Source organism: Chroicocephalus ridibundus, chromosome 19, assembly GCF_963924245.1.
Source record: "Chroicocephalus ridibundus chromosome 19, bChrRid1.1, whole genome shotgun sequence".
NCBI classification, from domain to species: Eukaryota; Metazoa; Chordata; class Aves; order Charadriiformes; family Laridae; genus Chroicocephalus; species Chroicocephalus ridibundus.
The window spans coordinates 659,477-785,073 of record NC_086302.1 but is presented as its reverse complement, the minus strand read 5'-3'; the positions used below and the strand labels follow the sequence as shown (position 1 = coordinate 785,073).

Below are 125,597 nucleotides of genomic sequence, written 5' to 3'. Positions count from 1 at the left end.
GCTGCATCACCCCCCCCAGGGACACCCCAGGGCTCCCCCCGCCATGGCCACACTCCTGGGGCACGGGGCCAAGTCCCCCGGGGTTTGGTGTCCCGCCACTCTCCTTCCCGCTGCCTTTCCCGCCGGGCAGCCATCCGCAATGCCAGCCCCCCTCGCTACTACGCACGGCCTCCCCTGCTGCTCGGGGGCAATGGGCACCCCACGTGTGACACCAAGACCCCAGAACCTTCCTGAAGGGTGGCTCCCCAGCAGCATGGCTGTGCCTCAGTTTTCCCACCTGTGCAATGGGGCACGACTGCTGGGGGACGCATGGGTGGGGTCCCTGCGGCCCCCTGGGCCCCAGACGCCCCCACTGAATCGCTCAGGGTGCCAACACAGGGGCACCCAACCTGCCCAGCCACTCGCCGCAGCCCAGCTCAGCCCCCACATCCCCAAACCCACACGGGCACCCACCAGCACCCCCTGGCCACGGGAGCCACAGGGGCTCACAAGCAGCACAATGAGGGGACAGACGGGACCAGGGCGGGGGGAAGACCTGGCAGCCCCCAACCCTTTGCATACCGGCATTTCCTGGGCCCAGTGCCAGAATCCGGCCGTGCACACCCAGGCTTTGCCGCCAAAGCCGCCAAACTCCCGCGCAACGCAGGATGCACACGCTGTTGCACAACCTGGGCCAACAGCTCCTTTTATTTTTAGGCTCTTGCGACACGGCTTCCCCGCAGCCTGCCCGAAATGCTGCCAAGGCACCGGATGGGACACAGGATCCGAAACACCCTGCCCTGCTCCAGCAGCTCTTAGAGTAATTCCGTGCACCAGCCCTGCCTCAGTTTCCCCATTAGTTACCTTCGCACACCAGCCCTGCCTCAGTTTCCCCATTAGTTACCTTCGCACACCAGCCCTGTGACAGCACTGATGCCAGCCAGCCCTGCCCACCCTACGCAGACCCCGAGGGCTTCCTCCCGCTGATCCCTTCACCCGGGGCTTTGTTAAATCTCCCTGGTGGTCCACAGATCCTACCTGCAAACTGAAGATGAGGCCAGGACGTGGCTCAGTTCGGTGGCTGCAGCTGCCATGGGTTTGCAGGAGACGCTGTTCCCAGGTGACACTGTCCCCCAGACAGTCCCCAGCCCATCCAAGGCAGGATCATACCCTGCAGTGTGGGAACTGGGGTGGGAAGAGCTGGGACAGCGTCACCACCCGGGACCTCCAACTGGTACTAAGGGACAGCCGGACCCTTTAAACCCACCAGCAAACACGGGCACAGACACCAGCTGGTCACCGGTGCCAGGCGAGATGGCAGCTGTGCCACGGTGCTGGCCGGCTCCCAACTCTCCAGCCGCCCGCAACGTCCTCCCCCAGCACCTGCAGAGCTGCCTCTTCCTTCTGGGAGGGATGAGGCCAAACTCACACCACATCTGTGGCTTCAGCCCTGTCTGTCCCCCACGCAGCACCTCGTGGGGCAGAGCAGGCAGCACATCCCACCCCAGTGAAGGGCAGCACTGCACGGATGAGAAATTCCCTGCAGGATGAGCAGATTGGAGCATTTTACAGCCAAAACACGGTAGGAAAAGGCAACCCAAAGGTAGAAGAAACAGAGCAAACGCAAGTCCTTGAACATGATGGATGGATGTTGGATCTGAGATCAGCAAAGGGGCTGCTTTGAGCTCTGGGGATGGCGGCCACGAGCGAGAGCAGCAGCGCTCGACCAGCCCAATCTTCCTGCGCTGGCGGCGAGTCGGGGCTGAGCTCCACATGGTGCTGGGCAAGGGGCTGGCGAAGGCTGAGGGCAGGGAGCGATGGGGAGGCAGACAGTGGGATGCTGCCTGTGCAGCTCTTGCTGCCGGACGCGAGGACTGGGGCTGCGCTGGCTGCCACAACGCCTGCACTCCTGCCAGCGTGTCCCCTGGGACCCACATCACCAACCCCGCCTGGCACCCAGCCCTGCCGGTGGCCAGGGACAGGAGCCCACACCACCACTGTACCGAAACACCAGCACCCAAGTGAGGGGACTCCTCTGGGTACCGGCAGCACCATGGGGACGATGCTTCATCAGCGAGGGAACAGGTCTCCCAACTTGAGCTCTCCAGTTGCGATGCTGAGCCGTGCCAGAGCACCAAGGACTTTAATTGATGGCGAGCCAAGCCACACCAGGCCTGTACAGTTTTCTAATCCCAGTGTAATTAATGACCTTATCTCTGGCCAAAGCCATTTAGATTAAGTGGCTGGTGTGATGGGCTCGGCTGCTCCGGCTGCACAGATGGAAGAGCTGCGTTTGTCTGGGGATTAGCAGAGGGCAGATGGAGTGAAGTGCCATTCCCCATCCCCAAACCGCTCAGCATCGACAGCAGCCTGAAACCTGAGACCACAACAACTTTCTCAGCAAGTCCTGGCCAGGACTGGAGTGCGATTTCACATTGTTTGTCCCTTCTGCAGGGCCCAGAGCAAGAGGAGCAGGAGTTGAATGTGTGCCGGCACCAGGAACCAGTGCGACCGCTGCCAGGAGCTCCATCCCAGTCCCTGCCTCGAGTCCTTTGAGCAACAGAAGTACAACAGAACCAGCTTCTTCCTCGGAGAGCAAATCATCGCTGAGCCCTGGCTCTGCATCAATAAAAAGCTGTGTCCTCATCGACAGCCCCAACCTCTCCGAGAAAGCAAACTCACCTTCTTGCTGCTGGCAGGATCAGGGCGTGCTTCCACCTTCCATTTCCCAGTCCAGCCACAGCACGAACAAGCAAATGTGACAGACCTCCGTTCTCCTGGGACACCTGGGAGCTGCCACCCCCAAAACAAGGCACTGCAGCGGGTGGCACAGAGCAGGGGGGAGGCCTGGGAGACCCTGCCCTACCGTGGCTCTTGAAGAGAACAGGCAGACTAGCAGCTATTGTGGAAGAGGAATAACATTTATCTGCGGGGATAACAAAGTTCATATTAAACCGATTACGGATATTAAATCCATTTCTAACAGTATGGTCATCTGACTGCACTGAGGAGACAGAGCAGGTAATCCCACTCCCATTCACAGAGCTGCCCCAATGATCCCAGCCTGGCCTGGGGAGATGACTCAACATGTCCACACTATCAGAAGACCACACTCAGCACACCTGCGGCAAATGGGGCTTTATGCCCAGCCTCACCTGCACCTCGTCCATCCACGCCAGGAGAGCACAGTTCCACGCCTCGACCCTTGGCCGTGTGCTCCAGCGCTGGGCTGAGCCCATATCCACATGCACCTGAGTAAGGTGGACGGCAAACAAGTCTGGGCTTGAGAAGAGGTTCAGCTGGCGCCGCAGACAGACCCAGCAACAGGAACGCGGTGCCCAGCATCTCAAAGCTGATGCCCAGCTCTGCCCAGTGCTGGCAGAGAAAAGCCAACCCAAATTCCCAGCTCTCCTTTGCATATTCCCTTGAGTCCAAGCTCTCACGCCACCCTGCGGCCCTATCAAATGGCCCAAGGCAGCCATCCCACAGAGCATTACAGAAATAATTCAATGCGGAGGAACATAAACTGGAGGTTTAATCTCATCCCCATCAGAGCAGGCACCTCCAGAGCCCGCGATGGCAAATCTGCCCACACAGCCCTTCCCCTTGCAGGCTGACCCCCAAGAGATGCCTCTTGCCACGTGGTGTATCGCGAGCAGCAGAAGGAAAGAAATGTGCTCTACCACCCCAAAACCCTCCCAAGGAGGAACCGTCTTGATTGCATTTGCCAGGAGAATCCCAAACGCCCTGGAAAAGGCCCTCCTGGTTCCAGCCAGAGCGGCACGCCAGGAAGTGCAGTGGCGCAGACGGCGCTCGTGTCCTCCAGGAATGCCGCCGCGGAGACCAACTGCCTCACGGATGCAGCACAAGGAATTTGCTGCTCAGCAACTCAGAGTCAAATGCGGGGCTGGTTCCCACTGCCAAACCACAGTGTAAACCCCCGGGAATTCAGCTTTAACTAGGACAGACTCATCTGTTGCAAACTTGATGAGATCATTTCCAAGTTCCTGTTTAACAGGTGTCAGCTCCTTCTGCACCTGCCCTGTGCCGAGGGATCAGACTGCCTCCACCACGCTGAGAACATCTGCTCAGCTCCCTCAGAAGCTGCACAAAAGGTGACTGGAAGAAGCAGCCAGGCCTGGATGTCCTGCCCTGTGCCCAGAGCAGGGAACCTGAGCCCAGGTGGAAACAGAGAGCAAGAAAACTGTGCTTCCTAATAGGGAGGGGAACCCACAATAATCCTGGAACTTTATTTCCATATAAAAGAAAAAAAATACATCCTCTCCACAATAAAGGTGGTAAGAACTCGCTCAGCTCCAGAGTTCACTCCTGGCCAAGCTGGAGGAGCGCAGGGTGTTTCTGTCTTTGAGAACGACACGTTCGCATGCCAGCAGGATCAGCTCAACCATTCCAAGGATAATGCTGCGTCTGTGGCAGGAATTTTAACGCTTGGCATGGGAGGATGCTCCTAGCAGCATTGCCCCAGGGCCCAGCCCTTTCCAGGCAGGGCTGGGGAAGCATGGGAACAGGGCGCGATGAGGCCACATGAAGAGGATCTGATGCAGCCAACGGCCTTTGCCCATCACTTACACACCTGCCTCATCCTGAAAAAAATGACTCAGCTCGTTCGGTTCAAGGCCATCCAGAACTCAGTTGCTTCCTCGCCGTACAGGTGGAAGCGTGGCTGCTCCCCTTTGCCAGCTGGTTTGCAGTCTACGGCAAAGGCAAAGACACGCTGCTATCCTCGCCCAAGGTCTCTGCACCCCCACTGTCCCCCTCAGTCTCTGCAGCACGGCTGGCGGCCTCCAGCTTCCTTCTCTTCTTCAGGTGGTGCAGGTGGGATTTGGATCGTGTGTGAGCTGGAGGAAGATGCAAACAAAGCATTTAACTCTGTGGAATTCGGAGAAGGAAACACCCAACCCGATCCCCACCCCCCTCCCTTCCCATCCTCCCGCACAATTCATTCCCGCAGAAAAGTGAACTCCCAAGCCCTGCCCTCACCATTTCCAAGGACACTTCTAGGCCAAACTATTGGGGCTCAGAAGGGGGGACAACACTTCCAAGCTGTCTCCTGACTGCAGGAATGACTGGGAAAGAGAAAAAAACTGGCTCTGTATATGCAGAAGACCCCAGATTGTCAACTCTCCCAACAAGTCCACTCCCAGCCGAGGCACGACACCGGGAGGATGGGAGAAAGTGTTGCCAAAGAAGCAGCACATTGCAGGATGCGGGTGAGGTTGTGCAACTCTCCGCCACCCCATGGAGCACTGCCAGGGTCGTTTGTAAGCCTAGATGCCTGCACCGCAGCACTGGGGATATCCTGTACATCTACAGCGCAGATAGGGACGGAGCCTGGAGCATAATTAGGCTTTTGCATAACTCCAGGGCAAGGCCCCCAGCTATGAGAGCATTTCAGTAGGAGTCGGACAGGAAGAGAGGCATAATCCCAAGGATGCAACTTGTACTGACACAGCGGGGCAGCAGGAGCTGCATTTCTGCTTGAAATCACACAGTTAAGGACAGTAAAACCTCCTGTTATCAGCGGTATTATCTAAGTAAAAGGCACTTTGTCTAACCAGACCAATGTAACATCTTAGCAGGGTGGGTTTGCTCTTTCCAAGAGATCAGAGCAGCAATTAAAGCAGCAAACTTTTCAAGCAGGGCCTTAATTAAATGAGGGTATGTGCTCACTGAATCAAGGCCCTCAGGTGTTTTCCAGTCACCCTTTTCTGCCAAAGGATGAAATTACATGCAAAGCTGCTGCTATATCACAATGCTGTAGGGTCACCCTCAGCTTGAAATACGGTCTCACCTCTTACAATTTGTCGCAAGCAGCATCAAAGCATAGAGTGGCTGGATTTCTGCTGCTGTCTGGGGAGGTGTGCTCTTTTAAGTCCATACAAATTGTAAAATTAGATAAAATTTAAAAATCTTTCAGAGACAGTGGGGTACTGAGAAGCAGCTCCCAGAACTATCTGTAACTTGACTTAAAAAAACAGACCAGATTGCAGATCGACTCAGCTCCCACTACGGTCTTCACTTCCCTTTGAGCTTTTACATTTTGCATTTACAAGTAACACCCAGGCTTTGGACGATTTTTCTCCCACCATCTGGGGATTGGAGTCAAATTCAGCTGGATGCAGAGAACAACAGCTGATCTCGACTGAGAAAGGTATCGTCATCATCTATCAGAATTTGGGATGACATCCCTAGCTGTAGTGTTTGCAGCTGTAGTGTATGGGGAGATCTTCAGTTCCCACTTGGCCACAAGACTCGCTGGACCTGGTAGGAGGGCATGGACCCTCGTAACTTTCAAAGTCCTCTAGTTCTGGAGTAGGTAGAGCTCCTACAAAGCACGTCCAAGCTGAGACTGGCTGAAATAACAATTACACTTACAAACCGATCTCACTACAATGAGCTTCCTATTCTGAGCCAACTTCTACCTTTGCCTTCAGCAGCTCCCTGAAGCAATAGGAATAAGTGACTCGTTCAAATCCAACGACCAACGACCTGGGAAATTTATCTTTGCATTGTGTCTGCTTATACTGCATTCAGGCAACACATGGAGATTTACCAGTTTCATTTCTGCAGCCAGTTTCTCCACCACTTTTTGTTGCTGGTTCTCAGCATGAGCCTCACAGCACAGATAAATTCACTGAGTTAATCTGATTCCAACTGAGCTCTTTTAAAGTAAGTCTATTGAAAACAGAAAATCCCTTTCTGTTACTGTTACAGCTAGGAATACTTTTTTTTTGAAAAACATGCAAATAGGCGATATTGGAGCAAAACTGAGCTATTAAAAACATTAAGAAACTTTAATTTTATACAACAAAATTTTAGAAGAGTCAAATTTGTCCTGTATCTAGAAGTATCTAAAGTGCTGAAAAGGACCAGCAGCCCTGACTAAACACAGCTCTGAGGTTTGATGCTACGTATAGATCCCCATGTCTGGCGTGACGGCAGAGCGCGGCAGTGTTTACTGGGTGCCGGGGAAGGGGGGGAAGCCTGACAGATGGCTGCTGTGGCACTGCTCCTGCACCCCCTCTGGGCTCGCAAATGGCTGCTTTCATACACGGGCTGTAAACAATTCTTGAAAGCCCAAGATCATGCGCTGAGTGTCACCCGGCCGAGCTGAGACAGCCAAGGAAGCTGCTCTGCTCCACAGAACTGCCTCGCTCCATCCCTCTGCGTCACCATCCCCTCCCAGGTCCTCTCCTCTCCCCCTTGCTGCATCCTACCTGCCCACTCCCTGTCCCCGATGATGACTCTCTCGCAGAGCTCACACACGTGATGACTCCGTTTGTTCTCGTTTACATCATACTCCATCTTCACAGGCTCTGCTGGGGGCTCACGTCCCTGTAGATTAAATAACGTCTCAAACTGGTTTCTACTATGAAAATGTGCTTGTCTGTGTTCATTTTGGTAAAGTTTGGGACGTGAACTTGCCATACACAGACACTAGGGTTAGCAGGACAGAGGCTGCAGTTTTACCATGGAAGACAAGCGGAGTACTGGGCATTAGGAGAAATTTTCAGCTTAGACAACAACCCTCTGCCACTGCGAGGAAAGCCCAAGGCTGGACATGTAAGCAGACAGCACTGCTCATGGGAGAGACTAAGTGCCAAGTGACAGGGCCTGGAGACTACTGAGAAGCTGACTTCTCAGCCATGGCTCACGTGTTACTCTAGTTACCCAGTACCTGGATGAAGCTCTCCACAATCTCCAGAGCAGGTTTCAGCACATCCTCCTCCCACTGCAAGAGATCAGACACCTCCAAGCCATACACTGGGGGCACGTTGGGCCCGGGACCTACGGAGGCATAGAAAGGCAGGTCACCACCAGAACATGGTCCACAGGAGGCCACAGAAGATCAAAAGCTGGATCCAGGCACAAAGCCATCACACAAAGTTTACAAGGAGATGCAGGCATGGAGGTCTGGATGAGGAATCTGTGGGTGCAGGTCCCCACTCAGAGCGGTAATTGCTTGTGTGGCTGCAGGAGCCAATGCTCCCAGTAGCAGGCCACAGTGGGAGATGCTTTACTAATGCCTTGACCTGACAAGGCACAGTTTCAAAGCCACCCCTTTGGCCTCCCCCAGGCAGGAGGGCACAGAGTGCTCAGTGCAGCCCAGCTGGGGGAGACAGCTGCAATCAGAGGGCACACACTCCCTCCGGAGATGTCGCTGCCCGCATTGCTCACCTGCCCGCAGACACTGGGCACATGGCCCCACTCAGACAAAGCCATCAAAGGCAGCCGCGTGCCAGTCTCCAGCAGGTGCTGCTTTTTATTGCTGTAACCATAAACAAGCTCCTGACAGGGCTGATCTGAAACACACCTGCCATCAGAAAGGTGAGCCACAGCCACCAAGCACATGGCTCCAGGAAAGCTCTTGCATCCCATTCAAAGCCCATCTTTTGACTCAAGTTTCTCCCTGCCTTTTTTTTTTTTTCCTTTAAATTTTTTTATTGTTGTTTTGCCCCTGCCAAGCACCTTTCAACAAGTGCCTGGCTCCCAGCTGCTGATGCTGGCCTTGCTCCAAGGCTGGGGCTGGGACGGGGAAGTCCTGCTGGCTCCTCGCCATCACGGTGAGCATGGCCCAGGCGAAGGGCAGCCAATGGGCTCCTGCTCCTAATCTGAAGGGCAGCTGCCAACTGGGCTTTTCGCCCTGCGCAGGGAGCATGTGTGGGTGCATTGGGAGAGGGACCATACTGGGTACTCCCTCCCCGAGCCCCTCGGGAGCTGTCGGCAGCACAGCATCCCTGCAGCCACCATCATCTACTGCTGCCCACCATGGGGCTGAGCCTTTGCTTGCTTTGTTCTGTCAGGATATTAGCCGTCCTGATGGCACTTGTGTTGGGAAGGGAAGATCTTCCCTTGACTGGCAGCCAGGGGTACAGGGGAAGCAGTGAGAAGGAGCTGGACAGTGCTGGGTGGGCTGTCTCAGCAGGGTTGACCGGCTGCTCTCCTTCCCACATGTTCAGGTTGGAATCAGGGCAGAGCCTGGTGGGTGGATCCTGGACGGATCTGGCTGGCAGCAGACACTTGCAGAGCCAGGGCAGCCTGGGCCAGCCAGAAGAATCCAGGCAGGATGGTCTGATCCTGCCAGACTCACACCCCACACACACACACTGCCCCAAAGCAGAGGAGCCACCACTCTCCTCCCTTGAGCTGGGAGCCAGGGACGTGCCAAGGAGGGGTGAGAAGAGATGCGAGAATAGGGATGGTGAGGCAGGGCAGGAACAGAGGACTTACGTCTCAGGAAGCGGTTTCGGACCCATTTGTTCTGTCTCCGGGCATACCTCTTGGTCACCTGTTTCAGGGCCTGGATCCCTTTGAAACAGAATAAAAAATAAAAACAAAGGTCAGTGCAATGCTGCGAGCTGAGTTCACAGCAGAGTGAGAAGAGGCTGTTGGCTCCAGTGGGGGGAAATCACACAAGACAAAAGTTTGTGCTGGAGGGTACCATGCTCGCTTAAGAGAAGTATTCCTACTGTCAGTCTGAAGGTCTCTGAGCCAGCAGGGAGAAGCCGTCACCATGGCAAAGAGGGTGAGCCCTGCCAGACAGTGTTGGGGCAGTGGCAGCGCGAAGAGCTGGACAAGGTGCCCCTTTTAGCAGGTAGGACAATGTGTTCAGGGGCCGCACTGCTCTCATAACACGTAATTGAATACTTCTCTGCACAAACGGAGCCCAGGACTCCTTGTCCTACCCACAGTGGGCCCAAAGGATGGTTTACCATTGCACAACCTTTCAATATTTAGTACCAGACTTATCGTATTGCTCCACAATCGTCTCCTGAGCAGACACAAGAAGACCCATCTGCACCAGACTTGTTTTCAAGACTTTTATCATTTCAGTGGTTTCCTCAGCCTCCATCTCCACTTCACACCCAACCCTCCACACAGACCAACTCCGCCTGGGACCTCTGCTGTGCTGAGAAGCAGAGTAGCTCTCTCCTCTAACAACAGCGTATCTGTCCAGACACTCCAGAATGACACATGCCAAAGAAAAGGCATCACTACTGACTCATGCTGTCATCCGCTAGATCCCCAGATCCCTTCCCACCATCCTGGTGCTGAACCAGATGCTGAGTTCTGCTTCATTCCTTTTTTCTAGCCCTATTCTCCACATCATCCACACCTCAGCTGGGATCCTATCACCCAGGTCGCTGATGGACCAGCTCCAGATCCCAAGTTACACTGTGCCCAGTACATCTTCCAAGGAGACCTGGAGGAAGGGAGGGAGGAATTGGTGGGGGTGAGCTCAGAGATGTTCTCCAAGCACTGAAAAAGGAGTCCCTGTCCCTCCTGGGCTGGCAGAAGTGGAAAACTCAGAGAGAAAGGTGCAGCTCAACCCCAACAAGACCTGCTCCAGGGTTTGAGCTTGGTTCAGACCATTACGCAGAGTCACCTGGAGCTGCGTGGGGCTGAGGGACACAGGGCATGCAGGGTGCCTCTCTCACCTTTTTGCAGCAGCAGAGCACTCGTCTCGGGTGAGCAATTCCCCTCACTGACAAGGTACTCATGGAACTCCTTGAATCCAATGGACTGGAAGATGCCGTGCTGGTAATCCTGCCTGGAGAACAAGACAAGAGACGGGCGTCAAAGCAGGAGCCTTCAGAACAATGGCAGACCTCAACCCTCCCCGTAATAGCTCATATCTATGCGTCTCACCCTGCAGGGACCTCCCCAGGTGACACAAGCCCATGGCCTCAGGGGACAAGCTAAGCCACGCATACAGGAATGCAGACTGGTGCCTTCAGTGCCACCCCATGTCAGCTGCGCTGTGTGAACACTCAGGCAGCACCAAGTAATTCCCCCCAATTACTGAGGGGAAATGTGTCACCGCTTGGCAGGTATGGTCCAGGCAAAATTAATTCAACACTAAGACCCACAGGGACTCTGCTGTTTGCCCAGCCCTGATCTAAGGGTTCTGGCAGGGAAGTCCAGGAAGTGCTGGAGGATCTGGCTGGTTCAGACCTTTCTGCTGATGGTGCTCCCACAGAGGCAGGCACCCGTCCAGTCTGCTGGCCTTGCTGCAGAAGCAGGTGCTGCTGGGACAGGGCTGGGAGCACTGATACATTGGAGCTGCTGCAGAGAGAGCTGGTCTGGGCCCTGCATGGGTCTGGAAGGTGGGACTGGGAGCCCTGAAAGGGAGCTTGCTTCTCACCCACCTGTTCTCGGCCACTTTCTCTTGGTTGTACCGGCGGTGGAAGTCCCGCAGCTCCTCCAGTAGTCCCGCAGCCAGCATGTCATCCACCCGCTTCTCCAGCCGCTGGTCCAGAGCTGAGAGGAGAAGAGCACACATCCAGCCGCTCAGAGCCATGCCCTCAGGAGGGCCACAACTGGACAACGTACTAGGACTCAGTTTGGCACTCCCAGCCTCCCGATCCACCAGAGGAAGGCACAGCCCAGCAGGGGAGAGGAGCTAGTCCTCTGTCACGCCCACTGATGCCAAAGCTATTGCTGCCTTCTTTAGGGAGGAGGCTGGAGCAGGAGCAGGGAGTCAGCTCTAACCCCACATCACCAAGCTCAGCCAGCCAGGAGCTGTGCAAAGCCCACTCTCACCTGCCTGGTCTGCATGCAGCCACAAGATGCAGGAATGGGGGTATTTCAGGGGTCCCCCTAAGGGTCCCCCGCCTTCCTCCTCCTGCTGCTGGTGCAAGATTTCACTATGGGGGATCCCCGTCTCTTCGAACACTTGGAGGCTCCTGTAAGCAGACACAGACAGAGCTCAGAGGCTGGGTGAGGATGAGCTTTTCCATTTCCCCAGCAGCCCTGGGGGCTCCAGCAAAGGGAACCGCAGACACTCGCTGCGATGCAACCCTCTCATGTGGGGGGAGGGCAGGTTTCTGCTCCATCTCGTGCCCGGCATCCCAAGCACACCCAGGTCCTGGGGGTGCAATGCAGTGCAGAGCACAGCAATGGCACCCAAGGAACCCAGAGCACAGCCACCCACTCCTGCCTGGCACTGGGACAAGCCCTGCAGGGGATGGGGTTCTGGCTCCAGCCCTGCCCTTTCCAGCCAGGCAGGGCTGCAGGGAAGGGGCCAGCATTGCCAATGCGGTGAAGCATTACTGCCAGCTCAGCCCAGCCCAGCCAGGGAGGTGGAGGAAGCTGCATGGGGTGCCCAACCCTCCATCCCCCTGCACCGTGCGAATGGGGTGGGCGGCATTCTGCTCCCCCCAGGCCAGGGCTCGGCTGGGACGGACCCGTCAAAGCAGCAAGCCTGGTCTTGCTGCTGTGCTGTTCCCACAGAGCTCAGGTATGTTACTCAGCTAGCACCGCAGCTTGCTCTTTAAATAGCTCCAGATAAACCCTGCTCCTGGGGCACCGCAGCGGGAGCAGCCCTGGTGCACACAAGCCAGAAGCCATGCACTGTCCTGGCCACCAAAGGCAGCTCAAACTGGGGGCTGTGTGGCCAAAGGTCTCAGATCCCAGAGAGTTCCCCAACACCAGTGCTCCAAGGTCCCCAAGCACGTTGCTAAGAGGCTAGGAGCACCCACCTGGGATGGGAGAGCCCATGTTGCTGTGTTCGTGAGGCACACGATTCCCTCAGGAAGGGGTGCTGGGCCCTGGCATCCCCTGCCCCCAGCACACCAAGCATACCTGGCCACTTTGCGCTTGTCATGAGGGTGTAGCTTAGCTGCCATCTCTGGGTCCACCTGGCTCAGACGGCGATGCAGCTCCACACCGTCCAGTTGCTCCAGCTCCACTTTCCTGTCGGTGACCAGCCCAGGGCCTGTGCTGGCCTTCTCCTGTGGGGCACGAGGCAGCCCTGAGTCAAGCCACTCATCCATGAACAATGCCAGCACAAGCAAGATGATTCCCCAGACTCACGAGGTGAATGAGAGGGTTTTGGTTCTCCTTGCCCCACTCTAGCAGGGGGAGCACCATGCCCGGTCGCAGGAAGCCTGCCCTGAACATGGGGCTCACCCTTTTCCGGAGGGAAACACAGCCCCACAACGGTACCTTGGTGCTGATAAGGACCTTCCAGAGCAGGGACTCAATGTAGTAGTTGGTTCCTCCCACAACAATCGGGATCTTGTCTCGGGCAAAGATATCTTCAATGTGCCACAGTCAGGGAGCATAAGCAGAGATGCATGGCAGGGAGGGAGGACTGTGGGGAGCAGCAGCCTGGGGCCCAGACCCCACTCTCCCAGCCCCACAGGGCCAGTGAGGCAGCAGGACAGGGTTATAGGTGTCCGATCTCTCACTATCCTCTGCTACCTGTGCCCGATACCACCAAAACTCAGGGACACGCAGGGACTGCCAGGGGGGGCAATATCTGGCTCTGCAGTGTTGCAGTGCAGCAGAAAGCTTCCCCAACCAGCCCTGAGCAGAGGCCACCCTGAGTATTAGCTGGAAAAAAGAAGCTCCAAGCCCCCCTCGGCAGCAGTATCCTCTGAAAACTGGAGCTGGGGCATGTGAAGAGCCCAAGGCTGATGGAAACACTGATCTCTCTTGCAGGGCTGGCTGTGGAGGGGGGGAGTCCGTATCTGCTGAGCCAGGCAGGCTGCAGCGTGAAAGGATATCAGAGCCACAGCTTTGTCTCTGAAATCCACCACTGTGTAGTTAGAGACAAGGGGATCCACAAAGCTGATCATGTGGTGTCTGCACAGACGCTGCTCCTGGGGAGAAACCTTGTTCGTGATGATGTCCAAGCCCTTGTACACCTGGGGAAGAGAAGAGCCTGTCATTCACCTCTGCGTCCCATGAAACGCCCACCAACCACTGCTCCTGCCCCACACACAGCCTCTGCCTGCCCCTATTATCCTCCAAGCCCCTCACCAGTCTCTGGAGAAGCAGCACAGGCAGGGGCATGTGCCCCGTTCAGGCGAGGCAGCAGGAATCTTGCCAACACCTGCTCCTGCCAGGGCCAAACTGCCTCTCTCTGGTGTTTGCTCCTGCCTTCAGGAGACGAACCGTGAGTCCGACTGCTCATGACTGCCTTCCTGCTCTGACACAACCCTGCAGTTAGGGACGGAAAGCCTGATCGAGCAATCAGAGCAGTCTCAGAGCCCAGTCAGTGTAACCAGCCAAGCCCGGCTCTGAAGCACAGAGCTCCAAAACAATGAGGGCAGCTACCTCCAAGCTGCAGGTTCCTCATCTTCTGCCGTTGCAGCTAAAAGTTGAGGTGTGCCTCTCTCCAAACACCCGTCTGCAGCACAACACCAAGTCTCGTTGGGGGACAAGGATCACTGCTTCCCATAACACACAAAGATCTCCCTGGATGCAACGTGCAACTTCATGGAGCCTCCTAAACACACACAAACTGTCTCAGCTCATGAGCACCATAAAAGCCTGGTGTTCCATCTGCTGCCTGCTCTCACTGAGCTGGTCAGGGACAGAAAGGAGCAAAACACATCGGTGCAGGCCAATGACCCCAGGGGAAAAGAGGCAGGAGACACTGGTGAGTGCAACCAGCAGCATCTCACTGCTTCGAGGTGTGTCTTCAATCTTGAGTTTGGGATATACAACCTGGAAGAGCACTGCCGAGAGATGCTGGCCCTCAGCTAGACAGCTAAAAGCAGAGTAGAAAGAAAAGCCACCAAAACCAACCCCTCGGGAGCATTCTTGGTGAAGAATGCCAAGGTAACCTGCGATCCCAGCAGCATGCATCCGAGCCACAGCCCAAATCCACCCTCCAGGCTGCACAAAACAACAGCCACAGCCCAGCCCACAGACCCAGGCTATGCAAGTACCAGAGCAACCTCAGCCCGGCATCCCATCCCCACAGCTCGGCTGGGACCCAGGAGCAGAAGAGCCCTTTCAGATGACAGCATCTTCCACCCAGGAGAAGAAAGGAAAGCTGCTTGCCTTCTCCCCACAGCATGCCCATCAGTGGGTGCTGCGAGGCTCTGCAGAGCTGCAGACAAACAGGGACCAGAGCGGGGACCTGCCCCCCAAGGGTGCTGGCAGCAGGCACGTGGTCGCAGTGGGGCACAGAAAGCCCTTCTGTCCAGCCCAGCTCCGCGCCGTGCCAAGGACCGAGCACCCTCTGTGCCAGGTGGCAGCTAAGGCTCTGCTTCGTGCTGCGGTCGCAGGGAGGATGTTTAGCTCCCAGCATGTCCCCGCTTGGAGCAGTCTCCCAGCTTGGGATAAACTGGCCTGATGGGAGAAGAGACTGAAAACGGCTGTACTCATTTCCTCCTCCATCACCCAGAAAACACCCCAGGCAGAGGGCCAGCCTTCCAGAAACAAATTTCCCCTTAATCCCCTCTGAGAAGCCACAGCATGGCCTCCACCCACTGCCTCCTCTGGTCCCAGACCAAAGGACAAGGTGACATAGAGGTGACCGACGGGCAGAAGGCACGGAGCGGCAGCACGGGACGATCCGAGGTTAGTGGAGCAGGGAAGCCAGATCCCTGCATGGAGCAGTCATGCAAGCTGCTGGGGCGGCTGAACCGTCTGCAGCCCAGCAGACACTCCCCAGCTTAACTCTTCCACTTGCAGCTTGGAGGGTGAGTGCCAGCCCCTGCTCCCGGTCCCTCACAGGAGAAAGGCTCGCCTGGGGGCAGGAAGCGAGGGGGGAGCGGGAGGGCAACCCAATGCTCTTCCTTTCTGCCCTGCAGAAACCCAGCTGGCTCCAGGGGACAGTGAGCAGACAAGGAGAGGCCCAATAGGCAGGTCTCTGCCAACATGCCCTGTGGCTGGCTGCAGCCTATTGATCCCCTTCCATTACCCAGCCCTGGGCTGAGCAGCACCATTCAACAGAGGTCTGCAGTTGGCACTAAAAACCTTTGAATCTGGGGAGCTTTGGCTCAGTGCCTTCTTTCCCCCAGCAAGGGCCAGTCCAGCCCTCCAGCTCCGACTCCCACTCATCTGCCTGAAATCCCAATCAATACAGAGGGCTGACGGGGAGGCTCGGAGGCAGCTGGGAGCTCCCACTGCCCTGTGCAGGCAGAGCTGGGATTTACAGCCCAGGCTCCAATCCCCCAAGATTCTCCTGGAGATTAAACACCGAGAGCCTCCCCAAATACCTGGCAACAAGAGACGGAGGAATGCGGTGTCAGTGTGTGGGCTGGGAGGAAACAAAGGCAGCCTTTTACACGCACCCAGCAAAGCCCAGAGAAGGTTTCCACCAGCTGGCTGTCGGCAGGGCCTCGCACCGAGACGTCCTCCCAACACTCATTTCTATTTTCAGCAAGCGGCTCAGATAAGCCTTTGTTGCTTTCTAAGGCCCCAAAACAGATTAGCAGCAGGCTGGAGCAGCAGGCCTCCGAGACACCAAATACAAGCTGGGGACTAAAGATGCTTAGCCTTGACGGCATCCTCCCACCTCTGCCACTGAAAGCCCGGGCAGGTCAGCCCCATGGCTCACAGCGCTGTGCTGCAAGGTCAGCGCCGTCTCCTCTTCTAATGGGTGGGGAAACAGGCAGGAGACCAGCGATCCTCAGGAAACGGTGGCTGTGAAGACCCTCAGCCCACAGCCTAGGAAGGGTGGGCTCTCCCAAACCCTCACTCTGCCACCAGTTTCATGCACAATCCCAAACTCTGCCCCTTTTTCCCCATCTGCGCCAGATGGAAAGGCACTGTCCTTGACGGGGAAAGGCACTGTCCTTGCCCTGAGTGCAGGGAGCACAGTAGCAAAGGTTGGAGGGGGCTTTGAGCAACCCCATCTAGTGGGAAGTGTTCCTGCCATGGAAGGGGGTTGGAACTGGATGATCTTTAAGGTGCCTTCCAACCCAAACTATTATTCTGTGACTCTATGACATGACGGCTGTGCCATATGGGGAACCCAGACACATCCAAGTCACCTACACCAGAGAAGAGCATGAAGACTTCACAGGGGCCAAAGGATGTCCCAGCTGGAGATGGGCATGGAGGACCCAAACCAAGCTAGCATGCAAGGACAGCACGATTCACTCTGATCCCTGCCATGAGAAGGATGTCAGCAGAGGCTCTTAGGATGTCCTGACTTGACACACTAACTGACAAATGTAGACGGTGTGCTACAACAGCCTCCGGAGAAGGACTGCATCCCCACCCCAAACTATGAAATCCAGAAGGGACAACGGGATCACTGCGCACCCACTGCTCAGCCAGGAATGAAGCGGGACTGGCTTCACCCGGCCGGGCTTCCCCAGGGAATGAGTTACAGGAGTAAGGAAACTCACTGGGATGACAAAGGGCACCAGAAAGGACAAAAAGAAAGATTAAGAGGCCACCAGATTAACCAGAGCTCCTGAGCTGCATGAAGGCAGCAGCTAAATCTGTAATTTGACCACAGCGACTCAAGGCCATGACGAAAACGTCTCTGGAGATAGAGGGGTGCCTGTGTGTGGGAACAGGTGGGCTCGGGGCTCCCCGGCCCCTTCCCCACTCTGGCTCCAGCCCCAGCAGCTGCCCAAAACACTGCCAGCATTTGTCAGAGCTCCGTGAAGACCCACACGGGGCCCAGCGATGAATGGACAAGAGAGGGCTGAGGGCGACATGGTCACTGGCAGCTGTCAGTCGAGAAAGAGCAATGGGATTTTTAAGACACGGCAATTCTCCTGCAAGGACACCGGAGCCAGGGCTGCATGGCAGAGGGATAGGCAGCAGGGAGACAATATTCCACAGGAACAAAGCCAGCAAGAAAGCAGACCCAGTTGGCTGGCTGCAGCCGCCTAAGCGGGGCACAGGGGTTAGTGGAGCACAGTGGGGGAGGCGCAGACACCGACCTGCTTGAGGCTGTGCCTTCAGGCGACCAGGGCCGTGGAGGGGCAGGGCTCCCCCGCCTCGCCGCCCCGAGAGGCCACGCTGAAAGCACGCTGCTTTACGGGATAAAAGTAGTGGAGCTGCTCGGCTCTCGCTCCACAGTCACGCTAGAATGAGATTAAAAGGAAAGGAGGACAAGAGCCATTCGAGCCCGGATGCCATTGGGCGCCTGCAGCCAGAGTCCTCCCAGCGCCTGCATTCCCATAGTGGGATCTGAAACAACCAGAGCACAAAATACATGCTTCAAAACATCCACCAGCACGAAACGAGAATCCACAGCATACCAGCCGGCTCCATCCACGTCTGCAGAGCTCAGGATGCAGCAGGAGTCTCGCATTCACAGGATCACTCAAGTAAACAGCCCTTTCCCTGATATTCAAGCCTGCCGTACACTGGGCTGTCAGTCACCACACGGTCCAAGAACCTCAGTATTCACAGTACACTAACAGGCACAAATAATTGAACAAAAGCTCTAGGGTTTGTCTGGATCAGGAAGCTTGGTATCAGTAAAACTGCCCCAGCCAAGCTCTGCTCAGAGGCGTTTCTGATGCAGACACTAGAGCAGGGTAACTTGCCTTGGAAACTAAACAGCAGCCAATTAAAAGCCGCCCCAGCCCAGAGAGGGTCTGTGGAGAAAATGAGCCTGCAACGTGCGCTGGCAGCCCAGAAAGCCACCCGTATCCTGGGCAGCATCCCCAGCAGCTCTCTGGCATACAAACAGTGGCCAGCATCAGCAGCCTGGTGCAGGAAACCAGGAGGTGGTCACAGGACAGCGAGAGTCAATCTCTGAGCAGCACAAAGGGCAAAGGGTGTTGGTTGGCAGAAAACACCTTTTTAAGAAGTGTAACAAATACGTTAAATATTAAACCTGATGGAAAGTTCAGGCATTCCAGAAAGAGAACAGTAAAAAGTGTTGAGTAGGAAGGAAAACATTTTACTGAACAACAACAAAATCCCTGTGGTGGCTGGAATCCACATCTCGTGATAAAGCTCTTGTAGCTGAATGCAATTAGGGTAAAAAAAAATGAGGCTCAGTTCCTTGGTGTTTACTGATCCTGACTGTACAATCCATATACTCCCTGCTGCCGCTTGCAATACGAGATGGGACCACAAACAGTGCAACCGGCAAGTAGCAAATACCATTTTCAATATTCTTCTCCATATCTCGTCAGTGTCCCTTTGCTGGGTGACTGGGGAGGGAGCCGCTGGCCTCCGGCTGCCACCTTACAGCCTCACCTATGCTACATCCATAACACAGCCTCTGGCAGGGCAGCCGGCACCACTGCCTCACCAGGACGAGAAGCACAATGCAGGGACCAGTGCAGACCAAACCACGCACCCTGAGGCCTCCATCAGCCGCGGTTTCGCAGACAGGACTCACACCATGTCCCGCGCGGTTGCCCACAACTCGAGGTCCATGTCAGCCGCATCTGCAGGAGCAATCCTGGGCATCGCTCGCTGCCGATTAACTCCAGCTGCTGCATCCCTTCGTCAATTGCTCCTCACACCTCTGCATAGCTTTTTGCAGGTTAAAATTAAAACACCCTTGCTTTGGTTTCTTTCCAGAAGATTAATTTATTGGCAAGGGCGGGGGTTGGTTTTGGTTGTGCCGCCATACTGAGAGCTCGCGCATGAGGACAGCACCGCTCCCCCGAGCTGTGACACCGCGCACCCAAAAGCAAAAAACTAGCCACCAGGACAGGGCCATCGAGGCCTGCCCAGGAGCACAGCCGGCGGACAGGATCCGTCCCCAGGGTTGTCCCCCACCAGCACCGAGCCTGGGGTCCGCGGAGGAGCTGGGCCTCTCCGGGCCCCGACCTGGCCCCACTATCCCTCCCCCGGCACCAGGCCAGGCCGCCTCCGGACACCCTCAGCCTCGCCAGCGACCCCGGGCTCAGCTCCGGCCTTCCTCGGTCCCCAGGCCCGGCCGCGGCCTCCCCCGGGCCCGGCCGCGGCCCTCCCCGAGCCCTAGGCCCGCCCCCGGCGCCTCCCGGTTCCCGGGCCTACCCCGGGCCTACCCCCGGCCTCACGGAGGCCGGTCCCGGCCGTACCTGCATGGAGTCGGCGCTGACGATCTCCCCGCCGAGGCGCAGCCCCAGCTGCAGCGCCAGCGCCGACTTGCCGGTGCCGGTAGCGCCGAGGATCACCACCAACGGCCGCGGCCGCGGCGGGGCCCGGCCCAGGCAAAGCGCGGCCGCCGCCATGGCCCGGCCCGGCCTGGCGGCTGCCATGGGGACGAGCGGGCGGGACGGGGGCGGGACGGGGCTGGGGCCAGCCGCGGGGAGGACGGGGCCGGGCCCTGTGCCCCGTAGCCCTCTGCCAGGGGGGGTTCCTGTCCCCCGGAACGGGTCCCTCCCCTTGTCCCCGTCCCGGGTCCCCCTGTCCCCTGTCCCCCACCCACCCCCACACCCCCGGCCCCGGACCGTGTCCTCATCCCTGTCCCCTGCCCATCCCCACGCCCCCAGCCCCTCTTGGGGTCCCCCGGGCACCCCTCGCCTTCAGGACCCCGAACCCCCGGGCCGTGTCAGCGAGTGGGGTTCTGCCCCGTAGTACCTTTTTTGGGGCAGAGGGGTGTAGGATGGGGTGGGAAGGATGCTGTTGCCATAGCGACGGGGCAGGAGAGTGAGGAGCGGGGCTGTTTCCATAGCAACAGAGAGGAGCGCGTTGCCGTGGCAACCCGCGGCCTCCGCGGGCGGCTGGTCCTCCCCCATCGCCACGGCAACACGGGGAGATGGGGAGCGGGGCGACTGTCTCCGTGGCAAGAGAGCGGAGGGAAGGCTGGGAGACGGTTGCCATGGCGACGGCGGGAGGAGGGTACCTCCGCGGTGCCGTTCTCCCTGGCAACACGTATCCTTTGCCATGGCAACAGGGAGCAGGAGGCTGCGGGCCGGGGAGGGGTGCGGGCAGTCGGCCCCCCTCCGAGGGGAAGGGATTATCGCCGCCTCGGGCAAACTGTCCTAAAAATTTGCCAGCCCAGGCGTGAAAGCGGCACCGCACCCGCAGCACCCCCTGGGCCGGCTGAGGCTTCCCCTCTGCAAAACCGGGGCTACGGTGGGAAAGCAGAGGTGGTTTGGGGGGAGGGGGGTAGAGTAGCCGAGGCAACGGGGCGAGTCGCAAGGAGAGGGGTAATGTGCATTAAAAAAACCCGACTGTATCAGGCCCGGAAATGCAGAATTGTGATGGTGACAGCCGACACTTGCGAATTGCAGAACAAGCAAGGAGGAAAAGCCCTGTGTGTTTATTTTGTTCACTTTGTAGCACTGTCAGTCTGCTTTCCTTATCCTTACGGTGGCAACGCCAGAGGAGGCATCTGCTTTAGTAACCAGGGAAGTTTCAGGTAGATATATATTTATGTAGGAGGGCTTTAAACAGAACTCAAAGATATGTGCAAAACTGCAACTGCTCCTCAGTTTGATTTGAGACCAACTACATTTTCCACTGATGATGGTCTCAGCTCAGGTCACAGTATCTGCACATCATTTCTGAGAAAGAGAAATAATGTTTTAAACAACCAATGTGCCTCCGGCATGAAAAGAAAAAGCACACCTTACTAAAAACCTTATTGGGAGGGTCACCTTGAGCTGAAAAAAGACACCAGTCTGTATGTGTCAGTGTATACACAACAAAAATAAACATTTGAGGGACTGGTACATCTGGGCTTTGTTTCCTGCACATGGGCGAGGTGTCAGATTTAGGTCACCCTGCTCCGTGTTTAAACTGTGGTTCCTCTGAGCGCCTTTTAATACAGCTCTAAAACGCTTTGACATGGTACGATGTAACAACATGCAGAAAGCATGAAGTGTTGCCAGAACCAAAGGGAGCGTTTATTTAAGAGCTTCCGTACAGAATCATTGCTTTTTAAGGCTGGCTTCACCCTGGTGATTGAGTCTCCTGCAGCAGCGGCAGCTCTTTTCTGACTTCTCAGCGGTAACAGGATCCCATGTCCCTCTTGCCTTTAGAGTAAGACTTTTACCACCAATATGAAGGAAACCCAAAAGCATCGGGTTCAGGTGCAGCAGGGAGAACACACATATATATAATTTCATCCACTCGGCAGATCCGAGTATATGAAGTTGTCCGATGCCCCTTGAAGGGAGTAGATTGCATTCCCCACTCCCTATAGTGTTACTGCCAACCACAGCGCCGTCCCCTGACCCACGGGGCAGCGATCGCCCCACACCAACTGCTCCGAGCACTATTAGGGGGGTTTACAGTTACACCAAAGCCTCCTCTGAGCCCAGAGTGGGCTCCCTGCCCCTCCTTGCCAACAAAGCCACCTAAAAGGAGGAAAAATAATCCCAGTGATTCGTTTCCCTGGCCCCACCACTGTAACTACTTCTGTTTCAATTGCTGGGAGAAAGCCAGGACAAAGAGCTCAGTCTTACTGGCAGCAAGGCAGCCAAGCCCTGGTGCAAAATATATTAATTTTTGTGTTCCTGAGCGGCTGCCAGGACACCCCAAAACACAGTGGCCAGGCCAGCCCCGCCAGGAGCATCATGGCACAATGCATGGAAACCCACTGCCATCTGCATGGAAAAAGCCAACCCAGGCTGTTGCAAACTTATTTATTTATGAAGTGTGAGGTAACGAAGAAAGTGCTAAATCCGACCACAGTGTTAACTCTAACAGTTCTCAGCAGGTCAGTGGGGACCCAAGGGTGCCATCCTGCAGGAGCACCCCTGGGAGGGGACAGGGGACTCTACCACTCACACAGCCCACTGCAGGTTGGGCAGCAGGATAGCACAGGCAGGGGGAAGCCTTGAAGGCAGCACAGCCCCCCACGCACCCAACCAGTCCCCTGCAGCCAGGCTCCCTGCAAAGTCCAAAGCTTTGCTGGGGATTTTAAGTCGCTGCTGGTCAGGAGGTGCTTGCAAGGGTGGGAAAGGCCGGGGGGGGGGGGTGTCACAAGGATGCTCACAGGGAAAAATCCCCTGTTATTGCAAATTGGTGGTTTGGAGAGGTGCAAGGGGGAAAACAGCTTCCATGAAGACTCAGCTCAAAGGTCCAGCAGGAGCCAGCCCCTTCCTGATCTCCCTAAAGTGCAGCAGGAGTGAGCCCTCCCCTGCAGCAGGAACCCCCCTCCAAAAAAAGTTTATTTTTATATATATATATATATAAAAAAAAGGAAACTCTTTACCAATACTTCTCAAAAAGTGGTACAAAAATACAGTATAAAAAACACAGCCTCCAGTATAAGACTCGCAGTTACAGCAGCAGTTTCTAGAACATAAAATCCACGACAAGCTACTGCATGAAGTGATAAGAAAGTGAGGTATGGTCCAGCTGAGCAAGGGGATCATCCACAGGGTGCTGTTAACCCCGGTGTGAGAGGCATCCTGCCACCACCATCTCCAGGGGGATCCATCCAGAGACAACCCCTGTAAGCTGGGCTCTCCGCGTCTACCTCCACCTGCTTCCCTGAGCTGAAGTGGACCATGGTTGCTTGGGATTTTTAGGGTGAGATGGATGCCCAGGGGCAGCTCCCAGGGATGCTGTTGGTGGCAAACAGCAGAGAGGGGTGCAAGGGAGGGGGAATGGAGTTGAGCCCATGAATTGAAGCAGTCACTTGAGAAAGCTTCACAGGGGGGACAGGGGAAGTGTTGCAACACCCAGTGCCAGAAGCCAGCCCCAGGCAGGCGACGCCACGGGCAGGGGGCCCTGCTGGGGCCGCCTTCCTGCAGCTGGGAGCGCCACCGCAGCCACCCCACACGCAGCAACCACCGCATGCTCCAGCCCCCCAGGGCAAACAGTTCAACAAACAACCAAAATAAAAATTAAAAAAATGTGCAAATTGAGAGGGAGCCAGGAGGGTCATGGGGACCGGGGAGGGGGGCACATTGGGTGCTAGTGCCCCTTGAGGTTAGCAATCTGTTTGAGCAGCTGGGACTGCTGCAGCTGCAGCTGCCGCTTCTCGGCTGCCATCCTCCTCTCGGCACTGATGAGCGACTGCAGGTACTCAGAGGATTTGCTCAGGATCACAACTTTGGGCGTCTTGGGGCAGCTGGCGAGCCCAGGCACCTGGTCCCGCAGGGCCAGGAAGCGCGAGCGCAGGTCATTGCGCCGCTTGCGCTCCAGGTAATTGTGGTTTTTCCTCTTGGCCACGTCCTCACTGTCGGAGCCGGGGCTGCTGCCAGCTTTCGGCAAGCTGGGCTCGGGCAGCGTGATCACAGGGGCTGGCTCTGTGGTGGTTAGTGGCTTGTCCTCATCCTGCTGGGCCGGCTCTGGTGGGGGACAGACATCTGGTGGCGAGCGGGCGGCATAGTTGTGCTGCTGCTGGTGGACGGAGATGTGGAAGCGTTTCATACAGGGGTCCAAGGGGTCAGCACGCAGCGTGATGGTGACTGGCTTCCTCAGGCTGAGCGATTGCCTCTTCTCCACTGTCACCACATCAATCTCCTCCCCTTCTGCTCAAAACAGACAATCAAAAAAAAGAAATCACCATCGGTTGGGAGCCCCTGGTCACCTCTCGTCACCCTGCCGGGGCTCCCCACAGCCCCCCAGACAATCCCCCTGCTGCCATCCCACAAAAGCTTGCTCATGCACTGCAAAGCCACTCTGCAATCTTCAGGAGGGATTACGTGATTTAGATGTTTTTCCAATGCCATCACAAAGGAAGGAGCTTTCCTTCCACATTCGTGTGCCCAGTCCCCTGAAATTAGGATAGGGCTTTACTTCCGCCTCACTTCTGCACATCCTGCACCGTGTCCAGGATAAAGAATCATCAGGGAAGAAACAGCAGAGCCCATCTGCCCAGGGGGGGACACAGGAGGAGTAGGATGATGGGTACCTGGGACAGCCAAACTCCAAAGTTCATCCTGGTTGGGAGCTTTCATGGCCCATTGGAATTGTAGATGAGGGACGTGGGGGCAGAGCTGCCCTTTGTTCCCCTTGGCTGCAGCTTCCCACTTCGGTGACTTGTTACTTTTCACAAGTGATAAACCCCATTCAGCCCAGGCTCCCCGAGGACAGAAGGGACAATCCTCCGCGGTGCAAGGGGGGAGGGAGAGGTGAAGGGGTCCCTCCAACAGACGCAGTAAACCTCGAAGGCATCCCAAGCCCAGGAGTCAGCGTGGGTGGGGGGAGTGTGGGGGGGAAAGTTATCAGAGCTGTGAACAGAAAGACCCAAATAAAGCATAACTGGACCCAAGGCACCCTGTCTGTTGTCATTGCAGCTTGCCCAGTCCAGCAGAGCCCAGCGGCATGAAGCTGGCGCTTGGGGACAGTGGGGTGATCTAGCTCCAGGCACTCCTGTGATCGGTCTCTTTTTAGGAATGTGCTTCCACCTTTTTTTCCTAGACTTTGGGGGAAAATACGGCCCCTCGCTAAAGGTGCCCCGAGATGCCCAAACCCTCACCAGCACCTTGGGCAGAGGCCTGGCCCCAACCCCCCTCCGGCGACAGGGCCAGTGGTGGCCACAGGAGCTGGGCTCCAGGGCAGCCTCCTGCTTGTGGCCCCCAGCCCACACGCCGGCCCCCCACCAGGCTCTGCGTTCTCTGCCCAGCAAGCACAAGCCACCCTGCTACTGGAGCTACTGCGGGGAGAGAGGGGGGCACTAGCTGCCCACACACAGGCCGACGGCTGCGCTCATCAGTGTCATAACCCGGCCGGTCTCAGCCACGGGTAGAATAGGAATAGAGATAGATAAACACACACAAACCCCCCCGCCGCCGCCCATTAATAAAAGTCGAACTGCGGGGCCCCGCCCCCCCAGCAGCCCATTGGCTATCCCGCGGGGCCAGCCGGCTGCCGCACCCTCCCATTGGCCCCCGCCCCTGTCCATCACCGTGACCCCTCTCATTGTTTGCAATCTGTTGCTTTTTGTTCGGCGTCCACGTGGCGCGGCCGGATCGGGATCGGGACCCCCCCCCCTTCATCCCCAGGGCGGCCCCATCAATTTGGGTTAAGCCTCTTAACGCCCGCGACCTGCTTACGGTCCCCGGGCTCCTAATGGCATTAAGTCCCCCGTCCCGCGCCGTGACTCACCGGCACAGGTCGCTGCCACCGGCAGATTTATTAACGGGGTCACGGCACCGCGGGGCCGCGTCAGCGCTCCCACGGCAGCCGAGTCAGCCCGCTGGGGCGGGAGGGAAAAACCGCGTACGGCCCCCACCGGGACTACAGGGCGGGTGGGTTTGGGGAGCCCCGGGGGGGTGTGTTTGTAAACAGGGACTGACAATGGGTGCTTATGCGCTGAGGTGAGGGGGAGGTCGCACCACACTGCCCTTGCCCGATGGGTTTCAGAGGCAGGCGCTTCCCAGCCCGAACCCCTCCGTGTAAACACGCCCCCCCCCCCCCCCCCCCCATACCACGCGGCACAAGCAGACGTGCCTGGGGGGGGGTCTGATGCGGAATGTTCCTGCCCATCCCACAGAGCCACGGCCTCGGGGGGGCGGCCGCTGCACTGCAACCTGCCGGCCCCGGGGGCTATTTTGCCTTTTCTCCCGAGAAAAACCCGTCCCAGGTGGGTGCCGTGAGCGTGGGGGCCAGGGGAAGCAGCTGAGGTTACGAGCCGGCAGCAGAGCACGCTGCAACGCCCGAAAACCCCAAAGTTTCCACGCCGAGCTGCGAACTTGTCCCTCGCCAACCTGCCCACGAGGGTCCCGTGGGGTGGGACGAGCGAGAGGGGCCACCAGAGACCCACGCAGCGGACGGGGAGCTCCACGCACCCTTCTGCGAGGGGTAGGGGTTTCCCGAGGAGAAGCCCCGCTGGAAGGGGAGCAGCCGAGCCCGCTTTGTTCGCGGGGCCGGCACCGGGACTCGCCTGGAGCTGCAACAAAGGCGCTGCCCGGCTGGGAGGCTCCCGGCACGCACATGTGCGGGGACACGCGTGTCCTCCACGCCGGGCTCCCCGCGGGTGGCAGCAAGGCTGGGCCGGGGGCAGCCCGCACCTCGGTCCCTTACCAGAATCGCTTTGGCCCTCGGATCCCGAGGACGCGGGGATCTTGCTCTCGGCCAGCGGGCAAAGGAAGACGGCAGCGGGATCCACGCACTCGCTCACCGAGCTGCCGAACCCAAAATCCTGGGCGAAGGAGGGTTTGTGGGGGGTGGCCCTCTGCGTGCCCGTGGAAAGTTTCTCTGTCATCGCTTTCTCCAACCTCTCCCGGGCTGAAAATCCGCTCCACATGCAATCCTTGAGGATGAAAGCGCTCAGGTTCCCGAAGATCTCCCCCGTCCCGATGAGATACTCCGGCTCGTCCCCGGACAGGCAGTAGCGGGAGAGGCAGCCGGAGCGCTCCTCCGCCCCCGACCAGCAGGCTTTCTCCCCAAGGGGACCCAGGGGGGAGAGGGGGGGCGTGGGGACAAGCTCGAACTTCTTCCAGATGTCCTCGCTGGGTGCCGTGGAGCGGTGAAAATCCTCCTGGGCATCATGGTCGTAGAAGTAGTGTTGGTACGAGTCAAACTCCATCTCCGCGTTGAGAGGGGTGGTAGAGCCTGGGGGCGGCAAAGGCAGGGGTGGGGACAGAAAGAAAAGGGGATACCGCCCCCCCCCCCGGTCTGCAGTCCCGCTCAGAAAAGGGACACCCCGAGCCCCATGGAGGAAGGGGGGGGGAAGCCCCCACCCTCGCCCGGCGCGGCAGAACGCAGCCGCACCAGCCACCGAACCAGGACCACGGGGGCATTGTTTCCCCCCCCGCTATTATACCCTGTCTGCGGCGCCCGGCCCCGCCCGCCCGCCAATCGCCGGTCTGTGATTTGCATAGAGGGCGGGGATCTGCCCTATTCTCCTCCCGGGAGGGGGGCAAGGTGTGAGGGTGGTCACGGACCCCCACTCCAACCCCCCGGGTTCCCCGGTTCTGCTAACGGGGCTATTAATCAGTGGCCGCCCCGTGCGCTGGGGTGGGGGACCCTCGCTGCCCCCCAGAACGTCCCACCAGGTCCCAGTATCATCTCCAGCCCATTAGAAAGGTCAGGGTTTGGGGGACCTGCTCTCTGCAAGTGCTAAGGAGGGACTCCTGCAAAGAGGATTTTGGCTGAGGACACCCGGGCCAAGCGCAGCTGTGCCACCAGCCTGGGGACATTCAGCTGAGTGCAATAGCAAAGCAGACTGGAGAAGTGGGGTCATGTCACAGAGAGGCATCGCCCACCCCCGGGTGCCCTTTCCCATCCACCTCCCCCTGCCCGGCTGTCCTTCCCCTTGGGCTCCCAAGCTGGCACTGTGGCACTGCCACCACCCTCCGCTGCAGTCACCCATCACTGCAGTGTGACTGTTCCCTGCAGACACAGGCAGGAGAGCGGGTCCAGCCCCCATCAGCAGTGGAGTCACTTAGCGTTTGTGTCCTGCCCAGGTGTTCCCAGGGAGGTGCTCCCACAGCCACTGAAGCCCTCGCAGGTCCAGCTGGGAGCTTTGCCCCTCTGAAACCACGACCCAGAGGGGCTGGGAGCTGACAGCAAAGACGGGAGCAACGGGTTGGAGGGAAACCGGGGATGGACTGGGGCACAACAGACCCCTTCTCACACATGCAGCTCCCACTACCAGCACTGTGTCCCATTGTTGCTGCTCAAACTCGGCTTTGCCTGTGTGGCACCTGGCACATCTAGCCTGGGGATTTGGAGAGACATGCTGCATCCTCAGGGACCTGGGTGAGCCCCGTGGGATGCCGCATCCCTCCGCTGCAAACGTCTTTCTAGGAAGGGCAATAAACGTTGTGAAAACACGGTGAGGCTTTCACCTCATGCACTGACAGCCGTGGCATCATTACACACACACACGTGCCGTTACAAAGTCCACCTGGGATGAGCAGATTCGTCTAAGCAGCATGCGCTAACCCACTTCAGCCCCAGCACCCTCCTTTTGCCACCCAGTGCAGTTGGGGACACAGGATCTGCCCCAGCCGGCAGTGCTGGGAGCCTGGGGGGGCTGGGGGCTGGGTTCCTGGGCTGTATCACCAGCCCCTCAGGGACCAATCAGCCCCAGCCCGGCGACCAGCATAGCCCAGTCCAGTACAGCACAGCATAGCCCTGTGTGGTCTTTCACAGACCAGCACAGCCCAGTAGAGCTCCGCACAGCACAGCACAGCACAGTGCATACCCGTGTAGCCCAGCATGGGCCAGCACAGCCCAGTAAGCTCAGCACAGCTCAGCCCAGGAGAGCCCAGCACAGCCCAGCATGATCCTGCATGGACAAGCACAACCCCAGCTCAGTACAGCCCAGTGCAGCCCAGTGTAGCCCAGCACGAACCAGCACATCCGATCGCTGCCCATCGCGGCCCAGCACGGTCCGCCCGGCGCCTCCCGCTCCCGGGCTCCGGCCGCCGCCACCGGCGGGCGCGGGGCGCCCCCTGCTGGGGCACATGCGGGGCCGGGGCCCTTGAGGGAACCACCGACCCGTGGGACAGCGGGGACGGGGAGGGGGACACCGCACCGGGCACCCCCGGCCCTGCTCAGCCGAGCCGGAGCAGGGAGAGCTGAAGGGAGACTGCGCTCCCGCTGCGCACAGCTCCGTGCCTCTGTTCCCCACTGCCCAGCCGGCAGAGGGTACAAGGGAGGCAGAGGAGCCGGGCTGGCAGCAGACGCTGGGCTGGCAGCTGTCCCCAGGGTCCCCGAGCATGCGGGGTGCCCCAGCCCTTTCCATGCTGGCACGGGGTGCAGCTGAGCTTGCAAAGCTTTGCCAGCCTTGTGCATCTGGGTCAGTGCAGCAGGAGGGTCCTGAGCACAGTCCTGTGGTTTCTGAGCCGCAGTGATGCTGTGGGCTCCCCATGATGGCCACAGCACCCTAAATGCCCTCCTGGCCTGTCTAAAGCAGCCCTGAGCATCCCAATCCTGCTCAGGGCTGGGGCAGGAGGCCTGGGACCCCCACAGCCCCGGGGAGCCTGGACTGATGTTCCCTTTGTGCTCCGGTCTCAGTGTCGGCCCCGGTCCCCAGCCAGGTTGGGAGCCCTGGGCACGTCCCGGGGGTATCCCCAGCCAGGCTCCTCCTGCCCCAGGGCTCCTCCCAGCCCTTCGCTCTCCCCGGGAAAGACCTCCCTTTCTCTTTAGGAAACAAATTGACCTGTTGGAATTAAGGACAGGGGCCGAGATGCCACAAGGACTGTGGAGACTTGTCCTGCCCCAATGCCATTGGGGTCAGCAGGCTTGGAGGGTCACAGCTAGGGACACAGCTGGCACTGCCCCATGCCGCCTGTTCCAACACCAACACATCCCCAGGCACAGGAGCAAAGGCTCCTACAACCTATAGCTCTTGGCCACGTCTCCTTCGCCCTCCCTGCTGGCCTCGGGGACCTCTCCAGCTTTTCCCAGCGTGAGGCAGGAGCTTGTCCTGGCTTCAAGGGGCTCTGGATGCTTTGAAGGTGCAAAAGCACTACTGGAGAGGGCTGGAGGGGCCGCACAGCCCTTTCATCCCTGTCTCTCCAGGAGCTTGGCAAACAGGATCCGGAGAGCCTCTCGCTGCCAACACCCACGCCGGCTGCGCAAACAGCGGTGGGTGGGTGAGTCCCCCGGGAGCTGTGGCACTGCTGGTGACAGGGCTGGGGGGGCTGGGTCAGGCCCATGGGTCAGGCCAGCACCTCACCGTGCCCCCCAGCACGGCGGCACAGCTCCACAGGCAGCACTGAGCACGTGCCCCTGGAGCTGGCACAGATCCGCGGGAGCTGCTGTGGCCCAGCTGGCTGCTGGCACGGCTCCGGCACATGATGCAAGGCAGTTCCCGGGCCCCCGTGCCCTTTGGATCCCCACTGACAGCAGGGTTGGACTTTGAAGCTCCAGCCCCAGAGCACTTCCCCACGGCAGACAGCCACCCTGAGCCTGATGGGTGTCCCAGGGGCATCCTGATCTGAACTCTGCCTCCGGCTGTCCCCATCCTGCTGCAGCAGCCTCCTTTGAGCCACCTCGCTGTCCCTGTGGGGTTCCCAGGTCCCCAGGGACAGCAGAAGCTGTGAGACCCCATGCCAACACATCCCCAGCCCCCTTTCTTGTTCCCCTCAGCCTTGCAACATGTTCCTCCAGGGTCCCACATGGGAGAAGTGTGGGCAGCACAGGACAGCTGCCTCGTGCTGCCGTGCAATGTGTCCCCTTTGTCCCCATGAAGCTGTTGGGCAGTGGCCGCGGGGGATATCTGGGCCCTTGCAAAACGCCTGCCCAAGTCCCTGTGGGGTATGGGAGCACCACGAAATACTGCCCAACCATATGGTGCCACCACCCGCTCTGAATTGAGCAGTGAAACCTAGAAAAAGGGGAGGAAAATGCACCATTGCCTTCAGCCCCTGCTGCCTCTTCAGCCCGCCCCCCGGCACACCCTGCCTGATGCCAGAAAATGCCCAGAGCCCCGAAGAAGCTCTGCGGCATGCAGGTAGCATTATCCTCAAGCTGGGGAAACAGCTGAGGATGGCCTGCAGCCTATGGCCCCCCAACAGCTCTGGGACCCACTTGCTGCTGTTTGCCCCCAAGCCCACTCTCCCCGTCCTGGCAGGCCCAGCCTGGCACGGCTGTCTGGTTTCGGGTGCGCTCACGCTTGCTCAGCTCCTGCTCTGGGCTGTGCCGGATCTGCGACAGCAAGGAGGCGTGGGTGGCAGGCAGGATTGCAGAGCCATCATCCACTGGAGCAGCCCCCATCCCTATCCCTGTCCCCAGGGCCAAACCATGTCCCCAGGGCCAGCATTTGGGTCCCAGTCCCTGAAGAGCCACATCCAGAGCCCGATGGTGTCCCCAGCTCAGGGATGTGGAGGCTGGGATGGCGTAGCATCACCATCAGAGCGGTATTTGAGCTCTGGTTTTTCCTGCAAGACCGTGGCACTGAGCTGGTCCTGATGCCAAGGGTGACCCTGCAAGTGGCTCAGCCCCATCCACCTCCAGGTCCCTGGGGACCCCAAGCCTGGTGGGAGCTGCTGCACCAACATCCCCACTGGGATCAGCCCTTGGTGGCTTATTTATTGCTGTGAGGATCCCCCAGAGCATCTGCTTGGGACAAAGGTCTAAAATCCACCACCGGAAATTGTGCGATACCAGACTTGGAGAAAATCCTCCTAATCCAGGGAAATCCTGGTCTTTCTACTTCTCCTACTTCATATGTAAGGCAGAGCTACACCTATCTGTGGTCTTTTTGCACAATCTCCAGCACAAAGGGCGGCTAATTGTTCCCCTAAAGCTACATTTGCCCAGGAGGCAGTTTCTCAGAGCCTTGCTCAAGGACAGGAATGCCAAAAGCATCAGGAGCTGAGGAGCCCCTGGGACAAAGGGAGCAGAGCAACAGTGCTGGGGCCAAACACAATGGGGAGCTGAGGACAAGATTACGCTGTCTCCAGGGAGCCCGGTCCCTCCAGGTCAGGGAAAGGCCACTATGGGAGTCTCCTCTGCTCCAGCGCAAGAAGCCTTCTCTGTCTTGAGGGAAAGTGAGGCAGAGAGCAGGAGCCTGGTGGGTGTTGACCCAAACCCCATCAGACCCCTGCTTATGTGTGTCGGGGGAACAGAGCACTTTGGGGTACCCAAATCTGTGCTTTGGGGGTGGTGCATGTCTGGGCTCAGGTAGGGACACAGACTCGCCTGGATGTCCCCAGTGGCTGCACTGACGCTGCCTGGGGATGTGGTCATCCCCAGCAAGAAGGTGTCCAGGATGCTCTGCTCTGCGTTGGCACCCAGAGCCAGCAGTTAGCCAATCACAGCTACATGGCACTGTCACACACTTCTCTTGGTGACCCAGCGCAGGAGGCAGCACAGACCCCAAAATCCAGACCTCTTAAACTGTTTGTGCTGCTCACTTCAGTGCAGGGTCACAATACTTATCCCATCTGATGCTCAGGGAGGGCAGAGCTGGCCAACTCATTACACAAGTGTGCCAGCAGGTGTACAAGCCCATCCCCGATACCGGTCTCTTTACTCTTGGGGAACCTGAGGAGTTTCCAGCTCACACGAGGGTGTCTGCTCTGGAGCTGCCTGGTGCCGGGCGGACCTGAGCCAGCATGGCACAGCAGGGCGAGGGCCCCGAGGTGGGTCTCAGCCACAGCATCTGGGCGCATGGCACTGCCCACACCTCATTCCCCTTTAGCTTCAGGGTTATTTTATGTCACTGAACAAATTTGGACAGCCTGAAGACTCGCATGGGCCCCCTTCCCTGGTGGGTGGCATCCCTGAGCACCCCACAGGGCTGGGGGCAGGGTTGTGACATGTGGCAGCGCCGGGGGAACCCGCTGCACACGTACGAGGGGCTGGAAACCATGAGTCAATGGTGACACCAACTCAGTGCTCCTGAAAATGGAGGCTGCCTGGAGCTGCTCTGTTACTGCTGTGCCACCACTCCACGCCAGGGGCCACCCACACCGCTCGTCCCCAGCACCCCCTGGGGCTCTGCTGCATCCCAGGTCCCTGCTTAGTGCCAGCTGCCCATCCTGCCGGCCTCTCCTCCCTGCCTCTCCCTGTCGCCATGTAAGGGCAGCTCCAAGTTCAGCTCCAAGTGGCAATCAGGTGATGGCACTGGGTGCCACGCTGGTCCCACTGGCTCAGCCCCACTGCGCAGCCCCATCTCATGGCACATCTCTGGGCGATCTTTGAACCCTGGTGGCCTGAGCCAAGCAGAGTTGGTGGCTGTCACTGTGGTGACACGGCACCAGCACAGACGTTACGTGTGCCCGTCAGTGGGTAAACAGCACCCAGCATAGTTGAGAGGTGCTAGGATCAACGTCCTTGTGGCCATCCTGAACAAAGGACACCGCAGGTGGCCCAGGGAGAGGTTCTGGGGCCTGAGAGCCACTGTCACCCACTGAAGCTGTTGTGCAGCAGCCAGGGTCCATGGGAGCTGATGCTGGGAGGGGTTCCTGCTTCACCTCGACCCTTTTGATGGGCCCACATGGAGGGGGGTTGAGAGTGGGGCCACGCTGGGGCTGGCACTGAGGGTCTGCAGTCTGCAGCCCTGACTACGTGGTGCCACTGGGCACCCATGGAAGAGAGGGTGATGGTGCCTCCGCCAGCCCTGTCCCCTTTGCTCAGCTTCTGCCATCAACGGGGACACCTGGCGAGGGACGATGCAGGAATGGGGGATGCAGGAAGGGAACGGATGGGAGGATGAAGGGCTGTGATGGAGGGAAGAGATGGAGTGGGGGGATGAGGGATGGGGGGATGAGGGATGGAATGATGAGGGAAAAGGGAATGGGGGAATGGAGGGATGAGGGACAGAGGAGATGTGGAATAAGGGTGGGGCCGGAGGGTGGGAGGAGGGAGGGAAGGGGCTGGGGGCTGGATGAAGGGCCGGGGCAGGAGGAGGAGCAGGAGGCCGCTGCCCCGGGAGCGGGAGCGGGGGCGGGGAGCGGGGCGGTCGCGGCTCCTCCCGGGGCGGGGCGTTGCCGGTACAAGGCCCGGGCGGGCGGCGGCGCGGCCCCATTCATCGCGCACGGCATGGCCGGGGGCGGCGGCGCGGAGCGGGCCCGGCCCGGGGGGCTCCTGCCGCCCGCCTGCCGCCAGCCCCGCCGCAGGGTGAGCTCCGAGACGGGTGGGACGGCCGGGATGGGACGCAGCGGCGGGGGTCGGGGTGGGATGAGACGGGACGGGTTGTGGGACGCTTCCCGGGCGCGCTAACGCCGGTCCCGGTTGCAGGAGAGCCGGGAGCGGCTGTCGGTATGCAGCAAGCTGTGCTACGCCGTCGGGGGGGCCCCTTACCAGATCACGGGCTGCGCCCTCGGCTTCTTCCTCCAGATCTACCTCCTGGACGTGGCGCAGGTACGGCCGGGACCGGGGGGAGGGGGGCACCAGGACCGGGGGGGGACCCCGCGGAGCCGCTTACCCCGGTGGACGGGCGCGGCCGTGGCTTGCCGGTGCCCCGGCCCCCGCTTGAAGCGGGTATCGGTCATGCAGAAGCCGCGGTCCTGCGTGGGTGTGGGTCCGAGGGCCGTGGGTTTCCACCGGCTCCGTGCCTCGGTTTCCCCAGGCGTTAAACGGGCTGGTGGTGCCCGTCCTGCGGGGTGCAGGAATCCATCTCACCGCCCCAAATGGGGAGGGAGAAGTGCCCCTGGGGCATCCTTGTGCCGGCCGTGGGGTGGGTTTTGGGGAGATCTTGTCCAAAGTGGCGGGAGTTTGGTGTGGAAAGAGCATGGTGGGGTGGTGCTAGGAGGGACTGGGTCACTGTGCCTCAAATCCCACTGATCGATGGGGGAGAGGCTGAGGAACCCAAATGGTGACGGGGTTGCAGTATGGTTGGGATGGTCTTGAGCAGCTCTAGAAGGGCAGCCAGGGGCATGAGGGTCCGCATATCCTCACCCAAGTTCTTCTGGCAGCTGGACCCTTTCTCTGCCTCCATCATCCTGTTTGTGGGGCGAGCCTGGGATGCTGTCACAGACCCCATGGTGGGCTTCTTCATCAGCAAAACATCATGGACCCGCTTTGGCCGTCTGATGCCCTGGTAAGAGCCGCCTGTAGCACCCCACATCCCCGCCTGATATGTCACAGCGCTTCCGCTCAGCTTTGGGGTGCCCCTTGGCATGAGGTTTGCAGGGTAGGACGTGCTGATGCCCTGTCTCACTCAAGTGAGGTGCCAAGTGCCCCAAAAAGCCTAAGGTGCTGCTGACAGCTGGGGGTTCAAGTCTGTGCCTGTGACTTTGTCCTCTGTGTCACTGGACCTGCAGCAGCTCCAGCCTCCCCAAGAGCTGTCCCGATGCCACGTTCCAATGCTGGACTTTGTTCCACAGCAGTTGCTGAGCCCTGGATGGCAAGAGGGCTGTGTTGCCAGCAGAGCAGGTGGCATCACACCCATGAGGAGGAGGGACGGGGGTGTGCACAGCCGGTGTGTGGTGGTGGAGTGCCGGCTGACCGTCACGAGGATGCTTTTCTGTCAGGAAAACAGCTATCACAAATCTGAGTGCCTGCATGTGGGTGCTTCTGCTGCCCTTGGGAGCAGGGGGCTGAGCGAAGGGGAGCCGAAGGGAGTCGGAGCAGATTGGATGGGGTTTGTGAAGCCCTGAAGGGCTCGTGACTGCACCCAGGGCAGACTTAAGATGTCTATAAATGCCAGCCCCTGCGTGAGACAAGGAACATTGCAGGGTGCTAATGCCTAAGTGTGGACATGGAGGCATGTCCTGTGCTAAAATAACCCATGTCCTGGGTGCCTGTGGAATTGCTGAAGTACAATGGAGCAAAGGGGGTGGGCATAGGGGGAGCGGAATTAGTCCTTTTTCCCTCACAGATTATACCCTCTGCTTCCGGGCTTTCCTGGAATAGCTCTGAGCAGTGGCATTTGGCTGTTGTTAAAACCAGGCTCCATGCATGGCCTGAAATAGCTTCTCCGCAGCTGCATGTGTGGTGGGGTCTGGGGTCCAGAGATTAGAGCAGAGCTGCCTGGGTGTGCAGGCAGGGCTGTGTGGGATAGCCACGCACGCTCGGATGGCCGCTGCCACTCTGCTCTCTGTAATCTCACATCCTCGAGGCAGGGGGTGGGGATGGAGTGGCTGCATTCTTCCAAACGGCTCCTGCTTCGTTAAAATTAGCCAGAGCTTTTGACTTGCGCTGGGCCCCTCAGCAGTGCTGGGGCAGCTGGCTGCAAGGAGCTTGCTGCTATTGTACATGGCTCAAGGGCAACTGGCTGAGTCGAATTTGGATGGAGTTGAGATGAGTTTAAACCTCCTGAACTTAGGGTTCGTTGGCCACAGTGGGGCTGGCTGTGTGGGGCTGCACAGCCCCAGGCTGGTGTGGCTGTGGAGCTGCTCTCTGCCTCAGTTTCCCTGTGTGCAGAGCCACGAGCCGCAGGCGATGCAGGATGTGGCTGCACGGTGGTGGCCTTAGAGGCTGTTGCCTTGACCCCAACCCTCAGTACCTGTGAGGGGACCCTGTGTAACCCCCTGTGTGGGAGGTTTTATTGTCCAAGGCTTCTGTTGGGCTCTGAAGGGTGTGATCTGTGAGGCTGAGCCCCACAAGGCTGCCAGTGGCTTCAGCTTAAAGCTTGGGGCTGTTCTGGGCCCTCTGAAGGGAGAAGAGACCTTGCCCCAGCGCCATCACCTCTCTCCCTTTCAGTTCTTTCATTTTGAAACACTTTTGGGCATGCTTTGTCCCAGCAGCTCATCCAGGGCCTGCTGCCTCCTCTCTCCCAGCCTCGGGACCTCGCTCTGTCTCCAGCCCTGAGCAGGTCCCTGTTTCTTTGACCACCCCAGACTTCCCAGTGGCTAAACTTTTCCTTGATGTGTTGGTGACCAAAAAGCTTCGGCTTTGACCTTCCTTCTCCAGGGCAGCAGCCGATTGCAAACAGTTAACTGCCGGGCTGGGAAGGGGTGTGTGTGCCGTGGCACAAAGAAACACACCATCAAGCCGTGGCCAATGAGCGGGCGAGCGCGTCACCGCGGCCTCCTCCGAGCTTCTTAATCACCTCGGCCTCGGTCAGAGGTAACTCGAAGTCACTCGTTTGCGCTGCTAGTCAGCCCTGGCCAGGGCTCAGCACCCTGGTGCCGGTGCGGGGCCAAGCCCGTGGGGGACTGGCACGACCGGTGTGCATGCGCTGGCGCCCATGGCGAGTGTGACGTGGTTCCCGCCGCGCGGCTGCAGTGACTCATTCAAAATTTCCCTTGGCTCCACGTATGCGTATGGTGATAAGCGCGCAGGAGAGGAGTGGCTGGAGTAGTCTCGCCTCTTTCCTCCCCCCGCCGGGGTGACGTGCGTGTGGAAAAATGTACATGTGCTGGGTCCTGTGCAGTGCTTCTGCCGGCTTTCCATCCATGGAGATTCAGTTTTTTGCTCTTCTCCGCCCTGCCCCCAACCCCCCCAACTATAAATTTAAACTTTGCGTCCTGTACGTCAGCCTGAACGGAAAGATCTGACTGTACCCTGGCAGTGGAGCGGCAGAGGACCAGCCCTGACCGTGCATGACTCTGCCCCGTGTCCGGTTTTGCTGGCTTTGTTCCAGGATGTAGCCTCTGTCTAGTAGTTTGTGGAGCGCAGGGTGCTTGGAAATCCCCAAGCAAAATCAGTCTCCTAAACTGATGCGGATGCAAGCTCAACACCTGGCTAGTTCCCTCCAGGAGGAGAAATTCCTCTCCTGAGTGATGGGGTGGCATGGGTGCTTGTGGTGTCCTCAAGCTGCTGGTGCAGGGTAGAGCTGTCTGGGTTGCAGCAGGACAAGGGTTGTGAGATCTGCTGGATGAAGCAGAGAGATGCTCTGGGTGGCTTCCCACTGCAATCACCCTCGCTGGCCGGTCCTGCTGGGACTGCTGGCAAGGCCCAGCACTTGTGCAATCCCCTCTGATCCTCTGTTGCACTTTGCATCCCGTGTCCCTGTGCCTGCAGCTCTGGGAAGCCGGGCAGGGGTGGAAGAAGGAGCCAGCCTGCTGCTGGCTGGTGGTTTGCCCCATCCCTGCCAGCAGAACAGAGTTGACCCGAGGACCAGGGCTTGGGGGGGAGCTGGTGGCAAAGCCAAGCTGGTGAGAGGCATTTGTCATCATCTGGGCCCATGGGGCTGTCGCTGCCTGGCTGTTCCCCAGCCCTTGCCAGGACGAGGGAGGTGGTTACATCCTGCTTCACAGCCTGGGGGAGAGGTTGGGGCCAGGGGTGGAAGCTGAAGGTAGGAGCAGATCAATCACTTCCATCGAAGCAGATATATCTGTTTTTGTAAATAAAGCTCTTCCTTGGAAGTCTGAGTCAGCTCTTCGCCTTTCTGCCCTGTGAGACCTGAGCTGCTGCCTTCAGCCCGGTCTGAATCATCCCTGTGGCAACCACCTCCTGTCAAGGTGATGGAGCAGGGTGGGTCACCCCAGGGCAGCTCAGGAGCCCCCAAAATCAGATGCCTGAACTCCACTGGTCATGTGGCAGCAGGGAGAGTTGGGCTGGTGGGGTTACCTAGGTGCCGTGTGCCTGCCAGGCTAACACTGTGTTTTTCCCAAAGGATCATTTTTTCCACCCCATTCGCTGTCATCTCCTACTTTCTCATCTGGTTTGTGCCAGATATCTCCAGAGGCCAAGTGATGTGGTACCTCGTCTTCTACTGCACCTTCCAGACCCTTGTGACGGTGAGTTGGGCTCTGCACACACCAGGGCTGGTGGGTGAGGATGGAGAGGATGAATCCCTGCCTTCATCTTGCTGAGCTATGCAGAGGGGCAGGTTTCCATCCCTGAGCTAATTCTTCTCATGCCATTGCAGTGCTTCCATGTACCCTACTCAGCGCTGACCATGTTCATCAGCAGGGAGCAGAGCGAGCGGGACTCTGCCACTGCCTACCGTAAGAGTATTTCCTTCTCTTCCTCACCATAGCTGGGGGGCAGTTGGTGCTCAGCTTCTTTGCTGCAGCTCTTGCTGGGGCATGATCCTCCTCCAGATGCCCTGCTGGAAGGGTCATTTGATCACATCACACCCCACCCCAAGGACAGTGCGTGGTGGACATCGTTCAGCGTTTGAATTGCAGCTGGTCCAGCTCTTCCCATTACTCTTCCCTGGCTCCTCCAGCAGACATCCGTGTCTAGTCTGGTGAGAGCTGGGCTGATGGGGAGGTGGTCCTTGTTATGGCCAAGTGCCTGGAGCAGATGATGGGCGATCTGAGCTCCCAAGCTCCTGCTCTGTCATACAGCATTGGGAGCAGCATAACCAAGTCTTGGCCTTGCTTCCTGCCTCAGTTTCCCCAGCAGACACTCTCCTTCCCTGTGCAGCACAGGCTTTATCACTTGGTGATTGGGAGGAAGCTGTAGTAGAGCTGGGCTGGTTCATTTCTTATGGGGAAGGGCAATGAATTGCAGCTGGGGAGGCTCTGCTGTGGAGAAGGGTTTTGCGCCCATGCCCTGGGTGCCCAAGGGCTGTGCTCAGTCCCGCTGGCCTCTCCCTCCAGGTATGACGGTGGAAGTGCTGGGCACCGTGCTGGGCACTGCCATCCAGGGCCAAATCGTGGGCAAGGTGGTCACTCCCTGCATCGAGAGCCCCCTCTTCATTGGCAAGACCAACTCCTCGGTGGCCATGGAGGAGCTAAACACGACCCATGACACCGGGTCACTCACAGACACAGTAAGCTGCTGGCAGCCCCTGCCATACTCTGCTTGCCTTCTTGACCGGGCTGGCTCCTGGGACAAACCCCCTCCCTTACCGTTCCCTCCTCTCTTGCACAGAGAAATGCCTACATGATCGCTGCAGGGGTCATCGGGGGACTCTATATCCTCTGCGCTGTGATCCTGTCAGTGGGCGTGCGGGAGAAGAGAGGTGAGGCTTGAGACATGATGGAATACTCTGGACGCATGAAAACACTGTGGCTTCTGCCAGGGGCTCCTCAGGAGCCCAGCTGAGCTCTTGGCCCTTCGTTTGTGGGTCAAGCACTGGAGGAGAGATGCAGGTAGAGCTGAGGTATGGGGACCTGGGGAAGGCACTGCAGAAGGGCAGCGCTGTGGGCAGGAGGCCAGAGCATCTCCAGGGTACATTACAGCACAGCTCTGAGGACTTAGCTCTCCACTCTACATGGTCAGAGATAAATGTTATCTTGCAGTTTTGACTGGCCAAGGTTGCTAGTGCCAACTAGGGCATCCCGGGGTGAAGTGATATCCCAAGCCCAATAGCTTCTGTTCTTCCCTCCCTCCCTCTGCTTTGTGACCTTTCCTTCCCTCCCCTTTATCATAGGCAAATCATCCAGGCCATCCCCTCCCCTCCATGGGGCGGAGGGATGTGAGGGCAGGGAGGTCCCTGCAGGCATTGCCTTGACTCCCTCGGGGTGCAATGCTTTAGGTGGGCCGGGAATTGTGCAGGGTGCTCAGCAGCAGGCATGAGGCACTGCACCCCCTTGCACCCAAGGGGTGCTGTTTCAGTAGCTCTAACAATGGGCTGATTTGCTCTGCTCCCCAGAGTCCTCTGAGCTCCAGTCGGACGAGCCTGTCTCCTTCTTCCAGGGGCTGAAGCTGGTGATGAACCATGGTGCCTACATCAAGCTCATTGCTGGCTTCCTCTTCACCTCGCTGGCCTTCATGGTAAGCACAGCTAGGCTTGGAGGATGGCGGAGAGGGAACAGCAGCAGCAGCGCAGCTTGGAGATGGCTGGGGGATGAGCAGTGTAGGGCCCAAATAGGATCCCAGTGGGATGGGAGCATGTGAAGCGGCAGCTCAATGAGCCAGAGCTGCCCCAGGCAGAGAAGGATGTGGCCTTGTGCCCTTGGATGGGTCGGTGAATGGCTGCTTTCTTCCCCTGCTCGTGCTTTGAGTGCAGCCTGGCGAGGAGGAGTGCGTGCCTCCGGGTGGCTGGGGTGCCTGTCCCCCACTAACCACTGTCTGCCTCCTCTGCAGCTGCTGGAGGGCAACTTTGCCCTCTTCTGCACCTACACCCTGGGCTTCCGCAACGAGTTCCAGAACATCCTCCTGGCCATCATGGTGCGTACAGCCCCATCCTGGAGCCCCTCAGGGCTGGGACTGTGGTGGGACACACACTATGGGATCCTCCCATGTCCTCCCTAGGAGCTGGCATGGGATGGGTGCTCTGTGGTCTGAGGGGAGGGCTGCTATGGGGCTGCAATAGTGCACCGTGGGGACAGTGACCGAAGGTCCCCTGAGAGAAGGGAAGGGAGAAGGAGCTGCCAAATGTCCTGCAAAGGCCGGGTGAGTTGGCAGGAACAGCGAGGCCTTTGTTCCCATGTGAAGGCAGTCAGAGACGGGGGAGACCAGGAGCCATGGGGGCCTTTTGTCCAAATCCTGCCACTTATCTCCCTTCCCCCCCACCTCAAGAAAAGGATCTCAGTGTTTACTGCCAGGAAGATGGAGCAAAACAGCTCTTTGAGAGCCCTTTCCAGCTTCCCTCATCCCTGGGAACCCTTCCCACCCTCCCTGTTTGACGGGGCAGAGAGGTCCAAGGTGCCAAGGTCCCCACAGAGCCTGGCTTTTGGTCATGCTTTGCACAGGCAGTGGTGAGAAGATCAGGTCCCTTCCCACCGCTGAGGATTGAGTCGGGTCCTCCCTGTGTTTGGGCAGGTGTGCTGGCATCTGCCAAGTGCACTGAGGACAGTGGTGCTGGGTACCAGGGTGCTGTGCAGTGGGGAGGAGATGGCCCCACATATCTGCTCCAATTGCAAGCTCTCAGTCCTGGGAGCGTAGGCAGCTGAGGGATGGGGTGAGGGTAGGAGTAGGCAGTGTGGCTGTGTGCCAGCCCCAGGAGCGTGTGGAAATCAGAGGTGCTAGAAAAAGCTGGAAATGTGATGGGGGAGGTGGTGTCCAGGAGCTGCTCCTTGCTGGGAAGGGCTCTTACCCCAGATGAGAGCCTGACCAGCAAGTGACACCACAACCCCCTTTTTTTAGCTCTCGGCCACCTTGACCATTCCCTTCTGGCAGTGGTTCCTTACCCGCTTTGGGAAGAAGACTGCTGTCTACATAGGCATCTCGGTGAGTGGGTCCCCGTGAGCACAGAGGCTCACATGAGGATGGTGTTTCCCACATGGGGTGAGCAGAGTTGTGTCCCCCCAAGAGGGCCTGGAGCTGGGCAAGGGCTACTGCTGATTTTGGTGCCTGTCCCTCATCCTGTTATATGTGCTGTCATGGATGTGGCCAAGGCCAGCAGAAATGGCCACTGCGGGGCTCTGGGAGGAAGGCTGCACTGCTGCTTCCCTGGCTGTTCCTGTGGTTGGAGGGCTGGCATGCACGGGAGGGAAGGGGAAAGGCCAAGGGGTCTGGATCAGGCACTGCTGACACAACCTGTTTTCTGCCCCCTATCTAGTCTGCCATACCCTTCCTCATCATGGTGGCTGTCCTGGACAGTAACCTCATCGTCACCTACATCGTGGCAGTTGCAGCTGGGATCAGTGTTGCAGCTGCTTTCCTCCTGCCCTGGTGAGTGCGAGGTCCTGGTGCTCTTGGCACTGCAGCCTGAGAACTGGGCAAGGTGCTTCCAGGGCTTGCCGGAGTGGTTAGAAATCCTTGGGAGGCCTTTTTGCAGTGTTTTCACCCCAAGATGGGGCTCTTGAATGGAAATCGCAGTAGGGAGAGGACATGCTTTGTTGGCTCTGCCCTAGTGTTCACCATTCCACTTTTTGCACAGGTCCATGCTCCCAGACGTCATAGATGACTTCAAGCTGCAGCACCCTGAATCTCATGGCCATGAAGCCATCTTCTTCTCCTTCTATGTCTTCTTCACCAAGTTCACCTCTGGGGTCTCCCTGGGCATTTCCACGCTCAGCTTAGAGTAAGTTCTTGCATGGGAGCTGAGGGGTGGGGGGAAGGCGGGGGGGGGGTGTGGGTGGTGTCTAAATCCAGTTGTGGCCCTGAACCTCTCCCTTCAGGGACAGGTTTGCCTCCTAGAAACTCAGTTTTCTTTGCCTGAAGGTCCCTTTCTGTCTGCAGCTTTGCAGGGTACCAGACTCGAGGCTGCTCACAGCCCAGCGAGGTGAACTTCACCCTGAAGATGCTGGTGTCGGCTGTGCCTGTGGGGCTGATCCTGCTGGGCCTGCTCCTGTTCAAGCTGTACCCCATTGACGAGGAGAAGCGGAGGAAAAACAAGAAAGCCCTACAGGACTTAAGGTGAGCGTCAGCTTGTGCTATGCCGATAGCAAGCCAGTGGAGGGTGTGGGGGCAGGATCAGGCCCAGACGGGTTGGGACACACTGTGACTTGTCCAGGAATCCTCCAGAACTCGTGGGTGGTGAGGTGAGGGAAGGGCTGGCTTATTTTCCCAATTCTGACTTCCAAAGAGATGGCGTGAAGCATTTGAGATCAACAGGGAACCCGCCCCAGTTGCTAAAGAAAACTCGTTTGGGGACTGTGTAAGATGGTGACGTCCCTCTCAAACCCTTCAGAGGCTCCTATGCTCCAAGGCAGAGGTCTGCTTGGAGGCAGGTCTTGCTATGTGTCTCACTCGATGCCTCATCCCCAACCCTTTGCCTGCAGGGAGGAGAGCAACAGCAGCTCAGAGTCGGACAACACAGAACTGGCCAGCATCGTGTGACCCGGGGCTGGGTCCATCCGCTCACACCGGGGCTCTCCGAAGGACTTGGCCCCTCCAGGGCTGGACCAGCCTCGTGCCGCTGTAGGTGTGTGCCATTGAGGAGTGCCTGTGCAGAGCATCCACCGACTTGAACACAAGATCTGTGCCGGTCTTGTGCCTTCCATGGGATCCACAGAGCGCTGGTAGTGTACATTACACGAATTGACCCTGTGGTACTTGTATGCCTCATGAGAAACAAGCACTATTCCCTGCCGGGTCCCGGAGACCAGAAGAGCCCGGAGCGGGATCCTTTTGCTCATTAGCACTTGTGCCTGCTGCCCGTCTGTGCCCAGCCTGCGTGGGGCCGATCGCCTGTGGGACCCGGGGTAATGGTTAGTGTACATTACACTGTCAATGTGACCGCGCCAAGGACGTGAGCTCACCTCTGCTGTCTGTACATATGACACTAATTTGGAAAGCTGTTCTTTTTTTATAGAGCCTAATTAACTTAATGATGTAAATATGAAACTATTTCCTATTTGTATATATCTGTACAGAAACCGAACTCAAGGACCTATTAATATTAATTTACATAAAAGTGGGGGAAGTCAGCAGTGTGGGTGTGGAGGATTTTTTTCATTTGGCTGCTTTTTCTGTGGATGTCAGCAAGCCCAGGGTCCCTTTACATGCCACAGGGCACAGGATTGACTTCTGAGCCGAAGGCGCAGGAATGCCGTAATCCTGGCAGGCGGCCGTGCCCAGCAGCCCCTTACCCCTGTGCGGCTCCTTGCTCGGTGCCTGCACCGCAGCAACCAACAAAGGCTCTATTATTTTCTCTCTTTCAAGAGGGAATGGGGGTGGAGGGAGGAATGAAATGAAAGTGCTGGCTGCGGAGATTGTGAACCCAGGGCTGGAAACAGGAGAAGCAGCTGGGGAGTGGAGAGAAAGGGAATGCGGGCTGTGGGTGACACCCAACACTTTCTCCCAGGGCAGAGCGCTGTGCAAGCGCTAATCTTCGTGGATATTTATACCTTGCTCTCACATTCCCCTCTCTGCAGCAGAAACAAGGAGAGCTCTGCCCTCCCCGCTCAGCAGGAGCACTGCACATCTGTGACAAGTGTGACGCAGAGAGTGGAAAGCAGGCTGGAGTAAGCACAGGGAGAGGATGCACCAGAGATGAAGCAGACACCCATACAGCCAGGGCAAATCCCCAGTGTGAGTGGATTGTGCTGGCTCTGCTGCTCTGTCCTCACGGCCCCTGTGCTGGGGGATAGGGCTGTTGCCTTTTGTTCAGCACATTTGTCACACCAAGAAATTTGTAGGGTCAGTGGCTGAGCCGAGAGTGGCCCCTCTGCGCAGTGGGGCTCGGGGGAAGGATGGCTCATCCTTTGTTCCACATTTGGGTACAAAGGACTGGAATGAGGATGGAGTTTTAAAAATAACCAGAGGGATTAGACCGTAGCTGGGAATGCTTGACTGGGCCCCACTCTGCCACTATGGCAGGGTCATGGAAAGAAGCAAAAGGGATGACGCAAGGAGGCTGGGAGCTGGCTTTGTGCTGAGCAGAGGGCAAGAAGCAGTATTAGCCTTGGCCTGGGAGCTTCCTGCTCCCACAGGGCCAGAGTTTGCAGTGAAAGGAACAAGGGCAGGACAAAGCCAGTGGCAGGGCAGGTGGGTGCCATCTGCACCCTCCACAAGAGGTGGAGGAGGGTGGCAGTGCTCCACAAGCACAGAGCTTGAGATTGTTGCAGAGGTACTGACCCCTGCCCTGCTCCTGGCTGGGTGTGCGAGGAGTAACCCTGGCCATTGCTATGACCTGTCTGCCTCTGAGGGGCGTGGGCAGTGCTGCTGTCTCCAAGGGTTTGAAAGATTGCTGCTAGCTTTTCTTTTCAAAGAGTTTCACCAGAAATCGAGGACATTTTATTCTTTGCCTCCTCTTTCTTGGCTCTGTGGCATTTGTGAGGAGTCTCTGTTCAGTTTTTTTGCAGTCAACTCAAGAGACTAAAAGCACACTGAGCTTGAACCGGGGCCCAGACATTCCTAGCTAAGCACACCTCTTCTATTTGAGGCTTTTAAGAAAATAGATGCTGGGGGGGGGGGTGGCGGTGGATGACCATGGGAGGTGATAGCACTGAGCCCTGGGCAAAACTCCAGCCTTAAAGCAGAGACCACGTCTTGCTTCAGTTGTGATTACAGAAGGCTTTTGCTGCAAGCATGAAGAAATCCTCTCTGGCATGGGAAGTCTTCCCAGCCAGAATTGCAGGGGGAGATGCTGCCTGCACCTACAGCTGGCCTCCAGCAGCAGCTGTGCTATGGCTTAATCCATGCTAACCTTGATGATGAAGCAAATGTGCCCAAGCATCTGGGAAGTGTCCCCCTGCAGAGCTGGAGTTATATTGCTGCTGCGTCCTCCATGCCGGCTGGAGCAGAGACGCGTTGGGGCTGCTGTACGGGCAGCACTGGCCCTGTGAAATCAAAGCCAGAATATAGAAAATGCAGGGTGTCAGCTGTGTGCTCAGCACCTGCTGAGCTGATGCCTGTAATAGCATATGGGCTGGGGTTGTGCTGCCCAGAAACCATATGTGGGCGCTGGGATTCAGCCCTGATTCCCAGCTGAGGGGCTCTAAGGGGTAGGGAGTTACCTGTCTGGTGCTAGGTGCTTAGGGAGCCTTCACCTGAGTTGGGGGACACTGCTGGCCATGCTGGAAGGGAGCAGAGGGTTTCTGTCCTGCTTAGGGAACCAGGTTGTCTGGTCCCTTTTGTTCACAAGGGAAAGAGCCTTTCATTATACGTTGGTGAAGGTGCATGTGAGCAGTGGGCTTTGTAGAAAGAGCCTGGCAGGGGTGCAGGCCCATATCCCAGCACTCAGGTCTTGCTCAGTGGGGAGGGCAGGCTGCTGTGGGCACCCCTCTCTCCACTCATACTCACCAGAGTACATTAGTGCACCCCATACCCTTCCCAGGGCCTCGGGTCAAGCTGCAAGGCTCACCTTGAGCCCTGGGGAAACCTGATGGGTGCCAGCACCCAGTGCTCATGGCTGAGCCCAGACTGGTGGGCAGCTCTGCCGCTCTTGCAGAGCTCTCAGAGGGGCATTTCAGGAGGAAATGTCACAGGGCAGCACCGAGGTGAGACAGTGACATGCCATCAGGGCTGGATGTGCCAGGGGGAAGGGAGAGAGGGGGCTGGGAGGTGAGGGGGCAAAGCCAGACCTCAACAGGGGGTCTGGACTGGGGCAAAGCCAGACCTCAACGGGGGGTCTGGGCTGTCCTGGGAGGGCACTCATCCTGGTAGGTGACTGAAGGGAACGAAATCAAGCAAACATCAGTTGTGTCCTCCAAAGGGCGGCACATGAGCCTGCAAAATTGGACTTGCATTTGCATCCTTTGTTTGTCACCACGGGTAGCTTTGCCAAGAGGCAGGTCCCCCCAGCTCCCCGGACAAGGCAGACAGAGGCAGCGGGACAGTCCTCAGGGTGTCCCTGTTCACCCTACGGGGATAAGTGGAAGTGTGAAAAGTTGCTCCTTGCAGAGGGTGAGGAATAACCTCCTTCCTTATCCCCAGGGAAAGGGCAAAGAGCCCCAGGTTTATCTCACAGCAGGAAGAGATTTATGAAACTTTCAAACTGCAACTGGTGTGGACGGTTTTCTGTGGGCCCCTGGGATGGAGGGACCTTTGTGCCCCACGCTGCAGCAGAAATCAAGGGGTTTCTGGGCTGGTTTCATGGACACGTCAAGCTGAGCCAAGCATGGGCTTCCATGAAAAGGGGTATCTGACAGCACAGCCACCCCACTGTGCTGGTACAGTCTCTGGGGTGCTGGATCAGGGAACAGATCCAGGTGGAAATCAGCTCAGCCTGGGAAGCTCTGGGGAGAAGCAGGATTGCCAGAGCAGGGCTGTGCTCGGGACAGAGGTGCTGGCCAGCAGGTCAGGGCGAGCAGGTCCACCTCCCTGGCACACTGACCAGGCTGGGCTCTGTCACCAGCTAGGGAAGGCAGAGTTAACCCAGGGCCAGCTGCGCAGAGGTATTCCTGGGTATAGCTGTCCCCAGGGGTCACCTTGTCTGTGCCATCCAGCTCAGGTCACTCACTTTATCTGCAAATAGAGATTGAAGGCTACCGACCTGTTTTGGTGGGCTTTAGTTAATATTTTGCAAAACCACTGTTTCCAAGGATGTAAGCAGCCAGTATGTGGCCAGAAACTGATGGGGCAGCAAGACTGTTCCCTGCTACCCAATAAAAAATAATCCATTTTCCCAGGAATTAAACTTTAGATTGCTTTGGTGGGAAATGAAATGCCATGTGCAGGCCATCACTCAGGCTTAGCCTTAACCAGAGATGGCTCAGAGAAATCTGAAAGCACAGGACTGCCTTAGCCTCTGCCAGGACTCTGTCTGCTCCTGTGGAGGACTTGGAGGTGACGGAGCACCACAAGGCTGGAGCTCAGACCAGTGGCCCCCTCACACCACAACAAAGCAGGGACAAGTGCTCTCCTTCGGCTGCAACAAGCCAAAAGGCACCATCTAGGGGACACAAAGGTATTTCAGCCATTTCATGGCTAAAAAAAAGGAGCAAATATCCCCACAATGCTTTGAGGAAAGGGGGAACAAGGCATCAACAACCTGGCAGCAGCATGGGGAAGCTGTAAACTTTTCCCTGGAGACAGGACAGTGATGGGCACAGGCTGGCATGGTTTACGGGCACCAGGATCCCCCACAGAGCACTGACCTGGTTTACAGTCCTTCTGTAAACACACAGCTCTTCTGGGACCCAGCCTTACCAGGAACTTGATCTTTGTTCCTTCAGGAACCACACTCAGTTGAACGGACCCACCCCAGAAGCAAACACACCAGCCTGGGGCTGGACTGCAATATCCCCAGCAAGCAGCGCTCTTCCTCTCCCTGGTCTCCGGTTATTTCAAGTTCCCCTACCCAGTCTCGCTTCCTCCTCACAGATGTAGCCCCCGAGGACAGCTCCTGCCTGTGCTGCCCACCAGGATCTCCACTGCCCTCACACCAGTGAGGCAGGACGTGGCTGGTCCTTCGCTGCTCTGACCACGATAGGATGCTATAAAATATAAGTCATTGGCTGCATGGAAAAGAGGTGGTTGTATCTTATTTTCTATTTTGCATCATGTCAATTGATCCTAAAGTGTCTGATCATGATGGAGATGGCTGCAAGAGGCAGATCAGGTGTTGGCAGGATGGAAAATGAGGCAAGAAAAACAGAAATCCAGGCAAATGGCATTGGTGACTGCAGGGAGCTGCTTGTTTCCTCTATAGGAAGGACAATGTGGTGGTGCAGGTCACACTTGGCTCCGTGTGCTTTGCCAGGGCAGCAGCTGAGAGCTGGGGGGGCTGTACGGAGGGGAGGGGGGATAGCGGTGAGCTGCATCTTCACCGAGAAGACACACAACTCCTATCCACTGGCTGTTCAGAAAAATCAACCCCTCAAAGGCTTTTGAACGCCTCCCCAGCTTGCAGGGAGCATGAAGCAGCCAGAGGAGACAACCTCACTAGATGTCAGCAGAGCCACGCTCCCAGCGATCCCGCTCCTAGCCTTTGGCCGATTCCTCCTGTTCCGGCTGGGATCCCACAGATGGAGCCCGGATCTCAGCTCGGGAGCTCATCAGTGGACGGGCCCCGCTTCCAGCCCGTGCTGCGGCAGACGTGACCATCTATGGTAGCGGAGCAGAGGGCAGGAAGCAGTGGTAAAGTCAGCCGACCTCACTGAGTTTTCTCCTCCTTCCCATCCTGTCAACATGTCCCAGCCCTCACCGGTACAGACGCTGTGTCTGTTTGTCTGCACAGACCCCCAGCTCCCAGGACAGCTTTAACTCCCTCCCCAGGGCTGCTATGACCCGAAGATGCAGAGCAAAGCTACAGGTCCCTCACAGCAGGCAGGGACAATTGCTGCTCTTCCTCTAACCGCAGCAGCAAACACCTTTTTAGAACAAGTTCTCCCTTAATGGTAAAAGCAGACAGCGGAGCCCTCTGTGAGAACAATCCCATCTTGACTCCAGGGGCCTCTTCCTGGCTCCGAGTTATTTTTCCCTTGACTGCCCTGTTCTCGGACTCTCCAGCAACAAATCTGGGACAACAATATTTATCCACTCTCTGACAAGTGCTTTGAGACCCTTGGGTCAAAGAGGGTCTGTGAGGACAAGGCTCCAAAGTGCTGCGTACCCAGGGAAGTACAGGAGCCCTGTAGGAATTGTTTCCTGTTTGGGATGAGCCAAAAAGTATACCAAAAGTATAACCGTCTTTGCCACACAGAGCCAGCAATGACAACCACCGCTGGCCCTGAGGCCCAGGGGCCCAGAGCCCCCCAGGATTTACCCTCTGTGAGGCTGTAACTGTTTCGATTGCCAGTAGTTCCCCAGTGGGACCCTTCTCCCATTCCACACCCACTACATGCAGCTCGGAGGGGCCTTGACCTCAGCCCCCTCAACACAGCCATTTGCAATTCCAGAGGACCTGATGTCACCCTTCCGTCTCCTCTTAGCCCCAGCCCAGGCCGCCCCCCTCCCCAGCCAAGTTCTGCCCCTGCAAGGCCGGAGCGATTCCTCTCCACAGGAGAGTGGTCTTATCCCATCTAGCCCCACCTTGGGGGTCGAGGGTGCACCCCCCAGCCACATCTCTAGGGCCCTAGCCTCCAGCCTAACCCCTCTCCCGGCGGTTCCCGCTTCCTCCCAGCATCCCAAAACACCCCCAACCCCTCTCAGGGGGTCCTGGACCTTCTGAGGACCCCAATGTCCCACCAGCCCCTCCCGGGGGGGTCTGCAGCCCTCCTCGAGACCTGCCCTGGGGGGTCCCGGCTACCGCCCCAGCCCCTCTGTGGGGACCTTGGGGACCCCGAAGTCCCCCCAGCCCCTCTGTAGGAACCCCGGAGCCCCACCAGCCCTTTTCCGGGCGTCCCGGCCCTCCCTGGGGGTCCCGGGCCCCATCCCGCCTCTCGCCCCGCCCCCAGCCCCTCCGTGTCCCCGCCCCCAGGCGAGACCCCGCCCTTCCAACCCCACCCCTCGCCCTCTTCGACCACGCCCCTAAGCCCATCCGCCAATCGCAGGGCGGTGTTTGACCGAAGCTCCTCCTCCGCCGGCGCCGCGCAGTGCCGTGCGCACTTCCGGCGCGCGGGGCGGGGGCCGGAAGCGGCGGGTGCTGGGCGGCGCCGGGCGGCGGCGGAGCGGGAGCGGCGGGGAGGTGAGTGCCGGGGCCGGGGCCGGGGGCGAAGTGGGGGGGACGGGCTTCCGGCCGGGGCTGCGCGCTCTGCCCCAGAGCCGGTATCGGCGGGAGGAGGCTCCCGAGGGGCAGCGGCCGCGCCGGGCCTCGAGGCTGGCCGGGGGGTGCCGGTGAGGGGTCGGCCCCGCCCGGGATGCAGGGGGGGCTCCGTCCGCCTGCCAGGACAGCGCTGGGCGGGCGCAGGGAGGCAGAGTGGCTTCTGCCCGGCTGCTAGGGGAAAATCTTTTAAACGTGGAGGTTTCGGGTTAATTTAGTCACGGAACGGTGAAAACTCCCCGACGCGGCTGTTACTGGGGACCGCCACCGCCCACTGGGGCTTCCTGCGGGGAGCGGAGGCGCTTCTTGGGGCGGGGGCCCGGCTGGGGGTGTGTGTCTCTGCGCCCGAGTTCTGCCCGCGGGACACAAATTACTGGGGTCTGGTCCGCCGCCGTCCATCTCGTACGTCGTGTCGGTGGAGGAGCGGGCTGGGGGCCGGTACTTGCCTCCACAGCCCCGGTGAGAGGCGTCAGATCCTGCCCGCTGTGGCTCCGTCCCCTGGAAAAGGAGGGGATCGGGATCTGCTGGCGGCTTTCTGTCCAGAGCCGCCTCTCCCCCGTGATGTGGCGAATGGAGGGGCCGGCAGCTCCCCGGGGCTGGCAGCGCCTGGGTGACTCACGGAGGGAGGGGTGTGTGCCCAGGTGACATATCCAGCTTTCGCCGCCATAGGACTGATGTATCGCAGCCTAAAGCGAGGATATTTCAGTAGTTTGTGCTTCTGACAGACAGGTACTCTCTCTGTCTCCATGGGCTGCAGGTGGCTCTTGGCTTTAGCCTATTGCTGACCTCTCTTGCATTTTGGTGGCGATTAAGGTGGAATAAATATGTAATTGATTGCTTTGGATTTTGTGATAGTGAAATTAAAAAAAAACAACGATACGGGCATTTCATGCAGCAGGTGACAGGATTTTGCACGTCGGGTTCTGGAATTCCCCAAGACCTGGGCTGTAGATGCACATTGCCGAAAGACCAGGAATCAGTGATCTCGAGAAACTGTGATACTCCCTTTCTCTTCCTGAGGCCATCCTTGTGTCCCCGAAATATTGCTGAGCTTTCTGAAAGCCAAAAATACCCCCTATTATTCATGTAACAAAGTTCGGCCAAGCAGCCTCTGCTTGAGCAGGCATAGCTCAGGAGGGATGCTGACAAGGTGCGATGCTCTGAATTCCTGATAGGGAGCTTGGTGCTGTATCCAATTTAGCTTAGATCTGAGATCCTCAGTTACTTCCCTGGTGGATTCGTCACCCTGACGGGGAATGGAAATGAGAGGAGCGTAGCAACGGAGTCTGGCAAGTGCAAATCTCCAATTTCATATAATTGCGATGTACAAGGAGTCCTTGTGCTTGCTCTAGTGTGGAGCAAAGTGACACTTTAACTGTTTCTTAATGCTTGAATAAAAATGCCAAGTAACATTTTTAATAACTTCAGTAGGATTTGTTATTTGGGAGAGCTTAAATAGGGTCCAGATGGATATTTTTTTAATTTTTTTTTTTGTAAGCACTTTTGGTTTTCTAAATAAAGTAGATCTGAAATACCAGCAGTAGACACCATGGGTTCTGGAGCAGTGTCAACAAGCATTGTTGTACTATAAACAGCAGAGATCTCTGTCTTGGCAGCTGCTGGGAGTAGCAATAGCTGTCTTGTGTTTGTGGCTGGTCCTGACAACTGACTAAAATCAGGCATTTGAGTCCTGTCTTGCTTCAAATAGTTCCTTACTCGATGAGCTGAACTGTTTAAAAAAAAAATTCTTTAGGCTTTTGGATGATACAAACGTTGGGAGTCATCTGGTAGCTGATCCCCTGAGATATTCCAGTGTCAGCTCAGAAATAAACTGTGGTATGTTCTTAATTTAGTTGTCCCATCTTTATTCCTTTTGCCTGTAGAAACAGGAAGTAGCTGATGCAAATTTCACGTTGCTGACAGCAGTTTGTTGGGCTTCACAAAAGCTGAATCTGAACAGAGGCGTAGGTTTGACTTGCTTTGGCTATAAAACTAACATTTGTGTCTTCCAGAATGTCTAAGCAAGGACTCAGGTTAGTGTGCTGTCTCAGGCAACCAGAAGAATTTAATTTATACTGGTTTTATGAAAACTTGCTAACTCCTCTGAGGACCAGCCTTTGGCTGGGACGTGCCGACTCCTTGATATTCTCCAAACAGGAAACTCCTCTCGCTGTGGTGTTGTACAGGATTGGCTTTGGGATACTAGTGTTTTTACAAATAAAATCCCTTCCCTCTGTTGCTCTGCTCAGTATATCAAAACAGTCTTGTTGTGGATGAGAGCTTGTTTGCTGTACAGCATGTTCAAAACCATGTTCCCAAGCTCTGATGGGAATAAAGGCTGGTTAATAGATTAACTAAATGTGCTATGAAAATGAATGGACTTTCTGGCCCAGGGTGAAATGTGCGCTTGCTGCAAGTCCATAGCTTCCGCTCCATTGGTAATCAAAGTTCAATTGAATTTAAACAAGACCTAGATTTAAATCCTGCATTATAGTCCCAAAAGGGAGAGCTTCATCTCAACTCCACTTCTGTCAGATGGAGAACTCTAACCCTCGCTGTAGCTTGAAAGCCTTTCGTGTTTCTCCTGAGCACGGGATGATGTGCTGAACAAAAATGACTCTCCAATGATCTGTATGTATCGGCTTCGTCTTTAAAGAGTCAAATGAGATCCTGTTTTATTACTGAGATCTGTGAAGTCAGTTTGTCACTTAATGACAAATTATTCTGCATTCAGAGTGATTAATAGACAGAACACTGCTTAGATGTAGCCCAAGCAGGTCCACTTCGTGATTTATTTTTTTTAATTTTTTTTCCCCTCACTAAACACTGTTCTCTCTGGATTGCAGACTCTGGCTGTTGTTGTTAGTTACAACTAAATCTTTTTATTTCATTCTGGATAGGTATGAAAATGGCAGAAAGAGCTGCATCCACAGGGCAAAGAGCATAGTAAGGGTGAGTCAAGATAGTTTTAGCGGGGAGCGACTGAGATATGGGTACCTGCACTAGGACTGCGTGGTTATGGGTGCCTGCACTAGGACTTTGTGCTGCCTGCACTTAGTTCTGATGTTGCTGCCAATTTACCAAGTGAGTTATCTTACGGGTTGTCCTAATGCTGCCTATTAAAGAGAAATTAAAATAACTTCACCATCTGCCAGATAGCACTGGGTTTTCAAAGCTGGTATCGAGCACTTGTGAGTTCATGGCCTCTGTCGGGGAAACCCACTGAGACCCAGGAAAGACATGTCAAACGGCATGAGACTGGGAGGAATCTGAATCTCAAGGAACACTTTCTTGTTAAAGGACATTAATCCTGACAGCATATCTAGAACTGGTGGGATATGCTCCTTGCAAACAGCATGTTTTATTGCTGGGGTTCAGAAGCAGCTTTCCATCTGGACTTTCTGGTTTGTAATCCTGATTTGAAATGCAGTTTGTGACTCGGTAATGGGGCTGATCAGATTAGAGCCTCGCGTGGAATGTGGTGGGGATCAGTGGTGCAGAACAGCAGCTTTGTCTACCCAGTGCTCTGTAAACCCTGATGTCCTTCCCAAAACCCCTGCGTTACAGCCGTCTGTCTTGCTGCACTCTTGAAGCATAGGAGAGTTTCCTTGACAGGTGGCTCTTTTGGGGAAAAAAACCCACCCTTTTAGTGTGCTGAGAGCCAGGGAGGCAGAACCCCGCTCTTGGCTGCACTTCTGCTTGAAGACGTGAGCCCCATTCTGGATGCATGGTCCTGGGCTGCAGCAGAGCACTGACGATCCTGTGGTCAAGATTTCTACATTGTACAGAATAAAAAAAGAGGTATTCATTACTGTTGATTATATGGGTGGCTGCCCACGGGTTTCAGCCTCTCTGAACTTTTCTGTATCTGGAAGGCATCCAGTCACTGCTGTCCGGTTTTATGCACAGTATCTCCTCTGGCTCACTCTTACACAGAGGAGGAAACCGCTCTCTTCCTCTTGGAAGGGGGGTGGCCTCTCCCCTGCCCTCCCCCCCCACATCAGTGCTGCTTCTCCTGATGCAAGCAGCCGAAAGGGGGCTAGAAAATGGCCTTATTTGTCTTGTGACATCAGTGCTGCTTGTGACTAATGCTGGATCTGCCCCACATCCTCTGGAAATTGGGTGAAAACATGCACTTTGGAGCCGGGCTGAGAAGTCTTGTGAGCAAAAGCAAAACCCTAATTAGAACTTCAGGTTTAGTTTCTGAGAGAGATCTAGTATCAGTTCGTCGATGCAGCCGGATAAACCCTGTCTCCCTTTTTGGGAATGCTGGGGAATGCTCTGGGAAGGATGTTCTTCAGGCAGGATTTTGAGCTCTTGCAAGCTGTTGCAATCAGAAGGAAGCTGTGTCCAGGCCATAATTGTGATTCACATTGTAAAATCTTCTGATGAATGGTGATAAGATAAAAATGCAATTGCTGATTTGCTACTCCCTCCCTGCATTCCCTGTGCATTAGTGTGCTTGGAGCGTGACTTGTCTTGCTTCTTGGTGCAGAGTCTCTGCAAAGCAGTAATTAATGGAAAGTTTATATGACACTTAAGACTTTTCCAGATGAGACGCTTCAAATGACTTATGTGCCTAAATCGCCTTCCTGTGCAGTGCTTGCAGAGTAGATTCTGCAGTTCAGATAACAAAGCCTGTAGAGGAAGAGGATGAACAGGGGCACATTGTTGCAGAAGCAGCTATGCCTTCTTAGCTTGTGCAGCAGCTCATCTTAGTGTGTGCTGGGGGGCTGACGCTTTGTGCTGTAGCGATGCTGGAGTTATAGATGTTCCTTGGAGGAATTCAAGGCTCCGGGAGGTACCTGTGGATGCATTTGCAGAATCAAAACCACTAGTTCTAACCTGAAGTGTGTGAACTCCCAGCAAAGCAGTTGTGCTTGATTTGCTATATGGGCACAGCTGGGACTTTGGCCAAGAACTGACTGCAGTGAGATTCTGTGCAGACCTTTGTTTTATTGAGTGGTGTCAATACAACGTTAGAAGTTGTGAGTTTTAGTATCCTTATATGTGTAAGAAGTCCTTACGATGGAGTAAGACTATGTGGCCATTAAGGACTGACTGTGGCAATAGAAAGTGGCTGTGTGCGTGGCTGTTGCGTAATCCAAATCCGAGGGTACCCTGCTGCCCATCATCAGGGTGCAGAGCTAGGTAGAAATTATTCTTCTGGAACTGGTAGAGCTTGTACCAGACAGCTGATAAACCCTCTTCAGTGTTTGGTGTACAAGTTTCATACTGTCAGAGGATAATTGTGTTCTGTCTCTGCAGGTTGTGGACAGCGGTAGATATGGAAAGACTGGTTGAACGGTTGGAGAAGGCTGTGGAGCGCCTGGAGATGGTGTGCCAAAGACCTGGCATGTGTGAAGATGGCTCTTCCAAAGGTAAGGCCCAAAGCACCTCTCCAGCAGCATCGCCCCCTGGGAGTATCTGGGCTTGAAGCATCATCTGGGTGATGTGTCGGTGTCGGACATCAGCAGTAGCTCTTGCAGAGCAGGCAGTGCTCATGCAGGGCATGCAAAGGGCTGTTAGCTGAACTGGCTGTGCACAGAGGGGAAGTGAGTTTTGCAGCAGATACTGCGCAAATGCAGAGGTGCCTGCGGTTACCGTCTTGCTAAGATAAGGACTTCCTGTGGCTGCAACACTTCCCTCTTCTGCGTTCAGCTGCGTGCTTCGGGCCGAGCCTCCTGCCTTCGGTTGATGTGAGCCAGGAGGGAGGCTGAGCGTGGAGCGGGTGGGAGGTGTGGCCCAGGAGCGCAGTGCATGTGTGTGAGTGCTCCCAGCCCAGGAGCCCACCCAGTGCTTCTCGGTGATACCTTTGCTCTGATTCCTTCTCTGCAGGAGTGGCTCAGTACGTGCAGGCTTTTGATGCCCTTCTGGCTGGCCCAGTAGCTGAATACATCAAGATCAGCAAAGAAGTTGGTGGGGATGTGCAGAAGCATGTAAGGACTTACGTTCTTTCTCCATTCTTGATGCTGCTTGTTCTTCAGGGCTGTTAAGGGCCAAGTTTGCTGTCAGTGTTTGCATTCCTTTAGCACCGTATTCTAGGATGTTTATAATCCCTGAGGATTCAAAACAGATGTAGATGCCCAGATAACCTCCAGCAGATTGCCACCTACACATGTTATGAATCAACTGTCCTTCTTGAAATCTTTGTTAGTTAGGTAGGTGCCTAGCTCTCTTTACAGACTTTGGTGCATGCCTTTAGGAGACCTGGAAACTACCAAGCCCAAGAGCCGTTACACTCTTGTAAGTTTTCTTTGAGGATGGGTGTCTAAAAGAATACATGCTTTGAGATCAGCACAGCTGCTTTCTTATAGACTAGGAACTGCGGGCGGAGGGACCTTTAACGGCTGTCAGTGTTATGCTGGGTACCAGGGAAGCTCTCTCATGTTTCTCTCTGTTCTTAGGCTGAGATGGTTCATGCAGGCTTGATGAGTGAGAGGGCTCTTCTGGTGATGGCATCTCAACATCAACAGCCAGCAGAGGTAAGTTTGGGAAACCACTCATCAGAAACCTTTTATGCCCTTGCCTCAGAGTCAGGGATGACCGCGAGTCTAGGGGAATCTAGGCCATTACAGTTGCTCCAAAAGAGGAACCAGGAGAGGACTGGAGACACTTGCATTTATGAGGAGGCACTTGCTGAAAGCGTGAACTGTTGTGAGTGGTCACCCAATACCAGGCAGAATTATGGAGGTTGATTCTTAGAGCTGCAGAACTGGCAATTTCCAGTCTTTAGAGCAACAAGTTTTCTGTAGCCTGTCAGAGCAGCTTGAGTGTCATCTCACAGCTTCTGTCTCGAGTTTCACCTGGCACCAGCACTGCACAATCACTGTTCCCTCAGATGCAACCTGCAGACAGGAACTTGTCTGAGACAGGAGCCACAGTGGGATTTGCGTAGAACGCGCTTTTCATTATGTGATGCTTATAGACTTTCGGGCATTAAACTCCTTCTGAAGTATAACAGACACTTGTCTCTATTGAATGGCCTCTGAATAATAGCTAGGCTTTTAGGATTGATTTGTCCTTAGCAAGTAATTTAACACTTTACCCTAGGCTGCTGCTTCTCAGCAGGATGTGTGACTGAGATCTGATCCTGAATGCATTGGCTTTTCCCTGCTGAGAACTGTTTTTCCTGAGCAACAGGATCCCACTTTGCTTCTCTTTGCAGTTATTATCTGGCTTAGTCATGGCTTCTACTGTTACATTGTGCTAGCTGCATTTCTGCGCTACTTTCCTATTCACTGCAAAATATGTCTGCATCTTTTCCCCCCAGACTCAGCATTGGAGGGTTGTTTATCTTTCACCAGGCTTGCTGGGATGCTGCTCTGCATAGCCTCTAGTGTGAGAATTTGCTTACAAATTCCACTGACACGTTATTTAAATAAAGGATTATGAACAAACAACAACCTTAATCTAGTGCAGGTCTTTGTGCAGGTTTTCTTGCAGGAGTCTAGTCAGTTCTGGAGAAGACAGTTGAAAATGCAAAATGTATGAACTCTAATTGCATGTGGTGAAGAATTTCCACATCCTGTTACTTGACAGTGGCACTAGGCTGGAGCTTCTGGAAGCGTAGCCTGGCTGTTGGTCCTTGGAACCTCTCTGTTTTCATTTAGAAGAAGGGATAGAAATGCAGAGGCTTTGAAAAGCAAGCTTTGCCCAAATTTGTCTCTCACTGCTGCCACCAGCAGGAGAATTTCTGATTTTAGAGGAAAGAAAAGTTGCCGAAGAGGCACCTCTGGAACTGTTTATTGGCTGCTTTGCTTTGACCTCAGAAGGCTTCTAAGCACTTTCAGTCACCATTGCAAGTGAACAATACACAGAAACAATTTTTATCATTCAAATATTAAAGGCTTGGATTGACTTGAGAAGTAACTTGAATTCTGAAGTTCAGCTTGGTAGGGTGAGTGGAGAACTTGCTGCGACTCCACTTGTAACGCAGGCTGTAGATCCCAAACTGCAAAAACCTGCTTAGCACCCCCTTTCTCTGAGAGTTTATAAAGGACAGAAAAAATTTGACAAACTGTCTTGGAGCAAAAGAATCCAGGAAAGGCAAATGCTATTTCTGTCCTCGTTACTAACAAGCTTTGTCAGTGTCTCTTGGATTGAACATGAGTCACAGTTCTTGGCGTACTCCCATAGTACCAATCCAGTTGGGAGCTATGACTTCAGCCCCGGAGGAGCCAGGCTGTGGGACTGAGCTCGGCTTGCAGGGAGGGCCAAGCCTGGACGGGAGCTGTAGCAGTAACTTGTGCCAGTTGGAGTCTTCCTCTGAGTGACGATCATCTCAGCAGAGCTGCCCGTGAAGATGTGCAGCCATTCCAGAGCAGTACTAATGTTCTTAACTGTTATCATCCCTCTTGTCCCACAGAATGCATTTTCATCACTTCTGAAACCGATTTCAGAGCAAATCCAGGTGGTGCAGAATTTCAGGGAGAAGAACCGTGGTAGCAAACTGTTCAATCACCTATCAGCAGTCAGCGAGAGCATCCCAGCCCTGGGCTGGGTGGCCATGGTAAGAACTCCAGTGGGAAGTGGTTTCTGTGGGCTGCTGGGAAAAGTCTGGTTCCCTGGTCAACTGCTCCACGCCAATGTGTTCTTTCTTCTTTAGGCTCCAAAGCCTGCTCCATACGTGAAGGAAATGACTGATGCTGCCATGTTTTATACCAACCGGATCCTCAAGGAGTACAAGGATGTGTAAGTTCACCTTATCTCGTAAAGGTGTCATTGAATGCAGCAAACAGGGTGTGTAGGGACTGTTCCAGTATCTAACCACGGTCGCCTTGGTCTTTAATTCAGTCTTCCTTTTAAAGGCAGGGTGTAGTTATAAAGCTTCACTTAGCTGTTCTTTCCTGATCTTTAGGGACTGGATTCCTTGCATTCATGTTGCAGCTGGAATCCCTGGTAGCAAGTGTATTGCTGCTCTTGTCTCAGCATCATCTGGTGGCTGAACTGTGTGCCAGGGCAGCAAGTTGTGTCTCGGGAATGGGTCTTGTTGGAAGTACCAGGCTCCTCAATTAAAATGGGTAACAGCGCAGAGCAGGCCTGTGCCCTTCTGCCTGCAGGTGCCAGATTAATGCTGAAGCTAGAATGTGGTGCTGGAGGTGCGAGGCCGCTGTGCTGGTCCAGCTGCGTCTTGCCTGTAGGCTGAGAGGTGGAGAGATGTAAAGAACTGTTTGTAGTTCTTGCGTTTTAATGGCAAATGCACCTGCTCACTCCTCATGATCTCCTTGTGTCCTCAGAGATAAAAAGCACGTGGACTGGGTGAAAGCTTATCTGAGTATCTGGACAGAGCTGCAGGCCTATATCAAAGAGTATCACACCACGGGGCTGACTTGGAGCAAAACGGTGAGTGCTGGCTACATCTGCAGAAGCTTCTTAGATGACCGTTGCATGATTATTGCAGCAGATATGGAGCTTGTGCAATTGCCTTTCCTCTTGCTGGCCTCTTACAGGGTCCTGTAGCAACAGAAGGGTCTAAAGCACCATCCGCTCCCCAAGCCGGGGCTGCACCTCCCCCACCAGGCCCTCCTCCCCCACCTGCTCCTGCCCCTACAAGCTCCAGTACAGATGACTCTGCCTCCCGCTCCGCGCTCTTCGCCCAGATCAATCGGGGAGAAGGCATCACCTCTGGTACGTGGAAATAGGTAGTGAAGCAGGGGGCAGCCGCGAGCGGGAGTGCTGTTGTGCTGCAAATCCTTGTTTTGCTGCTGTCCCTCGATACACCTGCTTAGGAAGTGTGCTTGCAGTAACAAAAGGCCTGAGGATGAGGCTGGGAGCCCGAAGCAGCCCTGAGGCAGTTCACAGGGACAAAGGGAGCACATCTGAGCTAGAATTCTCAGCCTCATCTGTCAGGTGTAGCAAGAAATTAATCTCTAGCTGGAACAGAGAGAGGGAGCCTTTTGGTTGCCTGTGTGTCTCACGTACACGAGGTGCAATTTTGCACCCATTCACATCAGCCTCACCTCCATCCCTGGAAAGATGATGAAACAGCTCCTTCTGGGCGTCATCTCAAGGCATGTGGAGGAAAAGAAAGCTATCAGAAGTACTCAACATGGATTCACCAAGGGGAAATCATGTCTGACTAATCTGATAGCCTTCTATGATGGAATGACTGGATGGATAGATGAGGGGAGGGCAGTGGATGTGGTCTACCTTGACTTCAGCAAGGCATTTGACACGGTCTCCCACAGCATCCTCTTAAGGAAGCTTAGAAAGTGTGGGTTAGATGAATGGACAGCGGGGTGGATTGAAAACTGGTTGAAAGACAGAGCTCAGAGGGTCGTGACAGAGCACAGAGTCCAGTTGGAGGTCAGTGACGAGTGGTGTTCCCCAGGGGTCGGTACTGGGTCCAGTCCTCTTCAATATATTCATCAATGACCTGGATGAAGGGATGCAGTGCACCCTCAGCAAGTTTGCTCATGACACAAAGCTGGGGAGGTGGCTGACACAGCAGAAGGCTGTGCCGCCATACAGAGAGACCTGGACAGGTTGGAGAGTTGGGCAGAGAGGAACCTTATGAAATTCAACAAGGGCAAGTGTAGGGTGCTGCCCCTGGGGAGGAATAACCCCACGCACCAGGACAGGTTGGGGGTGACCTGCTGGAGAGCAGCTCTGTGGAAAGAGACCTGGGAGTCCTGGTGGACAATGAGATGACCATGAGCCAGCAATGTGCCCTTGTGGCCAAAAAGGCCAATGGCATCCTGGGGTGCATCAAGAAGAGTGTGGCCAGCAGGTGGAGGGAGGTCATCCTCCCCCTTTGCTCTGCCCTGGGGAGGCCACATCTGGAGTGCTGTGTCCATTGCTGGGCTCTCCGGTTCAAGAAGGACAGGGAACTGCTGGAGAGGGGACAACAAAGGCCTACCAAGATGATGAGGGACTGGAACAGCTCTCTTAGGAAGAAAGGCTGAGGGATTTGGGTCTCTTCAGTCTGGAAAAAAGATGACTGAGGGGGGACCTTATCAACGCTTATAAATACTTAAAGGGTGGGTATCAGGAGGATGGGGCCAGGCTCTTTTCAATGGTGCCCAGCAACAGGACAAGAGGTAACGGGCACAAACTTGAACATAAGAAGTTCCACCTAAACATGAGAAGGAACTTCTTTGCTTTGAGGGTGGCAGAGCCCTGGCACAGGCTGCCCAGAGAGGTGGTGGAGTCTCCGTCTCTGGAGACATTCCAAACCTCTCTGGACGTGTTCCTGTGCCACCTGCTCTGGGTGACCCTGCTCTGGCAGGGGGTTGGACGGGATGATCTCCAGAGGTCCCTTCCAACCCCTACCATTCTGTGATATCCCTTTTGTGTGTTACTTGGTGAGTGTATCAAGACACACGTGAAACAAAAGTGAGGTGCTTAGCTTGGGGCTTTTTCCAGCTGCAGAGTGGAAGAGCTGGCACCTTCTGGTTCTGCAGTACCTCTTGTGTTCTTGTCAATATTGTGTCAACCGTTCCTTGCTCTCTCTTTCACTTGCTGTCACTTGTGCTTGGGCTTAACTTAGGCCCAGTTGCAATAATTTATTTGTATTTTGAAAAATGTTACCATGATGATTGCTGTGATCACTGATACCTGGTGTTTGTGAAGCTGCATTCTTGGAGCTGGAGCTCAGGTTTGACTTCTCTTGCAGGCTTAAGACATGTTTCAGATGACATGAAGACCCACAAGAATCCAGCATTGAAGAACCAAGGGGGTCCTGTGAGAAGTGGACCCAAACCTTTCACTGCTCCCAAACCATCCTGTAATGCTAATAATCCCTCCCCAAAAACCTCTCCAAAGGCACCTGCGTTGCTAGAATTAGAGGGCAAAAAGTGGAGAGTGGTGAGTGCCTAGCGTCGGCATGAGTGGGTTGGAGGGATGGGAGCTTTGCAGCAGGGAAGGAGGGTCTCCTGAAGACCTTTCTTGTAAGAAAGCAGTTTGCTTTTAGAGGGACAGCACTACCCTGCTGTTCACATGAATTAATTGGTCTGCATTCCAAAAATAAAGTGTGTTTTCCCTGCCTTTTCAGGAAAACCAGGAGAATGCCAGTAACCTGGTAATCAGTGACACAGAGTTGAAGCAGGTAGCATATGTTTTCAAGTGCACAAATAGTACGCTCCAAATCAAAGGCAAGATCAATTCCATCACCCTCGGTAAGTGGAGAAACCCTGAAAACTGCTTCTGCACGCTGGTCTGTTTGCAGAAGGCTGAATCTCCAAAACCTTTCTGTGAGCTACTCTGTCTTTTCTTTGCAGATAACTGTAAGAAGCTAGGGCTGGTGTTCGATGACGTGGTGGGCATCGTAGAGATCATAAACAGCAGGGACGTTAAAGTTCAGGTGAGTGTCTGCGACCTGTTCTCTGTCTGGAGTGTGACTGCTGCACTGTACAACAGGGTGTCTGTAGTATCTGCTTCTTTGAGTTCTGTATTTCCAGAACAGGAATGTGCACCTGTGGAGAACACTCCTGAAACGCCATCTGTCCTACTGCTCTGCCCAGCCCTTGGGAAAGGGCTGAAATTTGCCTCACTGAAGATCAGCTTCAGGGCTCTAGATAAAAAATTAGTTTCTGTGAGGAGGCCAGCAGTAGAATCTACTCCAATTCCAGTTTGGTATCTGATTTGGGATGGTCAATTTGCCCAGCATTCACTGTGGTTTTGTTCTAAAGAGATCAAAATAAGAAATAACGTTGGATTTTTGCCAAAGGTGGGAGTACTTGAATCCAGCATGGGGGCTGGAGTCACACCTCTTGCCTTGAATGCAAACGCAGAAGAAAAATGTTGTGATTGCCCAGTTCAAGCTAATGCTCCTCTTAACTGCTGCTTTGACCACCCTGCTAGGTAATGGGTAAAGTGCCAACGATTTCCATCAACAAGACAGACGGTTGCCACGTGTATCTGAGCAAGAACTCCCTAGACTGTGAAATCGTCAGTGCCAAGTCATCAGAGATGAATGTCCTTATTCCCACAGAGGGTGGTGACTTTGTAAGTGTCAAGTTTTGAAGTCACTGTGGTCTACCTGGGGTCGGGGTAATGCACGGCAGGTTTCGTATTTTGAGCCCTGCAGGGGATGTCACAGTTACAGTGAGGGCTGGAAGGACAATTCTAGACTCTAGACTTGGAGGTTGTGAATGATGATCAGCTGCTAAAACCAGCAGATCAAGTTGTTTGTCTCTACAGTAAGATACTTGCTGTTTTGTGAGAATTTCTTCTTCAGGAGCAGAACAGGCACTGTTTGTGATACAGGAGGGGGCATAGCGTGTATCTAAGAAAAGAAATGCCTAAAGCGGTGGGAGTAGTTACTGGTCTCAGTCATAAACTGTTTTTTGACAACAGATTTCTATTTTTGCCCTCCAGACTGAATTCCCTGTCCCAGAACAGTTCAAGACAGTGTGGAACGGTCAGAAGTTGGTTACCACCGTGACAGAAATTGCTGGTTAAGCAGAAAAGCTCCAAGGCTCACGCCCTCCCCTGGCCCTGCTGTGGGACAAATCTGCTTTCAGATGATTCTCTTAGATTTCTTGTACCTTTCTGCTCTCAAACTGCTTCTCTTCTACCTGAGAGACACAGCTACCTGCTGTCACTGAAATACCTCTGGCTGGGGTTTTGTGTAGGTGGCGGGTCAGTTATCGTCCACATCTATTAGCAGGAAGGTGTATTTTTTTCTCCCCTTGTTCGATCTAACTGCACCAATTGATCAAGTCAGATTTTTGGTGAACTTCACAGCCAGTCCTGGCAGTTGGCTTTCAGAGTGTTGTTCGGGTTTGTTTTTGTATTGCCTTTAAGCAAACTGTTCATGTGAGAGAGGAATGTTGTCCCCTTTTGAACAAATAATGGTTTATGTCGGGGTCCTGAGTACCCAGTTGCTGCGGCAGATGGCTCGAGGTCCTGGAAGCTGCTAATTCCAGCTCTATGTACTAGTTGGTGTCATTACAGAACATGGGAATGGCTTTGTTGGACCAAAGGTTGAGGACTTGGGCCGTAGCATTCCACCCTGATTTCTCTTCCATCATTCCTACTAGCTCAGTGTATTTCTGATTGTGCCATGACAGGAGGTTTTATGTTAACCAGTGCCACGAGAAGGCTGCAGTGGAGTAACTGCAGTTAGGCCCCCCCAGCCGCCGCAGTCTGGCGGGTAGCTTGGAGCTGAGCACCTCTTAATCCCATGGCCCTCCACCCTCGCAAGGGAATCTTTGCCCCAGGGCTTCCTTCTCTGAGCAGCTGAACTCAGGTTCAGTCTTCCAGGACAGTTCTTCTGAACCTGTTCCCTTCTGCAGAGGAAGGGTCTCCTTCATTCCAGGGTCAGTAGTGCAGTATTGTAAATACCCGAGTTGGATCAAGTTCGTTCCTCACTCTCTTCCTCATCCACAGTCGGTCCCCATAAAGTGAATCCTCTCAGCCGCCCCTTTCCCCGTTGCTTGGCTCTTTACTTTGGTGGAAGCTTGTAGCCTCTGTTCCAGGGCCCTGGAGCAGAACGATGGATCTAAGACACAGTACTGTACTGACCCATAAAGGGAGCTGCACGTGCTTTGATCTCCATTTTTCCAATGCCTCGGGTGGCATAAGCATATCTTAAAAGCATTTCCTCTGTAAAGTGTCAATGTTCTTTTTCTCTAGGACAAAACTTACAAAAAAATATGCAATTTTTTTTATTTTGAGACTGTCCTGTGACTTGTACTCGTCTTCTCCTGAGGCTTGTGAAAAAACCTTTCTTATGTACTTAAAATTATACAGAAGATAGAATAAAGTTAATGCCAACTTGCTCATTACAGAGGCTCTTGTTTACTCTTTCGGGGCACACATGAACTCAGGTAGGACAAGATGACCTTTGTTGCCTAACCCTGCCTAGGCTGCTCTGAATACTTTCCCCACGAGAAAGAACAGGCTTTCCTCAACTCCCCTTGAATTAATTTGTCAGTAGTTGTCAAATCTCACTCTTTTATTTTAGTTGTTTAAAGTTCTTTATTGATTTCAGTTGCTGTACAAAAGTCCATAAAACAAGCCATTAGTTGAAAACTGTTCAAGCTGTTAATACTCGCTTAATTCAAAACCCTCCTTTTTAAGCAGAAACCCCTAAATTTGGCCCCTTTCCCCCCATCTTGAAGGACGTGTAATATCTTTCCTCTGCATACAGCCATGTAAGTCTACTTGCTGATCCCCTTAAGAGATCAACATTCTTAACACTAGTCATTTTGGTTAATACTGCCATTGCATCCTGCGAGGAACAGGCAAGAGGGAAAACAAACCTCTCGCACAGCAAATCGTTTTGCCATCACCAAGTGACTAGCACAGCCCCAGCTCCGACAACTGAAGTAGACTTACCAGGGCCTGTGCAGGATCGAGTGTTTCAAAGTTAGTGCAAGGCTCAGTCCAGCCATATTGGAGCGTCATTACATCCAAACAAATCCCGGTCTCTTACTGCAGTGTTAGAGGTGCCGCCTCTGCACACTGTGGCACTGCTGAGCTAAATCCCCCTCTTCTTCCCCTTCCCCAGATCCCCACAGGCTTGTACGCAGAAAGTGCTGTTGCACAGTAGCAGCTGCATTAACTACAGTGGCAGACCCTCCCCAGTGCTCTCTCAGCATGCCTCCCCTTAGCTTCACTGGAGGAAGGGGAGAATAGTACTGTAAAACCACTCCTCCGAGAAGTGCAGGTGATCCCCTTTCACCCCGAGGAACACCAGCTTCCCTGCTTTGTCCATCTCCTGCAGCCCCAGGCGATCCTGCAGAGAGAAGCGAGACCATAGCTTCCTGGAGCCCTGCCACGGCCAAACGCTGGCAGTGGCTGGGGAACCCAGCACGGAGAAAAGTGCTGGTCAGATATCCTTGTTGCAGCTAGAGGGGGTTCCGCCTCTGCTCTTCAAAGCTTCTCCTCATGGAAGGGAAAAACGGCATTTTGGGTGACTCTTAAAACAAGGCTTTTAAAAGGAGCAGAGCTAATTAAGCTCATGCTGAAGGGTATCTTGAGCCAGGCATGAGACCACCACTGTCATTCCCAGTGCCAGAACTGGCCTGGAGAAAAATGCCCTCCCAAACAGCTACTGGCAAGAGGAAAACATGCCCCGGGAACAGCAGAGATGGCAAGCAGAGTAGAGCTGTGGGGTTTAGAACTCAAGGGCCCAGGGACACTTTAGAATGGAAACAGCAGAAACCCCTCAGTAGAGCATACCTCTAGGTACAGCGAGGTCTCCTTCAGCGGGATGGTCTCCTTGGCTTGGCCACTTTTGTAAAACCCAAACCACTGTCAGAATAAAAACAAGGAAACGGTTGCAGAAGGGCTCCCAGGAGATAAGAAGGCTTTCACCAGCTTCTGCTGGAGACGGTGCAGTATCAGGCCTGTTTGTCCTCAGCCTGCTCCTCACCAACCTGAAGTTCTGCCACCAAAGGACAGACGAGAAACGAGCAAGCAAGAACCAGAACACCACTCAAAAGCAGCACCCGTCCTGCCTGCCTCACCTCAGAGATTGGAGGGTCGACCATGGTATCATTGAGAAATTTAACCATCACAAACTTTTTCAGAGCCATCAGGTTTTTCTTGTATGTCTCATTGATGCCCTGGATGAAAGCAGCAGAGAACAGATCCAAGTCACTGGAAAGCCCATTGAGACAGGTTGGGGAAACTGCTCCAACTTGCCCTGCACCTGCAAAAGAAACCCTGGAGAGCACCAGCCTGGGAGGCAGGAATGTGCACTTCCGTAAACAGCCTCCCTTGTCTGTGCCTATGGCATTCAGCCTCATCTCCAGGCTGTAAAGAGAGGATGGGTCTCCCCTGGGGAGGGACAGAATTTGCCTACTCGAAAGGTGATGGGTGGCCTGAGCACATGGCGTATCTATATCAACCACTCCAAAAGAGTGCAGTGACACAGCAAATGCTCTGCCACGGACAAGTCTCATTCATAAATCTACCAGCAAAAACACTTTGTACACTCCTGGGATGCAGGCAAAATATGCTCCCCTTCGAACTCCAGCAAAACTATTGCCAGAGAGAGCTAACATGAAGGAACTCACTGATAAGGCTTCTGTTCTCCTGCTGGCATTTAATCATCAGCCAGGTCCTTACCCTCTCCTGATTTATGTCAGCCAAAAAGATGCTGTTTTTCCTGTAGTCCTCCTCCTTTAGAGGGTCATGCCAATATTCTGCTTGTACCAAGCTGGAGAAAAGAAAAACCAAAGATCAGACCAGAAGCCCAGAGCTGCTCATGTAGGCCCGGCCCCTGTTGCTGCAGCCTGATGAATGTACTCACTGCTCTTGAACAGCTTGCGTGTAGGCACCCAGATCCAGCGTCTTTCGGATCCAGTCACAGATATGGGAGCTCTCCCCAGGACAGCGTGGAAAGCCGTATACGCCTGGGGTACGGAGACACATAACAACTCAGTGAGACAAACTGAAATCCCTTAATCCCTCTGCTGGTAAAGAACCAGCCTCTTACAGAGCAGTGGCAAGAATTACCCAGGGAATCAGGCGGTCTTTAATCCTGCAATCTCATTAGACAGCCCTCCTGCCCCTGGGCACTATTACACACAAAGATAATGGATGATGTTCTTGAGCTGAGGGTATTGCTCCGGAGAATGGGGCACGCAGACAAGCAGAATACCGTCCAGCTGGCCTGGTGTGTTCCCAGGAGGCCTCAGGATGGTTCCCTATGAAACTTCCTACTACACTACAAAGAAATAGACTCAAGCCATGGAACTTCTCAGGGGAGAGTATGTGAAATTCATTGCCACCACTCTTAACTGTACACCTTTTAAATTCCATTTTATACTGCCTCTTCAATTTACTGCAAAAAGCACCTCCCTTTCCTTGGCATTTGGCCTTCCAGATGCCTATATAAAATGTCCTTGTGACCCAGAAGGTTTAGTTTCATAAAGACTTTGCTCTGTAGTAAGAACTTTCTTCTGAAACAACTAGTCCCAAGTGCTTCCAAAGTATGTAAGAATTCTACCCAGACAATAAGTTGTCTGTTTACAAAAGTCCCTTCTCATTGCCAGTTAAGCAAGACCAAGATAGAAGATACCGTAGTCGGCTAACAACCAGGCCAAAGCAGATCACCAGATTCGGACAGGAACAAAGGGACAGTTTAATTCATAAGAAAATGGTCAGATTTTAGGAAGAGTCCAAAAAAAAAAAAAAAAAAAAAATTCTCCTGCTGACAGAAGCCCCCCACCCTCCAAGGTGGTTAGGAGGTGTGATAGCTTAAGAGGACACTACCTTGATGCTGTCCCCCAACGGAGATCAAATTGAGCATGGGAGGAGAAGGGCACCTCTGGGCCACCGCCCTCCTGTGGGGAAAGATGAAGGAGCTGAGCTCAATGTGCCCAGGCCACCAATGCTGGTTCATAGGCAGCTCTCAGCTTGCCACTGAGTGGGCTCAGGCACTTGGGTAACATTTGCAAAGAGAATTAACTCCTCCTGGTAGAGGAAGGCTACAGGGAAACACATTCTTGCCTCTTTTACAGTGCTCCTACTTTTACAAAGGGGTTTGTCCATTTACATCTGCTTAACATTTCAAAAGAGTTTTAAATCAGAAGGTAAACCCAACAGAAATCACTGGAAATGGAACAGAAGTGTAAACTTACAGGAACTGGCCTCCTTGGGAGAAGCCCATTGCGTTGTAGCCTCCTTTCAGATGAGGGTCCTTGGCGAGCTGGCTGCACACCTCTCTCACTTGATCATTCACATTCATAAAGAAGCTGTTCTCCATATCCTGGTGGATTACCCAGATTAAAATGTGTAACTTGTACCTTTACAATGGTTTATGCTATTATAATCTCTGCAAATAGGTCACCAACAGTTCTGCTTTTGAAAGAGGACCTTAACTTTCTCAATATGACAGAAATGAAATTCAAGTTTTGAGACTTCCCTTCACCAAATCTTTGTTCCTACTCTGCCTGGGAAAACTGTCGCATACAGAACAGTGACACTTGCCCAAACTTCTTGACAATTTGAGTCCTTTCAGATTCTGTGTATATGTATAAAATTTTAAAAAAATAATAATCAAACTTTACCCATCTTTTCCAGAACCCCAAAAATAACATACATTGCACATTATCTTGAGAGACTATTTAAAGAAATTCCGTAGGGCTACCCAAAATTGACAAAAACCACAAAGGCGCAGAAGTCTCTATGTTTATATGGAAGATGTATAGTGAATAAACAGTTGTAAATCAAAAACCATGGCAAGGAGCAAAGCTCTGCTTTAGCACAGCATCTTATCACAAGTCTTCATGTAAACCGGAGTGGTGAGAGAGTGCTAATCGTTGGATTTGCATATTAATACAATTTAGACTAGGAATTTGTTTTTCCCCCGGTTCTTTTCTGCAGGTATTATATAAGACTTTATTCGTTTCTATCTATCAAAGCTGTTTACTTCACAAAGAAAAAAAAAAAACAGCAGTGAAAGCACTACAAGAATCCTTGTGGAACCATGTTAATAACAGACTGCAACAACTATCGCACCTTCAGATCCACACACTAGCCACCACCCTGCCACACAGAAACGCGAGTGACAGCAGAGTCAGCTACCTGTATCAGGTTGTTTCCAATCTTGAGAGACAGAACATATATCCCTGGTATTTTATTCTCCACTATTTTTTTAATGTAGCCCATGCTTTGTGGATTACAGCAACTGTCTCCTGCAAAAGGGAACCAGACGACACACCGTCACGCCACCACCCCGTCCCTCGCCTCGCCTCCACCAACACACCAGGACCTCCCTGCTGCAACGGGGCCACAAGCTGCCAACGCACACAGGGGACCGGGGGAGGAGGGTCAGCACCTCCCGGCCTCCGCAGAAACCCGCGGCCCGGAGGAAGGGGAGCGGGGCCGGGGTCAGCCTGCGAGATCCCTCCGTGCCTGCTCGGGTCGCAGCACGGTCCCGTCAGCGGGCCGGCCCAACTAAGCCCTGCCGCCCCGCCCACAGAACCGTTACCGGAGATCGGCCCCGCCCCCCGTTGCCGGTCCCGGCTCACCCATGCCGTGCCAGATAACTAAGGGGATGGCGGCAGCCGCGCCGCCCAGGCAGAGCCCCAGAAGCACCAGCACCGCCGCCCTGATCGCCGCCATCTTGACTGGGCACATGACGCGCGCGCCGCACGGGTCAGGCGGCGGGGGCGGGACCCGCGGTGGGGGGCGGGGTCTGTGGTGGAGGGCGGAGCTCGCCGTAAGGGGCGTGGCCTAGAGGCGGCGGGGCGTGGCCCCGTGGGGGCTCACCCTGGACTGCCGGTTCGAGCCCCAGCGTTCCTCCCTTCCACACCCAGGTCCCTGAAATCCCAAATCCCCGCCCTGGGGCGCGGAGCAAGGAAACGCGCGTCCCCGCCGGTCCCCTCTGGGCTGGAGGAGACACCTCTCCCCGTACGTGAGCCACCCTGAGGGGAACGGGACGGGGCGGGGAAGGAGGCTCCCTTGGCACTAGCCAAGGGAGGGCAGCGGCTACCCCTGGGGTGTCTGCGGAAGCATCCCGGGGTGCAAGAGACCCCGCTGCCCTGCCAGGCTGTCGTGATTGGGAGTTATAAACCACGGGTGCAAATAAGGCTGTCCCGGGGAGGTTTGAGGCTGCTGTAAATCACTGTGCTCACAAAACGCTTGCACTGGTGGTGCGACCAGCAGCCTGCTCCGCTCTTGCTGTGCCAGTAATGGCGTTGGGAGGAAATGCCAGGGATCACTGCCCGCCTGCTCCCATGTTTGTTGACATTTGCGATTCCCTTCCCAACAGGGCTGGCCATTTTCTTGAGGAGAAGCAGCAGGCAGCAGCATTACAGGCAGGAGAGGATGCAGTGCCACGTGGACAACACGCAGGCAGGGGACAGGCCGGAGGCAAAGCAGGATGAAGCCCCTCTGCTTGCCCAGCATCTCTCCTCTCGCACAGGTAAATCCGCTCCCTGGGGAGGAGCGAGCTGAAGTGCTGCCTCAGCACAGACTGGGAGCCAGACGCTTCAGGCTTCTATATGTCCCCTCCACCCTTGGGCAAGTCTCCTTGCCTTCCTGCCCCTCCATTCTCCTTCTGGAGACACAAACTGCCACCGCTGCAAAGGAGCAGTAGATGTCTGGAGGGTACCTGGGAAGAGCCATTCGTTGCTGCAGTAAGGTGATCGCCTGGCAACAGGGATCTGTAGGAGGGGGTGAGAGCTAACCCACGGCCTCTCCAACCAGCCCTGATTTGTGGGCTCTCCCCCTCCGCAGGGCTCTGCTCCGCTCGCTCTGGCCTGGCCCTAGCCCTGCATGTCTCTCTCTTTGTGGCGTACGCACTGCGGGTCAGCCTCAGCATCACCATCGTCGCCATGACCAACAGCAGCCACCCCCACGGCTGGTCCGGCAGCGCTCCCCATGGCTCCTACCCAGGATTTGCTCAGGATGTAAGTGGAAAGCAGATGCAGATAACTGAAAGATGCTTCCCGGGCTCAGTCTGCTCTTGCTTTTGCATAAGGACAGAGCCGGAAGCAGCAGAGAAAAGCCTTGAGGACCAGGAGGTGAAGGAGCAGCCAGCTTGGTTTGTTGTCCTCTGGGCTGTGTTTCCTGGTTGCTTCTCCCCTTCTGGAGGAGTCTGTGCCTGGAAAAGAGAGATCTCTGTCTGATAGACATGTTCTGTCTCCTCCAGGCCCCCGTGTACAACTGGAGTGCTGAGACTCAAGGAATCGTCCTCAGCTCCTTCTTCTATGGCTACGGCCTCACGCAGGCGCTGGGCGGGTACTGCTCAGGGCTGTTTGGGGGAAAACCCATCCTGGGCAGTGGGCTCCTGCTCTCCTCCGTGCTCACCCTCCTCGTGCCACCAGCAGCAGAGCTCGGCTTGAGCTTCCTCATTGGGCTGCAGGTGCTGCTGGGCTTGGCTGAGGTCAGTTGTGGCTCCAGGCACTGCCAGGCTACTGAACTTGCTCTGGTCGGCCATGGTTGTGCTCCCCATGTTCCTTCCCTCCACGCTCCCTGTTATCATTGCAGGGAGTGATATTTCCAGCTCAGTACACACTCTGGGCAAAGTGGGCCCCTCCGCTGGAACGCAGCAGGCTCATGAACATCGCTGATGCTGGTAAGACACGGGGCCTTTTACCTATCACTGACTCAGTAAGTGCAGGACCTCCCCTCACCCCCTTCTGTCCAAGCCAGTCCTCATAGCAGCCTCAAGTTCAAGGCTGTGGGTCCTCGGCAAAGAAGTGCTAGCAGCATTCAGCTTTTCCGCCTCTCCTCCTCCCATCCTGTGTCTTCTCTGTCTCCTTGGCTCAGGTCAGCCTGAGGCAGAAGAGGGAATCCAGACACCGAAGGGAGCAAACGTGGATACAAAAGTGCTTGTTTGCACAGGCGCTTCGTTTGCACCACCACATTTTCCCATTGTGAATCAGGCTGGAGGCTGTAGGTCTGTCCCACTCGCTGCTGGTCACACAAAGGTACTTGGGTACCAAAGTCCCATTAAAATGACTCTTATGGTTTCTGATCCCTAGGATGCACTTTTGGGACTTTCTTTGCTCTCTTCCTGGCTGGGATCATCTGCCAGAGTCTGGGGTGGCCTTTTGTCTTCTATATCTTTGGTGAGTAATAGCCCATCATGTCTCTCTGCAGACCATTTGCTGGCAGAGCTCCCAGAGGCTCCCCATCAGAGCCCTGCGGGACTAGCTCTGTCCTTACTAGTCCCACACAGAGCTCTGGGCTTCCCTCTCACCTGCCAGGCCAGGATGAAGCCATTTTGCTGGGATACTATTAGGGAATGTGCCTTTGCTGAACCTTTCATGCCATCAACCTAGCCCCTTCCACTGTGAGCAACGGGTTAAGGGGAGTTCTCCCTTTCCATCTTCCTGCATTCATTTTGCTAGCACCAGCCTCCATCTCACAGGCTCTCAGCTCTGCTGCAGTAAGAGGAGCTGGCACTGAGATCCCCACTCCTTGCAGGTGGCGTTGGCTGTGCCTGGTGCTTCTGCTGGTTCCTCCTCGTGTACGAGGACCCTGCACATCACCCATGGATTAGTGCCAGGGAGCAGGAGTACATCGTGTCATCTCTGGCTCACCAGGTACACGCAAACCTTTTACCCGCAACTGAGCACACTGCAGACACCATAGCAAAGGGATTGCTCTGAGGCAGTTCAGCTGGGCTCCTTATGCAGTGGCCAGGGCTAGTCCCAGTCTTTGCAGCAGCAGATGGAGAGGCCGAGGAAAGCCTGGACACTCTGCCCAGGGGATGGGAGACAGGAACAGTGTCACTAACTGATGTTTTATTCCTTCCAGGGCAGCTCTCATGGCTGCTCCCTCCCACTTGTGGCCATGGCTAAATCACTGCCTCTTTGGGCAATCACCGTTGCCTGCTTCTGCACAGACTGGATGTTCTACTTGCTGCTGACCTCCATGCCCACGTTCTTGAGCAACATCCTCCACTTTGACCTCAGAGAGGTGAGTGCTGCCCTCCAGCTAAGGCTGGTCCCTACAACAGCGATGGGATTTGGTCCCTCTGTAGGCTGGGAACATGGAGGATCCTCAGCGATATCTCTTCCTGAAGGGTGGTGGCTCTGGGACCAAGGCAGCCGCAGTCTTGGAGCTCTTGGCACTGTTGCTTTGTGCCACGGACATGACAATGTCTCGTTCTCTGCTCTGCAGAATGGGCTTCTCTCCTCCTTGCCTTATGTTGGGAATGGGCTGGGGCACATCCTGGCTGGGCTGCTGGCTGATTTCCTCCTGGCCAGGCGAGTGCTTGGCACAGCAGCCGTCAGGAAACTCTTCTCAGCACTTGGTAAGGACAAGCTTTCATCTGCCATCCAGCCTTTCCAACACGCTTGTGTGGCCTGTGGTAAAACACATCCCCTTTTCATCCCAAGGGATGCTGCTCCCAGCCATCTTCCTGGTGGCTGTGCCGTACATTGGCTGCTGTTCCACGGTTGTTGCGGTCCTTCTAACACTGGCCTTGACAGTAATCAGCATGACAGGGGCAGGCATCAATATTAACCACATCGATATAGCCCCCAGGTAAGTGGGTCTGACCTCTGTGCCCTCCCTGGCTCTGCATCCTTCCTGTTCCCAGTCCCCCAAGACTTCTGCAACTCCTACTCTCCCTTCCCTTCCCTTCTGTAGCTGGTGGCAGTACAAGCTAAGGAGTAAAATAAAAGCTTAAAATCCCCACAGTCCTGCAGGGAAAATCCTAGTGTTGCTTACCACGACAGGCGGTATTCATGCAGATGAGGAAAGGGACTGGCAGCACCTACTCCTTTCCCTTCTTGTGACAGTTTCCTCTCTGCCTCACTCAGGAAATCTTTGCTTCCTCTCCCCAGATATGCAGGGTTCCTGCTGGGAATCACAAATGCCTTTGGCGTAGTTGCAGGAATTATTGCTCCTTCTGCAGTTGGACTTCTCGTTGGCCAGGTACTTTGGGGCCAGAAACCACAAGCACATCCCTGGAAGAAAACACAGATCTCCTCTCAGAAATGGATTCCTTTCTTTGCACTGAATCAAAAAATTACTCCAGGCCAACCTTCTCTCCCAACGAGCCCATGTGATGTAGCACCCATTCAAACAGAGCTCCAGACCATTTTGAGGACACGGGGATGACTCAGAAAGCAGGAAGAGCTCCACATGGCCCCCATCTGGATGTACTTAGAGATGGGGAGAGGGTTGAGGGAGTGGGGTGAGGGGGAAGCTCTGTGCCAGGCAGGAAAGCTTCCTGAATTCGGCACAGTACACAGTGTTTCCAAAAATGCCAAGGCAGGAAATACATCTCCAACAAGAGGCGGTCTGGCATATGCCTTGAGTTGAGCAAAGCTCTTCTGTTGTTGGTATTAGTAGCAAGCAGAGGATGGAGATGAGTTTAATGCCAGTGAACGGGGTGGCAGTAGTTGGGCAATCACTACATGGAGATAAAAGGAAGGGTGATACCATTGTGATCTGTTCTTGGTCCCCCAGGATCCCCAGACTGGCTGGAGGAATGCCTTCTTTGTATCTGCAGCCCTCAACCTGTTTGGGCTGATCTTCTACCTAGCCTTTGGCAGCGGGACCATCCAAGACTGGGCTACAGAGGACACTGCTGTGCAATGAGAGCCACGAGCATGTGAAGGTACACAAGGGAATGGGCTGCAAATGGGGTCGGGCAGGAGCCCCCTGTACTACTCTTGCCTGTGCAGCAAAGCTCAGCCGTGTGTTCCTGCCTGCTCCTGGGGCCCTGGCAGCATCCTCGGGTGATGGCTCAAGCTACGCAGCCCTGCCTGCACTCTGACTCTTGAAGTGCCCGTCACCTTGACCCTGCTCTGTCCACCTTCTGATCCCAATCTACTGCCCTGGGGAGGCATTTAACCCTGCCTTCAGCCTTTGCCCGCAAGAAGGAATGCTGCAGCATGGACAGATCCTAAATGGCAACCACAGAGACCTGGTAAAGCTGGCTGTCAGCTGAGCTCTGTAAGGAGCCTGTGGCTATTTCCAGCAAAGCTGTTCTTAGGTGAAGTAAATCAATAATGAAATAGTAGCGTAATGTTACTTCTTAACTACTGGCTTCTCATGCCCTCTGCACAGGGACTCCTAACGCTTTTTTTCTCTTGTTAATGAGACAAGCTGATTGTTCATTCATCCTTCATCCCCTTTTAGAAGCAACTGGAGCAAAAAATAAGTGAGGGCATTACAGAGTTCAACCTGGCAGCCCTGAGCACGGTCCCTGGGAGGCGGGGAAGGGGATAAGCCAGTGTCATCCTTACAGAGTGAGAGACTCATCGCAAGTATTCAGCTCAGGACGTGGCCACTGAAAGAGATGTTTGGATGCAAAAAAGGGTGTGAATTTGGCTTGCCCCCCTTCCTGAAGAAGCTGTATTATGCTCTGCTCCCGGGGGTGTGGGCTGCGAATCCTCCCTTTATAGAATCACAGAATCATTTGGGTTGGAAGGGACCTTAAAGATCATCCAGTTCCAACCCCCTGCCATGGGCAGGGACACTTCCCACTAGACCAGGTTACTGAACGCCCCGTCCAGCCTGGCCTTGAACCCTTCCTCCAGACTAAGTCAAAATGATGCAAAAAGAGGATCCAGATCCGAGGCACAGATCTGAAACCCACAAACACTTTGCTGAATAAGTGAAGTTGAAATTGAAATATGTTTCCAGGTCTGGTTCAAGGAACTCGGGGGTGTAGGGACAGGAGAAAATCCAGTGAGCTACACCCATTGCTGCTTGGCAGTGGAGATGCTCCAACGCCACCTGGTGCAGCATCTCCCAGCAAAACCACTGCGGTTCATCCCCCCTGGCCTCCGCAGCAGGCAGGGCTCCAGGCAGGACCGCAGCCCCCTCCGCCAGCATCTGCCCCAGCGCTGTTCGGAGCGGGCCCCGCGGCAGAGGCAGCAGCAGCACACGGTGGTGCAGGCCGGGACCTGGCTGCGGGGCAGGGCGTAAGGGTGAGCAGGGCCGGCGGCCCCCACGCATCGCCGTCCCTACGGGCCCGGGGCACAAAATGGCGGCCGCCCGTCCGCGGTTGCCCCGGCAACCGGCCGCCGCTCCCCTCCGCCCTCCGGCCGCCAGGGGGCGCCGCCGCTCGCGCCGCGCCCTCCCATAAGACCCCGCGGCGGCGGCCGGCTGGTCTCTTCCCCGCCTCCGTCATGGCGGTAAGTAGCGGCGGCTGTGGGCTGCGGCCCGGCTGTGTCGTCTCTATCCGCCGCCATCCGCCCTCGGCGGGGCCCGGCCGGGCCGCGGCCTGTGCGGGCGGGAGCAGGGGAGGCCGGGAGGGAGAGCTACGGGGCCGATGTGGGCGGGGAGGAGCCGGTGGGCCGCCCTGGGGAAGCGACTGCTATGACAGGCCGCGGCCTGCCTGGTGGCTGAGCCGCCGCCGCGGCGGCACTTGAAAGGCGGCTGCGGGGCTGGGGTTCGTCCACGGGGCGGAGCGGAGCTTGGTTCCGGCTGCGATAGCGGCGTGGCGGAGCCTTGTCCGGCCGCCGGGGCGAGCGGTGGGCCGTCTCCCGGGCGCCCCTCGTTAGCCCCCCTCCCTCCGTGTCGTTTCTCCGCAGCAAGACCAAGGTGAAAAGGAGAACCCCATGCGAGAGCTGCGCATCCGCAAGCTCTGCCTCAACATCTGCGTTGGGGAGAGCGGGGACAGGCTCACCAGAGCTGCCAAAGTGCTGGAGCAGCTGACGGGCCAGACCCCCGTCTTCTCCAAAGGTGAGGGGAGGGTTTGTTTTCTGCCTTCAGCAGTGGTTGTTTTCCATTCTTTCCTGAGCACTCAGAGGGGAAAGCAGCAGTGTGGCTGCCCGGGAAGAGGTTCCTTGTCAGAGCCAGTGTGGGGAGGTCTGCTCCCATGCGGTGTGAGAATTGGGGGTCTTAAATATTCGGGTGCTGGTTGTTGTTTTTGTCAGTTCAGTTCTGCCTCCATGCTTGGACTGCTGCTCTGCCCTCATCCCCAAGGAGGGGACACGTGGTTCCCTTGGTTCTTTGTTTTTTTCTTTAAGTAACTTCTTTGGTCTTAAGCAAGCTCTGAATCCCCCAGGTGGGAATTCTTTGAATAGCCTCTAAGTGTGATTATTGCTGCCTACAGCACGATACACTGTAAGATCCTTCGGAATCAGGAGAAACGAGAAGATTGCTGTTCATTGCACAGTTCGCGGGGCCAAAGCAGAGGAGATTCTGGAGAAGGGGTTGAAGGTGAGAATTTGGCTGGTCTGAATCTTTGATTTGTGAAAGAAGAAAACTTAATCTGAAAAGATGTGTGCTTTGAAATGTTGCACCTGATCTAGTTACAGGTTAGTAGTGGATGTTAAGGGTTGGGGTAGCAGATCTGTCTGATACACAGGCTGCTGTGTTTGCACCGTTTCTCTCTCTGGTTGCTGTTTCATCCTTACTTGAGAGCTAGTGGGTGCAGTTTTGTTTTTGAGGTTTTGTCTTTGAGATTCTGTCTTTGGTGCTGTGATTTATGAGCAGGGTCTGGGAGCAAAATCTTAGGGCTAACGATTTTTAGTCATGTGTGAGTTGTGGGTCTGGTAATAGTTGGTAGAACACATCCTCTGTTTGTTGTCAATAATTAAATGGTGACTGGCAACCAATGTTTCAGGTGCGAGAATACGAGTTGAGAAAAAACAACTTCTCAGACACTGGGAACTTTGGCTTTGGAATCCAGGAGCACATCGATCTGGGGATTAAATACGATCCCAGTATTGGTATCTACGGCTTGGACTTCTACGTGGTGCGTATTCCCTGCGTCCTTGCAGCTCCTGGGCTTGTGTGAAAGCTCTAGAAGGAACCTAGAAGGATAACTGGCTCACATTAACAGTGCTGGAAGATAGAAAAATGCCAACAAAATCAAAGTCTAAACTGAGATTCCCAGGGCTGCTGTAGAATCCTTGGTTTATGACATGTCTCTCAAAGCTTCTTCAGAAACAAATACTGTTGCTTTTACTGGTACTCATGGGATAACAGTGAAACAGCTGTGCTGGGTTTGGGGAAGGAAGGAGCAGCAGGGGCTTCAGGAATGCAGACTGCAAGAGGGGTTGCATTGCTGGAAGGTTCTCCCTGTGTTTAGAGGCCTGGAGATGGGTCATGTAGCAGTGGTGGTGGCTGGTGTGTTTGAGTCGTTCCATTCTGCTGTGCCTCACTCTGAATCTCTGAAATGGAGGGAAGCTGTTCCATATGTGTTAGCAGTGCTGTTTGCTGTATCTTTTCTCAAGAGCTGAGGCCTCTGGGTATGGAAGAGTGTCTTCCGCACTCATTTTGGTTTCTGAGTCAGTGTATGTGCTAAATTGTCCTACCTAGGAGCTGTCCCTGTCAGCTTACCTGGCTGCTCAGAATTTAGAGCCTCAATGTAAACTGAAAACTAAGTAGAAGATAATGCTTGCAGTCTTCAATGCAACTCAAACAATGAGATCTTACTGATGTGGAAATTCTAGCCTTCCCTCCTAGAAAACTGTTAAGTCTAAGAAAACGAATAGATCCCAGAATGACATAGTGCTGTTGCTCTCCTCTCCTGGCAGGTGCTGGGCAGGCCTGGTTTCAGCATTGCTGACAAGAAACGCAGGACTGGCAACATTGGAGCCAAGCACAGAATTGGAAAGGAAGAAGCCATGCGCTGGTTTCAGCAAAAGGTGAAGTCTATCTTTATTTTTGTATCCCAAGAGTTTCCTAGCAAGTATTGGCAAAATGCTTCACTACGGAAGGGCAGGAACAAATCAGTGGGCAGGAGGAGATCTTGATCACTGCCTAAATCATTGATTTTTACTGCTCTGGGACAGTAGAAGTTGTGTTTGGGCATGAATGCTGTTCATGCCCCCTTTTTTTGTCTGCTGAACTGAAGAGCAGTTCTCATGTAAATCTGTCTCCCACAGTTTTTAGAGGTGCTCTGTGTGCATGGAGCACTGGTGATGAGGCAGGGTTAGGATTTGTTTATCCAGTACAGCTTCCTAGCTCAGCTGCCAGACATGGAGGATGGAGTGATCCAAATAAAATAAGTTCTTGGTTTTATCTGTCCATAGTGCTGTCTGACACAGACTGGATAATGAACCTGAGATGCTGAAAGCTTGATGGTAACTGCTTAGAGATGTGGGGACTCCTGATACTTTTTCAGAGGTGGAAAGGGTGGGCAGTCTGTCTGGAGGCTTTTTACTGGCTACTCTGCCTAGATCTACACTGGCCATACCTGCATGGGGCAGGCTTCAGCCTGCTCCTGCTGAATGCCCCTTTCCCATCCTCATGCCTGGTTCTGCTTAGTGTGGTATAGTTACCTTCAGGGGCCAAATCCTGGGGCAGTAAAAGGGATGAGTGTAGTTCTGATCAGATCAGCTTTTGGAGGGTGGGGCTTCTTGTTTCGCTGGGCTGATGAGCAGAGTTTAATGGTTATCTGAACAAAGCCCTGCTTGGAAGTTAACAGCACAGCAGCAAAGTAGAAAGGCAGTTAGCTGCTCTCCCAGGAGAACTGGTGTTTCATCTCAGTGTTGTCTGTCTGCCTTGGAATGAACACAATGGCTGTTTCCACCACAGTGGTATGGCACCTTTAACTGACAGTGCTTTCTCACTTGGTTCATTCTTTTTTTTTTTTTTATTTACAGTATGATGGCATCATCCTTCCTGGTAAATAAGCAGTTCCTGTTACCAAAAAAGCAAATAAAATTTTCTAACCCCTGACTTCTGTTGTGAATTTTGTGGGGGCTCCTCCTGACCTGGGAAGCTGCTGGGAACAAGGGTCGGTCACGCTCGAAAGGCAGCAGAAGGACAAGGACTGATGCTGTGCACTTGAAGAGAATGTGGTGTTCTTGAGGAGCGGGTGGTGGATTTACATGGATCCAGTCTCCACTTCTGTACTGTCCAAGTGTACAAATAATGTGTAGAAGTTTTATGAGAGTTTGCAGGTGGGCATAGAAAGAAGAAAAAAAAATACATGCTTTTTAGCCACTGGAGTTGTGAAGCAGAATTTCCTGAAGGGAATTAAGTCAGTCAGCTGCTGGTTCTGATCCTCCACAGACCAACCTGCAGTCTTAAGGGCAGCCTGCTCTTTGATGAATGAGGGATTCTGAATAATTAGAAGAAATTCCTTTACTCTAGGAACTAGTGCAAGTGTGAGTTCAAAGGAAACGGTGAGCATATCCCCTTAATAAAGCAGAGACATAAAGCCAAAATGTGGCTGAGGGTTCTTTGTTGAAGCAAGTGTGACAGGACTGGTTGGAAGGGGATGAGGGTCTGGGCAAGGCCTCTGGTGCTGGGGTACTGGTGAGGTTCCTGAGCTGAGATTCAAACCTGGTGCCACAGGCAAGGGCTGAGATGAGCCAGCAGAAACCCCTGATCCATGCTACTTCCCTGGGTGGTGTGAGTGACCTCGAGAACCTGTACCTGCAGCTGTTAGAGTTGTTTCTGCGCCACAGATTGTGGGGTGCTCTAAAAGTCTGTGCAAATCCTGAAGCAATTATATTGGATGTGCTTAGAATGTAGAGGATGAATCTTGACTGGTTTGTTTAAAAGGTTTCAGGAGTGTGAATTTACCCTGTTGTAATTACACAGCCAGACAGTTTTGCCCTGCAGAAGAATGGTGTTTATTCTTAAAAAGAGAAAATTCTTTGTGGGAAGAACACGGCTCACAAAAGTGGAGTTCAGCAACACCTCTGCCTCTAGTGTTCCATCCTCTCCTGCATCTTACAGTAAAAAAAATATAATAAAAAAATCAAGGAACAAACTCACTTTCATCCAAATCTGTACATGCTCCATTAGTGATTGTGCAGTGTTGTCTCATACACCGTTCCCTTGTCAAGCAGGTTGGAATTGTAAATCAGGGGAGGTTGCCAGTGCTGTTCAGGATGGAGCCCACTCCAAAATGCACAGGGCAGCATGTATTGCGTGTGCTAAAATGCACAGAGGAAAGTAGAATTTGAACAGAAACGATGTTCTGCTTTGGTATAGCTTTATGCTTGATGTGAACTCTTAACTGAGATAGTGAATTCTGGGAGAAAAATCAGTACCTTTATGTGAACTCTTAACTACTGCAAGCTGCTCAGTTTTGCTGAGTTGTGAAAGGAGGTGAGAACCAGCCTGCTTTGCTGAAGCTCTTGGCATCTTCATGGCATGTTGGGTTTCCCTTGCGGGGCTCAGGGTCTTCCTGGGTGCAATTTCACTGTGTTGTGCAAAAAAGACTAGAAGAAAACCGAGAGTGCTTGCTTAGATGCTTGGCAGCTCGTAGCTGCCGTGGCCTGAGACGCAGGTGATGAGCCCATCTAAGATCCCGTGTAAATGTGCTCCAGTAACAGGATCTGTTACCAGGAGATGCTGGCCTCAGCTTGTGGCTATCGTGTGATGTCTGGTAATGGCCATGGGCTGGAGATGAGGAAATAACCACCACCTTCTCTTGCCTCCTGCTCATCACAGGTCCTCACTGTATCTTGGATCTGCCAGGGCAGGGTTTGGAGTTTTGTGGTGTGGTTTGTCCTGATGCATTCAGCCCAAAAGCCCGGGTCTGCTCTGCAGTGCTCTAAGGGGGAGTCTGCAGTCCCTGTGCCCTCTGAAAGGGCAGCCAGGGTTTTAATAAAGACTGGTAACTGTCTCCTGTCTCACTCAAATGCAGTGACAGGGAGGGACCCTGGGCAGTGAGCAAGTGCTTGCCCCTGGAAACTCAAGTTTCCTAATCATTTCTCCTTTTACAGGTCAGACACTGCTTTTACAGTAATGGGGAAGCACTGAATTGAGTTCAAAACCAAGCTGTCAGCTTGATGGTGTGAGTAACAGAACCTGGCTAGGAATATATCTATGAGAGCTCCTTGGTTTGGATGTGAAGGGCTTCTGTTCCAGCTGATACTTATTTTCAGGGCACCATTTGCCTCGGAAATCTGGAGACTCATAGCATCCTTAGGCGCTTCCCTGATTCCTTCTGCTTGAACTAGAGGGAGAGCAAGAGATCTTGGTGAGTTGCTCCAATAGTTCTCTTCCTTGCTATCAAGAATCACATTATTCCTGGTCTGAAAGTATCTAGCTTCAGTGAGTAAATATTAAATGCCTTTCCCTTGAACAAATGCTACACGAGCAGCAGGGTCTGTTCTAGACCTGTCAGTTTCTTGTACCTAATACCAATACTCCTGTTTTGAAAGTGTCTCACGATGCTATTCCTACAGTAGAATTTCTCCTACATTATTCTGGGTTTTTTTTCTTCTTTTTTTTTTTTTTTCCATTTTTTGCAGTCCACAGTGCAATACTGTACTGCAGGCTGAGGAGAAAAGCTCTTCTGTCCTGCTTGCTTCAGTGTTTGCCCCGCTTTGAGCAATCTCTGCTTAAACTGAGGGATGGAGGTGCACGCAGCTCAGAATACACTTTCCTAGAGCCCAAAACTTGCCATGATGGAACAAGAGCGTTTGAGACTTGTCAGTGACTCCAAACATCAGCGTGCCTCGCCATCCAGCCACCCCACACTCCTCAGCTCTGTCTCCTTCCCCAGCTGCTGGCATAAGCCATGTGGCACCCAGGGCTCTTTACGTGCTGGCTGCTGCCGAGGCCGCAGAGCTGGCCCGGGACCTGGAGCTCGGGGAGCGTGGGAGGATGATGGTGCAGCACGAGACACCCACAGTGGCCTCAGGGAGGTTCTCATCCTTGGCCCACTCGTTGAGATCAGGATTGTAGCACTGCACACATTTCTGATACCTCTTCCCACTCTCATTCCAGCCACCCACCAGGCACAAGCGCCCCTCCAGCAGAGCCACCCCGGCCGTGCTGACCCCTGTGGGCACGTGTGCCATGTAACTCCACTGCCCTGTGAGTGGGCTGTAGCACTCCACAGGCATCACGTCCACCCGCTCACCCTGGGGACCCAGCTGGCTCCCACCCAGCACATACACTCGGTTGGCCACAGTGGCCGCGCAGTGCCAGCCCCGGGGGGTGCCGAGCCTTGCCTGCTCCCTCCAGGTGTCAGTGCTGGGCTCATAGCAGCACACGGTGCGGGAATAGGCATGGCTGATGTAGCCACCAGTGACCAGGAGCTTGCCATCAATGATGGTGGTGGCATGGCAGCAGCGGGGCGTCTCCAGGCTTGCCTTGCTCTGCCAGCTGTTGGTGGTGGGGATGTAGCACTCGACAGATGCCAATGCGCTCTCGGCATTTCACCCTCCGACAGCGTAGAGTAGCCCGTTGCAGGTGCTGAGGCTGAAGTGTGTCCTCCTGTGCTGCATGCTGGCCAGGTGCAGCCAGGTGTTGAAGCGTGGGTCGTACCTGGGGGATGAAGGGCAGGTCTGTCTATCCAGGACTAGCATCAGAGCCGTGGGGAGAAGAGGGGCCTGCCAAACATCTACCTTTGGAGGAGACAACTCATGCTCTGGAAGAGCCTCTCTGTCTTCTCCAGCAGTAAAAAAGCATCTGGACAGGCAGCGCAGATGGAGATGATGGCACTGCACAGGACTGGATCCTATCTGTGACTGCTGGTGTTGTTGCCACTCTAACTCTTGGGATGGCCCACCATTGCTCCTGCCACCACAAGCTCCAGCCTGGCTCGGAAATGGCAAGTGCTGCCAATCTGAGGTGTTCCCAAGCACCATCACTGTCCCAAGACGTTGGAACCTGGCAGGTAGAAGAGGACCTAGGGACAGGTCTTCCCTGACCACCCTGCCAGGCCAAAGCCAGGCATGTGATAAGAAGCCGGCTCCTTGTGTGCCCACAAGATGGCAAAGGGAACTGGAACTGCTGTGTCCCCAAAGCGATGCCACAGGGACTAAGGCCAGGCTGGGAAAGGTAGATAAGATATTGACCAGAAATAGAAAGGAGACCTGCCAGTGGGTCCCTGAAACCTCACTTGATGCAGGAGACAGAGCCCAATGACGGCTCCTAACTGAGGGGTGGTGATCAGGGGCTGTGACAGGCTGGCCTCAAGCAGTGCCAACAACATTGCATGTGGAGCCTCAGGTGGCAGAGCAACCGGGAAGTTCAGGTTTAGTTTGCAAACAAAATACTTCATGTCAGGTTGCCATGGTTACTACTCCTTTCTTTGAATAGTAATCCCTTGGCGATCCAGTGACAGATTTATGGGGATTAAGGAAAAAAACCTCATAATTTAAATGATGAAGAGAGAAACGGAGGCAGAGAGAAGAAAACCTGAAGGGCAACGGTAATCCTACAGATAGTAAATCTACCTTAAAATGAATCCAGACAAAGCAGAGGCAGGGTTGAGGCTAGCACTGGCTGGAGGAACAGCCAGAGGCTAAAAGGGGAGCTCCCCAGAGTAACAAAATGGGTTACTGCTAAATCACGAGGGCTCCCATTTCTCCAGGAGCCTCACAGTTTCAAAGAGGCCTTGCCCTGCCCTCATCCTGCACCAGTGCTGTGCGCTGCTGTAGGATGTGGGCAGCACAGCCCAGGCACCAAAGTCCTCGGGGAAGCCCAGGCTGGGCTCAAGCAAACCAAATCTCTGGAAGTGGTTTCCAGGTCTCGTGTCTCGCACTCCAGCACCCTGTACAGGGCCTCGCTGCGTTCGTCCCTCGCTGGCAGCGTTATCCCAGAGGCCAGACCTACCTCCAGGTTACTGATAGCAAAGAGGAACCTTTCTGACGCGCTTGTCCCTCACCCCCTGGGGGATGCTGGGGCACACGCAGACACGGCACAGCTCTGAACCCCTCCCCAGGGTCTGCGTGGACAGGGGGAGCCTGTCTTACCTGTTCAGGCTGCTGACAGCATGCTTGGCCTGGTTCCTGGCATCATTTTGGTCTTCACCACCTGCAATGTAGATGAATCCATCCATCACCACCACACACTGGTTAAAACTTTTCGCCGGCATCTCCGTCAGCTTGTTCCAGTTTCCCTCTGCATCCCTGTAGCTGATCTCCCTGCTAAGAGCATTCTCGGTCAAAGCTGGCCGACCTCCAACTGTGACAAGCACCCTCTGGCCTCCCCGTATCCTGGTTCTCCGAGATTGAAGGCTGTTTTGCTGGTGGGGGAGCAGGTGGTAATTCATAGCATCCACAAGGAGCCTGTGGCACTGCGGGTCTTGCATCATGTGTGGCACAGGTTGCACATGATTGACCAAGTCCGGAGCTGAGATTGTGCCGAATCGAATGTTGCTCAGGAGGTCAGCAGCATACCGGACCCGTTTTGGGTCAAACTCCAGCCACTTGACAGCAATCTGGAAGGCTGCAACCTCACTGGGTATCTGCAGGCCATCATCCATCAGCAGCTCATTGATCTGATCGAAGGGGAGTTTCATGAACTGGTCAGTCTTGGAGAACTCCAGGAAATTTTCCCGGATGAATTTCCATGTGGCGTCTTTCACCTGGTTGAGGCCATAGGTGTCTGAGATGTTGGCGATATACACGCAGTTCTCCACGGCCATCTCCCGAACGAGGAAGTTGCTGCACATGTTCAGCAGCGCCGGCACCTGCAGCTGGGTGGCCGCAGCGATGGTGCTGCCAATGGTGTACAGCGAGAGGCTCAGCTTCCCCATGTAGGCGTACGTGATGACGGTGGTCAGGCCCAGTGGGGACACGTTGTGGAGCTCCACTCGGTGCAGTGGAGGGTCTCTCTGCAGCAGGTGGTGAAAGTACTCACTGCAGGAAGCCAGGACGAGTTTATGCACCTCGAAGGACTTGTTTTGGTGGCAATGATGAGATCACAGAGGAACCGCTTCTGGCGCATCTGGTTCATCCCCTCCAGAAGGCTGGCTCCATGGTCCGGCGCTTCAACCTCTGTGGCCGTGCAGTGCAAGCCGTTGGACCCACTATCGTATAAACTATTCAAGTGATTGAGGGCTTTGACATCTAGCAAAGCATCTTCCACCATCACTGTGGTGACGGATGCATCCTCTTTATTCACCTTGGGCTTCTTGGGGGTTTTCTTTTTGGATGCCATCTTGGTAGGATCAGAATGGGACCTGGTGAGAAAGAAGAGGTGAGAAGCCTTCTAGCAGCACTACAGGCGCCCTTTTTCTCTTTAAGACATTTCAGTTAAGCAAAGGAAAAACTCCCACTGACTCAAATACTCTTTGGGTCAGGCCAAGGGAAGGATGGCAACTGCCCTGTATCCCTCTGAGCTCCGTTAAAGGCATTGAGGGCTATGACTGCGAGAGGGGATCCTCAACTCTCAACCAGTACCAGCAACTTTGCTGTTTTAAAAAAGGACTGGGGATTTTGAGTGCTTGCCTTGGGAAACTGGGAGCACCCACTGGTTCCTGGGGTGTGTGGCTGTGCTCAGCTCTGGTGTCTGGGGTGACACGGACTCCAGGCGGAGTGAGGTGGCAATCGCAGGGTATGTTTCACCTGACTCAAGTGCACGTCAGATGGGGTGAATCAAATCCCAGCAGCTCTGACAGAGGATCCCACACGGAGATGAACCCCAGCGCTGCAGGATCACATAGAAAAGGGTGTTCATTTCCCCCTCAGCCCCTTGGGCATGGCAAGGTCACCAGTGGTATCAGCTGCCCTTTGGGGTGACCAGTTCAGAGTGCAGGTGAAAGAGGAAAAAAAAATCAACAACAACAATCCATCTTTTGAATGTTCCCAAATTCCAGCTTGAAACTCCAGTCTGAAACGCAGCAGTGACCTCAGATCCTCTGAGGGAGCTCGGAGCAGCCAATATATGAGGGAACAAATCTGCCAGCCAGAAATAGCTGTTACTGCGCTGTCTCACATATCTGGGTACTGTTTATTATGCTTGGCCATAAAGATCAGGTTTCTTGGAACTGAGTAATCAGCTCGTATTTAGCACCAGGCAAAGAAGAAGGGGGACTTGATGAGACTTCAGCAAAAATATGGAGAAGGGAAAAGTTTAGTAAAAGTCCCTGCCAGGAAAGAGGATTCAGGGCTGAGCCCGAGGGGAAGAGCAACAGTGCCGGCCTGGCTGAGTTCAGCTGGCCGGGAGGAGCTGAGGGAGCAGGGACAACACAGGCACCCACAGACCCTACTCTCTTTTGGCTTTGCACAAAAGCCAAGAGGATTCAGGAGAAAAGTCCCAGGCACTTGAGCCATCCCTGGTATTGTGGCATTTCATGGGCCTACCCCAATGTACACCACCGAAGGACCATCTATCATCGTGTCATATCCTGGAGCAGGTGTCAGTCCTTCTGAAATCAGAATGCAAATGCCCTTCTCTCTGTGTGTTTGGATATGAAACTCTTTCTGATACCCAGCTCGGGCTTGGGAAAAGGAACTGGGATATACGCTTCCAGAGCAACAACACTGTGATGTTTCCAAACATGCATTTTGTTCAGTCTATCTATTCCCCAGGAAAATTTGCAGTTTCGCCTTTTCAGCTGATTTTGAGTGACAATATAAGTTAAATATTGGAATTTCCCAGGAAATTAAAACATTTTTCCAGGCCTTCTATCCAGATCCCTCAAGGGATGAGAGCTATATCTCTTTGAGATATGATGCTGCAAGAACCTCCTTGCTGCCGAACAAACCCAAAAAGGAGCAGGAACTGCCCTGAAAGGAGGTGGCCGTCCAGCTGCCCCAAAGCTGAGACTGGTCCCAGCAGGATGGGTGCTAGGTCGAGGTCTGCAACCTGCTGGGGCAGGAGGTTTAGCCTCGTGAAATAAGTGACCTGGGTGTCAGCTCTCACTGGGCTGTGCTGAGGATCTGCCCGATTCCTTCTGCTCCCTAGATTGCCTTGATTTTGTCCTTTTTTTACAGAAACAAGCACAGTGTCTGCAGCAACCCACTGTTTCTGTCCATAAAACTGCCAACCCCTTTTCAGGGGCTCCAGATACCATTTTAGAGAGATGACACCAGTGCTCAGCAGCTCCTCCGGGCCTGGTATGGAGCCCAGCATCACATTTGGGCAAGCTGATCTCTGAAAGCCTTCTTGCGTCCTTCTGGAAAGCCCAGCAATGCAGCTGGCTTTCTCCATCCTCCGTCCACCCCACTCAGGAGTCAAGGGGGCCAATTGTCCTGGGGTAAAACAGAGGTCTTCTAACTGCCTTACACTTCATACAAGTACAATGGAGTTATGAGAAAGTTTTGGGCTCATATTGATGTCTGTGGAATCCTGCCTGTTCCCTTTGGGCACCTTTGACAGACTCCAATTTGAAGCACGTGTTCATTTTATTCCAGTGTTTGGCTGCAGGAAAGCAGGGCAACCTTTACTACCTGCAGTTAATTTAAAATGGGACATCGTTGCTGCTTGTGACTGAAATACCACTGTAGAGACTTGAAAGGGATATTTTTCTTACAGATTAATCCTGGCTCCTGGATTAATCTAGGGAGCTGGAATGGTTTGAAGAGGTTTCAAAGGGCCCAGACAGAAAGGAGGGAAGACAGGGCTTTTTTCTAGCTGTTTAAACTTCTCTTAAAAGACCATAGTTGTCCTCACATCCTTTCAGTGCTGCTAATCTCAGCCCTGCACCATATTACTGAGACGAGAGCAAAGCAGGACCTATACTGGTTAATACTGTGTCTTCAGGAAGTTATGGCAGGCTTATTTTAATATCTAACCAAGCAGACTGAGTCCCTCTCCTTCACCTACCGGTGCCCCCAGCCCTGAGTTCAAGCAGGGTCTGAGTCACAGCAAACATCAAACTAGCCTGGAAAACTACCTGGACACTGCAGCTCTGGGCACTATTTTGTTGCCAATAATTCCTCCAGCCCCATATTAGAAAACAACAAAGTCGCTCCCCATGCCGCTATTTCCATTATTCAGCAGTTCCCGTGCCCCATGCAAGGTCTCCTCAAATCCTGCTTGGTGAGCCCTGGTGCTCCATGACTCATCTACCGCCTGGGTCTGCTCCTTACCTTGCTCTTAAGGTCAGTTAGTCCAAGGGGAAGCTCTGACCAGCACAGGGCTCTGTAGATTGAGAGACAGAGACCCTCAACTTTCTCCACGCAACATCCTCCTCCCTCCTCTCCCCTTCCAGCCAGCTGACTGCTCTCATCACTTCTACATATACAGCAAGCTTTTGGGGTGATGTGAGGACAGTCGCCCTCAGCCGAGTCCCGAGAGACATGGAAAGGGCTGGATTCAGGTAGCACTGCTCCGGCCAAGTACATCGTCACAGCCAGCGACAAGAGGAGGCAGTAAACCAAGGGCTGGGCATGGCCACTGTTAAGGGAGAGGCAACAAGGAGGCAACCAAAGGCCTGGCTCCACTCCAGAGGGGCTCACGAGGGCATTTGGGGAAGAGCTGGGGGTTAATCGCCCTCCTGATGCCTTCCCCACTACCCTGAGTGAGCAGAAGGGGCAGCAGTTTCGAGCCCCCAAGCCTGAGGAGCCCCGGCCTGGGCAGCTGCGGCCCCACTCAATTTGCCTTTGGCCACAAATGAATCTATAAACCTGCTTTACACCCACTTGCAACAGCCACGGTAGAGCCGTTGGCCATTGGGAGGCAACGGGAATGGTTATGAAGAGACATTTGTGTCAGGAACGGCTGTCCTGACCACAATGGGGCCGGAAATGCCACCACTGCCCCAGTGGGGGACGTCCATGGCGGCCGCACTCCCCCCAGCAGCGCCTTGCCAGCACGCAAGATGGCGCTGCCCGCCGCCGCTGCCCGGCCCCAAAATGGCGTCCACTGACTTCTGCCCTCATCCGCTATGGCCGTCACCGCTCGGGGTAACGTCAGCGCCGCTTCCGTTTCCTCCTGCCCTCATCCAAGATGGCGGCTGCGGCGGCGAAGGGCCGTGTGGCGAGGGGGCGGTGAAGCCGCTTCCGCCGCCGCGGCCTGTCCAGCAGTAAAAATGGCGGAGTCGGTGCTGGAAGTTGTGGGCAAGCTGCAGTCGCGGCTGGCGGGCAGCTCGGAGCCCAAGAAGGTGACGGGGGTGGCGGGGCGACCGGGGCTTCCCCCTTTCCTGATGCGGACGGTGCGGCGGAGCCTGGCGTCGGGAGGGCCCGGGCCACCCTATGAGGGGCGCGCGGAGCGGGGCCGGGGCGGGCCGGGCCTGGTCTGGGCTGGCCTGGTCTCCGCCGGGTCTCCCCTGAAGTTTCTTGCCCGGCCGGGGCCGCGGTCCGTGAGGCGAGGCTGGCTCCGAGCCGCAGCAGCAGGGCAGGCCCGGGGCTTGTCCCCGGTGGGGGCTTTCCGGGGGCAGCCGGGGCCTATGAGCCCAGGCTGGCAGCAGCGTGGGAGACCCTGCGCGCTGCTGCCAGCCTGGGTTCGTAGGCCCCGGGAGGCCCCACCGTGTCACCTCGATGGGGTCTGGTGTGAGAGTCAGGCAAGCGGGCAGTGGGAGAACTTGCCGGAAGAGTCTTACCCTGGTGACGTGTTCGTGGTGGAGGAGCCGCAGTCCCCGGTGTGGGCCTGGGTGGGGAGGTGTCAGGCACAATCCTGCCCTGGGACCGTGGCAAGGCCACTGGGATCGCTGGGGAGTTGGGTTTGGGGTAAGAAGTTGCTGAGTTTTAACTCGGCCCCTGGCGTGGGTTCCCCCTGTGGCCTTGGGGAAGGTGCTTGATGCTTCTTACCCGTCTCCAGGAGGGAACGTGGTGGCTGTTGAATCTGCTGGCCGTGGCAGCTGTGGCTGAGTGGCTGCCATGTGCGCACTGCGCTGATCTGCGCTGGTGCTCGGGTCTGTTCAGGGACATTCAGCTGTGCCTGTTGCTGGCAGCAACTCTCCTGCTGGGCACCAGGGCTCTGAGCTGGTTTTTCAGCTGAAATTTGGAATGTGGGTTGAGCTGAGGTGTGGGCCCGCCACGTGCTGTTATTTCACTCTCTAGGCTGTCATGTTTTATAGAGAGAGTGTCTGTTATATTTCCAGGTGTTTTTTTCATGTTTCACTTCACTCAGAGGAGGCAGTGAGGGATGTGCAGCCTCTCTGCACTCAGTTAGTTTTGTTTAACTGAAGCAAACACCCACAGAACCGCTCATTTTCCAAGACCATGCACTGCCCATGAGGAAGGATGGGTCCCGAAGTGTTCAAGTGCTGGCCCTCTGAAAGGGAGGCCCCTGTGCCCAGCTCCGGCCTGGCTGGGGAGAAGTGGTGGGGGCTCTGGTTCCTTTTTTCTCCCTCTCAGCCAAGACCAGAGCAGGGTTTAACCTGTGGGCCCAAAATAGAGCTGAGGGACAGCTGAAGAGTCAATTCCAGGGTCTCCATGGTGCTGGGAGTACATGCAAGACTTCCCAGCTCAGCATGCTGCGCACAGAGAATTAGTGCTCCCATTTCCTGACCCTTGCCTCAGCTTGGGGCAATAGCTCTTGTCTGTGTGTCTTGGTCATCGTAAGTTGTCAGGCACTGGTTGCACAGGCTGACTTCTTCTCCAATAACCTTGCAATGTTCAGTCCTTTCTTTCTCTGTTCATCCTATGCGGTTTTTGCAAGGGGAGGGAGAGGTGGGAAGCATTCGCAGGCTGTTCCTAGCTAGGGTAGTGACTTTAAAACATTCTCCTTCCCCAGCAGAAAGATGCCATGACATGTGCTCTTCCTATTTCTGATACCTTCTCAACAATATCCGTGGCAGTGTTAGTGTTTCTAGGCTTGAATTTAGTTGCCTTTCCATCATCTTGATAGATTGTGAATCTTCTGAGCACCTCCCTATCTCAGAAAATGGCTTTTGGCTTTTCTGCTCTAACTGTTTCCACTACAGTTCTGCAGCAGCTACAGCTTTACCCTGTCAGCAGGACAAATCCCCGGCACCTCTGGGTGCTACCCATATGTTGCACCATTTCCAGTCTTTGGTTTTCTTGCCTTGTCCTTTTGAAATGTTTATCAGTAATGTGAAAGAAAAATATTTGGCCAGTGTCATGTACAACTCTATATTGCCTTGCTGAAAGGTGTCAAGTATTAATATTTTCTGGGGTTGAAAATTGGGCTGCTGGCCCAGACATGCATGAGTGAAACTATGGACACCCCTGTAATGGTTTGGAAACAGTCTTTTTTTCTCCAGCAGAGAAGATACAAACTCTGCTGCAGGACTGGAGGAAAACAGAGGGTAAGGAAAACATGAACAGGAGATCGTCTTCACGGAGAGGATGGGGCCAGGCTGTGCTGTAGTAATTTGATATTAACGTGTGTTGTTAGCGTGGTAACAGTCTGGCTGACTTCTTTTAGAAAAAGAAAACCATCCACCCATCTTAAAACTGTATTGTAGCTGGAAATAAGCAAAGTTTTTATGCTTTGTGGCTGATTGACTGAAACTCTGCCCTACGCTGGGGGGTTTTAGAAAAGCTTTCTGGTATGTATTTCATCTGGTGTCTAGTAAGTTACAAGCCTTGTGTTTCCTGTCTTCTACCTGATTCCCCTTTTCTCGTCAAACTTGTAGGATCTCAGTTGTTTCTGCGCTAAGCTGCCAGATTTGAGTCTGCTTGGCTGATTTCGGCTGAAGGCAGTGGGGAGTATGGCATCAGCTTGTTTCCATAGGAAATACAGATTAGTACCAGTTCTTAAGCCTCACTGCATCAGACTTGTCTCGGTCCGCAAAGGTTGCAAGTGAAGTGGTCGAGGCCAGGCTGGACGGGACTTTGGGCACCCTGGTCTGGTGGGAGGTGTCCCAGCCCATGGCAGGGGGGTTGGAACTAGACGATCTTTAAGGTCCCTTCCAACGCGAACCATTCTATGAAGCGTGGTTTTGCTGTGTTGTACAAACACAGCTCCCAAATATATTCATACTCACATGTTGCCAGGCTGTGTGCCCCGTGGACAGCATTGATAAGCACAGGTTTAGATGTCTTAGATTGTCAGATAAGTGCATTACTAATGAGACAGGTAACAAAAATGCCTTGTTTCCTGACAGCATCATTTTGAGATTTACAACGTGGTTGGGAAGTCTGCTGACCTCAAACTGTTAGCATTTCTAAAGAAGGTGCAGGTGTCAAAGCTTAGTAAAGTGACATTTAGGCAAAGGTATGTGTTTGGTGACCTCTTGAAAAGACAGCTCTTGTTTTTTGTTAAGATGTGTGAAGCTTTCCAGCCATGGACTGCAGTGGGTGTGGAATAAGCCAGTTCCCCGTGGGACATGTTTGGGGTCAAATGTGTGGATCCCCTGCTCTGAAACCATGCTTCCCCTGGTGATACAAAATCCTGAGACGAGCTGCAGAGAATAGGGCTTTTCTTCTTGGAATTCAGCCCTGAAGGCAACAAATAACAAAAGAGGAAAAAGAGCTGTTGAAGATGCTCCAGTGGGGTGTAGCTCGAAAATGATTGGGAGGCTTTAAGGACAGGCTAATGAGTTTTCCCTTGGTTCTTACTCTCACGGTGGGATTTGTAAGCTGCGAAATAGTCTCTCTGGGAAGGTAATCAGCTAACAGAGACGCTGTTGTTTTAATATTACCCTGTTTTACTCTTTTTCTGTCCAGTACAAGATCCATCCTTCTTCCCCTCCCTTCCTGCCCTCTCCCAAACAGTGCTTTCACGCACACTAGTCCCAGCCCCTGCTTTATCAATGCCTGAAGGATCTTGGCATTCCCGGTGGGATCCTGACCTGAGAGCTCTGGCATGCCTTGCCGTGGCAGTGGGAGGGGAGGCAGAAGAGGTGGTCTGTGTCTCTACCTCTGCTGCTTCTAGTCAATGACTGCGCTTGCCAGTGGCCTTCTTGAGCTGCAGTGCTGGTGAAGTAACAGTGGTTCTAGAAACTGAGAGGATGTTGGCATTTTTAGCTCAATTCTCTTTTTCCCCCGTTTTGTTTCCCCGTTGATTGAGGTAGGTGGTGGAGCATGTTACCTCCCTAGACCCCGTGAATCCCGGGGTAGACTCTGCATTAATGTGAGCCTGGAGTTGCCGGGACAGAGGGCTTGCAGACCCGGTTAGCTGTGGTTACAGCACAGCCAGAGCTATTGCATTCCCCCTCCACAGCCTGTTTCAAGAGCGCTGAAACACACTGTTACTGTTGGTATCAGTGTTTTGCTCTTCCAAAACCTTCAGTCATGGCAATGAATTCCTATATATAATGAAGGTGGGAAAGTGGTTTTTGGTGAACAAAAACTGTCTTGTGGTTCTGCGTAAGCTAGATGAACCCTTGTCTCTGTGTTGAGGAGTATTTTCTCTCTGAAAATAATAGCACTCTTCCAATAGGTTAAAAGAACTTATTTCCTTCAAAAGGAAGGAAACCTCCAATCCTCTTTGATCCTTGCACGGTGGAAGTTGAGGGCGATTGGAATAGCTTAGGCCGACAGTGCTGACTTGAGCATGAGTACCATGCTTTAAAGAGCAGATCTGGACGAGGGACAGCCCTTTGTATGGCATATAGCACAGCAGTGCTGAACAAAGCCCGGGCTGTATAGGGGCTATAATAATGGGAACGCTGACGAGGCTGGTCTGTGCTATAGCTGAGCTGTGGGAAATAATGTGAGGGGCAGCGGTGTTGTTGGATGTGTGCTGCCCTGCACTGTAACTAAGAAGTCTGTAGACATCTTGGTGACGCGCTGCCCCAAACCACCTGCGTGACAGAGATACAAGTACATCCGCTTCACCCACAGCCCCTCACTGGGTGCAAGTCGGAGAGGGCTCCTCTTCCCTCCCTGGCCTGTGGAGCAGCTGTATGCTCTGGCAGGGCCTTGCTTGGCAGCATGTTTGTGGAGTAAAACAACACTTTTCACTGGTATATGGTAAACAGAAGTGAAAAGAGTGGGGTGAGAAGCAGTGGTTGTGGAAGGGATCAGTTGCCTTTTCAGCACAGACTGTAGTTGAAAGGAGAGAGACTGTCAGCAGCACTGACAGAATGTAGGTTCTGCAGGGGAGATATGGGTTCCCTCTTAGATCTTTAAGAGCATCTAGAAACCTTTCTTCCCTCTGTGTCTAGCTTGCAGAACTTCAGAAAGGTCTTTCAATATCCTTTTTCCCCCTTTTCTCAATAAGTGCTGCAATTCTCGGCACCAGCTTCTGAGACTCTCAAGCTTCTGAGTCCTTTCTTCCACTTGCTGTGCAACAGAGTTGTGTGTGTCTGTTCCTGATACTTTAAGCCAAAGGCAAGTTGCAGTCCTCTCTGAAGAAAGCACTAATAATTGAATGCGTTTTAAGATTCTTAGATGGGCCCTTGTAGGCAAAGAGGTGATAATTTCCTTACAGTTGTCTCTCATGTTCAGATTCTCAGGAACTTGATTAGGAGCAAGACAGTAGCTATCTGCCACTCGGATCTTTCTAACAAGCTCTCACGCCATGCAGTATTTTCTTCCTTTCTAATCACAGTCTGTGGTTCAGTATGACTTTCCTTCTTGTCTCTGCAGCTGCTGAGAAGTCTGAAGAGGCTTTCCGAGTTGCCCATCACAGTTGACGTTCTTGTGGTAAGAGCTGGGAAATCTCCCACTTCCCTCGTGTCGCTCAAGTCACAGGATAACTGTTTGCCCCGGCAACGCTGCTTTCCTGGGCGGGGATGGGGCCTGTTGCCTCGGCCACCTGCTACAGCCCGGTGTCACAGGCACAATTGCAATGCGGTTCTAGAGGTAAAAGGCATGGGGACGGAGCGTGTCAGAGCGAGTGAGAAGCCTTGGAGGACTGTTTGTTGTCCTCGCTTCTTCCAGAAGCTTCACGCTTGACTGAGATCAGAGTCGGAGCAGTTCCTGATGCTAATAGAATCGAGATAAAGTTAAGAAGTGCTGATCCTGACAATTATTAGTGATTTCCGTCTTCAAACTTACCCACAGTCATGGTAAATGCTAACTTGGGTTATTGTTATAAATAATTAATGTTTGCCTAAGGCAGAGTTAAGTCGTCTTTGTTTTGCAGAACTGTAGTAAATGCTATACTGGCTACTGAAAATGTAATCTATTATATGGGATATCTTTGCTGTTAGATCGAGGCAGTTTATTTCTAGGTGGCAGGGATAGGCAGCAGGTTGACTTTATTCACTCTGTAGGAATTTCATCAGAGGTGAGAATGCTGCGTGTTTTGCTAAGATGTCATGTCTGGGCTCTTTCCTGAAGGAGACGGGTGTTGGGAAGACTGTGAACAGCTTACGGAAACACGAGCTGGTAGGAGACTTTGCGAAGAATCTTGTAGCCAGGTGGAAGAAGCTGGTGCCAGTGTCCCAAGAGGCAGAAAGGTAAGTGAACCTGTTTGGTGATCTTGATGGGTAAACTATGTTCTATTTTTGAAGTGAGGGTGATAAGCTTCTCTGAAGAAGGTAATAAAAGTGAAGGCTCTGGGAACGCTAGTGAGACATGCATGCTAACTCTGCGTGGCGTTTTTGCCTTGGTTTGGCAGAAACTTTCTGCCTCTGGCTGCAGAGCGTTGGCCTGCTGATGGCCACAGTTTTGCGTGAAAGTAGGGGCCGATTTTCAAGAACATGCAGTTTGATGAAGAGATCAACAGCAGAGGCCAGCAGAGTGCCTTCAATAATGCAAGAGATGCAGTCTGCTTGCTTCCCATGTTATGATGCTGAAGAGAGGAACTTGTAGGCCTAAGTAAAGGAAGTGGCTTGCTTTCAAAGAAGGCTTTTATGTGCAAAAATCCTACAGCAACTGAAAGTTAATGCTAGACAGCATGTTGCAGTAACAAAGCTGTGTTGAAGGCAGCAATGAGATCATTTAGATATGTTTCCCATAGGCACCACGCAGCCAGGAGCGTGTAGGCATGGAGAAGTCTCTGTGCACATCTGTCTCCACTTCCCAGTGAACTGTGAAATCTCTAGTCCAAATAAAAATGCTTAATGAATTCCTGCACTGAAAGTGCAGTTTCTAAATCCCTGAATGTTGCTGTGTCTGAGAGCATTAGTGGTATTCTTGCCACAAAACTGCCAAATACAACCTTAGTCTTCTGTAAGAGGTTCCCATCCAGGAGATCCATGGCCAGGGGCTCTTTTTCATTCATATTGGGAAGTTTTAGTCTAACTACTTCTTTCCTTTTTTTCTTTTTTTTTTTGTTTTGTTCTCTTCAGAAATAACCTAGATTCTGAGGACCGTGACTATGAGAGGAGCAGCTCAAGCAAAAGACATCAAGAAGCCTCCCTCAGAGAGGATGAGGAACCTGACCAGGAGTATTCAGAAGCCTTCCAGCCATCTTGCAGCCAGTCCTATAGCCCAGCTCATAGGGAAAAGAAGTCCAAAAGGTATCCTAGGCCTGAGAGAGCCCACGAGACTTACGGCTATAGCAGCCAGGAGGGGAAGGGTTGGGGCAGATCGTCCCCAGTGCTCTCTTCAGATCAGGAGTACTCAGACTATGGACAAGCTGTGTCACCTGAGCCAAATGAGAGCCCTCAGGATATGTACACAGACCCTTATGCCTCTGAGGAGCAGGAAGAACTGACAGTATTTCGTCGGAAAGCCAGTAAAGGCCACAGTCTTCAGGAGAAGCTGGGGGCAGGCCGAGAGAGGAACTCTGGTGAGTCCTATGACAAAGGGAACGTGAGTCAAAGCAAAGAGCACAAGCCTTCTCACAAGAAGCAGCAACTTGATGGCAGAGGAGAGGACAGGACGTCTGCCTTCAGCCCAGAAAGATTGCACAAGACCTCTTTTAAAGAGCAGCTCCGAGAAACCCCCATGGCAGGAAGCAGCAAGGAGAAGCAGAGGATGTCAGATGGCACCAAGAGGGAGAAGAACCGAGAAAGTGGCATCTCCAGAAAGGAGAAGTCGCACATGTTGCCACATGTGGAAGAGTCTTCGGACAACCATGTTAAGAAGCAAAAACATCGGGACTCTGAAAGAGGCAAAGTGGAAAAGGCCAAGCCGAGCCTGGAGACCTCTAGCACAGAGCGGGAGAAACGGAAAGCTGACAGTGACTCATCCAATAGGATTAAAGAAAAGGGGGCTTCTGGGAGCTCAAAATCTACAGAGGGGAAGCGCAAGTTCTCTGATGTGGAGAAAAAATCGATGGGCTTTTCCTCCAATTTTGGGGAGGGGGAAGCAGAGGATGAATTTGAACAACCTACAATGTCCTTTGAGTCCTACCTCAGCTATGACCAGCCCCAGAAAAAGAAAAAGAAAGCGGTCAAACCGTCTGTGTCAGCTGGGGAGAAAGACCAAGGGCACAGCAAACAGAATGGATCCAAAGCCAGTACCAACAGCTCAAGCTCGAGTCAGAAGAGTCTAAGCCACAAGCGAACAAGTGAGAAAAAGGCAGAGAAGGAACCACCAGAGGCTCCTAAACCAAAGAGGGTAAGGTTCTGAAGGTGAACCAAGAAGGTGGGATCAACTGCTCTCGGTCCTCTGCGATCTGGAGCTTCTTGGTTTTCCCCTTGGAGGTGCTGGCTGTGTTCCGCATCAGGCTGCGCTTGCTGTGTCTCACTGGTATCTAGGTCTGTGACTCCTGGTTCCTGCTGGGAGACACTGTGTGTTTCACATGGCCTGTGCCGCAGGCGTCTCTTTGTGCTGTTCAAGTGTAAGTCTGCTGGAAAAGTGGGGGCATGGTGGGGGAAGAAATGCAATAGACAAAACCCAATTTATTCAAAACTGGTAAAAGAGAACACCTTCGGCTAATACGTGTATGAAAGCATATTGGACATGACATGGACATATTGGACATGGACATGACATGTTATCATGCAGAATATCTTTAGATGTGAGTCAATTTAGAATCCAGCTTAATAGGCAGTGCATCTCCACCTGCTAGTAAGGTTCACATATCTCTCCTATCGAGTATTTATGTGTCTCTAAAGCGTACCTTTTTTTACTGTATCTGTATTGCAGTTTTGTTAACTAAATCTGTTGGACTCCAGAAATGGGTGAGAAAAGGGAGAATTGGTGTTAAAATGCAACTTATTTGAGAAGACAGACCTTTTGTGAAAGCTTGAAAAATGAGCACTGTTTCTCTATATATTGATTGCCACATGTGTGCCAGGGTGTTGTGTCTAAATAGGGGCTAATATGTAAAACTTCGACTGCTGAATCTTTTTCCTCAACTTTGAAGCACTTTGCTCCTTAAAAAATGTTTTTTATACTCTTAGCAGCCTTTTAAAATCCTGCTTTGCCATGCATTCTAATAAGTGCCTCATATCCAAGTTTCAGATTTCCCCCAGTTTGGGAGGTTTCTCTCTCCACCACCACTGCAGAGCTTTTTGTAAGAGGTGAGGAGGAGGACAAGAGGCAGAAGGAGTAAATGAGTGTTTGAGTAAATGAGTTCTTTGCATTGTTAATTTGCCTTGGGTTCTTGCTGGAGGCCTTCAGCGCTGAACCTTGTAGGTTAGAGACGTGGATGGCTCTTACTGGAGGGAGCTGAGTGATTCTGATCCCAAATTTTGGCTTTATATTGAAAGCTTAGACAGAGCCACAGTAATGTGGCAGAAGGGCAGGCTCTTGCTGAGGCTATTTCCTGGTGTGAGCTGATCAGCGTTGAGCGGCTTCTTCAAAATATCAAACAAAATGCAGTTCAGCACTGTTTGTACGCTGGCAGGATGTAACTTTCTCATCTTACTTCCATGCACATCGTCTCCTTCCAGATACTTTTAGATGTGGTCCCAACGTTACCAGACATCCCACTGCCGCCAATCCAGGCCAACTACCGTCCTCTTCCTTCGATCGAGTCCATCACCTACTCCCAGACGAAAAGGAAAGGTGTGTTGGGCAGGCAAATAGGTCTGAAATGGGCTGCAGCCACTGTTTGTGGGAGGGAGGGGATGGTGGCTGGGTTCAAGTCTTTCTGTTGTGGTCTGGCATCCTGCCTGTGATGCCCAGAGCCTGGGCTTCAGACAAGCGGTGGCTTCTCTCCCACGTGCTGTAGCAGAAATGAGGAAGATCCTTGCTGACGCTGCTGGAGGCTTGGGCTTTGGACTTGCCCTTCCCAAACTAGGTTGTGGGTCTCTTGGAGAAGCCTCAGCCCTGTAGGTTGCTTGTGGGGGACTCTGATTTGTGTCTCCTGTGCCATTCCTGAGGCTGGGCTCTTCTTTCCTCTATTCCCTTCTTACTCCAAGTCTTTCACTTTACAGCAGTGTCCTCACCAGTTGAAGAGAGTGAAGCAGGCTTCACAGGCCGTCGGTTGAATTCAAAGATGCAGGTGTATTCAGGCTCTAAAACTGCCTACCTCCCAAAGATGATGTCTCTGTATCAGCAGTGTATCCGAGTCCTCAGTAACAACATTGACTGTAAGTACCCTTCCTCATCTGTCTTAAAGTCACGTTGCCATGCAGATATACTGCTGTCTTGGTACCTTGTTTGTATCTATCCCAGCAGCATTGGGCTGGGAGCATGTGAATGGTTAGTTGCCCCCTTGTCGCAAGGCAATCTAACTAATATGGGGCAGATCTCCTTGAAAGCTCAGGTGCTGCAGCATCGGCAGCTAGCATGCTTTCAGGGAGGGCTCAAGGACTGGAAATAGTGGTAAATGGAGCCTTGTGCAGGCGCTGCTTCGCTTGTAGAGACTGGTGCCTGATGACTCACTAGAGCTATGGCACCTACGCTTCCTTTCTCCTTCCCCTCGTCTTGTGTAGTGGTGTGTAGCACTGCGGTGCTTTCCACTGCATTCAAGGAGTCAAGGCCTTTCCTTGGTGTAGAAGGAGCAGGAAAAATACTCTGCATTTTGCTTCTCTCTAGCGATCTATGAAGTTGGCGGTGTCCCTTTCTCAGTGCTGGAGCCAGTATTGGAGAGATGCACCCCAGAGCAGCTGTATCGCATTGAAGAATGTAATCATGTGAGTTTCTGGGCCTGGGGAAGGGCTGGTGACACGTGGGAGTAACGTTCCGGCCTCACCTGCAATACCTGAATAGTCAAGAACAGCGCTCTTTAGAACAAGAGTTGGCCTTTGCTAGTCCTGAGTTCCTGCAGTTGCCGTCTGCCCCTCTCTTGCTGCAAGTTGGTCCCAAAGCTGCCTTGCCCTTGGTGGTATTCTAGTGCCACTGGTGCTAGGCGGTGCTGAGGGAGAGAGAGAAATGACGGTGTCAGGGGGGATCCCAGCTTACGCGTGGGTTTGTTTCAGGTCCTCGTTGAGGATACGGATCAACTATGGCACAACCACTGTCTCCGAGACTTCAAGAACGAGAAGCCAGAAGAATTTGAGTCCTGGCGGGAGATGTACCTTCGCCTTCACGACGCACGAGAGCAGCGGCTGCTCATGTTAGCACGGAACATCGGCTCAGCTCACGCCAACAAACCCAAAGGTAAGGTAGGGCTGAATGATGAGAGAGGGGTCTGGGAATGCTGCCTCGGGGACATCTTTGTGTGGGGAAGGACTTCTGGAGTGGCTGGTTTAAATCTAGTCCAATTTAGGAGTTGCTTGACATTCTGTTCTTTATGTGGTGGCCTCTGCTTCTTGGCTTACCAGGCTCTAGACTTCATGCGTAGTGCTGTTGATGCAAACTAGCCACAGCAGTATTTTACAGCAAGAATGTGTAGGGCTGCAGAGGCACCTCCTCTTCTGCTTGAGTGGCTTCTCTGTGCTGGGGTTGAAGAACACTGGGGTGGGGAGAAGCATTCCCGCTCTTTTGGTGAGAGTAATGAGAACTGCTGACCTGATCAGTGTGATTTCTCACAACTCATGTATTGACTGCAAGCCTTAGGGAGGAGGCCGTTGCCTGAGCTTTGAAATGGATGGACTGGGGAGAGGTAGTTGGACCTTGCTGTAATAAGACAAGCACCGAGGAGCCTCCTTTATCATAAGCTGGATCTAAGCAATGTTTCCTTTTGGTCTCCTACAGGTCGAGTTGCCAAAATGGCATTTGTGAACTCTGCAGCAAAGCCCCCTCGGGACGTACGAAGGAGGCAAGAGAAGTTTGGAACTGGAGGAGCTCTTCTGCCAGAGAAGACCAAGTGAGTGTTTCTCAGGAGGGCTTGCTGTTCAGGGCCTCTTTTCCTTTGGACTCCTGCCAGTTCCCTGTGAAGCTCTGTGTCCTGGCAGGATCGGATACCGTGTGTCCGGGAGGTCCTCTTACAGGGAAGCTTTTAACTGTAATAGCCTCTGTCTTGCTGGGAATCATGGAGATCCTGGTCACTGATGGTTCCATGTGGTCTCAGCCATGCTGCTGTTAACAAATGTGGCTTCTATCTGAAGAATTGGATCAAACCACAGTGAATCCTTTCCTGAAATGGTGATGCAATTTTCATGAAATGTTGATGCAGAGTCTGTCCCGTCTGTGTTTCAGAATAAAACCAGTCCTATATACATCCAGCAAAAGCCACGCTCGTGTGAGTGAGGAGCAGTCCTATGATGGGCCCAGCACCAGCAGTGCCCACTCTGTCCCATCTTCAGCTAGCACCTTCTCCTCCTGTGACCCCAGGAAACCACCGGTGAAGAGTAAGTACAAACTGCAGAACATCTGTCTCGTCTCCTAGAGCTCCTCCTTTGCAAACACCTGAATCTGCTGTTTCTGCTGCAAGAGAAATCCTGTCTCTGCAGGAGGGGTGATGTTGGCAGCCTCTCTCCTCTCCCTAAGGAGAGGCTAAAGGCTGTTCAAAGTCCTCACACAAGAAAAAGCAGAGGGAAACAGCCGATCCAGCTGCCTGCTCAGTGCCGACTGTCTCAGCCTGTCCTAATGGTACGGGTGAGGCAGGAACCCTGCCTTTTCCCTCCTGCTGTCCTGTGTCTGTCCAGCTGTTGGGAACCACGAAATTGTCCTGCACCTCCCTTGGGAAGGAAGCAGGGAGAGTTTCACCAGAGATCTCTGTTCTTGCCATGCAGAAAGCTGAGTGGGCTCTCCCTGGTCTGTGACCTGAGAATACGATAGGCTGTGACCAGAGAGCACATGCTTACACCTGGCTTGCTTCTGCTTTGCCAGGGCTGCGGCTTGGAATTGCTCTCTGCTCCTCTAGTCAGTGGCTGCTGCTTTCACATGAGGGGTTTTTAGTTGATTTTCTTTTTTCTTTATCTGTTGCAGAAATTGCACCCATGATGGCAAAGACTATCAAAGCTTTCAAAAACAGGTTCTCTCGAAGATAAGTTTGCAGTGCAGACCTGGGACTTTCCCTCTCGGGGACAAGTGGCACTGCAGGGGGAGAAGGTCCCCAAACAGCCCTTTTATTTGGACTCTTTGGAGGCTGCGGCTGCTGGGAGAAGCTTTGATCTGCACAAGATGACAGCACAGTATTTTATCTTTTATTCTGGTCCCTTTCTCAATGTCAAGCCCTCCTCTTTTGCCCCACCCTTAACATCCTGTTTCTAGCTTTGTCATCCATCAAAAGAAGAGTGTACAGAATCTCTCGACGCAAGAAAATGTGAAGTCTTGGCACCTGCTGAGAGTGGAAGATCTAGAGACTATTTACTATTTAACCTCTTAATAAATTATAAAATGGTTTTAATTAATATTTTGCCCCTCTATCCCACTGGTATTATTTATGTTGCTCCCAGTAGGCTCTCCCCTCACAATGCAGTATGAGGGCCGGCCTGTCTGTGACTGGAGCTGTCAGGAACCCACGTGTCTGAGTGGACACTGGGTGTCATGGGACTCTTTCCTTGTGATCTGGTACCTGCTGGGCCCAAAGTCCCACCTGGACCCTCTGGGACAGGTTGGACCAGTGGCCCGTCTGCTCATCGATCCTTTGGCAAGTGCATCAAGTCCTGAGGCTTTGTGCTCTCCTCGTGTATGTTCATAAAATCTTAGCTCTTGACCTTCTCTCTGCTGTTACTGTAGATCTTGTACAGATGCTTACGTTGTTATGCAGGGATGCCAGGAGCCACTGGGGACTTGTTCTCTGCTGCTGTTGTCTTCTGCTGGCTACCGGGAATAAGACTCCAAGGGGTTTTGGAGAAATCTTACTGTGCACCAAATCAAATTTTAACTTTTTTTTTTTTTTTTGAGAGAGAGAGGGGACTTTGTCTGCCTCTGAAATTCAAAACAGTTTTTAAATATCAGTTGTTTGGAGGCTCTAGCTGGAGAGCACAGCTTCCCTGTACCCTTGACCCTTGGTACGTCTCTATCAGGGAAGGTCATCTTGGACTGCGCATGCAGGTTCAGAAGGGGTACACATGGAGCGGGGAGGGAGGAAGAGGACACCCCCCTCGCCAGCCAGATCAGCCGAATCAATGCTGGCGATCCATGGGGTGACAGATGTTGCAGCCAGATCGCCCTCACGTCCAAAGGTTGGATCAGATGATCCTTGAGGTTCCTTCCAACCTGGTATTCTATGATATCAATGGAGGCACTGGTTTGCCTCTCTTGGGGGAAAGAAGGAATCCTTTTATCTTGTTTTCTGTGTGGAATTGGGAAGGAATTACTTCCAGTTTGGAAGCTGGTGCTTAAATCCTGTCTCTTCCTTGTACGTTTTCCTCTGCCCCATCTTTGGAAAAAGCAAGGATTTTAGTCTTTGAACCTGAAACCAATTGACTGCCGTTGGAGGGAAGCGAATAAGGGAATGTGGTTTGTTTTTAACATGCGCGTACTACATTGCAGGAATTCAAAAAGCTGGGTTGTGCTTGGTGTCTGCAGAAGTGGAGGTCTGAAAGAGCGTGTGATGTGGCCCAGTGGCTGGGGCCGATGGGGTTGGTGGAAGTGTGAGGAGGTGCCCTGGAGCACAGCTCCACTGGGGAGGTCGGAAGACCGAGTGCTGGCCAAGGGGTGTGATTTCAGGTGGAGTTGCTGAGGCTGCAGCCAAGAGTGGGGAGCCGGCACCACGATACACTCGCTGTTCAGTGTGAAGCTTTGTTGTGATGAGCGTTTGGGCCTGCGGGTCACATCTGCCTCAAAAGGGAACTCATCCAGAGGTGGTGCCAGGAGAGGACAGGCCTGGGCAGAGCCAGGCCGTGTGCTGCGGGAACCGGGCTCTCTGTTAGCGCTCAGAGGTCCGGCTGGGTCGCAAAGGGGAGACGTTCTCCTGCTGCAAGCCATATTGGCTGCTCTGGGCTCGAGAAAAATCCCTGTAGGTTGCTGCTTTCTGTGGGTTTCTTTCTTTTTCTCCTCTTCTTTCTTTCCACCCATTCTGAACACCTCTCTGTTGTTTATTTGGTCTGTTCTTGCCTTCTTTTGAAGGTCTTGGACAAATGTTCTCAGACTTTGATGTGCTGTAAGTTTGTTCCAGTCCCGGATGCTTTCATGTTACCGTGCAGCATTTCGGTGTGTGTTGTACTGTAAAATAATGGCTCCTTACTCTTGCATTTTTTCTGTATTTAATTTAGCTGTATTTTTAATTAGATAACAATATATTATTTTCTGCTGAGCATTGTGCCACCCTTTATTTCTCCTCTGTACTTGGGGCAGGGGCAGAGGGGAGGGAAGGGGAGTCTGGCATCGTGTTCAGGCCCCAGTGGAGCCTTGAGCAAAGGGTCTGGGTGAGACCCGAGAACCATCTTGGGCACTGCTCAACTGCCCCTTAGTTAATCCTACAGCCACGTACTTGAGTGTGGGTATTCCCCACAGCATTGCTGTTACAGGGTCATTTACTTTGCTTCCCTGCGCAACCTCTTTGCTCCAGGCTTTGCCACCTATGTTTGTATTTTAGCAGAGCTGCGTAGCAGGAAGGGAGTACCGAGAGGGTCAGAGTTTTGAACGGGCTCCGCTCTGCACTGGGCGGGTCACGCTGGTGCTGGGATCGATGCCACCGCTCTCCCTTCCCTCCCCTTCCTCAGGCTCCAACACTGGAATTGTGCTGAGGGACGAGCTGGGCCCCAGTCCTCGGCGGGGACAAGCAGAGGACACAGACTGAGCACAGCCTAGGGACACAGTGCTCGCTTGGGGCTAGGGGTGATGCGTGTTCCATGTGTCCCTGCTGCACTGCAGCCAAAGGAGCTGGGCAGAGCTGCCTCTGCCCCCGTGGCTGCCCCAAGGTTGGTGGGATGAGGAAGCTGGGCAGGTGGGGAGCAACGGGGGCTGGCAGGGGGGACTTTGATCCCCAACTGTGTACAGACAATTTTCTATGTTCCGTTTTTTGTGGTAACTAAGATGAATATTTTAATGAGATAAGTTCTATGAGAAGAGGAAAATCGTGTCTCAATAAAAGCCAAACACTGGAGCGTGTCTGCTTGTTCTTCTGTCTCTGGGCAAGAACTGCTGAAGATGCTCTGGGTAGGGCCCTGCGGGCGCTGCGGCGGTGATTGGATGATAGCTAACGAGAGCAGCAATTCTCATATCTGTTTTAGCTCCTGAAGGGAGGGAGATCCCCATGAATAGTGTGTCTTTGTTTTGTGTGTTTTGTTTTGTTTTAAATCAGTGAGTACTGAGTGTTCTGCAGTTCCTGCTTGTGCAGAAGAAATACACCTTTTTCGAGCCCCTCTTTTCCTTGGTCTCCAGTGTACTGGGGTCTGGGTTCCTTCAGTACTTGAGCATGCAGAGATCTCTATCTCCCCAGCTTGGTTCCCTGCTTTTCCTTCTTTCTTCAGGGTGTTGGGTATCTGGAACACAATGATGCTTTGTGAGTGCATTTGTTGATATTTTCTCCCTTAGAAGACAGTGCAAATCCAGTTTCTCATTAAGAGGAGTGCAGGTAGTGTGAATGACTGGGGAGGAAACCAATGAGCTGACCTACGTGTTAATAACTTCCTGGGCTTCCTCCCTCTCTTCCCAGGTTCAGGAACATTCTTCACATGTCCCCTGACACAGCCAGGGAACTGGAGCAGATGTTCAGCCTGAACCAGGATCCGATGGGGGAGCTGGAGTACCCCACCAAGTACCATGTGGACCCAGGGGCCTGGGGGTTGTGGGGGGCCGCTCCTCCCGAGCGCAGGCGCCGCACTGTATCCAGTCTGCTGCCCTGCCACCCAATTTTAGGAAGTTGTTAGCAGAGGGCAGTTCCTTCCCTTCCAGAGTAGGATTTGCCTCCGTGGCTCCCTCCTGCCCTTGTCAGGTGAGAGCTCTCGTCTGAAACCCATCTCCCTGGAGCCAGGGGAGTTGTTGGCCTGGCCTGCACCCCAGGGCTTTTTTGGGGTGCAGAATGTTGCATCCCCTGCTCCTGGTCCCAGTGTCAGTGTGTTGCTGGCCCACTTGCCACAGGCGTGAGGGAAGCTGCTCCTCCTACACCTCAAGGGAGCAAACATGGCTGTTTGCTCCTAAACCCCACTTGGATTAGGGTGCGGGGCCGTGGTGCCGTGCTGAGAGGAGGGGGCAAGGCAGCAGAGTGGCAGCCTGGACGTACAGCTCAAGTTAATGAAACACACCATTACTGTCGGTGTCTGTGTTTTGCTCTTCCAAAACAAACAAGACAACCAAAACCTTTAGTCATGGAAATGAATTCCTAAATATAATGGAGATGGGGCAGTGGTTTCTGGTGAACAGAAGTGTCTGAAGAGGATGTCCATCATAGTGGACGCTTTTGTGGTAAGAGCTGGGAAATCTCTCCCACTTCCCTCGTGTCGCTCAAGTCACAGGATAACTGTTTGCCCCGGCAGCCTGCTTTCCTGGGCGGGGATGGGGCCTGTTGCCTCGGCCACCTGCTACAGCCCGGTGTCACAGGCACAATTGCAATGCGGTTCTAGAGGTAAAAGGCACGGGACGGAGCGTGTCAGAGCGAGTGAGAAGCCTTGGAGGACTGTTTGTTGTCCTCGCTTCTTCCAGAAGCTTCACGCTTGACTGAGATCAGAGTCGGAGCAGTTCCTGATGCTAATAGAATCGAGATAAAGTTAAGAAGTGCTGATCCTGACAATTATTAGTGATTTCCGTCTTCAAACTTACCCACAGTCATGGTAAATGCTAACTTGGATTATTGTTATAAATAATTAATGTTTGCCTAAGGCAGAGTTAAGTCGTCTTTGTTTTGCAGAACTGTAGTAAATGCTATAATGGCCACTGAAATCATAATGTATTACATGGGCCATCTTCGCCGTTAGATCATGGGGTAGGCAGTGGGTTAACTTTATTCACTCTGTAGGAATTTCAGCAGAGGTGAGAATGCTGCGTGTTTTGCTGAGACGAATTGTTGTCTGGGCTCTCTCCTGAAGGAGACAGGTGTTGTGAAGACCGTGACCGGTTTACGGAAACATGAGCTTGTTGCAGACTTTGCAAGGAAATGCTTAGCCGGGTGGAAGAAGCTGGTGCTGGTTTCCCCAGAGGCAGAGAGGTAAGTGAACCTGTTTGGTGATCTTGATGGGTAAACTATGTTCTATTTTTGAAGTGGGGATGATAAACTTGTCTGCATACCATTGGGACCCCCCACATCTCCTGAGAGTGCCCCCAGTGTCCTCTAGGATCATATGGAACCACCTGGAGCACCCCAGGACTCCCCCAGAGCTCCCTGGAACCCCCCAGAACGCTCTTGAGCCCTCTGGGACTGCCTGGAACCCCCTGGGACTGACCCTCCCTCCCTCCCCCCGGGTACTCCTCACATTCTCCTGGTACCCTCCCAAAGCCCTGCAGGAGCCCCTGGGAATCCTCATGTTCCCCCAGGAGTCCCTGGAGCCTTCTGGGCCCCCTCACATTCACCCCAGGACCCCCTGGGGCCCTCTGGAATGCTCCAACACCCCCTTCAGGACTCTGAAGTGCCCTCCGGAGCCTCGCAGGACCCCCCTGGGACTTCCCCCCCCCAGTACACCTCACATCTCCCCGTGACTCCCCTTAGACCCTTCAGGGACCCTCCCACACCCACTCCAGGACCCCCTGGAGCCCTCCAGAACATCCCAGAGCCTCCCAGGTACTCCCCACGTACCCCTGGGACCATCCTTGGACCCTCAAGGTCCACCTGGGACCCCTCATGTTTCCCCAGGACAGCCTGGAGCCTTCAGGGAACACCCACATTCCCCTCACATTCCCCTCAGTGCCCCTCTGGGACCCTCACACACCCTCTCCAGAGCCCTCCCTGGACCCCCTGGAGTCATCCATCCCATACCCCCCACATCCCACTGGGACCCCTGGGACACCTATTACACCTGCTTCCCCCTCCCAGGGGACACCAGCTCCTGCCAAATTCTCTGTGAGCGCCGCAGCCTGATGGAGCATCTTGGCAAAGGAGAGATGAGCGAGAGAGGAACCAAGCGGGGACCCCCAGATGGTGGAGAGAAGGATGAAGGAGCTGCAGAGCAGAGACCGATGGCAGCTCTGACAGGATGAGAGAAGGAAAGGGAGATGAAGCGCTACAAGTTGCTGCAGAGATCAAAGAAGGGTTTTGCTCTAAAGCTTTAAAAAAGAGAGGCAACTGAATTTAATTTTTTTTTTTCCCTGATGTTTGGATGGTGTGCTCTGAAGTACTTTATTTCTGTCTGGCTTTAAGTGCCATGTTTCCCTGGCAGCCCAGTAGCATCTCTTTTGGGCAGTGCAGATGGACAGATGTCCCTCCTCCTTGTGTAGCACACAAAAAAAACCCCTAGTCAAATTATAGCTGTGTATTTTGGAGTGTGTGTCATGGTTTCAATTCACAGCTGTGCAAGCTGAATTAGTGCCAGAGGAAAGTCAAATACTTTTATAGTGGAAGTATTTTTACTGAATGTATATAAACATAGGCACACCTTTTCAGCATAAAGTGAATGACGGAGCTTTGTTCTTTATTGTTCCTTTTGCTCTTCACGGTTTTACCCTTCCCTCTCGGCTGCATCGACCCAGCGAGCGAGGTGGGCAGCGGCAGCAGCAGCCGTGTGAGGGCTGTAGCTGCCGCGGCGTGTCCATCAGCATCGATTCTGGTGTTATGGCCCAGCCTGGTCCTACTGCCCCGCAGGGTGATCTCCCTGCGGCCGCGCTGGGAGGAAGGGACCAGGCGTTTCCCAACGCTGGCTGGAGGGTTTGCTGTTAGCTAAGAATGTGTTCAAAATGGCAGCAATTAGACTTAATCCTGGCTTTAAGAATTGAGCTGGCGCTGGCTTCTGAAGGCTGTGCTGTATTTGGAGCTGAGGTGTTTCCCTAGAATCCTCCTGTAGCTCAGCTGCTGTCCCATCCCTCAGTCTGATGGAATTCCTCTACTCTCGTCTGTGCTATTCTTCTAGCACGCTGAACTATAATTAGTGATTTTTGTTTTCCAGGTGCCTTGTTGTACGTGTCTCGTGCTGCTCGAGAGATGCCCCAGCCCAGGTTTGCCTGCCGATGGTGCAGCCCCCTAGCCCTTGGTCTAGTTGTTTTGGTCATTTTTTTGGGGTGACTAAAAAAAGGGGTGTGGTGTGTCTGGGGGGTTATGATGTCATTTGGGACACCGCAATGTCACTGGGGCAGCGATGATGCGGCGGAGGAGCAGGTGAGTGGGGGATGTGGGGGGTTACGTGGAGTTGCCCCCAAAAGAGGCCGGTCATGGCCCCAAAATGTCTGAAAATTTGGTGTGTGTGGTGATTAAAAAGTGTTAAAACCTGTAACCGTAGGTGCGAGGCATTGAAATAGAGAACAATCTCTCATTTTTATATCTGTTGAAAAATAATATTCATTTCTGTATATAAAAGGAGTTCAAAATACAAACCTCTGTCTCTAAGGATTCTATACGATATAAAGGAGTTTAGACAATGAAAAGATTTTTAAAATATTTATTTATGAAGAGCTATTCACGTGTCAAAATGTATGTCTAAACAGATAGCTAGTCTAATTAAATGTTCTATATAAGTGCTAATATCTGTCTAAATAGATCTAACTCTTAACAGATATTCTATAGAAGTGTAAATAGATAATATGTATTCTCTAAGTGTATGTAAATAGATACAGCAGTGTAAACGTCTATGCTATATGAGGTTTCTAAAATGCAAAGAAAGGCTGTTTATAGAAAGGATTTAGAAACTTGCCCTCCCTTCTAGTCTCTCTTGGAGATGTCAAAGCGCTTTCCAACGCCCCCCCCTTCTCCTTTTCCCATCCCACTTCGGGGCTGATTTCCCCCGAAGCGGGGACTTTCTGCTGCAGGGCCGCATGGGCAGTACCCTCAGTTCCCTGATTCTGGGCCTGCACTGGGGGGCTCCCCCTAATTTTTTGGGGGGGAAATATCCCAATTTGGGGCTCCCAGGAAAGCTAAATTCACAGGGACTTGTGGAGCTGGAAAGGAGAAAAAACCACCCGTTTTCATGCAGGAAAGCAAAAATCACCAATTTTTATGTTGTGGATAAGGTGCCCCCCCTGCCTCCCTCCCTAGTATCCGGCAGACTTGCTGCTGTTGGCCCCCTGGCCACTGGGGCCCGCGTGGAGTGATGCAGCCTCCCTGGGGCTTGTTCTGGGGCAAAACACCCTGTTCCGCAGGTTCTTGGTGGAGAGGCGCTTGCTGTCGCTGCCTGAGCTGCAAGTGCAGACAGGGCACACACAGGGGAGCCCCGCGTTACGGTCCCTGGCTGGACTAAAGCGGGCTGAGATCGGTCACTGCTCATCACCCTAATGAGCGCTGAGAGTGGGATCATTCAGGAGGCGCTGCCGCCCGAAGGCCATTCCCGCAGGTGGGAGCCGCGCATGCGCCGTGACCCCGCCTCCCGCCCTGACTGCGTGTCTCGGCCCTCCCTGGCCACGCCTACTGCCCCTATCGGCCACGCCTCCCGCCCCCTGGGCCCCGCCTCCAGGCTCTCTCTAACCACGCCCACTGCCTGTATCGACCCCGCCTCCTGCCCATCATGGCCACGCCCCCGCTTCTGCTTGACCACACCCCCTGAGCGCATGGACCACGCCCCCGCCCCACTTGACACACCCGCACGCACACCCACCCACCCACCCAACCCCCCATCCTATTTGGCCGCGCCCCCTGCCCTCCCCTGGACGCACCCCGTGGCTCAAGCGCGGTACTGCAGCGCCGGCCCCGGGCGGTGGCCGGGCTCCATCCCCGGCGGCGGGGGAAGGCCAAAAAAAAAAAAAAAAAAGCCAATTTCGGGCTCCCGTGAAAGCCAAATCCACCGCGATTTCTGCAGCCGGAAAACAATTTGGGGTAAATAGGACCCTCCTCGGCCCCGCCTCCCGCCCCGAGATGGAGTACCGGCCTCTGCTCGCCGTGCCGTTCCCCCCCCGTACTGCGCATGCGCGGCCCCTCGCCCGCCGTACCGCTGTCCTGCGCGTGCGCAATCCCCGCCTGCAGCACCGCACTGTCCGCAAGGACACGGCAGCCAGCCCAGTACCGCTGTGCACTGAGGGTACGGGTCGTCCCAGCTCGAGACTTTTCGACCAAAAGCTGGTACTGCAGCTCGAGAGGGCTGAGCCGTCCCGCTCAGACTCACCTGCCGGCCCTTCCCCGAACTGCCTCCTGCCCCCTTGGTCCCCCCTCCCCGCCACACCGCCATCGCATCCCGCACCACCGCGCAGGTACTGGCCCACAGGCGGCCGCAGCGACCGGTGCCACCCCCAAGCTGCGGGAGCCCGGCTCGCCCTAGAAATGCCGGACCCCAGGAAGCGCTACGGGGGAGCGCGGGACGCGCAACGGGTTTATTTTGTGCTGTCGCACACAACTCCATAAAGGTTTTAAGGAGAAAAAGACGGGTTTGGGTGAATTTCCCCCCGCCGGGCCTGGCCGCACGACCCGTTGCCACGGCGACGGTACCCCGCCCCCGCTGGGGCGTCTTCACCATGGCAACAGCTCCCAGGCAGACGGGCGGGAGGGTAGGCCAATCAGGCCGTGGGAGCCGCGCTCCCATTGGTCTGATCGCCTTGCCGGGGGTGGGGCGCGGTGGGGGTTGACGGCGGCGACGGACCAATGGAACGGGACTATGCAAGTAGGGGGGCGGGCGGCGGGGCTATGGCCAGTGTGTGCGCGTCGTGGGCAGGCTGACCTGGGGCGCTCCGGAAGCGGAGGGTGCCGGGAGGAAATGGCGGCCAGCTCGAAGTCGCAGTGGGGCGGCCCGCGTGGAAAGCGGGGCTCGGCGGGCGGGTGCTCGGTCTGGCCGGGCCCGCGGAGCCGCCGCGAGCACGTCGTGAGGCATCTGGACCGCGTCAAGGTGAGCGGGGGGCGGCGGCGGTGGTGAACATGGCGGGGAGCGGTGGAGGACTTGAGGGTGCCTTGAGGGATGATGGGGACGGCTGAGGGGATCCCGAAGGGGCCTGGGTGGGCTGAGGGTGGGACTTGAGGGAGGCTGGGGGGAATGGGGGGGCTGTGGGGGCCCCGAGGGGTGGTGGAGGGAGCTGAGGGGGGGACACGGGCGCCCTGAGGTGGAACGGGAGGGTTTGAGGGGTGGCTAAGGGGGCTCTGATGGAAGCTGAGGGGGGGGGACGGGGGCCCTGAGGGGGAACGGGGCGGGTGGGGGTCCTGAGGAGGCTCTTATGGAGGATGGGGCGGAAGGGGAAGCTGGTGGGGGGGGAGCTGAGGGGGAACGGGGGGGCTGAGGTGGCCCTGGGGGGTGTCTGAGGGGGGAACGGGGCTCCTGAGGGTACTGGGGAGGCCTTGAGAGGGGCTGGGGGGTCCTGAGGGTTCCCCGAGGGGGACTGAGGGATGATGGTGGGGGCTGGAGGGACTCTTAGGGTGGGAAACTTTGGGGGGAATGAGGGGGCTGAGGGGGATCTGGGGGGCCGAGGGGGCCCTGAGGGTCTGCGAGGGGCTCAGCGACTCTTCCAAGGTCACTGTCGTCAGCTTCAAGGGAGTGTGCCCCGTCACTGCCACGTTTCGCCCCCAGCACAGGCTGCCTCCTCCACACCAGCTGTTCCCTGGGGGCCTGTGCCATTGCCATCCACGTCACAGGTATGGGGATACTGGGACCCCCCCTGGAGCTCTCTGAGACAGCCTGAGACCCCCCAGGATTCCCCTGGGACCCCCTAGGATCCCCTGGGACCCCCTGCCCCCGCTGAGAGCTCTGCAGGACACCCTGTGACCCTTCATGTTCTCCCAGGATCCCTCTGGGACTATCCGGGACCCTCTAGGATGTCTCGTGTTCCCCCTGGGGCTCCCTGAAGCCTCCTGGGACCCCTCACAATCCCCCCCAGGACCCCTCTAGGACCATCCCACACCCCCTCCAGGGCCCCACAGATCCCCCCTGGAGCCCCCCAGGAAACCCCAGAGCCCTCTGGGACCCCCTGGAGCTCCTCCGCAGTACCCCCCCACGTCCCCCTGGGACTGTCCTGGGACCACCCTCTTGCCCACCAGAGGCCTCCAGGACTGCTGGGACCCTCCCCCACAACCTTCAGGACCTCCCTGAGCCCCTCTGGATCCCCCAGAGCCTTCTGGGAGCTCCCCCCAGTACGCCCTACATCTCTGTGGGACCCCCCCACAGCCCCTGGGAGCCCCCTGGGATCTCCTGGGACCCCTCATGTTCCCCCCATGGCTCCCTGGAGACTTCTGGTACCCCTCCAAGCACTCCAGGATCCCCTGGAGACCTCTGGGTCGCCCTGACACCTGCTCTAGGATCCCCTAGAGCCCCCCAGAGCCCTCTGGAACCCACTGGAGCCCACCCCTGGTATCTCCCACATCCCCCTGGGACCCTTCTGTGACCTCCCGCCAACCCCATGAGAGCCCCTCGGAGTCCTCCAGGATCCCCTGGGACCCTTTGTCTTTCACCAGGGCTCTCTGGGACCCTCATGGGGACCCCCCACATTCCCTGGGATCCTCCCACACCCTCTTCAGCACCCCACAGATCCCCCCCAAAGCCCCCAGGATGCCCCAGAGACCTCTGAGACCCCCTGGAGCACCCCCCGCTACCTGCCACATCCCGTTGGGACCACCCACACCTCCTGAGAGCGCCCCCGGTGCCTTCCAGGATCCCCTGGAGCCCCCTGGAACCCTTCTACACCCCCTCCCCCCCTGCCCGGAGCCCTCCAGGACCCCATGGACCCCTCATATTCCCCCAGGACTCTCTGGAGCCTTCTGGGACCCCCTACGTTCCCCCTGGGACCCTCACACACACCCCCCAGAACACTCCAGAGTCCCCTGGGTCCCCCCAGGACACCCCAGAACCCTCTGGGACCCCCTGGAGTCCCCCCTGGTCCCCCCCACATCCCACTGGGACCCCCATGACACCTGCTTCACCCACCCAGGGGACACTAGCTCCTGCCAAATGCTCTGGGAGCACCGGAGCCCGACAGAGCATCTCAGCAAAGGAGAGATGAGTGAGTGAGAGAGGAACCGAGCAGGGACCCCCTGGATGCGGAGAGGAGGATAAAGGAGCTGCGGAGCAGAGACCGACAGGGGCTTTGATGGGACGAGAGAGGGGAAGGGAGATGAAGTGCCACAAGGTGCCCTGGCGATGGAGGAAGGTATTTGCTCTAAAGCTTTAAAAAGAGGCAACTGACTGTAACAGGTTCCACCCCCCCACCCCCCTCCCCAATATTTAGACGGCGTGCTCTGAAGTACTTTATTTCTGTCTGGCTTTCAGTGGCGCGTTTCCCCGGCAGCCCAGTGGCATCTCTCTCGGGCAGTGCCACTGGCCAGATGTCCCTCCTCATTGCGTAACACACAGAAAACCTTGTAGTCCAATTATAACTATATACTTTGGAGAGGGAGAGTGTTATGGTTTCAATTCACAGCTGTGCAAGTGAAATTAGTGCCAGAGCAAAGTCAAATACTTTTATAGCGTAAGTGTTTTTATTTGGTGTATATAAACCTAACACTCACCTTTTCAACAAAAGGGAAGGGACAAGGCATTTCCCAACACCAGTGAGAAGGTTTACTGTTGCACTAAGAACGTGTTCAAAATGGTAGCAATTAAACTTAATCCTGACTTTAAGAGTTGAGCTGGCGCTGGCTTTTGCAGGCTGTGCTGTGTTTGGAGCTGAGCTGCGTCCCCAGAATCCTCCTGTAGCTCAGCTCCTGTCCTGTCCCTCTGACAGAATTCCTCTACTCCCTTCCGGGCTATTTTTTAAAATGCTGAGCTATAATTGGGGATTTTTGTTTTCCAGGTGCCTCGTCGTAGGCGTCTCGTGCTGCTCGAGAGATGCCCCAGCCCAGGTTTGCAGCTGGTGGCGGAGCCCCCCTGAGGGGAAGGGGCCAGCCCTGGGTCTGGGTGTTTTGGGCATTTTTTTGGGGTGAATAGAAGGATGCCTGTTTGTCTCAGGGTTGCGATGATGTCATTTGGGGTACCTCGACGTCATTGGGGCAGTGATGATGCAGCGGAGGAGCAGGTGAGTGGGGACGTGGGGTTATGTGAGGGTCTCCCAAAAGAGGTGGTTCACAGCCCCAAAACGTCTGAAAATCTGGGGATGCATTAAAAAAGGTGAAAACCTGTAACTATGGGCGTGAGGCATTGAAATAGAGAACAATCTCTCATTTATATATGAGAAAAGTATATATTGAGAAATAATATTATGTATGTAAAATAAGTTCAAAATAAAAACCTCTATGTCTAAGGATTCTGTGCTTCCGTGTTATACAAAAGATCCTAGAATATACAAATATTTTAAAAAATGTATTTATAAAGAGATATTAGTGTCAAAATAGATGTGTAAGCAGACAGTCTAAATAGATATTCTGTATCATAAACGTTAATGTATAAGTCTAAGCAGATTTTCTATATAAGTGAAACAGGCGATATAAATTCCCTACATAATGTGCAAATAACTGAGGGGGTGCTGCCGCCCGGCGGCTGGAGGCGGGTCCTGCAGGTGCGCGCTCCCCGGTGCGCTGTGGCCCCGCCCCCGGCGGCGCTGTGCGTTCTTCCGCAGCTCGTGCGCGGCTTCGCGGAGACCGGTCTCCAGAGCGCGGCGGCCGGAGGGCGAACCAGGACCGCCGGGACTCCGTCGAGCTCCCCGCCGCCTCGAGCGGGATCGGTGCAGCCCGCCCGGCCTCGAGAGCGGCCGCCGGCGCTCCAGTATCGGCTCCTACGCATTACCGCGCCCCCGTCAGTGCCCGGCAGTTTTCCGGGTGTCCATTTCCATGGCCCCTCAGTCCGCCGACGCGCCTCTCTATGGCACTTTAGTCCTCCAGGACGCCGCTCAGTCAGCCGACGCGCCTCTCTATGGCACTTCAGTCCTCCAGGACGCCGCTCAGTCAGCCGACCCGCCTCTCTATGGCACTTCAGTCCTCCAGGACGCCGCTCAGTCAGCCGACGCGCCTCTCTATGGCACTTCAGTCCTCCAGGACGCCGCTCAGTCAGCCGACGCGCCTCTCTATGGCACTTCAGTCCTCCAGGACGCCGCTCAGTCAGCCGACGCGCCTCTCTATGGCACTTCAGTCCTCCAGGGCGCCGCTCAGTCAGCCGACCCGCGTCTCTATGGCACTTTAGTCCTCCAGGACGCCGCTCAGTCAGCCGACGCGCCTCTCTATGGCACTTCAGTCCTCCAGGACGCCGCTCAGTCCGCCGACGCGCCTCTCTATGGCACTTCAGTCCTCCAGGACGCCGCTCAGTCAGCCGACGCGCCTCTCTATGGCACTTCAGTCCTCCAGGGCGCCGCTCAGTCAGCCGACCCGCGTCTCTATGGCACTTTAGTCCTCCAGGACGCCGCTCAGTCAGCCGACGCGCCTCTCTATGGCACTTCAGTCCTCCAGGACGCCGCTCAGTCAGCCGACCCGCGTCTCTATGGCACTTCAGTCCTCCAGGACGCCGCTCAGTCCGCCGACGCGCCTCTCTATGGCACTTTAGTCCTCCAGGATCCAGGAAGTGCTCATCAGTCTTCTGGAAATCACCTGCTTCCAGCACTCTTCTAAAACCATAAAACACAATTAACAATTAACCACGAAAATATCTGAAGATCGCAAAAATAATGTGACGCCTGCAGAACTCTCTTCTCTACTGCAACAAGTAGACAGAACTTAACAGTGGTAAGAGAATCACCAGAGGCAAGTGCCTAATAGAAATAAAAATGACTGTTGCTTTGCCTGCTGGGAACTTAAGGCATAAGAAAAGGAGCTGCTGCTCCTGTGGCCGCCTTTTTGTCTTCTGGGGCGTTGTCCCTGCCCCTTTCTCCAGGGGACTGTGGGAAGGGCGGTGGACGGGCCGATGGCAGTGGACGGGGCCCGGGGTGTATGAGCCACAGGCTCGGCTCAGGAGCTCGTTCTGCTGCTGGGCTCCTCTGGGGTTGGTGCTCGGCTGGTCCTTCACTTGGCTGCAGCTTTGGGGCAGGCATGGTTTGGTGTTTAGGGAGGCAGAGGTGAGAAGGCTGAGCTAAGACCTTCAGGACCAGTACACATCCTGCCACCTGTATAGTAGAAAGTTGACTGGTATGCAGCTTTTTTGTTTCCTTTTTTTTCAGGTCAGTAACTTTGTGATGAGTGTTTAGGGGATGTCCAGATGGTTTAATAGTGTGCTTTTCTTTATTCTAGGAGCGCTGCATTTTTCTAGAATTCCTGACTTTATTGAAGATGGGCCTGTGGTTTTTTCCACCGGTTTTGCAGTATGCTGTGTGAGTTGCTGATCTTGTTTCTCTTAATTGGGTTGATGATGAGATTATGTTGTAGGGGTTAGGGTGAGGATTTTGTATGCATCTGCATATTGTACTTCAGCACTTCTCAAGAAAGCAGCAGGGATGTAAGGCATAGTGTCATTCAGGGTATGGCATGGCTCATCACCTTTCCCCGTTGCCCAAAAAGTGCCGTGGTGTCCCTAGAGTTTTTGCAGCGGGCAGCAGGCCCCTCATAGATCGTGTCAGGGCATTACTTATTTTGCGGGTCTGATGCAGAGCCCAGAGTCTGTGGGAAGACAGAAGATAGGAGGTGCCTGCCAAACGCAGGGCACAGCTCAGAAGAGCAGCTCCCGAGGAGTGGCTGACACAGGGGTTTCAGGGTTGCAAATACAGGATGGGAGCTGTCAAGAAGAAGCGGGGGTCCTTCCCTGACAGTTGAGGAGAAGAGGTTTCTAAAAGTTTTGGCGCTGGGGGCTGGCTAGGAAAAGGAGGTGGGTTCATCAGTCTCTGTCATATCGGTTTTGCATTTGGATTTGGGTGTCAAGAGGGTCTGGTCTGTTCTAGTCCCTTGCATTTGAGGTGAGCTGGATAGTATTGAGGAAGAGCATGGGACCAGTGATTTCACAGAAATGCAATGGTAATTTTGTGTTTGTTGGTATCTTAGGTGTCACAAATAATTGTTGCTGCAGCCTCTGACTCTGGAATCAGCGGGAAACAGGTGAGCGGATTGCCATGGCACCTCTGAGGAGGAGGGTGCTGTAGAAGAGGTTGGCCTCTACTATCAGGGTGGTCACTGCTGGAGCCATGGTTTCTTTTTGTTTTACAGATGAAGAGGAACCTGGTGACTGCAGGAACACATCAGTTAGCTGTTTGTTGTGGGTTTTTTGTCAAAGATGAATTCAGACCCCTGGCTGTCTGAAAGCGAAGTAGAGGGACAGGTGCTGGAGGGGGGCCAAGGTTGACAGTTTCAGGGAGGAGTTTTCAAGTCAGGCTAGAGCAGAGGGCTATCCAGGAGGAGTCTCCTCTGAGTAGGTAAAGGGAGTGGGTTACTCTTCAGCACAAAGCTAGTGTGTGCTGGGCAGGGCAGTTCTGGCCTGTGTCTTTGGTTGTGTAGTTTGTGTGCTCTGTCTTCTGTGTCTTGGACTTTCCTTAGGTTTTGATATCCTCGTTTCTCTTTGCACTCAAGGAGCACAGCATGTGCCTCGGGCACCACCTGTAGGGTCTCAAATGCCTGTGCTAATTGGCAGAGCGCCCAATGGGCACTTCTTTTCTTGCATAACAATTTTAAAGTGCAGATCGGACTTGCCTCTTGGAAGTTTCTGGATGGTCCTCTTCTGCAGCATCGTTCATGGCTGCATGAGCAGCTCTCTTCTCTGAGCTATAGCAGCTCTAGCCATCTGCTTTTATGAACTGGGATTTCTTCCCTGCATCCTTACATTCTCAGGTCTTGAAGCCAGGCTTCCTGCACATATGTCATCTCCATTTGGACAGGAACTTCTTGGAATGGGCTGTTACATTTGACTCTTTTATGATTTTTACGACTTTGCCACAGAGCCTCCTCACGTCTGTGCTGTGGCTATCGGTCTTCTTGCCCAACAGCGTCTCTTGTCTGAAAGTCATTCTTCTTGTGGAGAGTTTTCTCTCATCTTGGAGTCACGTTGTCTCTAGTGCTGTGTGGTGTTGGGCTGCACGTGGGTGTGTTTGGCGTGGAGCTGCCCTGCCTGGGGGTGTAGAGTCAGGGGTAGGTGGAACAGCAATAACGGTCTATGGGTAATATGTTGATCTGCCAAGACTGTTTAGCCAAAGGTTGTACAGTCATCTGGGATCAAGCAGCCATTGGCAGGGACAGTCATTTCCATAGTGTTTTATGGGGATGATTGGAGCCTCCTGGGAGGGCCTGTTTGGCAGTAGTGAAGCAGATTGAAGGTGTTAAGGCTTGTATATGTGGGGATTAACGCTGGGTCCAATTTTTTTTAACGGCAGGCTGTAGTTGGAGCCTAGATGATATTCCTAAATGGAAACAAGACCCCTGGAATCGTTCAGCTACTGATCAGCATCTGGGTGACTTGTTTACTGATTTTTTTTTCAGATGCAGAGGGACAAGATGTGCACCAAAGAGTCATGGAGAAGGCAAGCGGGACCCTGTAAGAAGGTGGGTCAGCTCACGGTGCTGGAGGGAAGATGTGACTGGTGGCTATGTCATTATGTTATGGCTTGGTGGTGGGGTGTGGGTGTTTTTTTTTTCATTTTGAAGGTATGAAGTGATGAGTAAAGCAGGATATTGGCACCGGATGTGACTCTTGGGCAAGGTGGTCAATGAATAGTGGGCTGAAGCAGCAATTCTTCTCAGATGTTATATTGTGGGTGAAGCTTTTAGTGTCCTTTGTGTCTGTTTTACAGGTAGTCTGTAAGCCTCAAAGCAGCAGCCCAAAACCATGGAGGGCGGGTGGGCGAGAGGCCAGCGTAAAGGAGCAGGAGACAGGAATGGCTGTAGGCAGGCTGAGGTGTCGGGCAGTATGTCAGCATATGTCTTTTGGTTGGCTTTTTTTTTTTTTTCAGGTGCAGGACGCAGGCTCAGCGGGACTAAGCCGCATGCTGAGAAGGTGAGGCGGTTGTGGGCCACATTGGTGTCTTAATAGTGAAGTATTATACGGCAACCTGGTTAATTATTTATCTTCTGGTTTTGCAGGTGCCCTGTGAGCCATCTTTGGAAGTGGATGAGCATTAGAGGTGAGCCGAGGCAGCAGTGAGGAGGAGCTTGTGGCTGGTGATTTCTCACATGTGCAACAGTAATTTTGTTTCTTGGTATCTCAAGCAATGATGGCCACAGCATTTGACTCTGGAAGGAGCAGGTGAGTGGAATCCCATTGTGCTTTTGAGGAAGGGGAAATTGTGGAAGAGGTTGGCGATGGCCTCTCTGAAACTTCCTGCTGTCACTGTTTGGTTTTCTTTAATTGTAGATGATGATGATGAACCTGGTGACTATAGGAATGTCCCAGATAGATAGTCGATGTGCTGTGTTTTTTTTTTTTTTTTCTGTTGACATCGGATTTAAGACCTCCAGCCCTCTGAAAGCTAAGTTTAGTGGCCAGGGCTGGGGAGGGGCTGGAAGGGGAAAAGTTTGTGATTTGCAGGGAGGCATCTTAAAGTTAGAGAAGGGCAGAGGGCTGTCCTGGAGCCATCCCCTTTGGGCAGGTAAAGGGAGCGGATTAGTCTTCAGCACAATGCTAGCATGAGCCGGGCAGGGCGGTTCCAGCCTGCATCTGTTGTGTTGTTTCTGTGGTCTGTCTTCTGTGTCCTAAACCTTCCTTGGGTCTCGATGTTCTCTTTACACTTGAGGAGCACAGCCTGTACTTCAGATACCATCCCAAGAGTCTTGAATGCCAGTACTCACTGGCACTGCCCCAGTCAGGCCCCACTTTTCTTGCATTATAAGCTTAAACAGTGGATCGGCCTTGCATCTGGGAAGTTTCTCGGTGGTCCTCAACTGCAGCATTGTTCCTGGCTGCGTGAGCAGCTCTGTTCTCTAGCCATCCATTTTCAGTGACTGGGACTTCTTCCCTGCATCCTTAAGTTCTTAGGTCTTGAAGCCAGGCTTCCTGCACGTACATCTCAGTTTGAGTCACTTGTTTTCCTGGACCATTACATTGTACTCATTTATTGGGGTTTCCCTAGAGCCTTCTCGTGTCACCATTGTGGTCTTGCAGGTCTTCTTGCCTGACAGTCGCTTATGTTGGTGTCATCCTTCTTGCTGAGAGTTTTCCCTCATTTGTGAGGTGCATTGTTTGTAGTGTTCTGTGTAATGTCGGTCTGTGCTTGTGTGTGTTTGGCTCGGAGCTGCTCTGCCCGGTCATGTAAACTCTGGGGTAGGTGGAACATCAATAGGAGTCTATGGTTAGTTTGTTGATCTACCTAGACTGTTGAGGCAAAGGTGGTACAGTCAACTCCCATCAAGTAGCCATCAGCAGGTTGTGTGGGCAGCTCTTTAATTAATGGGGTTGTTTTGGGATGAGCAGAGCTATGTGGGAGGGGCTGTTCAGCAGTAGTGAAGCAAACTGCATCACGAAGATGCTAAGGCTGCTTTGTGTGGGGTGTAATATTTGTATGTTGTGTGTTTTTTTTTTTTTAATGTCAGACTGTAATTGTACTCCAGATGGTATTTCTAAGGCAAAACAAGACCTTTTTGAGGGTGTGTGCGTGTCCATGGGGTTCCCCCTAAAAGATGCAGTTCACAGCCCAAAAAATGCCTGAAAATTCATGTGGGGAATGTGTGTTTAAAAAAATAAAATAAAAGCTGTATATATGGGTATGAGGCATTGAAATAAAGAACAATTTCTCATTTTTATACATATTGAAAAATATTAGTGTATGTATATAAAAAGGAGTTAAAAAACAAAAACCTGTATCTACTATATTATATAAAGGATGTTATCGTATTAAAAGATCTGTCCCATAGCCAATTTTTGCCTTCATAGTTCTCTCTCTGTCTCGCTCCCTGTTGCTTCCTCCTGTCTGATCCATAGCCCATAGCTGTTTTCTTTCCCCTGTGGCTCCCTTTCCCTGTTTTTCCCCCCCACCCCCCCACCCCTTCTCTGCCCTGTAGTAGATTGCTATTGCATTGGGTTTAAGTGACAAGGTTTTGTTGGCTGAGTTGTGGGGGGCAGGGGCTGCAGGGGTGGGTTCTGTGAGAAGACACCAGAAGCTCCCCCCATGTTGGGCACAGCCAGCTCAGAGGGGGACCTGCTGCTGGTCAAAGCTGAGCCCATCAGCAACACTGGCCAGGAGTGGAGCAGAGAGTCCCGGCAACACGTGTCGGCCCTGCTGTTGGAGTGGAAAAAGAGTGTGAGGAGGAAGCAGCAGCAGAGACAATGCGAGATGAACTGACCACAATCCCGACTCCCTGACACCTCCATTGTCTGGGGGTATGATGTAGAGAAGTCGTGAGTGAAGATGATCCCAGAAAAAGAGAGAGGTGGTGGGAAGGTTTTTTTTTTAAATTCGTTCTTATTTCTTGTTATTTGATTGACAATAAGTGAATTTCCCCAAGTTGAGTCTGTTGTTCTTGTGACTATGAGCGATCTCTTTGTCCTTGTCTCAACCTACAAGCTTTTTCATTTTAACTTCTCCCCTTGTCTTGTTGAGGAAGGGCAATGATGGAGAGGCTGGGTGGGTACCCAGGGGCCAGCCAAGGTCAATCCACCACAGATTACTTCTATTAAGCTTTGTGTCCTTGTGTTTTAATGCTTGACTATGTTTCTTTTACCCAATCTCTTTTGAAACTTTATTTCTCTCTTTCCATCCCTTTCTTTTAAATTCTTGGTTAGGTTTGTTGAACCCAGTTCGTTTTAAAATTTTCTTGCTACTTTTCCCTCTCTCTCTGTCTCCCCAAATTAATTTTAATTTCTTTCCCATGTTCTTGTAGCCTGTCGCTTTTCATAATTCTCTTACTCGATCTCTTTCTATGCACTTCTGCATACCTAACTTTTAAGTCTCTGTTAGGATTCTCATATCCTATGCCTTTCAAAATTTAGTGTCTATATCTCCTCCTAGACATCTCCCTGCCTATAATTCCCAATTCTCCCCTCTATTTTCAGCACACTGTAACTTTTTTCATTTTTTTTCTGCATCTGCCTGTCACTTTCTTGCTTATGTTTCTTGTACCCTGTCGCTTCTCAAAATTTTCTTTCAATGTGTACTTCTGCCAGGGTCCCTGTTTCTATTTTGTATTTCTTGATCATATTTCTTTTCCCCTGCTCCTGTGTGTTGTCTCGTCTTATCCTGCTGGTTACTTCCACCTCTCTCCCCTGGTCCCCGTCTGTCTCCTTTATTTCTCTCTCTTGTGTTTTTTTTTCTTTTTTCTTCCCTTTTGTCCCTCTGTCCTGCTGCCTTTGGGCACTGAGCCTTGTAGCCTTGTAGTCTTCGAGGGGCGGAAGACCCAGAAGGAGATCCACCGGCTGGAGGACGGCTCAGCTGGACTGAGACCGGGCGGATTGGGCGGCAATCCGGAATAGAGGAAACAGACAACGTGGCCACGGACACCCAGAGAGAGGTGAGCAGCTGGGGCAGGAGATGGGGCAGCAAGTAACAAAAGAAAAAGGGGTTATGTTAAAACTTCTCCTGCATATCCTCTCTAAGAGAGGGGTGAAATACGATGAGCGTATGCTCAGAAGGCTGTTAACCTGGTGCAGAGAGAACGGATTTGCACCAGAGCGCCAGACAGCTTTTAGACCAGAAATATAGGAGGCTGTTGGGGAAAAACTGTGGGAAGTGATAAGCAACGGAGATAAAGAGGCATCACCGTTAGCAACAACGTGGCAGTTGGTGTATTCGACCTTACAAGATATAGAAGCAGAGCGAGCTGTGACGGCCGGGGCTTTTGCAGCATTATAACCCACGGGGGGAGGATCGAACAGACCAGGTCCGAAGGTTTGGGAAGATCCCCTGCCGATCCCCTCTGCTCCACCTGAGGAAGTTCCAGAGAAAGAAGAACTGATGGAGGAGGACGTTCCCAGGCCACTACCACCACCCTTGGAAGTGAGACCAACGGCACCTCCACCAGAATGGTACAATCCTAGAACTGGGCTTTACAAAGGTCCACCTAAGTCTCCACGGCAGCGTGTTGATGTGCGCCCCAGACAACCTTTTGATCCATCATCGTACTTGCCGCTTCCACCGTCACCTCTCTCTCCTGCTGAACAAGAACCGCTGCAAGGTGCATGCGTGGAGGCAAAAACGCTGCAACAGAAATTGGAACAGCTAGAGAGAGAACGGCAGAATCGATG

At 54.0% G+C, this 125,597-nt stretch overlaps 10 protein-coding genes and 1 long non-coding RNA gene across 15 annotated transcripts in view; 7 read left to right on the top strand and 4 right to left on the bottom strand.

Annotated features, from left to right (window-relative positions):
* Positions 1–4,206: 4,206 nt before the first annotated feature.
* Positions 4,207–20,390, bottom strand: TRIT1 (tRNA isopentenyltransferase 1). The gene is made up of 12 exons (XM_063356218.1): positions 20,192–20,390; positions 19,731–20,011; positions 13,512–13,652; positions 12,949–13,047; positions 12,586–12,734; positions 11,545–11,687; positions 11,151–11,262; positions 10,440–10,552; positions 9,232–9,309; positions 7,679–7,788; positions 7,218–7,335; positions 4,207–4,838 (listed from the first exon to the last, which is right to left on the bottom strand). The coding sequence occupies exons 1-12, from the start codon at positions 20,388–20,390 to the stop codon at positions 4,693–4,695; spliced, it is 1,689 nt and encodes a 562-aa protein (XP_063212288.1). The 3' UTR covers positions 4,207–4,692.
* A 1,001-nt stretch (positions 20,391–21,391) lies between these two features.
* MYCL (MYCL proto-oncogene, bHLH transcription factor) lies at positions 21,392–27,298 on the bottom strand. Its single transcript, XM_063356182.1, has 2 exons — positions 26,581–27,298; positions 21,392–24,083 (listed from the first exon to the last, which is right to left on the bottom strand). Exons 1-2 carry the CDS (start codon positions 27,083–27,085, stop codon positions 23,524–23,526), a joined length of 1,065 nt encoding a protein of 354 aa, XP_063212252.1. The 5' UTR covers positions 27,086–27,298; the 3' UTR covers positions 21,392–23,523.
* Positions 27,299–33,952: 6,654 nt separating this feature from the next.
* MFSD2A (MFSD2 lysolipid transporter A, lysophospholipid) lies at positions 33,953–44,057 on the top strand. Its single transcript, XM_063356014.1, has 14 exons — positions 33,953–34,077; positions 34,198–34,320; positions 34,875–34,999; positions 38,462–38,585; positions 38,717–38,795; positions 39,396–39,568; positions 39,670–39,760; positions 40,394–40,515; positions 40,828–40,911; positions 41,830–41,913; positions 42,245–42,357; positions 42,566–42,709; positions 42,868–43,044; positions 43,410–44,057. Exons 1-14 carry the CDS (start codon positions 34,000–34,002, stop codon positions 43,465–43,467), a joined length of 1,575 nt encoding a protein of 524 aa, XP_063212084.1. The 5' UTR covers positions 33,953–33,999; the 3' UTR covers positions 43,468–44,057.
* A 6,450-nt stretch (positions 44,058–50,507) lies between these two features.
* On the top strand, positions 50,508–65,448 carry CAP1 (cyclase associated actin cytoskeleton regulatory protein 1). Its single transcript, XM_063355715.1, has 13 exons — positions 50,508–50,641; positions 55,985–56,097; positions 56,555–56,655; positions 57,124–57,201; positions 59,085–59,228; positions 59,325–59,410; positions 59,956–60,061; positions 60,169–60,346; positions 62,334–62,524; positions 62,712–62,835; positions 62,938–63,020; positions 63,521–63,664; positions 64,037–65,448. The coding sequence occupies exons 2-13, from the start codon at positions 56,004–56,006 to the stop codon at positions 64,118–64,120; spliced, it is 1,413 nt and encodes a 470-aa protein (XP_063211785.1). The 5' UTR covers positions 50,508–50,641; positions 55,985–56,003; the 3' UTR covers positions 64,121–65,448.
* A 681-nt stretch (positions 65,449–66,129) lies between these two features.
* On the bottom strand, positions 66,130–70,771 carry PPT1 (palmitoyl-protein thioesterase 1). Its single transcript, XM_063355716.1, has 9 exons — positions 70,648–70,771; positions 70,202–70,311; positions 69,256–69,383; positions 68,888–68,958; positions 67,923–68,025; positions 67,739–67,829; positions 67,135–67,233; positions 66,848–66,919; positions 66,130–66,401 (listed from the first exon to the last, which is right to left on the bottom strand). The coding sequence occupies exons 1-9, from the start codon at positions 70,754–70,756 to the stop codon at positions 66,279–66,281; spliced, it is 906 nt and encodes a 301-aa protein (XP_063211786.1). The 5' UTR covers positions 70,757–70,771; the 3' UTR covers positions 66,130–66,278.
* An 80-nt stretch (positions 70,772–70,851) lies between these two features.
* LOC134525111 (sodium-dependent phosphate transport protein 3-like) lies at positions 70,852–74,020 on the top strand. Its single transcript, XM_063355629.1, has 9 exons — positions 70,852–71,029; positions 71,391–71,543; positions 71,858–72,030; positions 72,273–72,506; positions 72,611–72,698; positions 72,893–73,022; positions 73,108–73,194; positions 73,553–73,671; positions 73,886–74,020. The coding sequence occupies exons 2-8, from the start codon at positions 71,447–71,449 to the stop codon at positions 73,626–73,628; spliced, it is 885 nt and encodes a 294-aa protein (XP_063211699.1). The 5' UTR covers positions 70,852–71,029; positions 71,391–71,446; the 3' UTR covers positions 73,629–73,671; positions 73,886–74,020.
* A 3,064-nt stretch (positions 74,021–77,084) lies between these two features.
* Positions 77,085–80,722, top strand: RPL11 (ribosomal protein L11). The gene is made up of 6 exons (XM_063355628.1): positions 77,085–77,223; positions 77,623–77,773; positions 78,147–78,253; positions 78,660–78,791; positions 79,576–79,686; positions 80,647–80,722. Exons 1-6 carry the CDS (start codon positions 77,218–77,220, stop codon positions 80,674–80,676), a joined length of 537 nt encoding a protein of 178 aa, XP_063211698.1. The 5' UTR covers positions 77,085–77,217; the 3' UTR covers positions 80,677–80,722.
* A 307-nt stretch (positions 80,723–81,029) lies between these two features.
* LOC134525109 (kelch-like protein 31) lies at positions 81,030–91,836 on the bottom strand. The gene is given in 4 exon segments (XM_063355627.1): positions 81,030–84,277; positions 85,711–86,641; positions 86,644–86,921; positions 91,435–91,836. Coding segments are annotated over 4 exon segments (2,013 nt in total). The 5' UTR covers positions 91,506–91,836; the 3' UTR covers positions 81,030–83,544.
* LOC134525108 (elongin-A-like) lies at positions 90,643–106,706 on the top strand. Of its 3 annotated transcripts, none has more exons than XM_063355625.1 (11): positions 90,643–90,788; positions 96,127–96,183; positions 96,823–96,941; positions 97,776–98,991; positions 100,272–100,386; positions 100,761–100,913; positions 101,362–101,459; positions 101,745–101,925; positions 102,463–102,574; positions 102,907–103,058; positions 103,639–106,706. In XM_063355625.1, the coding sequence occupies exons 1-11, from the start codon at positions 90,717–90,719 to the stop codon at positions 103,698–103,700; spliced, it is 2,337 nt and encodes a 778-aa protein (XP_063211695.1). In that variant the 5' UTR covers positions 90,643–90,716; the 3' UTR covers positions 103,701–106,706. The 3 variants fall into 3 exon arrangements, with proteins under 3 accessions (XP_063211695.1, XP_063211694.1, XP_063211696.1); XM_063355624.1 differs by having other exon boundaries at positions 100,758–100,913; XM_063355626.1 differs by lacking the exon at positions 90,643–90,788 and adding an exon at positions 91,150–91,353 and having other exon boundaries at positions 100,758–100,913.
* A 6,538-nt stretch (positions 106,707–113,244) lies between these two features.
* On the top strand, positions 113,245–116,792 carry LOC134525372 (uncharacterized). 3 transcript variants are annotated; one of them, XR_010073759.1, is made up of 5 exons: positions 113,245–113,489; positions 114,119–114,226; positions 115,516–115,734; positions 116,377–116,425; positions 116,532–116,788. It is a non-coding gene; the product is annotated as an uncharacterized LOC134525372 (long non-coding RNA). The 3 variants fall into 3 exon arrangements; XR_010073758.1 differs by having other exon boundaries at positions 113,247–113,489; positions 116,377–116,787; XR_010073757.1 differs by having other exon boundaries at positions 113,251–113,489; positions 115,516–116,792.
* A 7,778-nt stretch (positions 116,793–124,570) lies between these two features.
* The window catches only part of LOC134525383 (uncharacterized), a 2,896-nt gene continuing 1,869 nt past the window's right edge, over positions 124,571–125,597 (top strand). Inside the window, exons 1-2 of the mRNA XM_063356217.1 lie at positions 124,571–124,864; positions 125,198–125,597. The exon at positions 125,198–125,597 is cut by the window's right edge and continues 39 nt beyond it. Coding sequence (XP_063212287.1) covers positions 125,308–125,597 — 290 coding nt within the window. The 5' untranslated portion in view covers positions 124,571–124,864; positions 125,198–125,307. The remainder of the gene's footprint in view (positions 124,865–125,197) is intronic.

Bases quoted from the DNA above. Each gene is read 5' to 3' on its own strand.
- PPT1 (XM_063355716.1), bottom strand. From the start codon at position 70,756: ATGTGCCCAGTCAAGATGGCGGCGATCAGGGCGGCGGTGCTGGTGCTT. The intron at 69,384-70,201 runs GTAGCTGACTCT...GTAATCCACCAG, and splicing joins TTGGAAACAACCTGATACAG to GATATGGAGAACAGCTTCTT. The intron at 68,959-69,255 runs GTAAGTTTACAC...CTTTCCCCACAG, and splicing joins TCCCAAGGAGGCCAGTTCCT to GAGGGCGGTGGCCCAGAGGT.
- RPL11 (XM_063355628.1), top strand. The intron at 78,792-79,575 runs GTGCGTATTCCC...CTCTCCTGGCAG, and splicing joins ACGGCTTGGACTTCTACGTG to GTGCTGGGCAGGCCTGGTTT. The intron at 79,687-80,646 runs GTGAAGTCTATC...TTTTATTTACAG, and splicing joins TGCGCTGGTTTCAGCAAAAG to TATGATGGCATCATCCTTCC.
- LOC134525111 (XM_063355629.1), top strand. From the start codon at position 71,447: ATGCAGTGCCACGTGGACAACACGCAGGCAGGGGACAGGCCGGAGGCA. The intron at 71,544-71,857 runs GTAAATCCGCTC...CCCCCTCCGCAG, and splicing joins GCATCTCTCCTCTCGCACAG to GGCTCTGCTCCGCTCGCTCT. The intron at 72,507-72,610 runs GTCAGTTGTGGC...TTATCATTGCAG, and splicing joins TGCTGCTGGGCTTGGCTGAG to GGAGTGATATTTCCAGCTCA.
- MYCL (XM_063356182.1), bottom strand. From the start codon at position 27,085: ATGGAGTTTGACTCGTACCAACACTACTTCTACGACCATGATGCCCAG. The intron at 24,084-26,580 runs GTAAGGGACCGA...TGTTTTGAGCAG, and splicing joins CGAGGGCCAAAGCGATTCTG to AAGGGGAGGAGATTGATGTG.
- CAP1 (XM_063355715.1), top strand. From the start codon at position 56,004: ATGGAAAGACTGGTTGAACGGTTGGAGAAGGCTGTGGAGCGCCTGGAG. The intron at 62,525-62,711 runs GTGAGTGCCTAG...CTGCCTTTTCAG, and splicing joins AGGGCAAAAAGTGGAGAGTG to GAAAACCAGGAGAATGCCAG. The intron at 62,836-62,937 runs GTAAGTGGAGAA...TTTTCTTTGCAG, and splicing joins GATCAATTCCATCACCCTCG to ATAACTGTAAGAAGCTAGGG.
- LOC134525108 (XM_063355626.1), top strand. From the start codon at position 91,165: ATGGGGTCTGGTGTGAGAGTCAGGCAAGCGGGCAGTGGGAGAACTTGC. The intron at 91,354-96,126 runs GTAAGAAGTTGC...TTGTCTCTGCAG, and splicing joins GCTGGGGAGTTGGGTTTGGG to CTGCTGAGAAGTCTGAAGAG. The intron at 96,942-97,775 runs GTAAGTGAACCT...TGTTCTCTTCAG, and splicing joins GTGTCCCAAGAGGCAGAAAG to AAATAACCTAGATTCTGAGG.
- TRIT1 (XM_063356218.1), bottom strand. From the start codon at position 20,390: ATGGGGGAGGACCAGCCGCCCGCGGAGGCCGCGGGTTGCCACGGCAAC. The intron at 11,688-12,585 runs GTATGCTTGGTG...GTCTGCTTACAG, and splicing joins GACAAGCGCAAAGTGGCCAG to GAGCCTCCAAGTGTTCGAAG. The intron at 10,553-11,150 runs GTGGGTGAGAAG...CTTGTTCTCCAG, and splicing joins GAGAAAGTGGCCGAGAACAG to GCAGGATTACCAGCACGGCA.
- MFSD2A (XM_063356014.1), top strand. From the start codon at position 34,000: ATGGCCGGGGGCGGCGGCGCGGAGCGGGCCCGGCCCGGGGGGCTCCTG. The intron at 41,914-42,244 runs GTGAGTGGGTCC...CCCCCTATCTAG, and splicing joins CTGTCTACATAGGCATCTCG to TCTGCCATACCCTTCCTCAT. The intron at 42,710-42,867 runs GTAAGTTCTTGC...TTCTGTCTGCAG, and splicing joins ATTTCCACGCTCAGCTTAGA to CTTTGCAGGGTACCAGACTC.